The 144179-nt window shown below is 43.8% G+C and overlaps 3 protein-coding genes and 3 long non-coding RNA genes across 15 annotated transcripts; 2 read left to right on the forward strand and 4 right to left on the reverse strand.

Moving 5' to 3' along the window:
- Window positions 1–39850: 39850 nt before the first annotated feature.
- Window positions 39851–48993, reverse strand: LOC118374615 (NTPase KAP family P-loop domain-containing protein 1-like). Of its 9 annotated transcripts, none has more exons than XM_052514271.1 (7): window positions 43648–43838; window positions 42855–42989; window positions 42662–42763; window positions 42371–42565; window positions 40417–42007; window positions 40091–40177; window positions 39851–39947 (listed from the first exon to the last, which is right to left on the reverse strand). In XM_052514271.1, exons 1-5 carry the CDS (start codon window positions 43744–43746, stop codon window positions 41720–41722), a joined length of 819 nt encoding a protein of 272 aa, XP_052370231.1. In that variant the 5' UTR covers window positions 43747–43838; the 3' UTR covers window positions 39851–39947; window positions 40091–40177; window positions 40417–41719. The 9 variants fall into 9 exon arrangements, with proteins under 9 accessions (XP_052370231.1, XP_052370228.1, XP_052370230.1 ...); XM_052514268.1 differs by having other exon boundaries at window positions 40047–40177; XM_052514269.1 differs by having other exon boundaries at window positions 39862–39947; window positions 40047–40177; window positions 40326–42007.
- Window positions 48101–54940, reverse strand: LOC127927661 (NTPase KAP family P-loop domain-containing protein 1-like). The gene is made up of 6 exons (XM_052514266.1): window positions 54801–54940; window positions 52177–52248; window positions 51147–51275; window positions 49364–49629; window positions 48469–48647; window positions 48101–48104 (listed from the first exon to the last, which is right to left on the reverse strand). The coding sequence occupies exons 2-6, from the start codon at window positions 52187–52189 to the stop codon at window positions 48101–48103; spliced, it is 591 nt and encodes a 196-aa protein (XP_052370226.1). The 5' UTR covers window positions 52190–52248; window positions 54801–54940.
- On the reverse strand, window positions 50418–51080 carry LOC127927662 (uncharacterized). The gene is made up of 3 exons (XR_008128332.1): window positions 50964–51080; window positions 50657–50796; window positions 50418–50621 (listed from the first exon to the last, which is right to left on the reverse strand). It is a non-coding gene; the product is annotated as an uncharacterized LOC127927662 (long non-coding RNA).
- A 10142-nt stretch (window positions 54941–65082) lies between the features above and the next one.
- On the forward strand, window positions 65083–99795 carry LOC127927664 (zinc finger protein 260-like). Its single transcript, XM_052514277.1, has 5 exons — window positions 65083–65241; window positions 66913–67155; window positions 79459–79707; window positions 96519–96767; window positions 98981–99795. The coding sequence occupies exons 1-5, from the start codon at window positions 65214–65216 to the stop codon at window positions 99793–99795; spliced, it is 1584 nt and encodes a 527-aa protein (XP_052370237.1). The 5' UTR covers window positions 65083–65213.
- A 20046-nt stretch (window positions 99796–119841) lies between these two features.
- Window positions 119842–121009, forward strand: LOC127927665 (uncharacterized). 2 transcript variants are annotated; one of them, XR_008128335.1, is made up of 4 exons: window positions 119842–119895; window positions 119939–120067; window positions 120396–120481; window positions 120568–121009. It is a non-coding gene; the product is annotated as an uncharacterized LOC127927665 (long non-coding RNA). The 2 variants fall into 2 exon arrangements; XR_008128334.1 differs by lacking the exon at window positions 120396–120481.
- An 11354-nt stretch (window positions 121010–132363) lies between these two features.
- Window positions 132364–135682, reverse strand: LOC127927663 (uncharacterized). The gene is made up of 3 exons (XR_008128333.1): window positions 134541–135682; window positions 133367–133567; window positions 132364–133175 (listed from the first exon to the last, which is right to left on the reverse strand). It is a non-coding gene; the product is annotated as an uncharacterized LOC127927663 (long non-coding RNA).
- Between the last annotated feature and the right edge of the window lie 8497 nt (window positions 135683–144179).

The following is a 144179-nucleotide window of genomic DNA, read 5'->3' on the forward strand; positions in this document are numbered from 1 at the left end:
GAGTGCTGTCTGCTGATAGAATGATGGAGAACAGTAGCTCCACATCAGAGTGTTGTCTGCTGATAGAATGATGGAGAACAGTAGCTCCCCATCAGAGTGCTGTCTGCTGATAGAATGATGGAGAACAGTAGCTCCACATCAGAGTGTTGTCTGCTGATAGAATGATGGAGAACAGTAGCTCCACATCAGAGTGTTGTCTGCTGATAGAATGATGGAGAACAGTAGCTCCCCATCAGAGTGCTGTCTGCTGATAGAATGATGGAGAACACTAGCTCCACATCAGAGTGTTGTCTGCTGATATAATGATGGAGAACAGTAGCTCCACATCAGAGTGTTGTCTGCTGATAGAATGATGGAGAACAGTAGCTCTCCATCAGAGTGCTGTCTGCTGATAGAATGATGGAGAACAGTAGCTCCACATCAGTCAGAGTGCTGTCTCCTGATAGAATGATGGAGAACAGTAGCTCCCCATCAGTGCTGTCTGCTGATAGAATGATGGAGAACAGTAGCTCCACATCAGTGTTGTCTGCTGATAGAATTATGGAGAACAGTAGCTCCCCATCAGAGTGCTGTCTGCTGATAGAATGATGGAGAACAGTAGCTCCCCATCAGAGTGCTGTCTGCTGATAGAATGATGGAGAACAGTAGCTCCCCATCAGAGTGCTGTCTGCTGATAGAATGATGGAGAACAGTAGCTCCCCATCAGAGTGCTGTCTGCTGATAGAATGATGGAGAACAGTAGCTCCACATCAGAGTGCTGTCTGCTGATAGAATGATGGAGAACAGTAGCTCCCCATCAGTGTTGTCTGCTGATAGAATGATGGAGAACAGTAGCTCCCCATCAGAGTGCTGTCTGCTGATAGAATGATGGAGAACAGTAGCTCCACATCAGAGTGTTGTCTGCTGATAGAATGATGGAGAACAGTAGCTCCACATCAGAGTGCTGTCTGCTGATAGAATGATGGAGAACAGTAGCTCCACATCAGAGTGCTGTCTGCTGATAGAATGATGGAGAACAGTAGCTCCCCATCAGAGTGCTGTCTGCTGATAGAATGATGGAGAACAGTAGCTCCACATCAGTCAGAGTGCTGTCTGCTGATAGAATGATGGAGAACAGTAGCTCCCCATCAGAGTGCTGTCTGCTGATAGAATGATGGAGAACAGTAGCTCCCCATCAGAGTGCTGTCTGCTGATAGAATGATGGAGAACAGTAGCTCCCCATCAGAGTGCTGTCTGCTGATAGAATGATGGAGAACAGTAGCTCCCCATCAGAGTGTTGTCTGCTGATAGAATGATGGAGAACAGTAGCTCCACATCAGAGTGCTGTCTGCTGATAGAATGAGTGCTGTCTGCTGATAGAATGAGTGCTGTCTGCTGATAGAATGATGGAGAACAGTAGCTCCCCATCAGAGTGCTGTCTGCTGATAGAATGATGGAGAACAGTAGCTCCACATCAGTCAGAGTGCTGTCTGCTGATAGAATGAGTGCTGTCTGCTGATAGAATGAGTGCTGTCTCTGATAGAATGAGTGCTGTCTGCTGATAGAATGATGGAGAACAGTAGCTCCACATCAGTCAGAGTGCTGTCTGCTGATAGAATGATGGAGAACAGTAGCTCCACATCAGAGTGTTGTCTGCTGATAGAATGATGGAGAACAGTAGCTCCACATCAGAGTGCTGTCTGCTGATAGAATGAGTGTTGTCTGCTGATAGAATGATGGAGAACAGTAGCTCCACATCAGTCAGAGTGTTGTCTGCTGATAGAATGATGGAGAACAGTAGCTCCCCATCAGAGTGCTGTCTGCTGATAGAATGATGGAGAACAGTAGCTCCACATCAGAGTGCTGTCTGCTGATAGAATGATGGAGAACAGTAGCTCCACATCAGAGTGTTGTCTGCTGATAGAATGATGGAGAACAGTAGCTCCACATCAGAGTGTTGTCTGCTGATAGAATGATGGAGAACAGTAGCTCCACATCAGAGTGTTGTCTGCTGATAGAATGATGGAGAACAGTAGCTCCACATCAGAGTGTTGTCTGCTGATAGAATGATGGAGAACAGTAGCTCCACATCAGAGTGTTGTCTGCTGATAGAATGATGGAGAACAGTAGCTCCACATCAGAGTGTTGTCTGCTGATAGAATGATGGAGAACAGTAGCTCCACATCAGTCAGAGTGCTGTCTGCTGATAGAATGATGGAGAACAGTAGCTCCACATCAGAGTGCTGTCTGCTGATAGAATGATGGAGAACAGTAGCTCCACATCAGAGTGCTGTCTGCTGATAGAATGATGGAGAACAGTAGCTCCCCATCAGTGTTGTCTGCTGATAGAATGATGGAGAACAGTAGCTCCCCATCAGAGTGCTGTCTGCTGATAGAATGATGGAGAACAGTAGCTCCCCATCAGAGTGCTGTCTGCTGATAGAATGATGGAGAACAGTAGCTCCCCATCAGAGTGCTGTCTGCTGATAGAATGATGGAGAACAGTAGCTCCCCATCAGAGTGCTGTCTGCTGATAGAATGATGGAGAACAGTAGCTCCACATCAGAGTGCTGTCTGCTGATAGAATGATGGAGAACAGTAGCTCCCCATCAGTGTTGTCTGCTGATAGAATGATGGAGAACAGTAGCTCCCCATCAGAGTGCTGTCTGCTGATAGAATGATGGAGAACAGTAGCTCCACATCAGAGTGTTGTCTGCTGATAGAATGATGGAGAACAGTAGCTCCACATCAGAGTGCTGTCTGCTGATAGAATGATGGAGAACAGTAGCTCCACATCAGAGTGTTGTCTGCTGATAGAATGATGGAGAACAGTAGCTCCCCATCAGAGTGCTGTCTGCTGATAGAATGATGGAGAACAGTAGCTCCACATCAGAGTGCTGTCTGCTGATAGAATGATGGAGAACAGTAGCTCCCCATCAGAGTGCTGTCTGCTGATAGAATGATGGAGAACAGTAGCTCCCCATCAGAGTGCTGTCTGCTGATAGAATGATGGAGAACAGTAGCTCCCCATCAGAGTGCTGTCTGCTGATAGAATGATGGAGAACAGTAGCTCCCCATCAGAGTGTTGTCTGCTGATAGAATGATGGAGAACAGTAGCTCCACATCAGAGTGCTGTCTGCTGATAGAATGAGTGCTGTCTGCTGATAGAATGAGTGCTGTCTGCTGATAGAATGATGGAGAACAGTAGCTCCCCATCAGAGTGTTGTCTGCTGATAGAATGATGGAGAACAGTAGCTCCCCATCAGAGTGCTGTCTGCTGATAGAATGATGGAGAACAGTAGCTCCCCATCAGAGTGTTGTCTGCTGATAGAATGATGGAGAACAGTAGCTCCCCATCAGAGTGCTGTCTGCTGATAGAATGATGGAGAACAGTAGCTCCACATCAGAGTGTTGTCTGCTGATAGAATGATGGAGAACAGTAGCTCCACATCAGAGTGCTGTCTGCTGATAGAATGATGGAGAACAGTAGCTCCCCATCAGAGTGTTGTCTGCTGATAGAATGATGGAGAACAGTAGCTCCACATCAGAGTGTTGTCTGCTGATAGAATGATGGAGAACAGTAGCTCCCCATCAGAGTGCTGTCTGCTGATAGAATGATGGAGAACAGTAGCTCCACATCAGAGTGCTGTCTGCTGATAGAATGATGGAGAACAGTAGCTCCACATCAGAGTGTTGTCTGCTGATAGAATGATGGAGAACAGTAGCTCCACATCAGAGTGTTGTCTGCTGATAGAATGATGGAGAACAGTAGCTCCACATCAGAGTGTTGTCTGCTGATAGAATGATGGAGAACAGTAGCTCCCCATCAGAGTGCTGTCTGCTGATAGAATGATGGAGAACAGTAGCTCCACATCAGAGTGTTGTCTGCTGATAGAATGATGGAGAACAGTAGCTCCACATCAGAGTGTTGTCTGCTGATAGAATGATGGAGAACAGTAGCTCCACATCAGTGTTGTCTGCTGATAGAATGATGGAGAACAGTAGCTCCACATCAGAGTGCTGTCTGCTGATAGAATGAGTGCTGTCTGCTGATAGAATGAGTGCTGTCTGCTGATAGAATGATGGAGAACAGTAGCTCCACATCAGAGTGCTGTCTGCTGATAGAATGATGGAGAACAGTAGCTCCACATCAGAGTGCTGTCTGCTGATAGAATGATGGAGAACAGTAGCTCCACATCAGTGTTGTCTGCTGATAGAATGATGGAGAACAGTAGCTCCACATCAGAGTGTTGTCTGCTGATAGAATGATGGAGAACAGTAGCTCCACATCAGAGTGTTGTCTGCTGATAGAATGATGGAGAACAGTAGCTCCACATCAGAGTGCTGTCTGCTGATAGAATGATGGAGAACAGTAGCTCCCCATCAGAGTGCTGTCTGCTGATAGAATGATGGAGAACAGTAGCTCCACATCAGAGTGCTGTCTGCTGATAGAATGATGGAGAACAGTAGCTCCCCATCAGAGTGCTGTCTGCTGATAGAATGATGGAGAACAGTAGCTCCCCATCAGAGTGCTGTCTGCTGATAGAATGATGGAGAACAGTAGCTCCACATCAGAGTGCTGTCTGCTGATAGAATGAGTGCTGTCTGCTGATAGAATGAGTGCTGTCTGCTGATAGAATGATGGAGAACAGTAGCTCCACATCAGTCAGAGTGCTGTCTGCTGATAGAATGATGAACAGTAGCTCCACATCAGTCAGAGTGCTGTCTGCTGATAGAATGAGTGCTGTCTGCTGATAGAATGATGGAGAACAGTAGCTCCACATCAGTCAGAGTGCTGTCTGCTGATAGAATGATGGAGAACAGTAGCTCCCCATCAGTCAGAGTGCTGTCTGCTGATAGAATGAGTGCTGTCTGCTGATAGAATGATGGAGAACAGTAGCTCCACATCAGTCAGAGTGCTGTCTTCTGATAGAATGATGGAGAACAGTAGCTCCCCATCAGTCAGAGTGCTGTCTGCTGATAGAATGAGTGCTGTCTGCTGATAGAATGATGGAGAACAGTAGCTCCACATCAGTCAGAGTGCTGTCTGCTGATAGAATGAGTCTGTCTGCTGATAGAATGATGGAGAACAGTAGCTCCACATCAGTCAGAGTGCTGTCTGCTGATAGAATGATGGAGAACAGTAGCTCCCCATCAGTCAGTGCTGTCTCGATAGAATGAGTGCTGTCTGCTGATAGAATGATGGAGAACAGTAGCTCCACATCAGTCAGAGTGCTGTCTGCTGATAGAATGAGTGCTGTCTGCTGATAGAATGATGGAGAACAGTAGCTCCACATCAGTCAGAGTGCTGTCTGCCGATAGAATGAGTGCCGTCTGCCGATAGAATGAGTGCCGTCTGCCGATGGAATGATGGAGAACAGTAGCTCCCCATCAGAGTGCTGTCTGCTGATAGAATGATGGAGAACATTAGCTCCACATCAGAGTGCTGTCTGCTGATAGAATGAGTGCTGTCTGCTGATAGAATGATGGAGAATAGTAGCTCCACATCAGAGTGTTGTCTGCTGATAGAATGATGGAGAACAGTAGCTCCACATCAGAGTGTTGTCTGCTGATAGAATGATGGAGAACAGTAGCTCCACATCAGAGTGTTGTCTGCTGATAGAATGATGGAGAACAGTAGCTCCACATCAGAGTGTTGTCTGCTGATAGAATGATGGAGAACAGTAGCTCCCCATCAGAGTGTTGTCTGCTGATAGAATGATGGAGAACAGTAGCTCCCCATCAGAGTGTTGTCTGCTGATAGAATGATGGAGAACAGTAGCTCCCCATCAGAGTGCTGTCTGCTGATAGAATGATGGAGAACAGTAGCTCCCCATCAGAGTGCTGTCTGCTGATAGAATGATGGAGAACAGTAGCTCCACATCAGAGTGCTGTCTGCTGATAGAATGAGTGCTGTCTGCTGATAGAATGATGGAGAACAGTAGCACCCCATCAGAGTGCTGTCTGCTGATAGAATGATGGAGAACAGTAGCTCCACATCAGTCAGAGTGCTGTCTGCTGATAGAATGATGAACAGTAGCTCCACATCAGTCAGAGTGCTGTCTGCTGATAGAATGAGTGCTGTCTGCTGATAGAATGATGGAGAACAGTAGCTCCACATCAGTCAGAGTGCTGTCTGCTGATAGAATGATGGAGAACAGTAGCTCCCCATCAGTCAGAGTGCTGTCTGCTGATAGAATGAGTGCTGTCTGCTGATAGAATGATGGAGAACAGTAGCTCCACATCAGTCAGAGTGCTGTCTTCTGATAGAATGATGGAGAACAGTAGCTCCACATCAGTCAGAGTGCTGTCTGCTGATAGAATGAGTGTCTGCTGATAGAATGATGGAGAACAGTAGCTCCACATCAGTCAGAGTGCTGTCTGCTGATAGAATGATGGAGAACAGTAGCTCCACATCAGTCAGAGTGCTGTCTGCTGATAGAATGAGTGCTGTCTGCTGATAGAATGATGGAGAACAGTAGCTCCACATCAGTCAGAGTGCTGTCTGCTGATAGAATGAGTGCTGTCTGCTGATAGAATGATGGAGAACAGTAGCTCCACATCAGTCAGAGTGCTGTCTGCTGATAGAATGAGTGCTGTCTGCTGATAGAATGATGGAGAACAGTAGCTCCACATCAGTCAGAGTGCTGTCTGCTGATAGAATGAGTGCTGTCTGCTGATAGAATGATGGAGAACAGTAGCTCCACATCAGTCAGAGTGCTGTCTGCCGATAGAATGAGTGCCGTCTGCCGATAGAATGAGTGCTGTCTGCTGATAGAATGATGGAGAACAGTAGCTCCACATCAGTCAGAGTGCTGTCTGCTGATAGAATGAGTGCTGTCTGCTGATAGAATGATGGCGAACAGTAGCTCCACATCAGTCAGAGTGCTGTCTGCTGATAGAATGAGTGCTGTCTGCTGATAGAATGATGGAGAACAGTAGCACCCCATCAGAGTGCTGTCTGCTGATAGAATGATGGAGAACAGTAGCTCCACATCAGTCAGAGTGCTGTCTGCTGATAGAATGATGAACAGTAGCTCCACATCAGTCAGAGTGCTGTCTGCTGATAGAATGAGTGCTGTCTGCTGATAGAATGATGGAGAACAGTAGCTCCACATCAGTCTGTCTGCTGATAGAATGATGGAGAACAGTAGCTCCACATCAGAGAGCTGTCTGCTGATAGAATGAGTGCTGTCTGCTGATAGAATGATGGAGAACAGTAGCTCCCCATCAGAGTGCTGTCTGCTGATAGAATGATGGAGAACAGTAGCTCCCCATCAGAGTGCTGTCTGCTGATAGAATGATGGAGAACAGTAGCTCCACATCAGAGTGTTGTCTGCTGATAGAATGATGGAGAACAGTAGCTCCACATCAGAGTGCTGTCTGCTGATAGAATGATGGAGAACAGTAGCTCCACATCAGAGTGTTGTCTGCTGATAGAATGAGTGCTGTCTGCTGATAGAATGATGGAGAACAGTAGCTCCACATCAGTCAGAGTGCTGTCTGCTGATAGAATGATGGAGAACAGTAGCTCCCCATCAGAGTGCTGTCTGCTGATAGAATGATGGAGAACAGTAGCTCCACATCAGAGTGCTGTCTGCTGATAGAATGATGGAGAACAGTAGCTCCCCATCAGAGTGCTGTCTGCTGATAGAATGATGGAGAACAGTAGCTCCCCATCAGAGTGTTGTCTGCTGATAGAATGATGGAGAACAGTAGCTCCACATCAGAGTGCTGTCTGCTGATAGAATGAGTGCTGTCTGCTGATAGAATGAGTGCTGTCTGCTGATAGAATGATGGAGAACAGTAGCTCCCCATCAGAGTGTTGTCTGCTGATAGAATGATGGAGAACAGTAGCTCCACATCAGAGTGCTGTCTGCTGATAGAATGAGTGCTGTCTGCTGATAGAATGAGTGCTGTCTGCTGATAGAATGATGGAGAACAGTAGCTCCCCATCAGAGTGCTGTCTGCTGATAGAATGATGGAGAACAGTAGCTCCACATCAGTCAGAGTGCTGTCTGCTGATAGAATGATGGAGAACAGTAGCTCCACATCAGAGTGTTGTCTGCTTATAGAATGATGGAGAACAGTAGCTCCCCATCAGAGTGCTGTCTGCTGATAGAATGATGGAGAACAGTAGCTCCCCATCAGAGTGCTGTCTGCTGATAGAATGATGGAGAACAGTAGCTCCACATCAGTCAGAGTGTTGTCTGCTGATAGAATGATGGAGAACAGTAGCTCCCCATCAGAGTGCTGTCTGCTGATAGAATGATGGAGAACAGTAGCTCCACATCAGAGTGCTGTCTGCTGATAGAATGATGGAGAACAGTAGCTCCACATCAGAGTGCTGTCTGCTGATAGAATGATGGAGAACAGTAGCTCCCCATCAGAGTGCTGTCTGCTGATAGAATGATGGAGAACAGTAGCTCCACATCAGAGTGCTGTCTGCTGATAGAATGATGGAGAACAGTAGCTCCCCATCAGAGTGCTGTCTGCTGATAGAATGATGGAGAACAGTAGCTCCCCATCAGAGTGCTGTCTGCTGATAGAATGATGGAGAACAGTAGCTCCACATCAGTCAGAGTGCTGTCTGCTGATAGAATGATGAACAGTAGCTCCACATCAGTCAGAGTGCTGTCTGCTGATAGAATGAGTGCTGTCTGCTGATAGAATGATGGAGAACAGTAGCTCCACATCAGTCAGAGTGCTGTCTGCTGATAGAATGATGGAGAACAGTACTCCCCATCAGTCAGAGTGCTGTCTGCTGATAGAATGAGTGCTGTCTGCTGATAGAATGATGGAGAACAGTAGCTCCACATCAGTCAGAGTGCTGTCTTCTGATAGAATGATGGAGAACAGAGCTCCCCATCAGTCAGAGTGCTGTCTGCTGATAGAATGAGTGCTGTCTGCTGATAGAATGATGGAGAACAGTAGCTCCACATCAGTCAGAGTGCTGTCTGCTGATAGAATGAGTGCTGTCTGCTGATAGAATGATGGAGAACAGTAGCTCCACATCAGTCAGAGTGCTGTCTGCTGATAGAATGATGGAGAACAGTAGCTCCCCATCAGTCAGAGTGCTGTCTGCTGATAGAATGAGTGCTGTCTGCTGATAGAATGATGGAGAACAGTAGCTCCACATCAGTCAGAGTGCTGTCTGCTGATAGAATGAGTGCTGTCTGCTGATAGAATGATGGAGAACAGTAGCTCCCATCAGTCAGAGTGCTGTCTGCCGATAGAATGAGTGCAGTCTGCCATAGAATGAGTGCCGTCTGCTGATAGAATGATGGAGAACAGTAGCTCCACATCAGTCAGAGTGCTGTCTGCTGATAGAATGATGGAGAACAGTAGCTCCACATCAGAGTGTTGTCTGCTGATAGAATGATGGAGAACAGTAGCTCCACATCAGAGTGCTGTCTGCTGATAGAATGATGGAGAACAGTAGCTCCCCATCAGAGTGTTGTCTGCTGATAGAATGATGGAGAACAGTAGCTCCCCATCAGAGTGTTGTCTGCTGATAGAATGATGGAGAACAGTAGCTCCCCATCAGAGTGCTGTCTGCTGATAGAATGATGGAGAACAGTAGCTCCCCATCAGAGTGCTGTCTGCTGATAGAATGATGGAGAACAGTAGCTCCACATCAGAGTGCTGTCTGCTGATAGAATGAGTGCTGTCTGCTGATAGAATGATGGAGAACAGTAGCACCCCATCAGAGTGCTGTCTGCTGATAGAATGATGGAGAACAGTAGCTCCACATCAGTCAGAGTGCTGTCTGCTGATAGAATGATGAACAGTAGCTCCACATCAGTCAGAGTGCTGTCTGCTGATAGAATGAGTGCTGTCTGCTGATAGAATGATGGAGAACAGTAGCTCCACATCAGTCAGAGTGCTGTCTGCTGATAGAATGAGTGCTGTCTGCTGATAGAATGATGGAGAACAGTAGCACCCCATCAGAGTGCTGTCTGCTGATAGAATGATGGAGAACAGTAGCTCCACATCAGTCAGAGTGCTGTCTGCTGATAGAATGATGGAGAACAGTAGCTCCCCATCAGTCAGAGTGCTGTCTGCTGATAGAATGAGTGCTGTCTGCTGATAGAATGATGGAGAACAGTAGCTCCACATCAGTCAGAGTGCTGTCTTCTGATAGAATGATGGAGAACAGTAGCTCCACATCAGTCAGAGTGCTGTCTGCTGATAGAATGAGTGCCGTCTGCTGATAGAATGATGGAGAACAGTAGCTCCACATCAGTCAGAGTGCTGTCTGCTGATAGAATGATGGAGAACAGTAGCTCCACATCAGTCAGAGTGCTGTCTGCTGATAGAATGAGTGCTGTCTGCTGATAGAATGATGGAGAACAGTAGCTCCACATCAGTCAGAGTGCTGTCTGCTGATAGAATGAGTGCTGTCTGCTGATAGAATGATGGAGAACAGTAGCTCCACATCAGTCAGAGTGCTGTCTGCTGATAGAATGAGTGCTGTCTGCTGATAGAATGATGGAGAACAGTAGCTCCACATCAGTCAGAGTGCTGTCTGCTGATAGAATGAGTGCTGTCTGCTGATAGAATGAGTGCTGTCTGCTGATAGAATGATGGAGAACAGTAGCTCCACATCAGTCAGAGTGCTGTCTGCCGATAGAATGAGTGCCGTCTGCCGATAGAATGAGTGCCGTCTGCTGATAGAATGATGGAGAACAGTAGCTCCACATCAGTCAGAGTGCTGTCTGCTGATAGAATGAGTGCTGTCTGCTGATAGAATGATGGCGAACAGTAGCTCCACATCAGTCAGAGTGCTGTCTGCTGATAGAATGAGTGCTGTCTGCTGATAGAATGATGGAGAACAGTAGCACCCCATCAGAGTGCTGTCTGCTGATAGAATGATGGAGAACAGTAGCTCCACATCAGTCAGAGTGCTGTCTGCTGATAGAATGATGAACAGTAGCTCCACATCAGTCAGAGTGCTGTCTGCTGATAGAATGAGTGCTGTCTGCTGATAGAATGATGGAGAACAGTAGCTCCACATCATCAGAGTGCTGTCTGCTGATAGAATGATGGAGAACAGTAGCTCCCCATCAGTCAGAGTGCTGTCTGCTGATAGAATGAGTGCTGTCTGCTGATAGAATGATGGAGAACAGTAGCTCCACATCAGTCAGAGTGCTGTCTTCTGATAGAATGATGGAGAACAGTAGCTCCCCATCAGTCAGAGTGCTGTCTGCTGATAGAATGAGTGCTGTCTGCTGATAGAATGATGGAGAACAGTAGCTCCCCATCAGTCAGAGTGCTGTCTGCCGATAGAATGAGTGCTGTCTGCTGATAGAATGATGGAGAACAGTAGCTCCACATCAGTCAGAGTGCTGTCTCGATAGAATGAGTGCCGTCTGATAGAATGATGGAGAACAGTAGCTCCACATCAGTCAGAGTGCTGTCTGCCGATAGAATGAGTGCCGTCTGCCGATAGAATGAGTGCCGTCTGCTGATAGAATGATGGAGAACAGTAGCTCCACATCAGTCAGAGTGCTGTCTGCTGATAGAATGAGTGCTGTCTGCTGATAGAATGATGGAGAACAGTAGCTCCACATCAGTCAGAGTGCTGTCTGCTGATAGAATGAGTGCTGTCTGCTGATAGAATGATGGAGAACAGTAGCACCCCATCAGAGTGCTGTCTGCTGATAGAATGATGGAGAACAGTAGCTCCACATCAGTCAGAGTGCTGTCTTCTGATAGAATGATGGAGAACAGTAGCTCCCCATCAGTCAGAGTGCTGTCTGCTGATAGAATGAGTGCTGTCTGCTGATAGAATGAGTGCTGTCTGCTGATAGAATGATGGAGAACAGTAGCTCCACATCAGTCAGAGTGCTGTCTGCTGATAGAATGATGGAGAACAGTAGCTCCCCATCAGTCAGAGTGCTGTCTGCTGATAGAATGAGTGCTGTCTGCTGATAGAATGATGGAGAACAGTAGCTCCACATCAGTCAGAGTGCTGTCTTCTGATAGAATGATGGAGAACAGTAGCTCCCCATCAGTCAGAGTGCTGTCTGCTGATAGAATGAGTGCCGTCTGCTGATAGAATGATGGAGAACAGTAGCTCCACATCAGTCAGAGTGCTGTCTGCTGATAGAATGAGTGCTGTCTGCTGATAGAATGATGGAGAACAGTAGCTCCACATCAGTCAGAGTGCTGTCTGCTGATAGAATGAGTGCTGTCTGCTGATAGAATGATGGAGAACAGTAGCTCCACATCAGTCAGAGTGCTGTCTGCTGATAGAATGAGTGCTGTCTGCTGATAGAATGATGGAGAACAGTAGCTCCACATCAGTCAGAGTGCTGTCTGCTGATAGAATGAGTGCTGTCTGCTGATAGAATGATGGAGAACAGTAGCTCCACATCAGTCAGAGTGCTGTCTGCTGATAGAATGAGTGCTGTCTGCTGATAGAATGATGGAGAACAGTAGCTCCACATCAGTCAGAGTGCTGTCTGCCGATAGAATGAGTGCTGTCTGCTGATAGAATGATGGAGAACAGTAGCTCCACATCAGTCAGAGTGCTGTCTGCTGATAGAATGAGTGCTGTCTGCTGATAGAATGATGGAGAACAGTAGCTCCACATCAGTCAGAGTGCTGTCTGCCGATAGAATGAGTGCCGTCTGCCGATAGAATGAGTGCTGTCTGCTGATAGAATGATGGAGAACAGTAGCTCCACATCAGTCAGAGTGCTGTCTGCTGATAGAATGAGTGCTGTCTGCTGATAGAATGATGGAGAACAGTAGCTCCACATCAGTCAGAGTGCTGTCTGCTGATAGAATGAGTGCTGTCTGCTGATAGAATGATGGAGAACAGTAGCACCCCATCAGAGTGCTGTCTGCTGATAGAATGATGGAGAACAGTAGCTCCACATCAGTCAGAGTGCTGTCTGCTGATAGAATGATGAACAGTAGCTCCACATCAGTCAGAGTGCTGTCTGCTGATAGAATGAGTGCTGTCTAATGATAGAATGATGGAGAACAGTAGCTCCACATCAGTCAGAGTGCTGTCTGCTGATAGAATGATGGAGAACAGTAGCTCCCCATCAGTCAGAGTGCTGTGCTTCTGCTGATAGAATGAGTGCTGTCTGCTGATAGAATGATGGAGAACAGTAGCTCCACATCAGTCAGAGTGCTGTCTTCTGATAGAATGATGGAGAACAGTAGCTCCCCATCAGTCAGAGTGCTGTCTGCTGATAGAATGAGTGCCGTCTGCTGATAGAATGATGGAGAACAGTAGCTCCACATCAGTCAGAGTGCTGTCTGCTGATAGAATGAGTGCTGTCTGCTGATAGAATGATGGAGAACAGTAGCTCCACATCAGTCAGAGTGCTGTCTGCTGATAGAATGAGTGCTGTCTGCTGATAGAATGATGGAGAACAGTAGCTCCACATCAGTCAGAGTGCTGTCTGCTGATAGAATGAGTGCTGTCTGCTGATAGAATGATGGAGAACAGTAGCTCCACATCAGTCAGAGTGCTGTCTGCCGATAGAATGAGTGTCTGCTGATAGAATGATGGAGAACAGTAGCTCCACATCAGTCAGAGTGCTGTCTGCCGATAGAATGAGTGCCGTCTGCCGATAGAATGAGTGCCGTCTGCTGATAGAATGATGGAGAACAGTAGCTCCACATCAGTCAGAGTGCTGTCTGCTGATAGAATGAGTGCTGTCTGCTGATAGAATGATGGAGAACAGTAGCTCCACATCAGTCAGAGTGCTGTCTGCTGATAGAATGAGTGCTGTCTGCTGATAGAATGATGGAGAACAGTAGCACCCCATCAGAGTGCTGTCTGCTGATAGAATGATGGAGAACAGTAGCTCCACATCAGTCAGAGTGCTGTCTGCTGATAGAATGATGAACAGTAGCTCCACATCAGTCAGAGTGCTGTCTGCTGATAGAATGAGTGCTGTCTAATGATAGAATGATGGAGAACAGTAGCTCCACATCAGTCAGAGTGCTGTCTGCTGATAGAATGATGGAGAACAGTAGCTCCCCATCAGTCAGAGTGCTGTCTGCTGATAGAATGAGTGCTGTCTGCTGATAGAATGATGGAGAACAGTAGCTCCACATCAGTCAGAGTGCTGTCTTCTGATAGAATGATGGAGAACAGTAGCTCCCCATCAGTCAGAGTGCTGTCTGCTGATAGAATGAGTGCTGTCTGCTGATAGAATGATGGAGAACAGTAGCTCCACATCAGTCAGAGTGCTGTCTGCTGATAGAATGAGTGCTGTCTGCTGATAGAATGATGGAGAACAGTAGCTCCACATCAGTCAGAGTGCTGTCTGCTGATAGAATGAGTGCTGTCTGCTGATAGAATGATGGAGAACAGTAGCTCCACATCAGTCAGAGTGCTGTCTGCTGATAGAATGAGTGCTGTCTGCTGATAGAATGATGGAGAACAGTAGCTCCACATCAGTCAGAGTGCTGTCTGCCGATAGAATGAGTGCCGTCTGCTGATAGAATGATGGAGAACAGTAGCTCCCATCAGTCAGAGTGCTGTCTGCTGATAGAATGAGTGCTGTCTGCTGATAGAATGATGGAGAACAGTAGCTCCACATCAGTCAGAGTGCTGTCTGCTGATAGAATGAGTGCTGTCTGCTGATAGAATGATGGAGAACAGTAGCTCCACATCAGTCAGAGTGCTGTCTGCTGATAGAATGAGTGCTGTCTGCTGATAGAATGATGGAGAACAGTAGCTCCCATCAGTCAGAGTGCTGTCTGCTGATAGAATGATGGAGAACAGTAGCTCCACATCAGTCAGAGTGCTGTCTGCTGATAGAATGATGGAGAACAGTAGCTCCCCATCAGTCAGAGTGCTGTCTGCTGATAGAATGAGTGCCGTCTGCTGATAGAATGAGTGCCGTCTGCTGATAGAATGATGGAGAACAGTAGCTCCACATCAGTCAGAGTGCTGTCTGCTGATAGAATGAGTGCTGTCTGCTGATAGAATGATGGAGAACAGTAGCTCCACATCAGTCAGAGTGCTGTCTGCTGATAGAATGAGTGCTGTCTGCTGATAGAATGATGGAGAACAGTAGCTCCACATCAGTCAGAGTGCTGTCTGCTGATAGAATGAGTGCTGTCTGCTGATAGAATGATGGAGAACAGTAGCTCCACATCAGTCAGAGTGCTGTCTGCTGATAGAATGAGTGCTGTCTGCTGATAGAATGATGGAGAACAGTAGCTCCACATCAGTCAGAGTGCTGTCTGCTGATAGAATGAGTGCTGTCTGCTGATAGAATGATGGAGAACAGTAGCACCCCATCAGAGTGCTGTCTGCTGATAGAATGATGGAGAACAGTAGCTCCCACATCAGAGTGCTGTCTGCTGATAGAATGATGAACAGTAGCTCCACATCAGTCAGAGTGCTGTCTGCTGATAGAATGAGTGCTGTCTGCTGATAGAATGATGGAGAACAGTAGCTCCCATCAGTCAGAGTGCTGTCTGCTGATAGAATGAGTGCTGTCTGCTGATAGAATGATGGAGAACAGTAGCTCCACATCAGTCAGAGTGCTGTCTGCCGATAGAATGAGTGCTGTCTGCTGATAGAATGATGGAGAACAGTAGCTCCACATCAGTCAGAGTGCTGTCTGCTGATAGAATGAGTGCTGTCTGCTGATAGAATGATGGAGAACAGTAGCTCCCATCAGTCAGAGTGCTGTCTGCTGATAGAATGAGTGCTGTCTGCTGATAGAATGATGGAGAACAGTAGCTCCACATCAGTCAGAGTGCTGTCTGCTGATAGAATGAGTGCTGTCTGCTGATAGAATGATGGAGAACAGTAGCTCCACATCAGTCAGAGTGCTGTCTGCTGATAGAATGAGTGCTGTCTGCTGATAGAATGATGGAGAACAGTAGCTCCCCATCAGTCAGAGTGCTGTCTGCTGATAGAATGAGTGCCGTCTGCTGATAGAATGATGGAGAACAGTAGCTCCACATCAGTCAGAGTGCTGTCTGCTGATAGAATGAGTGCTGTCTGCTGATAGAATGATGGAGAACAGTAGCTCCACATCAGTCAGAGTGCTGTCTGCTGATAGAATGAGTGCTGTCTGCTGATAGAATGATGGAGAACAGTAGCTCCACATCAGTCAGAGTGCTGTCTGCTGATAGAATGAGTGCTGTCTGCTGATAGAATGATGGAGAACAGTAGCTCCACATCAGTCAGAGTGCTGTCTGCTGATAGAATGAGTGCTGTCTGCTGATAGAATGATGGAGAACAGTAGCTCCATCAGTCAGAGTGCTGTCTGCTGATAGAATGATGAACAGTAGCTCCACATCAGTCAGAGTGCTGTCTGCTGATAGAATGAGTGCTGTCTGCTGATAGAATGATGGAGAACAGTAGCTCCACATCAGTCAGAGTGCTGTCTGCTGATAGAATGAGTGCTGTCTGCTGATAGAATGATGGAGAACAGTAGCTCCACATCAGTCAGAGTGCTGTCTGCCGATAGATGATGAGTGCTCCACATCTGTCTGCTGATAGAATGATGGAGAACAGTAGCTCCACATCAGTCAGAGTGCTGTCTGCTGATAGAATGAGTGCTGTCTGCTGATAGAATGATGGAGAACAGTAGCTCCACATCAGTCAGAGTGCTGTCTGCTGATAGAATGATGGTGCAGTCTGCCGATAGAATGAGTGTTGTCTGCTGATAGAATGATGGAGAACAGTAGCTCCACATCATCAGAGTGCTGTCTGCTGATAGAATGAGTGCTGTCTGCTGATAGAATGATGGAGAACAGTAGCTCCACATCAGTCAGAGTGCTGTCTGCTGATAGAATGAGTGCTGTCTGCTGATAGAATGATGGAGAACAGTAGCACCCCATCAGAGTGCTGTCTGCTGATAGAATGATGGAGAACAGTAGCTCCACATCAGTCAGAGTGCTGTCTGCTGATAGAATGATGAACAGTAGCTCCACATCAGTCAGAGTGCTGTCTGCTGATAGAATGAGTGCTGTCTGCTGATAGAATGATGGAGAACAGTAGCTCCACATCAGTCAGAGTGCTGTCTGCTGATAGAATGATGGAGAACAGTAGCTCCCCATCAGTCAGAGTGCTGTCTGCTGATAGAATGAGTGCTGTCTGCTGATAGAATGATGGAGAACAGTAGCTCCACATCAGTCAGAGTGCTGTCTTCTGATAGAATGATGGAGAACAGTAGCTCCCCATCAGTCAGAGTGCTGTCTGCTGATAGAATGAGTGCCGTCTGCTGATAGAATGATGGAGAACAGTAGCTCACATCATCAGAGTGCTGTCTGCTGATAGAATGAGTGCTGTCTGCTGATAGAATGATGGAGAACAGTAGCTCCACATCAGTCAGAGTGCTGTCTGCTGATAGAATGAGTGCTGTCTGCTGATAGAATGATGGAGAACAGTAGCTCCACATCAGTCAGAGTGCTGTCTGCTGATAGAATGAGTGCTGTCTGCTGATAGAATGATGGAGAACAGTAGCTCCACATCAGTCAGAGTGCTGTCTGCCGATAGAATGAGTGCCGTCTGCTGATAGAATGATGGAGAACAGTAGCTCCACATCAGTCAGAGTGCTGTCTGCTGATAGAATGAGTGCTGTCTGCTGATAGAATGATGGAGAACAGTAGCTCCACATCAGTCAGAGTGCTGTCTGCTGATAGAATGAGTGCTGTCTGCTGATAGAATGATGGAGAACAGTAGCTCCCATCAGTCAGAGTGCTGTCTGCTGATAGAATGAGTGCTGTCTGCTGATAGAATGATGGAGAACAGTAGCTCCACATCAGTCAGAGTGCTGTCTGCTGATAGAATGAGTGCCGTCTGCCGATAGAATGAGTGCTGTCTGCTGATAGAATGAGTGCTGTCTGCTGATAGAATGATGGAGAACAGTAGCTCCACATCATCAGAGTGCTGTCTGCTGATAGAAATGAGTGCTGTCTGCTGATAGAATGATGGAGAACAGTAGCTCCACATCAGTCAGAGTGCTGTCTGCTGATAGAATGGAGAGTGCTGTCTGCTGATAGAATGATGGAGAACAGTAGCTCCACATCAGTCAGAGTGCTGTCTGCTGATAGAATGGAGAGTGCTGTCTGCTGATAGAATGATGGAGAACAGTAGCTCCACATCAGTCAGAGTGCTGTCTGCCGATAGAATGAGTGCTGTCTGCTGATAGAATGATGGAGAACAGTAGCTCCACATCAGTCAGAGTGCTGTCTGCTGATAGAATGAGTGCTGTCTGCTGATAGAATGATGGAGAACAGTAGCTCCACATCAGTCAGAGTGCTGTCTGCCGATAGAATGAGTGCCGTCTGCCGATAGAATGAGTGCCGTCTGCTGATAGAATGATGGAGAACAGTAGCTCCACATCAGTCAGAGTGCTGTCTGCTGATAGAATGAGTGCTGTCTGCTGATAGAATGATGAACAGTAGCTCCACATCAGTCAGAGTGCTGTCTGCTGATAGAATGAGTGCTGTCTGCTGATAGAATGATGTCTGAGAACAGTAGCACCCCATCAGAGTGCTGTCTGCTGATAGAATGATGGAGAACAGTAGCTCCACATCAGTCAGAGTGCTGTCTGCTGATAGAATGATGAACAGTAGCTCCACATCAGTCAGAGTGCTGTAGAATGCTGATAGAATGAGTGCTGTCTGCTGATAGAATGATGGAGAACAGTAGCTCCACACAGTCAGAGTGCTGTCTGCTGATAGAATGATGGAGAACAGTAGCTCCCCATCAGTCAGAGTGCTGTCTGCTGATAGAATGAGTGCTGTCTGCTGATAGAATGATGGAGAACAGTAGCTCCACATCAGTCAGAGTGCTGTCTGCTGATAGAATGATGAACAGTAGCTCCACATCAGTCAGAGTGCTGTCTGCTGATAGAATGAGTGCTGTCTGCTGATAGAATGATGGAGAACAGTAGCTCCACATCAGTCAGAGTGCTGTCTGCTGATAGAATGATGGAGAACAGTAGCTCCCCATCAGTCAGAGTGCTGTCTGCTGATAGAATGATGGAGAACAGTAGCTCCACATCAGTCAGAGTGCTGTCTGCTGATAGAATGATGGTGAACAGTAGCTCCCCATCAGTCAGAGTGCTGTCTGCTGATAGAATGATGGAGAACAGTAGCTCCCCATCAGTCAGAGTGCTGTCTGCTGATAGAATGATGAGTGCTGTCTGCTGATAGAATGATGGAGAACAGTAGCTCCACATCAGTCAGAGTGCTGTCTTCTGATAGAATGATGGAGAACAGTAGCTCCCCATCAGTCAGAGTGCTGTCTGCTGATAGAATGAGTGCCGTCTGCTGATAGAATGATGGAGAACAGTAGCTCCACATCAGTCAGAGTGCTGTCTGCTGATAGAATGAGTGCTGTCTGCTGATAGAATGATGGAGAACAGTAGCTCCACATCAGTCAGAGTGCTGTCTGCTGATAGAATGAGTGCTGTCTGCTGATAGAATGATGGAGAACAGTAGCTCCACATCAGTCAGAGTGCTGTCTGCTGATAGAATGAGTGCTGTCTGCTGATAGAATGATGGAGAACAGTAGCTCCACATCAGTCAGAGTGCTGTCTGCCGATAGAATGAGTGCCGTCTGCTGATAGAATGATGGAGAACAGTAGCTCCACATCAGTCAGAGTGCTGTCTGCTGATAGAATGAGTGCTGTCTGCTGATAGAATGATGGAGAACAGTAGCTCCCATCAGTCAGAGTGCTGTCTGCTGATAGAATGAGTGCTGTCTGCTGATAGAATGATGGAGAACAGTAGCTCCACATCAGTCAGAGTGCTGTCTGCTGATAGAATGAGTGCTGTCTGCTGATAGAATGATGGAGAACAGTAGAACATCAGTCAGAGTGCTGTCTGCTGATAGAATGATGGGAGAACAGTAGCTCCCCATCAGTCAGAGTGCTGTCTGCTGATAGAATGAGTGCTGTCTGCTGATAGAATGATGGAGAACAGTAGCTCCACATCAGTCAGAGTGCTGTCTTCTGATAGAATGATGGAGAACAGTAGCTCCCCATCATCAGAGTGCTGTCTGCTGATAGAATGAGTGCTGTCTGCTGATAGAATGATGGAGAACAGTAGCTCCACATCAGTCAGAGTTACTGCTGTCTGCTGATAGAATGAGTGCTGTCTGCTGATAGAATGATGGAGAACAGTAGCTCCACATCAGTCAAATGCTGTCTGCTGATAGAATGACTAACTGTCTGCTGATAGAATGATGGAGATGATAGCTCCAATCAGTCAGAGTGCTGTCTTCTGATAGAATGATGGAGAACAGTAGCTCCCCATCAGTCAGAGTGTGCTGTCTGATGATAGAATGAGTCTGTCTGCTGATAGAATGATGGAGAACAGTAGCTCCACATCAGTCAGAGTGCTGTCTGCTGATAGAAATGAGTGCTGTCTGCTGATAGAATGATGGAGAACAGTAGCTCCACATCAGTCAGAGTGCTGTCTGCTGATAGAATGATGGAGTCTGTAGCTCCCCATTCTCAGAGTGCTGTCTGTGATAGAATGAGTGCTGTCTGCTGATAGAATGATGGAGAACAGTAGCTCCACATCAGTCAGAGTGCTGTCTGCTGATAGAATGAGTGCTGTCTGCTGATAGAATGATGGAGAACAGTAGCTCAACATCAGTCAGTGTGCTGTCTACGATAGAATGAGTGATGATATGAAATGTCTGTGATAGAATGATAGTGCCGTCTGCCGATGAGTTATGAGTGATAGTGAGTGGAGGATGATATGAAATGATGGAATGCCTGTTGTTCATTCCAACTTACTAACCCTTGTGATAGTTGAGTGGAGGACTGATGATGAAATTGAGTCTGATGTAGTTCACTAACTTGCCTTTTGATAGTGAGTGGAGGTTTTATATGAAATGGAGTCTGAGAGGAGACTTACTAACCCTTGTGATAGTGAGTGGAGTTTTATGAAATGAGTCTGTAGTTACTAACCCTTGTGATAGTGAGTGGAGGATGATATGAAATGAGTCTGTAGTTATTAACCCTTGTGATAGTGAGTGGAGGATGATATGAAATGAGTCTGTAGTTACTAACCCTTGTGATAGTGAGTGGAGGATGATATGAAATGAGTCTGTAGTTACTAACCCTTGTGATAGTGAGTGGAGGATGATATGAAATGAGTCTGTAGTTACTAACCCTTGTGATAGTGAGTGGAGGATGATATGAAATGAGTCTGTAGTTACTAACCCTTGTGATAGTGAGTGGAGGATGATATGAAATGAGTCTGTAGTTACTAACCCTTGTGATAGTGAGTGGAGGATGATATGAAATGAGTCTGTGTAGTTACTAACCCTTGTGATAGTGAGTGGAGGATGATATGAAATGAGTCTGTAGTTACTAACCCTTGTGATAGTGAGTGGAGGAGGATATGAAATGAGTCTGTAGTTACTAACCCTTGTGATAGTGAGTGGAGGAGGATATGAAATGAGTCTGTAGTTACTAACCCTTGTGATAGTGAGTGGAGGATGATATGAAATGAGTCTGTAGTTACTAACCCTTGTGATAGTGAGTGGAGGATGATATGAAATGAGTCTGTAGTTACTAACCCTTGTGATAGTGAGTGGAGGATGATATGAAATGAGTCTGTAGTTACTAACCCTTGTGATAGTGAGTGGAGGATGATATGAAATGAGTCTGTAGTTACTAACCCTTGTGATAGTGAGTGGAGGATGATATGAAATGAGTCTGTAGTTACTAACCCTTGTGATAGTGAGTGGAGGATGATATGAAATGAGTCTGTAGTTACTAACCCTTGTGATAGTGAGTGGAGGATGATATGAAATGAGTCTGTGTAGTTACTAACCCTTGTGATAGTGAGTGGAGGATGATATCGGTCATAATTGTCATGACTTTTACTCCTTTTTTTATTTAAACTGACCCACTTTTAGAATAGTTGTATTCTCCTTTGTATTGTACTGTATTGTACTGTACTGTACTTTTCTGTACTGTATTGTACTTTATTGTACTGTATTGTACTGTACTGTATTGTACTGTATTGTACTGTATTGTATTGTACTGTACTGTATTGTACTGTATTGTATTGTACTGTATTGTTGTATTGTACTGTATTGTATTGTACTGTATTGTATTGTATTGTACTGTATTGTACTGTACTGTATTGTACTGTATTGTACTGTATTGTATTGTACTGTATTGTATTGTACTGTATTGTACTGTATTGTATTGTACTGTATTGTACTGTACTGTATTGTACTGTATTGTACTGTACTGTATTGTATTGTACTGTACTGTATTGTATTGTACTGTACTGTATTGTACTGTACTGTATTGTAATGTACTGTACTGTATTGTACTGTATTGTACTGTACTGTATTGTATTGTACTGTATTGTACTGTATTGTATTGTACTGTATTGTACTGTATTGTACTGTACTGTATTGTATTGTACTGTATTGTATTGTATTGTACTGTACTGTACTTTACTGTACTGTATTGTACTGTATTGTACTGTATTGTATTGTACTGTATTGTACTGTACTGTATTGTACTGTATTGTATTGTACTGTATTGTACTGTATTGTATTCTGCTGTATTGTACTGTATTGTATTCTACTCTACTGTACTTTATTGTATTGTACTGTATTGTATTGTACTGTATTGTATTGTACTGATTCACTACCGGTCAAAAGTTGTAGAACACCTACAAGAGTGTGTAAAGCTGTCATCAAGGCAAAGGGTGGCTGTTTGAAGAATCCTAAATATAAATTATATTTTGATTTGTTTAACCTTTTTATTTTATTTTGGTTACTACATGATTCCATACGTGTTATTTCATAGTCTTGATGTCTTCACTATTATTCTACGATGTAGAAAATAGTAAAAATAAAGAAAAACCTTTGAATGAGTAGGTGTTCTAAAACTTTTGACTGGTAGTCGCCCGGTACAGGCAGAAGAGGATATGATGTCATGTGTTTATCACACCAACTGACTGGTTCTTCTGTTGTTGTTCACACAGGAGACCATGTTGAGACATTCTCTACATCCAGAGAGCAACAGCAGGAAGATCACAGACCTACGAGATCTCACCACTGCCCACATTGTGAGGAGGTTTTCCCATTTCTATCAGGACTAAAAATACACCTACAAATACACACAGGAGATAATCCGTATTCCCCCACTGACTATGGGAAGAGATTCACAACATCACATTCTCTGACAGTTCACCAGAGTGTGCACTCTGGAGAGAAGCCTTACTCCTGCTCTGACTGTGGGAAGAGTTTCTCTCGACTGAGCCATTTAAAAAGACACCAAAGTATACATAAAGGAGAGAAGCCTTACTCCTGCTCTGACTGTGGGGAGAGTTTCGCTCAACTGGGGACTTTAAAAAAACACCAACGTATTCACACAGGCGAGAAGCCTTACTTCTGTTCTGACTGTGGGAAGAATTTCTCCCGATTGGATACCTTAAAAACACATGAACGTATACATACAGGAGAGAAGCTTTACTCCTGCTCTCATTGTGGCAAATGCTTCACAACATCAACTGAGCTAAAAGTTCATCAGAGAACACACACAGGAGAGAAGCCTTACTCCTGCTCTGACTGTGGGGTGAGTTTTTCTCGACTGGGCCACTTAAAAACTCATGAAAGTATACACACAGGAGAGAAGCCTTACTACTGCTCTGACTGTGTGAAATTCTTCACAACATCAACTGAGCTAAAAGTTCACCAGAGAACACACACAGAGAGAAGCCCTACTCCTGCTCTGACTGCGGGGCGAGTTTCTCGCAACTGGGCAACTTAAAAACACATGAACGTATACATACAGGAGAGAAGCCTTATTACTGCTCTGACTGTGGAAAATGTTTTAAAACATCAACTGGGCTAAAAGTTCACCAGAGAACACACACAGGAGAGAAGCCTTACACCTGCTCTCACTGTGGTGTGAGTTTCTCTCGATTGGGACACTTAAAAACACATGAACGTATACATACAAGAGAGAAGCCTTAAACATGCTCTTGACTGTGGGGCGAGTTTCTCTCGACTGGGCAACTTAAAAACCCATAAAAGTATACACACAGGAGAGAAGCCTCATTACTAGAGCTGTGGCGGCCATGACGTTGTGTCAGCCGGTGATTGTCATATAAATAATTACCGGTCTCATGGTAATTTACCGGTAATTAACCTAAACACGTTTAGCATGTCTTGGCTTCCACCTATAGCCTACGAGCCACTGATGTGGACCTTTTTGAAACATCTACATTGTAAAAAGTATAATAAATCCATATAATATAATACACCTTCACAATAAATCCATGATTTATTTTAGACAGGTCTAAAAGAAACATGATATAAAGAAAATGTAGCCTATTTCAGAAGAACAAAATAGCATATTCTGAGTTGTCCTTACAGTATGTTAGGTCCTGATCTGGCTTGGCCATATGGCTGTGGGCAACACTAGTTCATTTAGCACACAATTGAGCATAGCTGAAATTTAAAAGAATATTCCCCAAACAATTTCAGAGGAAGTGTGCACTCTTCTGTGTTAACAGGTCCTCCTATATGCTTACTTTAGATTTATTTTTGCAACTTTGGGATCTAAACGTATGTTTAGATTTTTAAGACATTCTAAGGCTGCATGGTGCAACTCTAAGGATGATTTGAAAAATAGTTGGATGAAAGGCCTGCTTCTCTGCTCTGTTTCTTTACGCAGGCTGCACACACTTCATCAGTCTCTCATTCACAATTTGACAAGCACTTTATCATGTTCTCAACCATCAGACTGTTCATCATTTAATCTCGTCTTTACATACAGCCTATTAATATATATGTGTAGAATTATTTTTCAATTAAAAAAAACGTCATCCGTAGCATGCAGTCGATTAGTGAATGAAGGTTACGACGCATCCATAAGGTTAGAGGAAGCTAAAAGTTCATTGAAATAAATTGACAAAATTGTATAGCCTAATTAGCCTACTCCTGTCTATGCAGAAAGGAAGGAAATCCTTCCAAATTGGCTACTGAAGTATGATTTGTCCTCGGAGGATCATTAACCTTCTTTAAAATATAAATAAATTGTATATAAATGGCATTGTATTAAAATTGCATTGTCTACAGTCGGAAGGAAAGGCAGGAAAGTGCTCAATTTGGGCAGATTATTGATGAGTTGAGACTGTCTGATAAGTAGAGAGGCCAAGCCAGACATTTCACAATATTTTCAAAATACAATCGTGGGGAAAATGTACACTACATGATCAAAAGTATGTGGACATGTGCTCATTGAGCACAAAAAATCATGGACATTAATATGGAGTTGGTCCCCCCTTTGCTGCTATAACAGCCTCCACTCTTCTGTGAAGGCTTTCCACTAGATGTTGGAACTTGCTTCCATTCAGCCACAAGAGCATTAGTGAGGTCAGGCATTGATGTTAGGTGATTAAGCCTGGTTCGCAGTCTGCTTTCCAATTCATCCCAAAGGTGTTCGGTGGGGTTGAGTTCAGGGCTCTGTGATGGTCAGTCAAGTTCTTCCACACCGATCTCGACAAACCATTTCAGTATGGACCTCGCTTTGTGCACGGGGGACATTGTCATGTTGAAACAGGAAAGGGCCTTTCCCAAGCTGTGGCCCCAAAGTTGGAAGCACAGAATCGTCTAGAATGTCATTGTCTGCTGCACCATTAAGATTTCCCTTCACTGTAACTAAGGGGCCCAAACCATGAAAAACAGCCCCAGAACATTATTCCTCCTCCACCACACTTGTCAGTTGGCCTTATGCATTGGGGCAGGTAGCGTTCTCCTGGCATCTACCAAACCCTGATTTGTCCGTCCGACTGCCAGATGGTTAGGCCTGATTCATCACTTCAGAGAACACGGTGTCCAGTGGCGGCGAGCTTTACACCAGCTGACGCTTAGCACTGCGCATGGTGATCTTAGGCTACTCGGCCATGGAAACCCATTTCATGAAGCTCCCGACGAACAGTTCTTGTGTCGAAGTTGCATCCAGAGACCGTTTGGAAGTCGGCGGTGAGTGTTGCACACTTCAGCACTCGGCGGTCCTGTTCTGTGAGCTTGTGTGGCCTACCACTTCGCTGTACCTTCGCTGTACCTCTTATAGCCCGGGCCGTATCTGAAGTAACCCAGGCCGTACCTGTTATAGCCCAGGCCTACTCTACGCTATACGCGCTCAGCCATGCATTGAATGGTCTTTTTTGCCAGCAGTGATTGAGGGATATTATTCGTCAGAATTATGACTATCCAATCTACTCATAGCATTACGAATAATAAGCTATTTTACATAATAAGCTATTTTACATAATAAGCTATTTTACATAAGTCTACAAATGTAATAATGCATAGAATGCTTTAATACAAAGGTGTATTTTTATGGTGAAAATCGGCTTCCCCAAAGTTGGAGGTCACCTATGTATGTCTGATAGGCTACACCGGTTAGGACATAGGATTCATGTCCTAGAGACAGCTGGGATCCTCTTTAACATATTGGCCAGTCAACTCAATGACTTGGCTTTAAAGAACATCGTTTTCACTAGGCTCTGTAGGCTCAATGACTGGGCTTATAAGAACACGTTTTCACTAGGCTCTGTAGGCTCAATGACTTGGCTTTAAAGAACACGTTTTCACTAGGCTCTGTAGGCTCAATGACTTGGCTTTAAAGAACACGTTTTCACTAGGCTCTGTAGGCTCAATGACTGGGCTTTAAAGAACACGTTTTCACTAGGCTCTGTAGGCTCAATGACTGGGCTTTAAAGAACACGTTTTCACTAGGCTCTGTAGGCTCAATGACTGGGCTTTAAAGAACACGTTTTCACTAGGCTCTGTAGGCTCAATGACTGGGCGTATAAGAACATGTTTTCACTAGGCTCTGTAGGCTCAATGACTTGGCTTATAAGAACACGTTTTCACTAGGCTCTGTAGGCTCAATGACTGGGCTTTAAAGAACACGTTTTCACTAGGCTCTGTAGGCTCAATGACTGGGCTTATAAGAACACGTTTTCACTAGGCTCTGTAGGCTCAATGACTGGGCTTTATAAGAACATGTTTTCACTAGGCTCTGTAGGCTCAATGACTGGGCTTTAAAGAACACGTTTTCACTAGGCTCTGTAGGCTCAATGACTGGGCTTATAAGAACACGTTTTCACTAGGCTCTGTAGGCTCAATGACTGGGCTTATAAGAACACGTTTTCACTAGGCTCTGTAGGCTCAATGACTGGGCTTATAAGAACACGTTTTCACTAGGCTCTGTAGGCTCAATGACTGGGCTTATAAGAACACGTTTTCACTAGGCTCTGTAGGCTCAATGACTGGGCTTTAAAGAACACGTTTTCACTAGGCTCTGTAGGCTCAATGACTGGGCTTATAAGAACACGTTTTCACTAGGCTCTGTAGGCTCAATGACTGGGCTTTTAAGAACATGTTTTCACTAGGCTCTGTAGGCTCAATGACTGGGCTTTAAAGAACACGTTTTCACTAAGCTCTGTGCTCTCTAACCGTGTTCCAGGGGTCCTAGTCTATAGGCTACGTTTGGTGTTATTTGGACATTTGTAGTTATGATATAAACCTTATTAAAACATATAGGGCTATGAGCTATGCTACATGATGCGTGCGACTATGATTTTGGGGAAAAAATGCATGCGCTGATTCTTGCTTTAGACTGTATACTCTGGGCACCATTCACAAGTGATAATACATTGTTCACAAGTGACAATATTGTCAAACCAATAGACATTTTCTGAAGTTAATCTTGTCTTTTACATATAGTAAATAACGTTTGAATTATATGTCGTGTTTTTCCCGCAGGTCATTTTCATGCCGGCCGTGTATGTAGGCTACTCCTGTTGTAAAGCGAAGCAATCGACTTAATATTAGGAACGTTGATAAATAAACTGCATTGGGAAGTATTCAGACCCCTTCCTTCCTCCACTTCCTGTTACATTACAGCCTTGTTCTAAAATGGATTCAATTGGTTGTTTTTTAACTCATCAGTCCACACACGATACCCCATAATGACATTGCAAAAACAGGTTTTAGAACATTTTTCCTATTTATTATTATTCAATTGTGTTTACGTGATAGCTACCTACACAAATAGCTAGCTAGAACAAAGTGTTAAGATAAATTCATTAAAAAGATTAAAAGCAGTACAAATAAGTTCTCTGGAGTTATTTACAGCACTCCACCATTCAGGCCTTTATGGTAGAGTGGCTGAAAGAATCCACTCCTCAGGAAAAGGCACATGACAGCCTGCTTGAAGTTTGCCGAAAGGCACCTAAAGGACTCTCAGACCATTTAGAAACACAATGATCTGGTCTGATGAAACCAAGATTGAGCTCTTTGGCCTGAATGCCAAGTGTCACGTCTGGAGCAAACCTGGAATCATCCCTACGGTGAAGCATGGTGGTGGCAGCATCATGCTGTGGGGATGTTTTTCAGTGGCAGGGATCTCAGGATCTAGGGAAAGATGAATGGGGAGCAAAGTACAGAGAGATCCTTGATGAGAACCTGGTCCAGAGCGCTCAGGACCTCAGACTGGGGCGAAGGTTCAACTTCCAACATGACAACGACCCTAAACACACAGCCAAGACAATGCAGTAGTGGCTTCGGGACATGTCTCTGAATGTCCTTGAGTGGCCCAGCCAGAGCCCAGACTTGAACCCGATTGAGCATCTCTGGAGACACCTTAAAAAAGCTGTGCAGCGATGCTCCCCATCCCAACCTGACAAAACTTGAGCGCATCTGCAGAGAAGAAATGGGAGAAACTCCCCAAATACAGGTGTGCCAAGCTTGTAGTGTCAAACCCAAGAAGACGCGAGGCTGTAATCGCTGCCAAAAGGTGCTTCAACAAAGTACGGAGTAAAGGGTCTGAATACTTATGTAAATGTGATGTTTTTGTCTTGTCATTATGGGGTATTGTGATGTCATTATGGGGTATTGTGTGGAGATTGGTGAGGGGGGAACGTAACAAAACTTGGAAAACGTCAAGGAGTCTGAATACTTTACTAATGCACTATATATGGTATTTTGTATTGTATTGTATAACATGGTTGGGATACGACTGATGTGTTGTCTCGCCTGGCTATCTTAAGATGAATCCACAAGCTGTGGGTAGCTCTCGATGGGAGTGTCGGCTCAATCTGGGGTTTATAAACTTGGTCCTGGGTGGATCATTTGTTTTACTACTAAATGACTTTTGTTTAATGACACACAGGCTATGAAATGACTACATGTGTTTTAAAACTAGATGTATTATGTTAGCCATTGATGATTCATGTATTTGGATAACTTCAATGAACTTAATTGATCTGCTAATAAAAAAATATGCTTTTTTTGGTGGGGGGGGTTTATCTATACAGAAAATACAATGTTTTTGTTTAATTCATGGCATTCAAAATAATGTTTATTTATCTAGTCAAAACATGTCACTAGATCTCTACACATCACCATTGGAAGAGGCCCATTTATCTAGTCAAAACATGTCATTAGATCTCTACGCATCACCATTGGAAGAGGCCCATTTATCTAGTCAAAACATGTCACTAGATCTCTACACATCACCATTGGAAGAGGCTCATTTATCTAGTCAAAACATGTCACTAGATCTCTACACATCACCATTGGAAGAGGCTCATTTATCTAGTCAAAACATGTCATTAGATCTCTACACATCACCATTGGAAGAGGCTCATTTATCTAGTCAAAACATGTCACTAGATCTCTACACATCACCATTGGAAGAGGCTCATTTATCTAGTCAAAACATGTCATTAGATCTCTACACATCACCATTGGAAGAGGCCCATTTATCTAGTCAAAACATGTCACTAGATCTCTACACATCACCATTGGAAGAGGCTCATTTATCTAGTCAAAACATGTCACTAGATCTCTACACATCACCATTGGAAGAGGCTCATTTATCTAGTCAAAACATGTCATTAGATCTCTACACATCACCATTGGAAGAGGCCCATTTATCTAGTCAAAACATGTCACTAGATCTCTACACATCACCATTGGAAGAGGCTCATTTATCTAGTCAAAACATGTCACTAGATCTCTACACATCACCATTGGAAGAGGCCCATTTATCTAGTCAAAACATGTCACTAGATCTCTACACATCACCATTGGAAGAGGCCCATTTATCTAGTCAAAACATGTCACTAGATCTCTACACATCACCATTGGAAGAGGCCCATTTATCTAGTCAAAACATGTCACTAGATCTCTACACATCACCATTGGAAGAGGCTCATTTATCTAGTCAAAACATGTCACTAGATCTCTACACATCACCATTGGAAGAGGCTCATTTATCTAGTCAAAACATGTCACTAGATCTCTACACATCACCATTGGAAGAGGCTCATTTATCTAGTCAAAACATGTCACTAGATCTCTACACATCACCATTGGAAGAGGCCCATTTATCTAGTCAAAACATGTCACTAGATCTCTCACATCACCATTGGAAGAGGCTCATTTATCTAATCAAAACATGTCACTAGATCTCTACACATCACCATTGGAAGAGGCTCATTTATCTAATCAAAACATGTCACTAGATCTCTACACATCACCATTGGAAGAGGCTCATTTATCTAGTCAAAACATGTCACTAGATCTCTACACATCACCATTGGAAGAGGCCCATTTATCTAGTCAAAACATGTCACTAGATCTCTACACATCACCATTGGAAGAGGCCCATTTATCTAGTCAAAACATGTCACTAGATCTCTACACATCACCATTGGAAGAGGCCCATTTATCTAGTCAAAACATGTCACTAGATCTCTACACATCACCATTGGAAGAGGCCCATTTATCTAGTCAAAACATGTCACTAGATCTCTACACATCACCATTGGAAGAGGCTCATTTATCTAGTCAAAACATGTCACTAGATCTCTACACATCACCATTGGAAGAGGCCATTTATCTAGTCAAAACATGTCACTAGATCTCTACACATCACCATTAGAAGAGGCCCATTTATCTAGTCAAAACATGTCACTAGATCTCTACACATCACCATTGGAAGAGGCCCATTTATCTAGTCAAAACATGTCACTAGATCTCTACACATCACCATTGGAAGAGGCCCATTTATCTAGTCAAAACATGTCACTAGATCTCTACACATCACCATTGGAAGAGGCCCATTTATCTAGTCAAAACATGTCACTAGATCTCTACACATCACCATTGGAAGAGGCCCATTTATCTAGTCAAAACATGTCACTAGATCTCTACACATCACCATTGGAAGAGGCTCATTTATCTAGTCAAAACATGTCACTAGATCTCTACACATCACCATTGGAAGAGGCCCATTTATCTAGTCAAAACATGTCACTAGATCTCTACACATCACCATTGGAAGAGGCTCATTTATCTAGTCAAAACATGTCACTAGATCTCTACACATCACCATTAGACGAGGCCCATTTATCTAGTCAAAACATGTCACTAGATCTCTACACATCACCATTGGAAGAGGCCCATTTATCTAGTCAAAACATGTCACTAGATCTCTACACATCACCATTGGAAGAGGCTCATTTATCTAGTCAAAACATGTCACTAGATCTCTACACATCACCATTAGACGAGGCCCATTTATCTAGTCAAAACATGTCACTAGATCTCTACACATCACCATTGGAAGAGGCTCATTTATCTAGTCAAAACATGTCACTAGATCTCTACACATCACCATTGGAAGAGGCCCATTTATCTAGTCAAAACATGTCACTAGATCTCTACACATCACCATTGGAAGAGGCCCATTTATCTAGTCAAAACATGTCACTAGATCTCTACACATCACCATTGGAAGAGGCCCATTTATCTAGTCAAAACATGTCACTAGATCTCTACACATCACCATTGGAAGAGGCCCATTTATCTAGTCAAAACATGTCACTAGATCTACACAGCACCATTGGAAGAGGCCCATTTATCTAGTCAAAACATGTCACTAGATCTCTACACATCACCATTGGAAGAGGCTCATTTATCTAGTCAAAACATGTCACTAGATCTCTACACATCACCATTGGAAGAGGCCCATTTATCTAGTCAAAACATGTCACTAGATCTCTACACATCACCATTGGAAGAGGCCCATTTATCTAGTCAAAACATGTCACTAGATCTCTACACATCACCATTGGAAGAGACTCATTTATCTAGTCAAAACATGTCACTAGATCTACACAACACCATTGGAAGAGGCCCATTTATCTAGTCAAAACATGTCACTAGATCTACACATCACCATTGGAAGAGGCCCATTTATCTAGTCAAAACATGTCACTAGATCTACACAGCACCATTGGAAGAGGCCCATTTATCTAGTCAAAACATGTCACTAGATCTACACATCACCATTGGAAGAGGCCCATTTATCTAGTCAAAACATGTCACTAGATCTCTACACATCACCATTGGAAGAGGCTCATTTATCTAGTCAAAACATGTCACTAGATCTCTACACATCACCATTGGAAGAGGCTCATTTATCTAGTCAAAACATGTCACTAGATCTCTTCACATCACCATTGGAAGAGGCCCATTTATCTAGTCAAAACATGTCACTAGATCTCTACACATCACCATTGGAAGAGGCCCATTTATCTAGTCAAAACATGTCACTAGATCTCTACACATCACCATTGGAAGAGGCTCATTTATCTAGTCAAAACATGTCACTAGATCTCTACACATCACCATTGGAAGAGGCTCATTTATCTAGTCAAAACATGTCACTAGATCTCTACACATCACCATTGGAAGAGGCTCATTTATCTAGTCAAAACATGTCACTAGATCTCTACACATCACCATTGGAAGAGGCCCATTTATCTAGTCAAAACATGTCACTAGATCTCTACACATCACCATTGGAAGAGGCCCATTTATCTAGTCAAAACATGTCACTAGATCTCTACACATCACCATTGGAAGAGGCCCATTTATCTAGTCAAAACATGTCACTAGATCTCTACACATCACCATTGGAAGAGGCTCATTTATCTAGTCAAAACATGTCACTAGATCTCTTCACATCACCATTGGAAGAGGCCCATTTATCTAGTCAAAACATGTCACTAGATCTCTACACATCACCATTGGAAGAGGCTCATTTATCTAGTCAAAACATGTCACTAGATCTCTACACATCACCATTGGAAGAGGCTCATTTATCTAGTCAAAACATGTCACTAGATCTCTACACATCACCATTGGAAGAGGCCCATTTATCTAGTCAAAACATGTCACTAGATCTCTACACATCACCATTGGAAGAGGCCCATTTATCTAGTCAAAACATGTCACTAGATCTCTACACATCACCATTGGAAGAGGCTCATTTATCTAGTCAAAACATGTCACTAGATCTCTACACATCACCATTGGAAGAGGCCCATTTATCTAGTCAAAACATGTCACTAGATCTCTACACATCACCATTGGAAGAGGCTCATTTATCTAGTCAAAACATGTCACTAGATCTCTACACATCACCATTGGAAGAGGCCCTGTTTATCTAGTCAAAACATGTCTAGATCTCTACACATCACCATTGGAAGACTAATCTAGTCAAAACATGTCACTAGATCTCTACACATCACCATTGGAAGAGGCCCATTTATCTAGTCAAAACATGTCACTAGATCTCTACACATCACCATTGGAAGAGGCCCATTTATCTAGTCAAAACATGTCACTAGATCTCTACACATCACCATTGGAAGAGGCTCATTTATCTAGTCAAAACATGTCACTAGATCTCTACACATCACCATTGGAAGAGGCCCATTTATCTAGTCAAAACATGTCACTAGATCTCTACACATCACCATTGGAAGAGGCCCATTTATCTAGTCAAAACATGTCACTAGATCTTTACACATCACCATTGGAAGAGGCTCATTTATCTAGGCACCAGTATTGTCTACAATCCGTACAAATATATGTTTATCAGTATAAAGGATTTACATAGGTTTCTTATTAAATAACAGTTAAATAAATGTATTTGTCATTTGTTTTATATGGTGCTACAGTCCAGGGACAGCATGACATTCACCATCCAATAAGGACCCAGTTACTATTGGGGGAAAGGAACCAGAGAGGAAGCTCGTTGTTACCTTCCTCACACCACTACAGTCTTCATTTCAACAGACCTTTTCCACGACCCCTTTGTTAGAGATCAACAGAACCAGTCAAAGGTTTGGACACACCCACTCATTCAAGGGGTTTTCTTTATTTGTACTATTTTCTACATTGTAGAATAATAGTGAAGACATCAACACTATGAAATAACACATATGGAAGCAAACAAGTGTTAAATCAAAATATATTCTTTAGGGAATTGGGAGCTATTTGGAACTCAGCCCAAGAGAATTAGCATTGGCTGTCTCACTAAAACATGCTGCATTGTGGTATAGTTGGAGTGATTCCACCTTAAACCAGGGTAAAGTTCATAATGCTGTTGGAGTGATTCCACCTTAAACCAGGGTAAAGTTCATAATGCTGTTGGAGTGATTCCACCTTAAACCAGGGTAAAGTTCATAATGCTGTTGGAGTGATTCCACCTTAAACCAGGGTAAAGTTCATAATGCTGTTGGAGTGATTCCACCTTAAACCAGGGTAAAGTTCATAATGCTGTTGGAGTGATTCCACCTTAAACCAGGGTAAAGCTCATAATGCTGTTGGAGTAATTCCACCTTAAACCAGGGTAAAGCTCATACTGGTCTAATGCCATTTCTATGTTTACATACCCTACATTACTCATCTCATATGTATATACTGTACTCAATACCATCTACTCATCTCATATGTATATACTGTCCTCTATACCATCTACTCATCTCATATGTATATACTGTCCTCTATACCATCTACTCATCTCATATGTATATACTGTCCTCTATACCATCTACTGCATCTCATATGTATATACTGTCCTCTATACCATCTACTCATCTCATATGTATATACTGTCCTCTATACCATCTACTCATCTCATATGTATATACTGTCCTCTATACCATCTACTCATCTCATATGTATATACTGTCCTCTATACCATCTACTCATCTCATATGTATATACTGTACTCTATACCATCCACTGCATCTTTGCCTATGCCGTTCTGTACCATCACTCATTCATATTTTTTTTTTAATGTACATATTCTTATTCATTCCTTTACACTTGTGTGTATAAGGTAGTTGTTGTGAATCTGTTAGGTCAGATTACTCGTTGGATATTACTGCATTAGTCAGAACTAGAAGCACAAGCATTTCGCTACGCTCACATTAAAATCTGCTAACCATGTGTCTGTGACAAATAACATTTGATTTGATTTTAATGCCTTGGAGTGATTCCACATGAAACCAGGGTAAAGTTCATAATGCCTTGGAGTGATTCCACATGAAACCAGGGTAAAGTTCATAATGTAAGTGATTCCACATGAAACCAGGGTAAAGTTCATAATGCCTTGGAGTGATTCACATGAAACCAGGGTAAAGTTCATAATGCCTTGGAGTGATTCCACATGAAACCGCTCTCTCTCCCCGCTACTCTCTCCTCTTCCATCCTATCATCTCTTCCCTCTGCTCAAACCTTCTCCAACCTATCTCCTGATTCTGCCTCCTCAACCCTCCTCTCCTCCCTTTCTGCATCCTTTGACTCTCTATGTCCCCTATCCTCCAGGCCGGCTCGGTCCTCCCCTCCCGCTCCGTGGCTCGACGACTCATTGCGAGCTCACAGAACAGGGCTCCGGGCAGCCAAGCGGAAATGGAGGAAAACTCGCCTCCCTGCGGACCTGGCATCCTTTCACTCCCTCCTCTCTACATTTTCCTCCTCTGTCTCTGCTGCTAAAGCCACTTTCTACCACTCTAAATTCCAAGCATCTGCCTCTAACCCTAGGAAGCTCTTTGCCACCTTCTCCTCCCTCCTTAATCCTCCTCCCCCCTCCTCCCTCTCTGCAGATGACTTCGTCAACCATTTTGAAAAGAAGGTCGACGACATCCGATCCTCGTTTGCTAAGTCAAATGACACCGCTGGTTCTGCTCACACTGCCCTACCCTGTGCTCTGACCTCTTTCTCTCCCTCTCTCTCCAGATGGAATCTCGCGTCTTGTGACGGCCGGCCGCCCAACAACCTGCCCGCTTGACCCTATCCCCTCCTCTCTTCTCCAGACCATTTCCGGAGACCTTCTCCCTTACCTCACCTCGCTCATCAACTCATCCCTGACCGCTGGCTACGTCCCTTCCGTCCTCAAGAGAGCGAGAGTTGCACCCCTTCTGAAAAAACCTACACTCGATCCCTCCGATGTCAACAACTACAGACCAGTATCCCTTCTTTCTTTTCTCTCCAAAACTCTTGAACGTGCCGTCCTTGGCCAGCTCTACCGCTATCTCTCTCAGAATGACCTTCTTTGATCCAAATCAGTCAGGTTTCAAGACTAGTCATTCAACTGAGACTGCTCTTCTCTGCATCACGGAGGTGCTCCGCACTGCTAAAGCTAACTCTCTCTCCTCTGCTCTCATCCTTCTAGACCTATCGGCTGCCTTCGATACTGTGAACCATCAGATCCTCCTCTCCACCCTCTCCGAGTTGGGCATCTCCGGCGCGGCCCACGCTTGGATTGCGTCCTACCTGACAGGTCGCTCCTACTAGGTGGCGTGGCGAGAATCTGTCTCCTCACCACGCTCTCACCACTGGTGTCCCCCAGGGCTCTGTTCTAGGCCCTCTCCTATTCTCGCTATACACCAAGTCACTTGGCTCTGTCATAACCTCACATGATCTCTCCTATCATTGCTATGCAGACGACACACAATTCATCTTCTCCTTTCCCCCTTCTGATGACCAGGTGGCGAATCGCATCTCTGCATGTCTGGCAGACATATCAGTGTGGATGACGGATCACCACCTCAAGCTGAACCTCGGCAAGACGGAGCTGCTCTTCCTCCCGGGAAGGACTGCCCGTTCCATGATCTCGCCATCACGGTTGACAACTCCATTGTGTCCTCCTCCCAGAGCGCTAAGAACCTTGGCGTGATCCTGGACAACACCCTGTCGTTCTCAACTAACATCAAGGCGGTGGCCCGTTCCTGTAGGTTCATGCTCTACAACATCCGCAGAGTACGACCCTGCCTCACACAGGAAGCGGTGCAGGTCCTAATCCAGGCACTTGTCATCTCCCGTCTGGATTACTGCAACTCGCTGTTGGCTGGGCTCCCTGCCTGTGCCATTAAACCCCTACAACTCATCCAGAACGCCGCAGCCCGTCTGGTGTTCAACCTTCCCAAGTTCTCTCACGTCACCCCGCTCCTCCGCTCTCTCCACTGGCTTCCAGTTGAAGCTCGCATCCGCTACAAGACCATGGTGCTTGCCTACGGAGCTGTGAGGGGAACGGCACCTCAGTACCTCCAGGCTCTGATCAGGCCCTACACCCAAACAAGGGCACTGCGTTCATCCACCTCTGGCCTGCTCGCCTCCCTACCTCTGAGGAAGTACAGTTCCCGCTCAGCCCAGTCAATACTGTTCACTGCTCTGGCCCCCAATGGTGGAACACTCTCCCTCACGACGCCAGGACAGCGGAGTCAATCACCACCTTCCGGAGACACCTGAAACCCCACCTCTTTAAGGAATACCTAGGATAGGATAAGTAATCCTTCTCCCCCTAAAAGATTTAGATGCACTATTGTAAAGTGGCTGTTCCACTGGATGTCATAAGGTGAATGCACCAATTTGTAAGTCGCTCTGGATAAGAGCGTCTGCTAAATGACTTAAATGTAAATGTAATGTTAAATGTAAAGTTCATAATGCCTTGGAGTGATTCCACATGAAACCAGGGTAAAGTTCATAATGCCTTGGAATGATTCCACATGAAACCAGGGTAAAGTTCATACTGCCTTGGAATGATTCCACATGAAACCAGGGTAAAGTTCATAATGCCTTGGAGTGATTCCACATGAAACCAGGGTAAAGTTCATAATGCCTTGGAGTGATTCCACATGAAACCAGGGTAAAGTTCATAATGCCTTGGAGTGATTCCACATGAAACCAGGGTAAAGTTCATAATGCCTTGGAGTGATTCCACATGAAACCAGGGTAAAGTTCATAATGCCTTGGACAATGATTTAAAGTTCATAATGCCTGGTGATTCCACATGAAACCAGGGTAAAGTTCATAATGCCTTGGAATGATTCCACATGAAACAACATGAAACCAGGGTAAAGTTCATACTGCCTTGGAGTGATTCCACATGAAACCAGGGTAAAGTTCATAATGCCTTGGAGTGATTCCACATGAAACCAGGGTAAAGTTCATAATGCCTTGGAATGATTCCACATGAAACCAGGGTAAAGTTCATAATGCCTTGGAGTGATTCCACATGAAACCAGGGTAAAGTTCATAATTCATACATAATGCCTTGGAGTGATTCCACATGAAACCAGGGTAAAGTTCATACTGCCTTGGAGTGATTCCACATGAAACCAGGGTAAAGTTCATAATAATGGAATGATTCCACATTTATTTATTTGTTCCTTTATTTAGCAAGGCATGTCAGTTAAGAACAAATTGTTATTTACAATGACGGCCTCCCAAAAGGCAAAAGGCCTCCTGCAGGGACGGGGCTGGGATTAAAAATATATTTAATAAAAATATAGAACAAAACACACTCAGGACAAGAGAGACAACACAACACTACATAAAGGCAGACCTAAGACAACAACATGGTAGCATGGCAGCAACACAACATAACAACAACATGGTAGCAGCACAACATGGTAGCAGCACAACATAACACAACATGGTAGCAGCACAACATGGTAGCACAACAGCACAACATGGTAGCAACACAACATGGTAGCAGCACAACATGGTAGCAGCACAACATGGTAGCAGAACAACATGGTAGCAGCACAACATGGTAGCAGCACAACATGGTAGCAGCACAACATGGTAGCAACACAACATGGTAGCAGCACAACATGGTAGCAGCACAACATGGTAGCAGCACAACATGGTAGCAGCACAACATGGTATCACAGCACCATGGTAGCAGCACAACATGGTAGCAGAACAACATGGTATAAATATTATTGAACACAGACAACAGCACAAAGGGCTAGAAGGTAGAGACAACAATACATGATGTGAAGCAGCTATAACCTCACACCTGTCAGTCAGAGTGTCCATGACGGAGTCTTTGAATGAAGAGATGGAGATAAAACTGTCCAGTTTGAGTGTCCATGACGGAGTCTTTGAATGAAGAGATGGAGATAAAACTGTCCAGTTTGAGTGTCCATGACGGAGTCTTTGAATGAAGAGATGGAGATAAAACTGTCCAGTTTGAGTGTTTGTTGCAGCTCGTTCCAGTCGCTAGTTGCAGCGAACTGAAAAGAGGAGCGACTCAGGGATGTGTGTGCTTTGGGGACCTTTAACAGAAGGTGACTGGCAGAACGGGTGTTGTATGTGGAGGATGAGGAACATTGGTGGCAAATCTGATGGCCAATCTATAAAGTACGTCTTCATAATCTAGCATGGGCAGGATGGTCATCTGAATCGGTGTTAGTTTGGCAGCTGGGGTGAAAGAGGAGGGATTACGATAGAGGAAACCAGGTCTAGATTTAACTTTAGCCTGCAGCTTTGATATGTGCTGAGAGAAGGACAGTGTACCGTCTAGCCACACTCCCAAGTACTTGTATAAGGTGACTACCTCAAGCTCTAAACCCTCAGAGGTAGTAATCCCACCTGGGGGGGAGAGGTCATTCTTCTTACCAATGAAACCAGGACAAAAATGAAAGACCATGACTTTAGGTGATTTTCACTCAATTTAATGCTTGGGGATGGATTTCAGGCTTGTGGTATTGAGGCAGGACTTTTGGTGGCACTTTAATTTGGGAGGACATGCTTGTGGTAATGACTGGAGCAGGACTTTAACTGGGGAGGACAGGCTCGTGGTATTGACTGGAGCAGGACTTTAACTGGGGAGGACAGGCTCGTGGTATTGACTGGAGCAGGACTTTAACTGGGGAGGACAGGCTCGTATTGTGGAGCAGGATTGACTGGAGCAGGACTTTAACTGGGGAGGACAGGCTCGTGGTATTGACTGGAGCAGGACTTTAACTGGGGAGGACAGGCTCGTGGTATTGACTGGAGCAGGACTTTAACTGGGGAGGACAGGCTCGTGGTATTGACTGGAGCAGGACTTTAACTGGGGAGGACAGGCTCGTGGTAATGGAGCAGGACTGGAGGCAGGAACAGGACTTTAACTGGGGAGGACAGGCTCGTGGTATTGACTGGAGCAGACTTTAACTGGGGAGGAACAGGCTCGTGGTAATGACTGGAGCAGGAACCTTTAACTGGGGAGGACAGGCTCGTGGTATTGACTGGAGCAGGAACCTTAACTGGGGAGGACAGGCTCGTGGTATTGACTGGAGCAGGAACCTTTAACTGGGGAGGACAGGCTCGTGGTATTGACTGGAGCAGGACTTTAACTGGGGAGGACAGGCTCGTGGTAATGACTGGATCTGAATCAGTGGAATGGTATCAAATACACCAAACACATGGTTTCCATGGTTTCCAGGTGTCCGATGCCGTTCCATTCGCTCCGTTCCAGACATTATTATGAGCCGTCCTCCTCTCAGCAGCAGTGGTAGGATTGTTGACATATTATTGACATCTGTATCTAAAAGCATAATTGATAAATAATTGGAAGAAGTCTGTATATTTGGGACATTTCAGCCTTACCCAGGCTCCTCCTCTGAGACCATATTTCATCTGTAGGTGCTACAAGGTTCATCTTGTGTTAAGGGAATTTTTATCAATGATGACTAATTATGTATACATTTCTATCAGGACTGACTCGTCCAAATGCTATTATGTACTGTACATATATGAATTTTCTCTCTTGCTTCCATTCCCAATTGTATATAATATAGTCAGGAGTTTAGTAACAATGACGGTCTGTTCCTTTGTACAAATGAATGAACTATCTCCAGATGGCAGGGACAGACTATCTCCAGACGGTCTAGAATGCTGATTTACACAGACTGACCTTGGCTTTAGGAGAGGAGGGAAGGCTCGAGAACTATAGGGCCTCTCTACCCATGTCATGAAGAGATAGAACATTTAGAAAACGCTGACGTCATTTTCAGTTTATAACCTGTGGCAAAATGTATATATACCCAGTCCTCTCTTGAATTAAACACTGTTACCTGACTTTTAAGACCGGGGCTCTGTCCATTCTTATAAAAATATAGGGTCTTACAAGCCCTTGGAATGCATTGACAGAGTATTGAATTCTGATTGGGAAATAATACAGAGCCATTTAGAATTGTAATATGAGTAGCATTCAACTAGAAACCCTTTTTGTTATACTTTTTCATTGTTAAATTGTTCTGTGTGTTATTTTATTTTGTTGGTTGACAGTAAGTCCCTTTGGCATGTATCCAATGGCAGCGCCACCTAGTGGTGGAAAAATGTAATCTAAAATGTAATCTAAGTAACTATTAACCCGTTAAATGTAACTAAATGTAATAGAAAATTGTAATCTACGTAACTATTAACCAGTTAAATGAACTGCATTCCTTTGAACTTTACCCTGGTTTGAGCAACTGAAAGCTCGACAGGAGCTGGCAGAGGAATGCAGTTCACTGTTATTACACAATAGATAGGTAGGTTCTCATGGGTACTACACCTCAATACACAGACCATTCCGTTTATCATGCATCTCCATCTCGCCACGGCATCAAGAAAAAGACAGATTTAATGTTGACCCGTGGCTGTGGGGACCGAAATGAGGTTGTTTGGACTGCTGATTGGTCAGTTGTTTGGGGTTTAGGGACGTGGCCTTGGCTCCACTTTGGGCCCTCCCACCGATACCCAGGAAGTGGAGTCTGAAGGTTGTCCACTCCCCGAAGGTCATCTGGAGCAGCTGTTTGAGGTCGTCGGGATCACCGAAGACCAGCGCCTGGCCGGTGAGGTCATTGCTACGGACGATGTCTGCGTACTTCTTAGGGAGGTTCATCCTCGCCAGCTTTTGGGGAATTTGGAAAGATGCAGAACATAGAAAGAACATTTCAGTTTAACATGTTTGGGGAGGCAGGTAGCCTAGCGGTTGGAGCGTTGGACTAGTAACCAAAAGGTTGCTAGATCAAATCCCCAAGCTGACAAGGTAAAAATCTGTCGTTCTGCCCCTGAACAAGGCAGTTAACCCACTGTTCCGAGACAGTCATTGTAAATAAGAATTTATTCATAACTGACTTGCCTGGTTAAATAAAGGTTTAAAAAAAATCATTAATGTATTTATCTGAGATCTAAAGGTGGCTATGGACCCTGGTCTAATGGAGTGCACTATATAGGGAATAGGGTGCCATGTGGGACACAACCAACCCCCTACCGCTTTGCAGACGTCCTCAGAGGTCATGTTGATAACAGTCCTGATGTTGAGAGGAGCCAGGTTCCTCCCCCACCCAGAATTCTTCAGTCCGGTGGTCCCTCTGATGAGGGCCAGCTCCCTCCTGATAGAATGATCCAGGTTAACCGTGGTCAGCTTGAACCTCTCCGCGTCCCTCACCCTGAACTGGAAATGCACCTGGACGATTGGAAGATGAAGTGTTGGAGAGATGCACACACAAACACAGGTCGCTGGTTCAAATCTGTCTCGACGGAGCGCAAACGGAACACACACCTTGAGGAACATCTCAAACATCTCTGGATCTCCGTCCTGCTCCAGCAGGTCTTCGATCTCCTCCCTCATCATGTGAAGCTCCATCCTCGAGTCGCTGAACACCTATTATAATGTATATAATAATGCATTAATAATATATAAAATAATAATGTGGAATTTGATTAATTATAATAATATATGCCATTTAGCAGACCTCCCACAAAGCCTTGGACTCGTCGACGACTGTCGCCGTCCCGACGGCGTCGTCGATCTCTGCTCTCTGCTGCTCGTCCTCCAGACACTGTAGGATCCAGCTGAGACGACAGGGCCAATGGTTGGCAAGAACGACCTGTAATGTGTTGAACATTACTGTTAGTCCAGTCCATGTTTTCATTACACTACAAACTGTCGCTTAGAATTCCATTCCATGTTTTACTCTAATGTAGTGATCATTACTGTTAGTCCAGTCCATTTTTTCATTACACTACAAACTGTCGCTTAAAATTCCATTCCATGTTTTACTCTAATGTCGTGATCATTACAGTTAGTCCAGTCCATGTTTTCATTACACTACAAACTGTCGCTTACAAAGAATTCCATTCCATGTTTTACTCTAATGTCGTGATCATTACTGTTAGTCCAGTCCATGTTTTCTATCTCCTTAGAATTCCAATGCTTTCTGTAAAGGCCAACAAATCATATCAAAGACGAATTCCATTCCATGTTTTACTCTAACGTGATCTTCCAGTCCATGTTTTTTCTAATCTTATCATTTGTTTGACTCCGTGATCCCTCAGTCCTACCTACAAACTCCCATTCCATGTTTTACTCTAATGTCCTACCCAGTCCCTCTATCTCCCTCCCTAAAGGCCCTCCCTCCCTTAAGTTTTCCTCCCTCCCTCCCTCCCCCTCCCTCCCTCCCTCCCTCCCTCCCCTCCCTCCCTCCCTCCTTCCCTCCCTCCCTCCCTCCCTCCCTCTCCACAACATAAAGAGGGGTGTTACAGTACCCAGGCAGCGATGTTCTCTGGCGGAGGCAGCTCAGTCTTCAGAGCCTCCATGAGCACCACGGTGACCCTGATGGAGTTGATGACCCGTCTCATGGACATGGTGTCATCAGAGATGTAGTGGTGGAGGTTCCTCTGTTACTGGACAGGATGCTCTCCAGCGCTGATTCTATCGCCTTGTCCGCCTCGTCCTCACTCAGTGCAAACGCCACGTGTGCCTCCTTGATGTGGTTGTTGTCTATCAAAGGAATACTGGCCTCCGTCAGAATAGTTGACGTCTCCTTTGTTTGGGGGCTGCTCTCGATCCAGGAGAGGGATGACTTCGGGCTGCCCAGGTCCAGCTCTCTCAGCTCGATCCCCTTTGACCCATGACCCTTGGCTTCTTCCGTGATCTCTGATTGGCCGCTAACGATATTGTAGAACACCTTGGGAGAGAGAGAATATATTTTTTTTAATACACATTTTGGAAGCATCACAGAGATTCTGAATGGCAGCAAACGCTGAGTGATTTGATACAATGTGTCCATTTCATATAGAACACCTTGCGCTTGGAGGTGTGGCAGAGCGGCGGTATGGTGAAGGCCAGGGTCACGATGCGGTTCAGGAAGGCATAGGCTCTGTCTTCTTTACTGAAGCACCCGTCTGCATAGTTCACCTGTTGGAGAGAAACAAACTGCATTATTGCCCTATTCACATTTTTCCACTGTAAATAATATTCATTATATTGATTCACCTTCTTCCATTGTAAATCATTTAAATAGTCAACATTTCGGTGCTGAGGCTTCTCTCAAGACCAGACCTCTATTTTTCCCTCTTGTATGCAGCTCTGGAAGATATACACTTATAGCAGTGGTTCCCTCCAGTCCTCCAGTCCTCCAGTACCCCAACAGTGGTTCCCTCCAGTCCTCCAGTCCTCCAGTACCCCAACAGTGGTTCCCCTCCAGTCCTCCAGTACCCCAACAGTGGTTCCCTCCAGTCCTCCAGTACCCCAACAGTGGTTCCCTCCAGTCCTCCAGTCCTCCAGTGGTACCCCAACAGTGGTTCCCTCCCCCCCAGTTCCCTCCAGTACCCCAACAGTGGTTCCCTCCAGTCCTCCAGTACCCCAACAGTGGTTCCCTCCAGTCCTCCAGTACCCCAACAGTGGTTCCCTCCAGTCCTCCAGTACCCTAACAGTGGTTCCCTTCACCCAGTACCCTAACAGTGGTTCCCTCCAGTGGTTCCCTCCAGTCCTCCTCCTCCAGTACCCCAACAGTGGTGGTTCCCTCCAGTCCTCCAGTACCCCAACAGTGGTTCCCTCCAGTCCTCCAGTACCCTAACAGTGGTTCCCTCCAGTCCTCCAGTACCCTAACAGTGGATCCCTCCAGTCCTCCAGTACCCTAACAGTGGTTCCCTCCAGTCCTCCAGTACCCCAACAGTGGTTCCCTCCAGTCCTCCAGTACCCTAACAGTGGTTCCCTCCAGTCCAGTGGTTCCTCCAGTCCTCCAGTACAGTGGTTCCTCCTCCTCCAACAGTCCTCCAGTCCTCCCAACAGTGGAGTCCTTCCCAACAGTGGTTCCAGTAATCTAGTACCCCAAACAGTGGTTCCCAACCACTGTTGGGGTAGTGGAGGAATGGAGGAACCACTGGAGGGAACCACTGGGTACTGGAAGTGGACTGGAACCACTGGAGGACTGGAGTTGGGAACCACTGGAGGACTGGAGTTGGGAACCACTGGAGGACTGGAGTTGGGGTCAGTTGGGAACCACTGCTATACCCCAGAGGATATACTTTACTGTCTGTGACTTATTCTTATCATGAGGGTCCCAACAGTTACCCAGATTGTATTATTATTATTATTATTACTACTATACTGTATATACTTATTTCTGTTTAGTACTGAACTCAACCCTGGAATTTGGAAAAAGGCGTCTTTCACACGGCTATAGAGGATTAATTCTGTGATCCCAACAGCTGTTGTTGATTAAAACTGTAGAAATCCGTCTGCATATTTCAAGACATTTCATATGGGGTGTAGGGGGATACCCAACGGGCTGGACCATTCTCTTCTCATCACTCATCTTGGGGGGAAAAAACGACTCAAAAAGAATGTGGAAATCAAATGATCCGCCATCATTAACACAATGAAAACATCTAATGATTTAATATTGAAATAGAATGGGTGACGAGAAAACAAATTGGCACAATTTAAGGCCAAGTGGAAAACAATGATGCAGGCACTAGGGGTGGGGGTGTGGTCAAGGGTGGGGGTGTGGTCAGGGATGGGGGTGTGGTCAGGGGTGGGGGTGTGGTCAGGGATGGGGGTGTGGTCAGGGGTGGGGGTGTGGTCAGGGGTGGGGGTGTGGTCAGGGATGGGGGTGTGGTTAGGGGTGGGGGTGTGGTCAGGGGTGGGGGTGTGTTCAGGGATGGGGGTGTGTTGAGGGATGGGGGTGTGTTGATGGGGATCAAGTACTGAGGGATGGGGTGTGGTCAGGGATGGGGTGTGGTCAGGGGTGGGGGTGTGGTCAGGGATGGGGGTGTGTTGAGGGATGGGGGTGTGTTGAGGGATGGGGGTGTGGTCAGGGGTGGGGGGGTGTGTTCAGGGATGGGGGTGTGTTGAGGGATGGGGGTGTGGTCAGGGGTGGGAGTGTGTTGAGGGGTGGGGGTGTGGTCCGGGATGGGGGTGTGGTCTGGGATGGGGGGTGTGAGCCTGCGGGTCTGACCATTGTTGGAGGTATGCGTCTGTCTGAGGGAGTTGTTGTTCAGGGTATGTATAGAAATCAATCTGGGGACTCTTAGTCTACCTGTTGAACCAGGACCTCAGGGTTGACTGATAACACAATATGTACCTGTTGAACCAGGACCTGGGGGTTGACTGATAATATAATATGTACCTGTTGAACCAGGACCTCAGGGTTGACTGATATTATAATATGTACCTGTTGAACCAGGACCTCAGGGTTGACTGATAACACAATATGTACCTGTTTAACCAGGATGGGGGTTGACTGATATTATAATATGTACCTGTTGAACCAGGACCTTAGGGTTGACTGATATTATAATTATGTACCTGTTGAACCAGGACCTCAGGGTTGACTGATATTATAATATGTACCTGTTGAACCAGGACCTCAGGGTTGACTGATATTATAATATGTACCTGTTGAATCAGGACCTCAGGGTTGACTGATATTATAATATGTACCTGTTGAACCAGGACCTCAGGGTTGACTGATAACACAATATGTACCTGTTTACATTTACATTTAACCAGGACCTCAGGGTTGACTGATATTATAATATGTACCTGTTGAACCAGGACCTCAGGGTTGACTGATAACACAATATGTACCTGTTGAACCAGGACCTCAGGGTTGACTGATAACACAATATGTACCTGTTGAACCAGGACCTCAGGGTTGACTGATATTATAATATGTACCTGTTGAACCAGGACCTCAGGGTTGACTGATATCACAATATGTACCTGTTGAACCAGGACCTCAGGGTTGACTGATATTACAATATGTACCTGTTGAACCAGGACCTCAGGGTTGACTGATATTACAATATGTACCTGTTGAACCAGGACCTCAGGGTTGACTGATATTATAATATGTACCTGTTGAACCAGGACCTCAGGGTTGACTGATCATACAATATGTACCTGTTGAACCAGGACCTCAGGGTTGACTGCCAGCAGAGAGATAAAGGGGGACTCCTCATCAGAGAGCAGTATACTGATAGCATCCAGGACACCAACGATCTTCTTAGGAGCACATCGGTCCAGGTTAGTGATCTCCAGAACCACGCGGATCCTCCTCTGCTCAAACACCTCCATGAACAGGATGAACCTGGACAACAGCCACATCTCCTTCCTCACCTGGGAGAGGAAGGGAGAGAGAGAGACAAACAGAGGCAGAGAAACAGAGAGAGAGAGTGAGAGAGAGGTGATAGAGAGAGTGAGAGAGAGGTGATAGAGAGAGTGAGAGAGAGGTGATAGAGAGAGTGAGAGAGAGGTGATAGAGAGAGTGAGAGAGAAAGAAAGATAAAAAGTTGGAGAAAGCAGGTTAGGGAGCTGTTTCATTGGTCAAAAGTTGGTGAATTGATCTAAAATAGTGTACTATGTAGGGAATAGGGTGCCATAGGGCCCTGGTCTAAAGTAGTGCACTCTGTAGGGAATAGGGTGCCATTATATCCTCCCTCACCTCGTTCATGAACCCCAGTTGGCCGCTGACCCTCTCGTTGTCCAGCGCCTTACGGACGTTCAGGTCCTGGTTGAAGATGAGGTTCTTTCCCATCTGGAAGATGAATCGTAAAGCTGCTGCTGCAGGAAGCCCGAAGACAGCGAACGCCAGGCCCTCCAACACCCCGGCTCCTCTTTGGGCTTCACTCAGACCTTCTTCTTCTCCTGTTCCGTTTCCGGATCCCAGTCCGTCCAGTTCAGGTGCGTTTGGAAACTCCGGGAAGCCATACTTCACCTATAGGTGCAGGAACACAAGGTCAGGACAACGTCCTACTCCGTGTTCACTGACTTGTCCGCTGAAATTCACAATGAATGTGTTATTTTTTCCATCTTAATGCTGATTGGTGAACTGTTTCATGCTGCCAAAGATTCCCTCACTCGTAGTCATATTGTATCACCTTGCTTCACTGGTCCCTTTGTTTACAATTCTTCCTCGTTTACGCTAAACATATTATGGGATACTAGAACATTAATGGACCTTGTTACTATGGTTCTATCCCTGGTTGGAACCCTGTTCCCTACATAGTGCACTACTTTTACTCCAAGGTAGTGCACATTGAAGGCAAAAGGGTGTCATTTGGGAAGCAGCCTCTAACAACCTTCTGATTCTCACCAGGAAGACGAGGACTGTGAGAGCAGCCAGCAGCACGGCCAGGACCAGGGACCAGAGGGGGAAACAGCAGAACTTCTTAGATCTCCACTCTGACGATGTGTTTTCAATCACCTTCTTCCTCACCTCATCCTCCTCGTCGTGCTGCGCCACGCGGTACAGACCCAGCTGAAGAACAAGAAGAAGACTTTATTGTCCGTTATCTTGATGTTTCCAGTCAGAACTGGGTTTGGAACTGACAAAGCTCTCACCTCTTATTGGATTTAACCATTATTTATACAGGAAGTCCTGTTGAGGTCAAAGGATCTATTTTATGAGGGAGACCGCTAACCTCTAGGTTACCTACCGGAAGTCAACCTCTAGGTCACCTACCTGAAGTATATACCTCTAACCTCTTGGTTACCTACCGGAAGTCAACCTCTAGGTCACCTACCTGAAGTATATACCTCTAACCTCTTGGTTACCTACCGGAAGTCAACCTATAACCTCTAGGTCACCTACCGGAAGTCAACCTCTAGGTCACCTACCTGAAGTAAACCTATAACCTCTAGGTTACCTACCGGAAGTCAACCTCTAGGTCACCTACCTGAAGTAAACCACCTACCTGAAGTAAACCTATAACCTCTAGGTCACCTACCTGAAGTCAACCTCTAACCTCTAGGTTACTTACCTGAAGTTAACCTCTAACCTCTAGACTACCTACCTGAAGTTAACCTCTAACCTCTAGGCTACCTACCTGAAGTTAACCTCTAACCTCTAGGCTACCTACCTGAAGTTAACCTCTAACCTCTAGGCTACCTACCTGAAGTTAACCTCTAACCTCTAGGCTACCTACCTGAAGTTAACCTCTAACCTCTAGGCTACCCACCTGAAGTTTCCCTAACCTCTAGGCTCTCCTGCAGTGCCAGGCACAGTCTCATCACCAGCCCCGCCCAGAGGAGGTCACTCCCGGCGAAGTGCCATGCGGAGAACCGAACATAGATGAACCGGACATTCTGTCGTCGCTGGTTCTCCTCGGTCCAGACGGGTCGGTAGAACAGCAGCCTGCAGATCAGAGCTAGGAGACCAGTGATGGAGGCTTTGACAGAACGAGGCTTGGACCTGCCCTGGTAACTCTGCTCCCTCCTCTCTGCCTCCTGCTCCATGTGGACTAGTTAAGGAGCGAGCGAGCAAGAGAGAGAGAGAGAGAGAGAAAGAGAAAGAGAACAGTGAGATAAGGATATATTCATTCTAGCTCTGGGCGTTAGGGCTACTTTCTAACACTGAGCATCCTGCGTAGATGAATATCGTCGTTGTATCTACCCTCTATAAGACAGGATCATGTTGTATCTATCCTCTATATGACAGGATCATGTTGTATCTACCCTCTATGAGACAGGATCATGTTGTATCTATCCTCTATATGACAGGATCATGTTCTACCTACCCTCTATGAGACAGGATCATGTTGTATCTACCCTCTATGAGACAGGATCATGTTGTATCTACCCTCTATGAGACAGGATCATGTGGTGTCTACCTACACTCTGAGACAGGATCATGTTGTATCTACTCTCTATGAGACAGGATCATGTTGTATCTATCCTCTATATGACAGGATCATGTTGTATCTACTCTCTATGAGACAGGATCATGTTGTATCTACTCTCTATGAGACAGGATCATGTTGTATATATCCTCTATATGACAGGATCATGTTGTATCTACTCTCTATGAGACAGGATCATGTTGTATCTACTGTCTATGAGACAGGATCATGTTGTATCTATCCTCTATATGACAGGATCATATTGTGTGTAACTACCCTCTATAAGACAGGATCATGTTGTATCTATAAGACCTCTATATGACAGGATCATGTTGTATCTACCCTCTATAAGACAGGATCATGTTGTATCTATCCTCTATATGACAGGATCATATTGTGTGTAACTACCCTCTATGAGACAGGATCATGTGGTGTCTACCTACCCTCTATGAGTCAGGATCATGTGGTGTCTACCTACCCTCTATGAGACAGGATCATGTGGTGTCTACCTACCCTCTATAAGACAGGATCATGTGGTGTCTACCTACCCTCTATGAGACAGGATCATGTGGTGTCTACCTACCCTCTATAAGACAGGATCATGTGGTGTCTACCTACCCTCTATGAGACAGGATCATGTGGTGTCTACCTACCCTCTATAAGACAGGATCATGTGGTGTCTACCTACCCTCTATAAGACAGGATCATGTGGTGTCTACCTACCCTCTATGAGACAGGATCATGTGGTGTCTACCTACCCTCTATGAGTCAGGATCATGTGGTGTCTACCTACCCTCTATGAGTCAGGATCATGTGGTGTCTACCTACCCTCTATGAGTCAGGATCATGTGGTGTCTACCCTCTATGAGTCAGGATCATGTGGTGTCTACCTACCCTCTATGAGTCAGGATCATGTGGTGTCTACCCTCTATGAGTCAGGATCATGTGGTGTCTACCTACCCTCTATGAGTCAGGATCATGTGGTGTCTACCTACCCTCTATGAGTCAGGATCATGTGGTGTCTACCTACCCTCTATGAGTCAGGATCATGTGGTGTCTACCTACCCTCTATATATCTGAGGATCATGTATTGTCTACCTACCCTCTATATATCTGAGGATCATGTGGTGTCTACCTACCCTCTATATATCTGAGGATCATGTTGATGCGGTTCTGACATGATGAGTAGAGGCCCACTGTAGCAGGAGAGGACACTTTAATCAGAGTCTTGGACAGAGCGTACGCATAGATGTGATCCGACGGCAAATCTATAGAATCAAAAGAGATAAATGTAACACAGGACGTTCCTTCCAGGCACTTCCAGGCACTTGCAGTTAAAATGTAGTGGGGAAACTACAAACAAAACATCTACAAGATCAAAATAAAGGGACCAAAATACCGGCTGTGTTTCTGTATTTTGAAAGTTATATATCTTGGAAATTTGATTGAAAATTACAGGCCTCTCTCATCTTTTTAAGTGGGAGAACTTGCACAATTGTTGGCTGACTAAATACTTTTTTGCCCCACTGTATATTTTGAAAATGTGATTGCTGACCTGCAAAACATTTTTGGGACTATATCAACAATGGACTAATGAATCATATACCAAAGGATATTTCTTTAATGATTGACAGTGTTTTCTGAATGATGGGAGTGACCTCCACTGTAAATATTTATTACTAAAGCATGTGACCACATGAATTTCCTCCAATGGGATAATAAACGTTATCAAATGTCCTAATTAATACCAGTTGCACACAACTTCCTCTTTTTAAAACCTACAGTATGACTGCATCTGAAATGGCTCCCTATTCCCTATGTAGTGCACTACTTTTGACCAGAACCCTATGGGGGAATAGGGCCCTGGTCCAAAGTAGTGCACTACATAGGGAATAGGGCCCTGGTCCAAAGTAGTGCACTACATAGGGAATAGGGTGCCATTTGGGACACTGTCCTGTGTTTGTGTATTCCAGCTGCTACAGAACAGGCCCAGTACATCATTATGCAAACACTCAGGTGCTGTTCTGTTCTATTCTGTTCACACAGCCATAATTGGTCTATAGGGTAACTCAGAGATGGGCTGAGAGTGAGGGACCCTAGAAACTAACAATTTGGAGGAGGAAATGGAATCTGGAATCTCAATTATCTCTCTCTCAAGAGAGAGCTCACCTTTTATTATCATTGTATTGGTTGTTGCCAACGGCACCCAGAGAATAATGGTAATGTATGGCTGTTTGTGATCTGTGAATGACAAGAATAACACTTACAAATCCTCAGGTGAAAGAGAGGGAGAGAGAGAGAGAGAGAGAGAGGGTGGAGGTGAATGAGATGGGGGAGGGAAAAGGAGAGAGGGAGGGAGGGAGAGAAAGAGGGTTGGGGAATTGAATACTAATACAACAGCAGGGTTATATAGAAAGTGCATCACAACACAACTTAAGCAGTAGATAATATAGAAATAAAATGACTTGGTGACAAAATACACCTCAATGTCCACAGTGTCTGTCATTCTGGTGCTATTTAGACTTACTATACATCCAGTGAGTTACTATACATCCAGTGAGTTACTATACATCCAGTGAGTTACTATACATCCAGTGAGTTACTATACATCCAGTGAGTTACTATACATCCAGTGAGTTACTGAGTTACTATACATCCAGTGAGTTACTATACATCCAGTGAGTTACTATACATCCAGTGAGTTACTATACATCCAGTGAGTTACTATACATCCAGTGAGTTACTATACATCCAGTGAGTTACTATACATCCAGTGAGTTACTATACATCCAGTGAGTTACTGAGTTACTATACATCCAGTGAGTTACTATACATCCAGTGAGTTACTGAGTTACTATACATCCAGTGAGTTACTATACATCCAGTGAGTTACTGAGTTACTATACATCCAGTGAGTTACTATACATCCAGTGAGTTACTATACATCCAGTGAGTTACTATACATCCAGTGAGTTACTGTACATCCAGTGAGTTACTATACATCCAGTGAGTTACTATACATCCAGTGAGTTACTATACATCCAGTGAGTTACTATACATCCAGTGAGTTAGTGAGTTACTATACATCCAGTGAGTTACTGAGTTACTGAGTTACTATACACCCAGTGAGTTACTGAGTTACTATACATCCAGAGGGTTACTGAGTTACTATACATCCAGTGAGTTCCTGAGTTACTATACATCCAGTGAGTTACTATACACCCAGTGAGTTACTGAGTTCCTATACATCCAGTGAGTTACTGTACATCCAGAGGGTTACTGAGTTACTATACATCCAGTGAGTTCCTGAGTTACTATACACCCAGTGAGTTACTATACATCCAGTGAGTTACTGAGTTACTATACATCCAGTGAGTTACTGAGTTACTATACATCCAGTGAGTTACTATACATCCAGTGAGTTACTGAGTTACTATACATCCAGTGAGTTACTATACATCCAGTGAGTTACTATACATCCAGTGAGTTACTATACATCCAGTGAGTTACTATACATCCAGTGAGTTACTGAGTTACTATACATCCAGTGAGTTACTATACATCCAGTGAGTTACTATACATCCAGTGAGTTACTGTACATCCACTGAGTTACTATACATCCAGTGAGTTACTGTACATCCACTGAGTTACTATACATCCAGTGAGTTACTATACATCCAGTGAGTTACTATACATCCAGTGAGTTACTATACATCCAGTGAGTTACTGTACATCCAGTGAGTTACTATACATCCAGTGAGTTACTATACATCCAGTGAGTTACTATACATCCAGTGAGTTACTATACATCCAGTGAGTTACTATACATCCAGTGAGTTACTGTACATCCAGTGAGTTACTATACATCCAGTGAGTTACTATACATCCAGTGAGTTACTGAGTTACTATACATCCAGTGAGTTACTATACATCCAGTGAGTTACTGAGTTACTATACATCCAGAGGGTTACTGAGTTACTATACATCCAGTGAGTTACTGAGTTACTATACATCCAGTGAGTTACTATACATCCAGAGAGTTACTGAGTTACTATACATCCAGTGAGTTACTGAGTTACTATACATCCAGTGAGTTACTGAGTTACTATACATCCAGTGAGTTACTGAGTTCCTATACATCCAGTGAGTTACTATACATCCAGTGAGTTACTGTACATCCAGTGAGTTACTATACATCCAGTGAGTTACTGAGTTACTATACACCCAGTGAGTTACTGAGTTACTATACATCCAGTGAGTTACTGAGTTACTATACATCCAGTGAGTTACTGAGTTACTATACATCCAGTGAGTTACTATACATCCAGTGAGTTACTGAGTTACTATACATCCAGTGAGTTACTATACATCCAGTGAGTTACTGAGTTACTATACATCCAGTGAGTTACTGAGTTACTATACATCCAGTTAGTTACAGTGAGTTACTATACCAGTGAGTTACTGAGTTACTATACATCCAGTGAGTTACTGAGTTACTATACATCCAGTGAGTTACTGAGTTACTATCCATCCAATAGGCTATGTGTAGTGTACATGCAGTTCGTAGGACTTGCCAGGATAAAGTGGGTGTATCCAGGATAAGGTGGGTGTGTCCAGGATAAAGTGGGTGTGTCCAGGATAAGGTGGGTGTGTCCAGGATAAGGTGGGTGTGTTCTTTATAAGATAGCATAGTGCTTACTGACCATAAGCAACCACTTAGAATTCAGCTACCTGAGGTACACTACAATGCCCGGTATCCAATCAAAACCCATCAGATGAAACAGAGGTCTTACCTTTCAGTTGGAAGTCTCAGAACCCACTCCTCCTCCTAACACGGATCAGGAACAGGATCAATAGATGTTGTCTTGTTGTGACTGAGAGAGGGATCCACAGAAAGAATGCTGCTACCCACCTCTACAATGGCTAAGGTGTGGTGAACTTTACACCCCTAGCCCAGGGCCTGCCTGGCTAACTTCCTGCCCGCTGTACAGCTTTACAATGCCGATATCAGCTAAAAGCTAATTATTCACTAGATCATTTCTCCTTCTGTCTATAGGGTTCTCTCTCTCTCTCTATTTGGTCTGTCTGTAGGGCTCTCTATTCTGTCTGTCTATATATTTGGTCTGTCTGTAGGGTTCTATTTGGTCTCTCTCTCTCTATTTGGTCTGTCTGTAGGGCTCTCTCTCTATTCTGTCTGTCTTTAGGGCTCTCTCTCTCTCTATTCTGTCTGTCTATAGGGCTCTCTCTATTCTCTGTCTATTCGGTCTGTCTGTAGGGCTCTCTCTATTCGGTCTGTCTGTAGGGCTCTCTCTCTATTCGGTCTGTCTGTCTATAGGGCTCTCTCTATTCGGTCTGTCTGTAGGGCTCTCTCTGGGTCTCTCTCTCTATTCGGTCTGTCTGTTGGGCTCTCTCTCTATTCGGTCTGTCTGTAGGGCTCTCTCTATTCTCTCTCTCTTTCTATTCTGTCTATCTGCTAGGGGGTTGAGGGCTCTCTCTCTCTCTATTTGGCTCTCTCTAGGGCTTTATTCGGTCAATCTATCTGTAGGGCTCTCTCTATTCGGTCTGTCTGTAGGGCTCTCTCTCTATTCGGTCTGTCTGTAGGGCTCTCTCTCTCTCTATTTGGTCTGTCTGTAGGGCTCTCTCTCTGTCTATTCGGTCTGTCTGTAGGGATTCGGTCTGTCTCTCTATTCTCTCTCTCTATTCAGTCTGTCTGTTGGGCTCTCTCTCTATTCGGTCTGTCTGTAGGGCTCTCTCTCTCAGTCTGTCTCTCTCTCTCTATTTGGTCTGTCTGTAGGGTCTGTCTCTCTCTCTCTATTCGGTCTGTCTGTAGGGCTCTCTCCTCTCTCTATTTGGTCTGTCTGTAGGGCTCTCTCTCTCTCTCTATTCTGTAGGGGTCTGTCTGTAGGGCTCTCTCTCTATTCGGTCTGTCTAGGGCTCTCTCTCTATTCTGTCTGTCCTCTCTCTCTATTTGGTCTGTCTGTAGGGCTCTCTCTCTCTTTCTATTCTGTCTATCTGCTAGGGCTCTCTGAGTCTGTCTCTCTCTATTTGGTCTGTCTGTAGGGCTCTCTCTCTCTATTTGGTCTGTCTGTAGGGCTCTCTCTCTCTCTCTCTCTCTCTATTCAGTCTGTCTGTAGGGCTCTCTCTCTATGGTCTGTCTGTCTCTCTCTCTCTCTATTTGGTCTGTCTGTAGGGCTCTCTCTCTCTATTCGGTCTGTCTGTAGGATTTGGTCTGTCTCTCCCTCTCTCTCTATTCGGTCTGTCTGTAGGGCTCTCTCTCCCTCTCTCTAGTCTTTGGTCTGTCTGTAGGGCTCTCTCTCTATTCGGTCTGTCTGTAGGCTCTCTCTCTCTATTCTGTCTGTCTAGGGCTCTCTCTATTCGGTCTGTCTGTAGGACTCTCTCTATTCGGTCTGTCTAGGGCTCTCTCTATTCGGTCTGTCTGTAGGGACTCTCTCTCCCTCTCTCTATTTGGTCTGTCTGTAGGGACTCTCTCTCCTCTCTCTATTTGGTCTGTCTGTAGGGTCTCTCTCTCTCTATTCGGTCTGTCTGTAGGGCTCTCTCTCTATTCGGTCTGTCTCCCCTCTCTCTCTATTTGGTCTGTCTGTAGGGCTCTCTCTCGGTCTTCTATTCTGTCTATCTGTCTGGCTCTCTCTCTATTGGTCTGTCTGACTCTCTCTCTCTATTCGGTCTGTCTGTAGGGCTCTCTCTCTATTCGGTCTGTCTGTAGGGCTCTCTCTCTCTTTCTATTCTGTCTATCTGCTGGGTTGGTCTCTCTCTCTATTCGTTCTGTCTGTAGGGCTCAATTAGCTAGACTACGAGTCTCTTTAGCAAAAATTCCCTCCTTGCCACTCCTTGTCATTGCCAAAGAGACTGGCCTTTCAATCTTAACGTTTTCTTTTCTTTCTAAACAGCCCCATGTAATTCTTAACTGTATTTCTTCCATTCAGTTGAGTCTATGAAGGAAGCATCATGTTCAGACAATAAAAGGCTACAGTGATCAGCCGCGCCTGGCAGCCAAACGTATAGGTGTCCCCATGGGTCTAATATTTAAATGGAGGAAATGTGATCCTAATCATTGTTTTGAGCCTCCACGGTAGACATCCCTCCTAATGAACAGACTCCACATCCTGCTGCTGTGAGCTGCAGAGGACAGTGTAGTTGCACTTGATACTGTATGTGTTTACGGATGAGAAAGGTGAACTTGCCCATTTTGTGGGGAATGGAGATTCCCTGCTTTGCGATCTGTTTCCTACTTCAACAGCCAGGGTTTCATTGAATAGGCCCAGGCACTATACTTAAAAAAAAATATTTTAAAAAATCTAATTAAACCGACGCACAGTTTCTTGAACTAAAATGTATGGTGTTTGTCAGTTTCATAGTTTTTTATGCTATAAATTGCTTTTTTATGGTTATAAGTGATTAAATTTACTGGAAAATTTGTCTTTTGCAATTCTGAGTAATTAAGGATATCCACTTTATTCAGTACTACTGCAGTTGCTAAATAATTCAGATGGATGGAAGCATAAGGCCACAAATGAAATTTTCTCTCCTGGATACACCGGGTGTATGAAAAATCCTGTCTGTCAGACAAAAATATTATTTTGTCTCTGGCGTACAGGTCACCTGAATTCACTGTAGGCTAGCATACAAATTGTGTATTAAATTCACTGTAGTAGGCTAGCATACGAATCTGTGTATTAAATTCACTGTAGTAGGCTAGCATTGTGTATTAAATTCACTGTAGGCTAGCATTGTGTAGGCTAGGCTCTCTCTATTCGGTCTGTGTATTAAATTCACTGTAGTAGGCTAGCATATTCGATCTGTGTATTAAATTCACTGTAGTAGGCTAGTATGTGTATTAAATTCACTGTAGTAGGCTAGCAGGGCTCTCTCTATTCTCTGTCTGGGCTCTCTCTAATTCACTGTATGCTAGCGTCTGTGTATTAAATTCACTGTAGTAGGCTAGTCATACAAATTGTGTATTAAATTCACTGTATCGGTCTGCTAGCATTGTGTATTAAATTCACTGTAGTAGGCTCTCTCTCTCTCTATTTGGTCTGTCTGTAGGGCTCTCTCTATTGTGCTGTCTGTACAAATTGTGTATTAAATTCACTGTCTGTAGGCTAGCAAATTGTGTATTAAATTCACTGTAGTAGGCTAGCATACAAATTGTGTATTAAATTCACTGTGTAGGCTAGCATACAAATTGTGTATTCAATTCACTGTAGTAGGCTAGCATACATTGTGTATTAAATTCACTGTAGGCTAGCATTACATTGTGTATTAAATTCACTGTAGGCTAGCATACAAATTGTGTATTAAATTCACTGTAGGCTAGCATACAAATTCACTGTATTAAATTCACTGTAGTAATTCACTAGGCTAATCTAATTGTGTATTAAATTCACTGTAGGCTAGCATACAAATTGTGTATTAAATTCACTGTAGTAGGCTAGCATACATTGTGTATTAAATTCACTGTAGCCTAGCATTGTGTATTAAATTTCACTGGAGGCTAGCATCACTGTAGGCTAGCATACAAATTATGTATTAAATTCACTGTAGGCTAGCATACAAATTATGTATTAAATTCACTGTAGGCTAGCATTGTGTATTAAATTCAATGGGAGAGGCTAGCATTGTGTATTAAATTCACTGTAGGCTAGCATTGTGTATTAAATTCACTGTAGGCTAGCATTGTGTATTAAATTCACTGTAGGCTAGCATTGTGTATTAAATTCACTGTGAGAGGCTAGCATTGTGTATTAAATTCACTGTAGGCTAGCATTGTGTATTAAATTCACTGTAGGCTAGCATTGTGTATTAAATTCACTGTAGGCTAGCATTGTGTATTAAATTCACTGTAGGCTAGCATTGTGTATTAAATTCACTGTAGGCTAGCATTGTGTATTAAATTCACTGTGAGAGGCTAGCATTGTGTATTAAATTCACTGTGAGAGGCTAGCATTGTGTATTAATAGCCCAGGCTTTTTCTTTTACAGTCTTGTCTCATCGCTTCAACTCCCGTACGGACTCGGGAAGGTCGAGAGCCGTGCGTCCCCCGAAACACGACCCGACCAAGCTGCACTGCTTGGAAACATCATACACCTGGTGACTGTGTCAGCATGCACTGCACCCGGCCTGCCACAGGAGTCGCTGGTGCGCAATGGGACAAGGACATCCCTCCCCTAACCCGGACGACGCTGGGACAATTGTGCGCCGCCCCATGGGTCTTCCGGTCGTGGCCAGCTGGATTCGAACCCAGAATCTCTAATGGCACAGATAGCACTGTGACCACTGCACCACTCGGGAGGCCAACTTACACAACTCTGTCTTCACTATTCCCTTCTTGAGCAATTCTCTATATTATATTATAGCCTAGCCCAATGTGTCCCAGAAGTAGCGATATAGTTTGGTCTCTTACTTTGAACAATATATATTTGAGGAAAGAAGCACCTTGCTTGCTGGATATATACAATGTTCACAATGAATGGCGAGAGCTTCTCGGATGTGCTCCCATTGGCTGTGCCCAACGTTGATGTTTATAATGAAATGTATTACGTCAGAATGCCCAATGTTAGAATTAAGGAACGTTTTCCTGTCAGTCTAATTTGCATAAACATTGTGATTGGATGATAGTGGTGAGGGTTATTTAATCAGGATCAAATTCTCTGATCTCCTTGAGCTCATTATTGAGAAAATGTTCATATTTGAAGAGTGATGAAAGGCTAGTGTTTTTAGTAAATGACAAGGCGTGGCTAGGAATGTGGAATGTTAGCCTGGGTATAAGTCTCTTTAGCTATGGTTCAATGACTCTCACCAGGAAGTGAGGTAGCAGTAGAACTTTAAGAACCGTTGCCTTGGATACATCTATCATTACCTGATTCTAGATTCCATTTCAGACCTCAGCTCCCTCCCCCTCCCTAGACCCCGCCTCCTCAGGGGGAACTGAAAGGAATACATGAAAGACCTGGGTGAAAGCAACATGGCGGAGGTTCCACACACCACACAGCCTATTGATTGGTGTTTCCACCTATCCTGTCCTTTCAGATCTGTGAACTGATAGAAGAGGGCGGGGCTAAGGGGCATGGAGGGGAGGGGGGCTGCAGTTTAAAGTTCCTGAATACTTGATCTACTGATGGTATGTCTGCTATGACAACAGGCTGTTCAGACTGTACTCGGGCCTGTACTGACATGTGTGGCTGTAGCTGTAGGGTTGCTTGAAGCCACGAGTTCCTCCACAGAGCAAGACTGATGACAGAACACTGTGGATATACAGTACCAGTCAAATGTTTTAGAACACTTACTCCTTCAAGGATTTTTATTTATTTTTTACAATTTTCTACATTGTAGGATAATAGTGAAGACATCAAAACTATGAAATAACACATATGGAATCATGACGTAACCAAAAAACTGTCAAACAAATATATTTTAGATTTGAGATTCTTTGAAGTAGCCACCCTTTGCCTGTTGTGACAGCTTTGCACACTCTTGTCATTCTCTCAACCAGCTTCATGAGGAAGTCACCTGAATGCATTTCATTTAACCAGGTGTGCCTTGTTAAAAGTTAATTTGTGGAATTTCTTTCCTTCTTAATGCGTTTGAGTCAATCAGTTGTGTTGTAACAAGGTAGGGGTGGTATACAGAAGATAGTACTATTTGGTAAAATACCAAGTCCATATTATGACAAGAACAGCTCAAATAAGCAAAGAGAAACGACAGTCCGTCATTACTTTAAGACATGAAGGTCAGTCAATCCGGAACATTTCAAGAAGTTTCTTAAAGTGCAGTCATAAAAACCATCAAGAGCTTTGACGAAACTGGCTCTCATGAGGACAGCCACAGGAAAGGAAGGCCCAGAGTGACCTCTGCTCTAGAGGATAAGTTCCTTAGAGGTAACTGCAGCTCAGATTGCAGGCCAAATAAATGTTTCACAGAGTTCAAGTAACAGACACATCTCCAACATCAACTGTTCAGAGGAGACTGCGTGAATCAGGCCTTCATGGTCAATTGCTGCAAAGAAACCACTACTAAAGGACACCAATAATAAGAAGAGACTTTATTGGGCCAAGAAACATGAGCAATGGACATTAGACCGGTGGAAATCTGTCCTTTGGTCCGATGAGTCCAAATTTCAGATTTTTGCTTCCAGCCGCTGCCTCTTTGTGAGACGCAGAGTAGGTGAACGGATGATCTCCATGGTTCCCACCGTGAAGCATGGAGGAGGTGGTGTGCTGGAGACACTGTCTGGGATTTATTTAGAATTCAAGGCACACTTAACCAGCATGGCTACCACAGCAAGGGATATTTGACCAAGAAGGAGAATGGTGGAGTGCTGCATCAGATGACCTGGCCTCCACAATCACCCGACCTCAACCCAATTGAGATGGTTTGGGATAAATTGGACTACAGAGTGAAGGAAAAGCACCCAACAAGTGCTCAGCATATGTGGGAACTCGTTGAAGTCTGTTGGAAAAGCATTCCTCATGAAGCTGGTTGAGAGAATGCCAAGAGTGAGCAAAGCTGTCCTCAAGGCAGAAGGTGGCTACTTTGAAGAATCTAAAATCTATTTTGATTGGTTTAACACTTGTTTGGTTACCGCATGTGTTATTTCATAGTTATGATGTCTTCACTATTATTCTACAAAGTACTAAATAGTTAAAAAAATACATCTTTTTTTGAATGAGTAGGTGTGTCCAAACGTTTGACTGGTACTGTATATATGTATACATGTAACCGGTGCTGTAGCTCTGCGTTGTGTGTGGTTGATTGACACTATAGACGTGGACTTTGGAGATCAGGTAGTTTTAATTAATCAGAACTCACTCTCTGCATCCTCCATCTGCATCCAAAAGGAAATAAAGCCACATTATGTTCTGCGAATCGTCACCTCTTTCTCTCACAGTGCATCAAAATTATTTTTCGAATACAAAAATGAGTACAGCCTCTCCTTATTATGCATCAACACATGACATATTTTACATAGATAAAACCACATCCCTGCATCCAAAAGGAAATAAAACATTTGTTTTACACATTATGTTCTGAGAATCGTCACCTCTTTCTACAACAGATGCATCCAAAAGGAAATAAAACATTGTAGAGCCACATTATGTTCTGAGAATCGTCACCTCTTTCTACAACAGATGCACAATAGGAGGGTCTGGGATCATTCGAGGAGCTCGCCATCCTTCACACATACAATAAAATAGCCTGCTATTAATTAACCACATGTTGAATTCAGAATGTTGATTTCATCCTAAAAAGTACAATTACAAGTGCATCTTAACAATACCATCCACTTATGAGTAACCTCTAAATATACATCATTATTCATGAACAAAACACTGTGTGTATGACTTTGTGCTTAAAAGAATCAAAGGTTTCTGAAGATGACAGAAAAGGCGTGCCTACCTCTCTCAGTGCATCAAAATGATTTGAGCACGAGCTCGCAGGGCAAAACGTAAGTACACCCCCCCCCCTTCTCCCAGGATGCAGGCAGGGCATAATAACAGATCAACATGACATATTAATATATGAACCTGGTGAAATTCACACAGTACTTTAACAACCGACACATACACTAATATATATATTATACACTACATTAAATTAATAGTTATACTTTGTACATTTTGAATGCATACAGCAGGACAGAAAAAATGGTCCAATTCACGCACTTATCATGAGAAAATCCCTGGTCATCCCTATTGCCTCTGATCTGGTGGGCTCACTAAACAGAGAAAATCCCTGGTCATCCCTATTGCCTGTGATCTGGCGGGCTCACTAAACAGAGAACATCCCTGGTCATCCCTATTGCCTCTGATCTGGTGGGCTCACTAAACAGAGAAAATCCCTGGTCATCCCTATTGCCTGTGATCTGGCGGGCTCACTAAACAGAGAACATCCCTGGTCATCCCTATTGCCTCTGATCTGGTGGGCTCACTAAACAGAGAAAATCCCTGGTCATCCCTATTGCCTGTGATCTGGCGGGCTCACTAAACAGAGAACATCCCTGGTCATCCCTATTGCCTGTGATCTGGTGGGCTCACTAAACAGAGAAAATCCCTGGTCATCCCTATTGCCTCTGATCTGGTGGGCTCACTAAACAGAGAAAATCCCTGGTCATCCCTATTGCCTGTGATCTGGTGGGCTCACTAAACAGAGAAAATCCCTGGTCATCCCTACTGCCTCTGATCTGGAGGACTCACTAAACAGAGAAAATCCCTGGTCATCCTTATTGCCTGTGATCTGGCGGGCTCACTAAACAGAGAAAATCCCTGGTCATCCCTATTGCCTCTGATCTGGCGGGCTCACTAAACAGAGAAAATCCCTGGTCATCCCTATTGCCTGTGATCTGGCGGGCTCACTAAACAGAGAAAATCCCTGGTCATCCCTATTGCCTCTGATCTGGCGGGCTCACTAAACAGAGAAAATCCCTGGTCATCCCTACTGCCTGTGATCTGGGGGACTCACTAAACAGAGAAAATCCCTGGTCATCCCTACTGCCTCTGATCTGGTGGGCTCACTAAACAGAGAAAATCCCTGGTCATCCCTACTGCCTCTGATCGGGCAGACTCACTAAACAGAGAAAATCCCTGGTCATCCCTATTGCCTGTGATCTGGAGGACTCACTAAACAGAGAAAATCCCTGGTCATCCCTATTGCCTCTGATCTGGCGGGCTCACTAAACAGAGAAAATCCCTGGTCATCCCTATTGCCTCTGATCTGGTGGGCTCACTAAACAGAGAAAATCCCTGGTCATCCCTATTGCCTCTGATCTGGTGGGCTCACTAAACAGAGAAAATCCCTGGTCATCCCTATTGCCTCTGATCTGGTGGGCTCACTAAACAGAGAAAATCCCTGGTCATCCCTATTGCCTGTGATCTGGCGGGCTCACTAAACAGAGAAAATCCCTGGTCATCCCTATTGCCTCTGATCTGGCGGGCTCACTAAACAGAGAAAATCCCTGGTCATCTCTACTGCCTCTGATCTGGTGGGCTCACTAAACAGAGAAAATCCCTGGTCATCCCTATTGCCTCTGATCTGGTGGGCTCACTAAACAGAGAAAATCCCTGGTCATCCCTATTGCCTGTGATCTGGTGGGCTCACTAAACAGAGAAAATCCCTGGTCATCCCTATTGCCTCTGGTCTGGTGGGCTCACTAAACAGAGAAAATCCCTGGTCATCCCTATTGCCTCTGATCTGGTGGGCTCACTAAACAGAGAAAATCCCTGGTCATCCCTATTGCCTGTGATCTGGCGGGCTCACTAAACAGAGAAAATCCCTGGTCATCCCTATTGCCTCTGATCTGGTGGGCTCACTAAACAGAGAAAATCCCTGGTCATCCCTATTGCCTCTGATCTGGTGGGCTCACTAAACAGAGAAAATCCCTGGTCATCCCTATTGCCTGTGATCTGGCGGGCTCACTAAACAGAGAAAATCCCTGGTCATCCCTATTGCCTCTGATCTGGCGGGCTCACTAAACAGAGAAAATCCCTGGTCATCCCTATTGCCTCTGATCTGGTGGGCTCACTAAACAGAGAACATCCCTGGTCATCCCTATTGCCTCTGATCTGGCGGGCTCAGTATATTTAAAATCAAACCCTTTTAGACTTTAACTCAAGCAGTATTTTACTGGGTGAAATGTTCTATTAAGGTATCTTTACTTTTACTCAAGATTGACAATTGGGTACCTGTTCCACCACTTGGGCCAGTAACCGAAAGGTTGCTGGATCGAATCCCGAGCTGACAAGGTAAAAATCTCTCTCTCTGCCCCTGAACAAGGCAGTTAACCCACTGTTCCCCCGTAGGCCGTCAGTGTAAATAAGAATTTGTTCTTATTAACTGACTTGCCTAGTTAAATAAAGGTTAAATAAAAATAAATAAATACAAATGATTATATTTGTATTTAAAATCACTTGGAGCTGATTTCATGGTGTGTTTACAGTCTATTGTGTTTATTTGTTTTGCTCATTAAAACTTGGGGGGCCAAATAAAACCACCCGTGAGCCGCCAGTTGGGGAAACGTGGTTTATACTAAAGTCCAGTCGGGGTGGTACTGCAACATATTGACCAACCGCCATTAAACCCCAACAAACAAGGACAAGTCCTGTTGCGCTGCGGGAGTCGGTGAACAGGAAGTTCCGGACAGGCGTCAGCCATAATGAAAGCGCCAGAACTGTTCTCTGAAGACGATAGCTTTTATGTCCGTTTCAAATGTATTACTAACAGGTATGATGTCATTGCACGTTTAAACTTTATAATATCGAAAGAACATGTCATGTCATAAATCCGTCAAGTTATTATCGCGTTAATAAAGGTTTTATGACGTGTTATTGTTGTGCTAAACCGAGTAAATAACGTGCTAAAAATATATATTGTTAGTCATATAACGTTAGTTACCTAGCTGACGTTAGACTTTATGGTTAATTTACATTATTTCGTCAATGTAATTTCATAAAGAATCAATTGATTTGAGATTTCTGAGTTCGTTTGACATGTTTATTATTCTGATTATTTCCATATGTTTATGAGCTGGTAAAATGGCGGCGCCTCTCGGTCTGAGTCAATAGACTTGCAGGCTGTGCGGCTGCACCAGAGAGACACTTTCAGGGTTGTTTTACTGTTTAGAAGCAGAATGTCATGTTCATCTGATTTCTACATGTCACTGTAACAATATTCAGACACATTTAGTTGTTTCTATATTTATCTATAGTTGTTACTATGTTGTGAATGGGAAATACAATCGTTTTTTTTTGTGGGTGAAATAAGTAGAAAATAGTGCATAGTTCTGCTTCAAACAAACTGCAACCTTGTATTAAACATTTATTTATGTGAATTTAGGTCGTCTATTTTATATTAACTGCACTTAGGGAGTGAACATGATTTACAATAAGGACCTCTGAAAGGAAAATGGATGGCCATCCCTTCAACAAAATATATATTGAACTTAACCCCCCTCCCCCTCTGAATGCTTGCTTTTGGACATTGTCTTCAATAAAAGAGGCCTGGTGTGTGGAGGAATAGTATATTTTTGGGGGACTAGGCCTAATCAACAATAAAATCACAGCACAGCCATTGATTATACAGCATTAAACACGTTTGGGATTAACACGTGTGGGTTGGAATAACCTGTCCCAGTATTTACACCCTCCCAGCAACTATCATAGAAATACAGTATAACTTTGCTCTGTGCTTCCTCCCAGCATGCACTTGGTATTCTATAGGCTATGGATCATTTGATTGGCATCACACTAAATAGCCTATAGTCCCACTTGATATTGTCCAGCAGAGAATCAGAGATGAGGGGAGGCATCAGCCACACATTGATTTATTTAAGCGATAAGGTCAGAGGGGGTTTCTTATATGGCCAATATACCATGGATAAGGGCTGTTGTGGAGGGCCTGGATACAGCCCTTAACCCTGATATATTGGACATATTCCACAAACCCTTGAGGTGCCTTATTGCTATTATAAACTGGTTACCAATGTAATTAGAACAGTAAAAAGGAATGTTTTGTCATCCCCCTGGTATATGGTCTAATATGCCATGGCTGTCAGCCAATCAGTGTTAAGGGCACGAACCACCGATCAATTACAAATGGCATGACCCTCTTCTGGACTAGATTAAAACAATACTCAACCCTCCCCTTGACTGAGATTGAAAAAGCACAACCCTCATTTTCCTCCAGGTATCCATTCTGTAAATGTATCTCTTACGTTGGGTCATTTAAAGTGTGAACTTTCTGTCTAATAAGAATTAATGTTTTGCTCTCAATGTTTAACTACCTGATCTGTTGAAATGAGATGATTGAACAAAAAAAATACATATTTAGAGAATATAGAAAGCACCAGAACTGTTAAGACAATAACTTTGTGTCCGTGTCTCTTTATTACTACAGACCGACTCAGATTAAGTCTGAGGCTGGTAACATCAACAGTGAGGACAAACCCAGCCTGTCTCTCTCCTTCCACACTGAATCCAAACCTACAGGGTCCTGATTGTGACAGTGGAGCCCAGTTTGCTCTGCAGGATCCAGAGATGGCATCAGTGAAGCTGGAAGACTGCAGTCAAACACTGGAGCTGAATGTCAACATTAAAGATGAAGAAGAGGAGGAGAAGATTGGGACATCTGTTAGTCATGGTAACAGCAGGTTCTATCTATCTATAAGTTATCTTCATAAATTAGACCTTAACTTATGACCAGTCTATTGATAGGTTGAATTCTGTAATTCTGACATCACATCCCTGAACAACTGGGTTATCTGGAGTGATCAGAGAGTAGACTAAAGAAGTGAAGTAGACAAACTGCCAGTGTTTTAAAGTTCTATGAAATGAGTCTGTAGTTACTAACCCTTGTGATAGTGAGTGGAGGATGATATGAAATGAGTGTGTAGTTACTAACCCTTGTGATAGTGAGTGGAGGATGATATGAAATGAGTCTGTGGTTACTAACCCTTGTGATAGTGAGTGGAGGATGATATGAAATGAGTCTGTAGTTACTAACCCTTGTGATAGTGAGTGGAGGATGATATGAAATGAGTCTGTAGTTACTAACCCTTGTGATGTTGAGTGGAGGATGATATGAAATGAGTCTGTGTAGTTACTAACCCTTGTGATAGTGAGTGGAGGATGATATGAAATGAGTCTGTAGTTACTAACCCTTGTGATAGTGAGTGGAGGATGATATGAAATGAGTGTGTAGTTACTAACCCTTGTGATAGTGAGTGGAGGATGATATGAAATGAGTCTGTGTAGTTACTAACCCTTGTGATAGTGAGTGGAGGATGATATGAAATGAGTGTGTAGTTACTAACCCTTGTGATAGTGAGTGGAGGATGATATGAAATGAGTCTGTGTAGTTACTAACCCTTGTGATAGTGAGTGGAGGATGATATGAAATGAGTCTGTAGTTACTAACCCTTGTGATAGTGAGTGGAGGATGATATGAAATGAGTGTGTAGTTACTAACCCTTGTGATAGTGAGTGGAGGAGGATTCTGTTACTAACCCAATGATGATATGAAATGATAGTTACTGAGATATACAGTGAAATTGGAGGAGGATTTCTCTTCAATGCTTTTCAATTAGCAGCATTGGAATCAGGTTTACTTTCTGAATGGACTGTTATTTAAATGGAATTGACCCCAACCCAGACTGTTACCCACTTTTAGAATAGTTTTACTCCCCTGTATTGTACAGCCTACTGATACGAAGTCATATGTCACCTGGTACAAACAGAAGAGGACTGGCCACCCCTCGGTTCCTTTCTAGGTTTCTGCCTTCTAGGGAGTTATTTTCCTAGCCACTGTGCTTCTACATCTGCATTGCTTTGCTCTTTGGGGTTTTAGACTGTCAAATTTATTTTTTTTTTTTTACATCAGCAGTTGTCACAACGTGCTTTACAGAAACCCAGCCTAAAATCCCAAAGAACAAGCTATGTAGATGTAGCTTCATAAAATACATTTGACATGAAAATCACACCAACTGACTGGGTCTTCTGATGTTGTTCACACAGGAGACCATGTTGAGACATTCTCTACATCCAGAGAGCAACAGCAGGAAGATCACAGAGCTAAGAGGTCTCACCACTGCCCACATTGTGAGGAGATTTTCCCATTTCTATCAAAGCTAAAAATACATCTAAAAATACACACAGGAGAGAATCTGTATTCCTGTACTGACTGTGGGAAGAGATTCACAACATCAAGGGCTCTGACACTTCATCAGAGAATACACACTGGAGAGAAGCCTTACTACTGCTCGTACTGTGGGGAGAGTTACTCTCAACAGAGCAACTTCAAAAAACACCAACGTCTACACACAGGAGAGAAGCCTTACTCCTGCTGTGACTGTGGAAAATGCTTTACAACGTCATCTGAGCTAAAAGTTCATCAGAGAACACACACTGGAGAAAAGCCTTACATCTGTTCTGACTGTGGGAAGAGTTTCTCCCACCTGTGTAACTTTAAAGCACACCAACGTATACATTCAGGAGAGAAGCCATACTCCTGCTCTGACTGTGGGAAGAGTTTCTCCCGATTGTATACCTTAAAATCACATGGACGTACCCATACAGGAAAGAAGCCTTACTCCTGTTCTGACTGTAGGAAGAGTTTTTCTCACCAGGGTAGCTTTAAAGCACACAAACGTATACATACAGGAGAGAAGCCATACTCTTGCTCTGACTGTGGGAAGAGTTTCTCTCAACAGAGCAACTTAAAAACACACCGACGTATACACACAGGAGAGAAGCCGTACTACTGCTCTGACTGTGGGAAGAGTTTCTCTCAAGAGAGCAACTTAAAAACTCACCAACGTAAACACAAAGGAGAGAAGCCTTACTCCTGCTCTGTCTGTGGGAAGGGTTTCTCTCTACAGAACCAATTAAAAACACACCAACATATACATAAAGGATCGAAGCCTCGTCAGCTCTCTCAGACCAGCTGAGATTAACATTTAGTGATGGAGTGATTTATATCTGATTGCTTGGACTGAAATAGGTGCCGACACTTTATATTTAGCTTCAGGACCTCCACAATACTTTTGAGCTCATCTATAACAGGAACAGGAAGCAGTAGAACATTTGAGGGCCTGGTACTCCGCTCCGTTGAGTTCCTGCCCAAGTCAAGCACCGGAACTCACAACATGTATCAGATAGAGATGGTGTGATGATCAGTCACCATTAGTTTTGGGGGGGTTGGTTTTTATGACATAGTTACTTGTTTAATGATACACAGCCTCTGAAACACCTACATGTGTTTTATTAAACTGTCTGTTAAAACTAGGTTAGTTATTATAGTTATTCATCATCAATGGGTTTGGATAAATACATCCAGTGGCATTACTAGTCCTGGGCTTTCGGGGCTTCAGCCCCTGATGTTTTAGGCCCCACACTTTGGATGGTAAAAATATATACTGTGTATCCGTAAAGTATTCAGACCCCTTCCCTTTTTCATTTTTTTTACATCCTTATTCTAAAGTTTGATTCTGAAATTTCTTGCATATGTATTAAAAAACAAAAAAACAAAAACCTTCTTTGCATAAGTATTCAGACCCTTTTGTATGAGACTTGAACTCTAGCTCAGGTGCATCCCTTTTCGGTTGATCAACATTGAAATGTTTCTACAACGTTGGAGTCCACCTGTGGTAAAATCAATTGATTGGACATGATTTGGAAAGGCACACACCTGCCTATATAAGGTCCCACAGTTGACAGTGCATGTCAGAGCAAAAACCAATCCATGAGGTCAAAGGAATTGTCAGTAAATCCTGAAACAGGATTACGTTGAGGCATGTATCTGGGGAAGGGTGCCAAAACCTTTCTGCAGCATAGAAGGTAACCAAGAACATAGTGGCCTCCATCATTCTTCAATGGAAGAAGTTTGGAACCACCAAGACTCTTCCTAGAGTTGGCCGCCCATCCAAATTGAGCAATCGATGGTCACTCTGACAGAGCTCCAGAGTTCCTCTGTGGAGATGGGAGAATCTTCCAGAAGGACAACCATCTCTGCAGCACTCCACCATTCAGGCCTTTATGGTAGAGTGGCCAGATGGAAGCCACTCTTCAGTAAAAGGCACAAGACAGCCCGCTTGGAGTTTACCAAAAGGCACCTAAATGACTCTCAGACCATAAGAAACAATATTCTCTGGTCTGATAAAACAAAGATTGAACTCTTTGGCCTGAATGCCAAGCGTCACGTCTAGGGGCAAACCTGTCACCATCAGTACGGTGAAGCATGATGGTGGTAGCATCATGCTGTGGGGATGTTTTTCAGCAGCAGGGATTTGGGAGACTAGTCAGGATTTAGGGAAAGGTGAACGGAGCAAATTGCAGAGAGATCCTTGATGAAAACCTGCTCCAGAGCACTCAGTACCACAATTACCCTAAGCACACAGCCAAGACAACGCAGGAGTGACTTTGGGACAAGTCTCTGAATGTCCTTGAGTTGCCCAGCCAGAGCCCGGACTTGAACCCGATTGAACATCTCTGGAGAGACCTGAAACTAGCTGTGCAGCGACGCTCCCCATCCAACCTGACAGAGTTTGTGAGGATCTGCAGAGAAGAATGGGAGAAACTCCTCAAATACAGTTTGTCAAGCTTGTAGCGTCGTACCCAAGAAGACTCAAGTCTGTAATCGCTGCCTAACGTGCTTCAACAAAGTACTAAGTAAAGGGTCTGAATATGTAAATGCAATATTTGAGTTTTTAAACTCCCCCCCCAAAAATAAAAATAAACTGTTTTTGCTTTGTCATTATGTCAGGAAATTATGATTCATATGACTGAACAAATAATTTTAAATGGAACTGTAAGTAAACTTATACTCTGTTATATTATATCTGATTAACAATATGAGTTCATAAGAAGAAATTGTGTGACAGGACAAGGAGGAATAGAATGTTAATGAACACCATTTCTACTGGGCAAAACAAATGGGTTGTGGACTGTGTAAACATATAAGGATTCGTTGAGGCTATGGTTTGAAACTTAGCTAGGGGTTTTTAGATTAGGCAGTGAGTGCATTCCTGGGTTTTGTTAATTAAACCTTCAGTTCAGTGGTGATTGATAATGTTGAGTTGTCAAAAGTTATCTGGGATGGTTAGTAAGTTAGAATGAACTCTTCACCTTACTTTGTCCTGTGTGGAGATGGGAGAATCTTTAAGACAGTGAAACCATGATCTGTATTTAAACTGATGCATTTTGTTTTGAGTGGGAGTGGCCGAGAATAAATTCTAGTACCTATTATTTAAAGACTGGTCTGCGTCTATTTTATGCAACAAGAAATCTTACAAATTCTTATAAAATAGATGAAGGGCTTTCAATTGATGAAAGCACATTGGCATAATTAAATTATACTAACACATTATGGGGTATCGTGTGTTGATTGATGAGGGGGAAAAAAACTGTCCAGACACCTGGAAAGCTCCTCATCCATCTACCACCACTACAAAACCTTGAACCAGCTGCTAAAAAAAGGATAATATAATGTATTCAGACCTGGAAATAGGAGTTTCCTTTCACATGATACAAATTACATTTAAGTCCATTTAGAAGACGCTCTTATCCAGAGCGACTTACAAATTGGTGCATTCACCTTATGACATCCAGTAGAACAGTCACTTTACAATAGTGCATCTAAATCTTAAAGGGGGGTGAGAAGGACCTATCCTAGGTATTCCTAAAGAGGTGGGGTTTCAGGTGAAAAGGAAGGTGGTGATTGACTGGAAATAGGCTGTCCTCACATGATACAGAGGGAGAACTAATGTACAGGATTTCCCATTTGCACGGAAGTTGTTGAATAGTTTAAACTGTGGTAGTGAATGTTGATTGTTTTTAGTAACCCATTATTGACTGACAGGTTCAGGTTGTCTCACTACACTGAACAAAAATACAAAACACCACATGTAAAGTGTTGGTCCCATGTTTCATGAGCTGAAATAAAAAATACCAGAAATGTTCCAAATACACAAAAAGCTTATTTCTCTCAAATGTTGTGCGCAAATTTGTTCACGTCCATGTTAATGAGCATTTCTCCTTTGCCATGATAATCCATCCACAGGTGTGGCATATCAGAAGCTGATTAAACAGCATGATCATTACACAGGTGCACCTTGTGCTTTGGACAATAAAACGCTACTTTATTAAAATGTGCCATTTTGTCACAACACAATGCCACAGATGTCTCACAAAACCTTGTGGTTGGCTTGCTGACTGCAAGAATGTCCACCAGAGCTATTTCCAGATAATTTAACGTTAATTTCTCTACCATGAGCCGCCTCCAGCCTCATTTTCAGAGAATTTGTCAGTTTGTCCAACCGGCCTCACAACCGCAGACCACATGTAACCATACCAGCCCACGACCTCCACATCCGGCTTCTTCACCTACGGGATTGGCTGAGGGGGTTGCTGAGGAGTATTTCTGTCTGTAATACAGCAATTTTGTGGGGAAAATGTATTCTGATTGACTGGGCCTGGCTCCCAAGTGGGTGGGCCTTTGCCCTCCAAGGCTGCGTCCCTGCCCAATCATGTGAAATTCATAGATTAGGGCCTAATTAATTACATTGAAATGGACTGATTTCCATATATATTAACCCAGCAAAAAAAATAAACGTCCCCTTTTCAGAACCCTGTCTTTCAAATACAATTTGTAAAAATCCAAATAACTTCACAGATCTTCATTGTAAAGGGTTTAAACACTGTTTCCCATGCTTGTTCAATGAACCATAAACAATGAATGAACATGCACCTGTGGAATGGTCATTAAGACACTAACAGCTTACAGACGGTAGGCAATTAAGGTCACAGTTATGAAAGCTTAGGACACTAAAGAGGCCTTTCTACTGACTCTGAAATACACCAAAAGAAAGATGCCCAGGGTCCCTGCTCATCTGCGTGTATGTGCCTTAGGAATGCTGCAAGGAGGCATGAGGACTGCAGATGTGGCCAGGGCAATAAATTGCAATGTCCGTACTGTGAGATGCCTAAGGCAGCGCTACAGGGAGACAAGACAGGCAGCGGATCGTCCTCGCAGTGGCAGACCACATGTAACAACACCTGCACAGGATCGGTACATCCGAACATCACTCCTGCAGGACAGGTACAGGATGGCAACAACAACTGTCCAAGTTACACCAGGAAGGCACAATCCCTCCATCAGTGCTCAGCCTGTCCACAATAACCTGAGAGAGGCTGGACTGAAGGCTTATAGGCCTGTTGTAAGGCAGGTCCTCACAGACATCACCGGCAACAACGTCGCCTATGGGCACATACTCACCGTTGCTGGACCAGACAGGACTGGCAAAAAAGTGCTCTTCACTGACGAGTCGCAGTTTTGTCTCACCACGGATTCACGTTTATCGTCGAAGGAATGAGCGTTACACCAAGGCCTGTACTCTGTCTGGAGTGGAATCGATTTGGAGGTGGAGGGTCCGTCATGGTCTGGGGCGGTGTGTCAGCATCATCGGAATGATCTTGTTGTCATTGCAGGCACACATTATTCCATTTTTGTTAGTCACATGCCAGTGGAACTTGTTCAGTTTATGTCTCAGTTGAAACTCATGTTCATACAAATATTTATACATGTTAAGTTTGCTGAAAATAAACGCAGTTGACAGTGAGAGGATTTTTCTTTTTTTTCTTTTTTTGCAGAGTTTATGTGTGTATATACATTGGGGCAAAAAAGTATTTAGTCAGCCACCAATTGTGCAAGTTCTCCCACTTAAAAAGACAAGAGAGGCCTGTAATTTTCATCATAGGTACTTCAACTATGTCAGACCAAATGAGAAAAAAAATCCAGAAAATCACATTGTATGATTTTTAATGAATTTATTTGCAAATTATGGTGGAAAATAAGTATTTGGTCACCTACAAACATGCAAGATTTCTGGCTCCTTGGGAGCAATTTCCAAACGCCTGAAGGTACCACGTTCATCTGTACAAGCAATAGTACGCAAGTATAAACACCATGGGACCACGCAGCGTTCTGTCTCCTAGAGATTAATGTACTTTTGTGCGAAAAGTGCAAATCAATCCCAGAACAACAGCAAAGGACCCTGTGAAGATGCTGGAGGAAACGGGTACAAAAGTATCTATTTCCACAGTTAAACAAGTCCTATATCAACATAAACTGAAAGGCCGCTCAGCAAGGAAGAAGCCACTGCTCCAAAACTGACATAAAAAAGCCAGACTACGGTTTGCAACTGCAAATGGGGACAAAGATTGTACTTTTTGGAGAAATGTCCTCTGGTCTGATGAAACAAAATAGAACTGTTTGGCCATAATGACCATCGTTATGTTTGGAGGAAAAGGGGGGTTGCAAGCTGAAGAACACCATCCCTACCGTAAAGCACAGGGGTGGCGGCATCATGTTGTGGAGGTGCTTTGCTGCAGGAGGGACTGGTGCACTTCACAAAATAGATGGCATCATGAGGAAGTAAATGTATGTGGATATATTGAAGCAACATCCCAAGACATCAGTCAGGAAGTTAAAGCTTGGTCGTAAATGGGTCTTCCAAATGGACAATGACCCCAAGCATACTTCCAAAGTTGTGGCAAAATGGCTTAAGGACAACACAGTCAAGGTATTGGAGTGGCCATCACAAAGCCCTGACCTCAATCCTATAGAACATTTGTGGGCAGAACTGAAAAAGCATGTGCGAGCAAGGAGGCCTAAAAACCTTACTCAGTTACACCAGCTCTGTCAGGAGGAATGGGCCAAAATTCACCCAACTTACAGTGGGAAGCTTGTGGAAGGCCACCTGAAACGTTTTACCCAAGTTAAACAATTTAAAGGCAATGCTACCAAATACTAGTTGAGTGCATGTAAACTTCTGACCCACTGGGAATGTGATGAAAGAAATAAAAGCTGAAATAAATCATTCTCTACTATTATTCTGACATTTCACATTCTTAAAAATAAAGTGCTGATCCTAACTGACCTAAAACAGGGATTTTTTTTACCAGGATTAAATGTTAGGAATTGTGAAAAACGGAGTTCAAATGTATTTGGCTAAGGTGTATGTAAACTTCCGACTTCAACTGTATATATATATACCACGTATATTAATAGTCGGGAAACAGGAAGTTCCGGGCAGGCTCCAGACACAATGAAGTCTGCGGAACTGTGCTCTGAAGACAGTAGCGTGTGTGTCCGTTTCAGAAGTATTACTAAAGGTATGCAATAGCACGTTTAAACTTTCTAATATCGAAAGAACATGTCGTAACATGTTAGGTAACAAATCCGCCAATGTATTTTCACGTTTGTTAAAGGTTTTATGACGTTTTAGTTTTGTGCTGAACCGAGTGAGTGAAGAACATAAATTAAAAACGATTTTTATCTATCTAGCTAAGTTTCGACTTAGTGTTTGTCAGCGTGAATGTATGTACATTATTTCGTCAATATAATTTCATAACGATTCAATTGATTTGACATGTATTTTATATTAATGTTTATGAGCTGGTAAAATGGCGGCGCCTCTCGGTCTGAGTCAATAGACTTGCAGGCTGTGCGGCTGCACCAGAGAGACACTTTCAGGGTTGTTTTACTGTTTAGAAGCAGAATGTCATGTTCATCTGATTTCTACATGTCACTGTAACAATATTCAGACACATTTAGTTGTTTCTATATTTATCTATAGTTGTTACTATGGTGTGAATGGTGAAATACAATCGGTTGTGAGTGAAATAGTGGAAAATAGTACATTTACATTTACATTTAAGTCATTTAGCAGACGCTCTTATCCAGAGCGACTTACAAATTGGACATAGTTATGCCTCAAACTGCAACCTTGTATTAATTGTTTATTTTGTCATTTATGCATTAACGTGGATTTGAGGAAGGCTGCTATAGTTTATCTGCACGTAGAGTGAACATAATAAGGGTTACATGGAGAAAATATCTGAAAGGAAAATGGAGGCCGTCCTGTCAGCAAAATATATTAGACATAAACCCTCCATGAACGCTTGAAATAAAATATAAAATAAAAAATACCCCAAAATAATGATTAAAACAAGGTGGATAGTAGAGAACATGTTTACCAACACTTCTTGGACAAACCAGATCCGTTCGATATGAACTTTATTCGTCCTGTAAGCGTTGCTTGGCAACGCAGGAATTCTGACAGCGTTCAGGGCTGCGAGCCAGAAGGTCGTGGGTTCGCAGACCACCGTGAACAAGAGTGAGGGTGGATAGATCTATTTTATGGTGAAATCATTCCATGAATCTATCATCGTATTTGCAGGTCTGAGGGGGAAGAAAAAGCCTTTTTATAGACATTTCATACAAGTCTACGTCATTTTACGTATTAGCCAAATGTTTTTTAATACCACATAGGCTAAGAATGGAGAAAGGCCGATGTGTTCATCTCCATATTTCTCCAATTCCAAATCAGTGTTTCTTGTTTGCAACGAAATTGTCCCGGTTTGCAAATAACTAAATCAGAGACCATCTGACATGATTGGTGGGCGGGAGGTCCAGTATAAACACAAACTCACTTCCTTGACAACAGCTCTGCTCCGTTAAGCGCTAGAAGTATAAAAACCCGGATGTCTGCAGAGGATGCATCTGCAATCAGATATCGGATTGGCCATCCAGTCTTTTAGCAGAGAAATGTAAATCTCTAACTCCTGGCTACTCTCATTCTGTGTCTTTAACCCAACAAGCATTTCCCTCAAAGCTGTCTGATGCTGATTATTGGAGGACCAAAAAAGCCAATACCGATTAATCTGCCGATTTTTAATTAAAAAATATATATTATTTGTAAAAATGACAATTACAACAATACTGAATGAACACTTATCTTTATACATCAATAAAATCAATTTAGCCTTAAATAAATAATGAAACATGTTCAATTTGGTTTAAATAAGGAAAAAAACAAAGTGTTGGAGAAGAAAGTAAAAGTGCAATATGTGCCATGTAAGAAAGCTAACGTTTAAGTTCCTTGCTCAGAACATGAGAACATATGAAAGCTGGTTCCTTTTAACATGAGTCTTCAATATTCCCAGGTAAGAAGTTTTAGGTTGTAGTTATTATAGGAATTATAGGACTATTTATCTCTATACCATTTGTATTTCATTAACCTTTGACTATTGGATGTTCTATTGTGTGTATTTTTTGGGACTTGGCCTAATCAACAAAAAAATCTGAAGAAACCTTTCACTCTCTTCCTCACAGCACAGCCATTGGTTAGGATAAGCCGACACAGCACAGCCATTGGTTAAGATGACACAGCACAGCCATTGGTTAAGCCGACACAGCACAGCCATTGGTTAGGATAGGCCTACACAGCACAGCCATTGGTTAAGCCGACACAGCACAGCCATTGGTTAAGCCGACACAGCACAGCCATTGGTTAGGATAGGCCTACACAGCACAGCCATTGGTTAAGCCGACACAGCACAGCCATTGGTTAGGATAGGCCTACACAGCACAGCCATTGGTTAGGATAGGCCTACACAGCACAGCCATTGGTTAGGATAGGCCTACACAGCACAGCCATTGGTTAAGCCGACACAGCACAGCCATTGGTTAGGATAGGCCTACACAGCACAGCCATTGGTTAGGATAGGCCTACACAGCACAGCCATTGGTTAGGATGACACAGCACAGCCATTGGTTAGGATAGGCCGACACAGCACAGCCATTGGTTAGGATGACACAGCACAGCCATTGGTTAGGATAGGCCTACACAGCACAGCCATTGGTTAGGATGACACAGCACAGCCATTGGTTAGTATAGGCCTACACAGCACAGCCATTGGTTAAGCCGACACAGCACAGCCATTGGTTAGGCAGCATAAAAAAAAGTTTTTGCTCGAACAATCACAGAGCAGGCCGTTTCTCAGGGTTGGAATAACCTCTGCAGTGTGTAATGCTAGTTGTATTTCCACCGTCCCAGCAACTATCCTAGAGCCATATTATAACTTTGCTCTGTGCTTCTCCCAGCATGCACTTCGTGTCCTATAGCCCAGGGCTCTCCAACCCTGTTCCTGGAGAGCTACAGTCCTGTAGGCTTTCGCTCTAACCCTAATCTAGCACACCTAATTCTATAAACTGAACCAATGGGGTTGGAGTTAAAACCTACAGGAGGGTCTTTCTCCAGGAACAGGGTTGGAGTTAAAACCTACAGGAGGGTCTTTCTCCAGGAACAGGGTTGGAGTTAAAACCTACAGGAGGGTAGCTCTCCAGGAACAGGGTTGGAGTTAAAACCTACAGGAGGGTAACTCTCCAGGAACAGGGTTGGAGTTAAAACCTACAGGAGGGTAACTCTCCAGGAACAGGGTTGGAGTTCAAACCTACAGGAGGGTAACTCTCCAGGAACAGGGTTGGAGTTAAAACCTATAGGAGGGTAACTCTCCAGGAACAGGGTTGGAGTTAAAACCTACAGGAGGGTAACTCTCCAGGAACAGGGTTGGACAGCCCTGCTTTAGCCTATAGACTATGGATCATTTGATTGACATCACACTAAATGGCCCATAGTCACACTTGATATTGTGCTCCCAGCAGAGAATCAGAGATGAGGGGCGGCATCAGCCACACATTGATATGTAGCCAATCAGCGTTCAGGGCTCAAACCACCCAGTTTATAAAGCCTAATAAGCAAGTAATTGTCAAACACTGAGAAATATTGACACGTCATCAATTACAAATGACATGACCCTCTTCTGGACGAGATTAAAACAATACTAAACCCTCCTTGACTGAAATGGAAACAGCACAACCCTCATTTTCCTCCAGGTATCCATTCTGTACATTTAGATCCATCTCTTACTTTGTGTAATTTAAAGGGCGAGTTTTGTCTAATGTTTTGAATGAATGTTTTGTTGGCCATGCTTTGCTACCTGATCTATTGAAATGAGAGAATTGAACAACAAAAAATATACTATCTTTTGAGAATTAAGTACCAGAACTGTCCAGATTGTTTTCCGTTTCTCATTATATCTACAGGACGACTTGAATTAAGTCTGAGGCCGGTAACATCAACAGTGAGGACAAACCCAGCCTGCCTCTCTCCTTCCACACTGAGTAGCAACCTACAGTCACTGGGTCCTGATTGTGACAGTGGAGCCCAGTTTGCACTGCAGGATCCAGAGATGGCATCAGTGAAGCTGGAAGACTGCAGTCAAACACTGGAGCTGAATGTCAACATTAAAGATGAAGAAGAAGAGGAGAAGATTGGGACATCTGTTTGTCATGGTAAGAGCAGGTTCCTCATAAGTTAGACTGGGCCATAAGTTAGACTGGGCCATACGTTAGACTAGGCCATAAGTTAGACTGGGCCATAAGTTAGACTGGGCCATGTTTTGACTGGGCCATAAGTTGACTGGGCCATAAGTTAGACTGGGCCATAAGTTAGACTGAGCCATAAGTTAGACTGGACCATAGAGTTAGACTGGGCCATAAGTTAGACTGGGCCATAAGTTAGACTGGGCCATAAGTTAGACTGGGCCATAAGTTAGACTGGACCATAAGTTAGACTGGCCATAAGTTAGACTGGGCCATAAGTTAGACTGGGCCATAAGTTAGACTGGGCCATAAGTTTAGAGGTCTAACGCTAGGAGAGAGGAGATAAAGAAGTGAAGTAGACAAACTGCCAGTGTTTTAAAGGTATATTAAATGAGTGTGTGTAGTTACTAACCCTTGTGATAGTGAGTGGAGGATGATATGAAATGAGTCTGTAGTTACTAACCCTTGTGATAGTGAGTGGAGGATGATATGAAATGAGTGTGTAGTTACTAACCCTTGTGATAGTGAGTGGAGGAGGATTATGGGTAATTATTTTCACCCCTTTAGCCTTAGACTGTTGTCAGGGTTGGTGTCAATTCCAGATCATTCAGGAAATTACACTGAAATTCCAATTCTCTTCAATGCTTTTCAATTAGCAGCATGTGGAATTTGGAATTAGGTTTACTTTCTGAATGGACTGTTATTGAAAAGGAATTGACCCCAACCCAGACTGTTACCCACTTTTAGAATAGTTTTACTCCCCTGTATTGTACAGCCTACTGATATGAAGTCATATGTCACCTGGTACAAACAGAAGAGGACTGGCCACCCCTCAGAGTTCTGGTTCCTCTCTATGTTTCTTCCTATGTTCCTCTGTTAGCAAACCTACTCATTAAGCCTACTCATTAAACCTACTCATTAAACCTACTCATTAAACCTACTCATTAAACCTACTCATTAAACCTACTCATTAAACCTACTCATTAAACCTACTCATTAAACCTACTCATTAAACCTACTCATTAAGCCTACTCATTAAACCTACTCATTAAACCTACTCATTAAACCCTACTCATTAAGCCTACTCATTAAACCTACTCATTAAACCTACTCATTAAATTTCATTAAACCTACTCATTAAACCTACTCATTAAACCTAACTCATTAAGCCTACTCATTAAACCTACTCATTAAACCTACTCATTTACTCATTAAACCTACTCTAAACCTCTCATTAAACCTTCATTAAACCTACTCATTAAGCATTAAACCTACTCATTAAACCTACTCATTAAACCTACTCATTAAACCTACTCATTAAACCTACTCATTAAACCTACTCATTAAATTAATTAAGCCTACTCATTAAACCTACTCATTAAAACTCATTAAGCCTACTCATTAAGCCTACTCATTAAACCTACTCATTAAACCTACTCATTAAGCCTACTCATTAAGCCTACTCATTAAACCTACTCATTAAACCTACTCATTGCCACCTCATTAAACCTACTCATTAAGCCTACTCATTAAGCCTACTCATTAAACCTACTCATTAAGCCTACCATTAAGCCTACCTCATTAAAACTCATTAAGCCTACTCATTAAGCCTACTCATTAAACCCTCATTAAACCTCATTAAACCTACTCATTAAACCTACTCATTAAAGCCTACTCATTAAATTAAACCTACTCATTAAACCTACTCATTAAACTAACCTACTCATTAAGCCTACTCATTAAACCCTATTAAGCCTACTCATTCATTAAAAAGCATACTCATTAAGTCTACTCATTAAACCTACTCATTAAACCATTTACTCATTAACATTAAACCTACTCATTAAACCTACTCAAACCTACTCATTAAGCCTACTCATTAAACCTACTCATTAAACCTACTCATTAAACCTACCTCATTAAACCTACTCATTAAACCTACTCATTAAACCTACTCATTAAACCTACTCATTAAACCTACTCATTAAGCCTACTCATTAAGCCTCATTAAACCTACTCATTAAGCCTACTCATTAAAACCTCATTACTCATTAAACCTACTCATTAAACCTACTCATTAAACCTACTCATTAAACCTACTCATTAAAACTCATTAAACCTACTCATTAAGCCTACTCATTAAGCCTACTCATTAAACCTACTCATTAAACCTACTCATTAAACCTACTCATTAAACCTACTCATTAAAACTCCTACTCATTAAACCATTAAACCTACTCATTAAACCTACTCATTAAACCTACTCATTAAACCTACTCATTAAACCTACTCATTAAACCTACTCATTAAGCCTACTCATTAAACCTACTCATTAAGCCTACTCATTAAACCTACTCATTAAGCCTAAACTCATTAAGCCTACTCATTAAACCTACTCATTAAACCTACTCATTAAACCTACTCATTAAAAACCTACTCATTAAACCTACTCATTAAACCTACTCATTAAACCTACTCATTAAACCTACTCATTAAACCTACTCATTAAGCCTACTCATTAAATTAAACCTACTCATTAAACCTACTCATTAAGCCTACTCATTAAACCTACTCATTAAACCTACTCATTAAACCTACTCATTAAACCTACTCATTAAATTAAACCTACTCATTAAACCTACTCATTAAACCTACTCATTAAACCTACTCATTAAACCTACTCATTAAACCTACTCATTAAACCTACTCATTAAACTCATTAAACCTACTCATTAAACCCATTAAGCCTACTCATTAAACCTACTCATTAAAACATTAAACCTACTCATTAAACCTACTCATTAAACCATTAAGCCTACTCATTAAACCTACTCATTAAACCTACTCATTAAACCTACTCATTAAACCTACTCATTAAACCTACTCATTAAACCTACTCATTAAACCTACTCATTAAGCCTACTCATTAAACCTAAACCTACTCATTAAGCCTACTCATTAAACCATTAAACCTACTCATTAAGCCTACTCATTAAACCTACTCATTAAACCTACTCATTAAACCTACTCACCATTAAAAGCCTACTCTACTCATTAAACCTACTCATTAATTCATTAAACCTACTCATTAAACCTACTCATTAAAACCTACTCATTAAACCTACTCATTAAACCTACTCATTAAACCTACTCATTAAGCCTACTCATTAAACCTACTCTCATCATTAAACCTACTCATTAAACTCATTAAACCTACTCATTAAAACCTACTCATTAAACTCATTAAACCTACTCATTAAACCTACTCATTAAGCCTACTCATTAAACCTACTCATTAAACCTACTCATTAAACCTACTCATTAAGCCTACTCATTAAACCTACTCATTAAACCTACTCATTAAACCTACTCATTAAACCTACTCATTAAACCTACTCATTAAACCTACTCATTAAGCCTACTCATTAAAAGCCTACTCATTAAACCTACTCATTAAACCTACTCATTAACCATTACTCATTAAACCTACTCATTAAACCTACTCATTAAACCTACTCATTAAACCTACTCATTAAACCTACTCATTAAGCCTACTCATTAAACCTACTCATTAAACCTACTCATTAAACCTACTCATTAAACCTACTCATTAAACCTACTCATTAAACCTACTCATTAAACCTACTATTAAACCTACTCATTAAATTCATTAAACCTACTCATTAAACCTACTCATTAAACCTACTTATTAAACCTACTCATTAAGCCTACTCATTAAGCCTACTCATTAAACTCATTAAACCGACTCATTAAACCTACTCATTAAACCTACTCATTAAACCTACTCATTAAACCTACTCATTAAACCTAAACTCATTAAACCTACTCATTCATTAAACCTACTCATTTAAACCTACTCATTAAACCATTAAACCTACTCATTCAAGGCTTTTTCTTATTTTTTTACTACTTTCTACATTGTAGAATAACAATTAAGACAAACTATGAAATAACACATGGAATCATGTAGTAACCAAAAAAAAAAGAGTTAAACAAATCTAAATATATTTTATATTATTGAAATTAGCCACCCCTTGCCTTGATGACAACTTTGCACACTCTTGGCATTCTCTCAACCAGCTTCACCTGGAATGCTTTTCCAGCAGTCTTGAAGGAGTTCCCACTTTTGATGAGCACTTGTTGGCTGCTTTTTTTTTGAGTGGGCAGGTTGATGAGAGCCAGTCAATGTTTCACATGTTATCCAGATAATGACGGTTAGCACTTGGTGGTCTATAGCAGCTTCCCACCAGAATGGGCTTTAGGGGAGGTAGATGAATCTGTAGCCGTATTACTTCAACAGTATTTAACATGAGATCGTCTCTAATCTTTACAGGAATGTGGTTCTGAATATATAAACAGCAACACCTCCCCCATTGGCATTTCTGTCTTTTCTGTAGATGTTATAACCATGTATTGCTACCACTGTATCATCAAAGGTATTATCTAAGTAGAGTTTCAGAGATAGTGAAAATATGAATGTCATTTGTAACTAGCAAGTTATTGATATCATGAACCCTATTTTTAGCACTTTTATGGGTTGCTTGATTGTTTTTAATGCTTTACTGAGAAGCTTATCAGGTAGAATTACTTATATTATGTACATTGGAGATGATAGTGCTGTGAGCTGCACAAAGTGGTCTTCTTACTAGGGCACACTGGTAGCCATGCTGGTTAAGTGTGGCTTTGAATTCTAAATAAATCACAGACAGTGTCACCAGCAAAGCAGTCCCACACCACCTCCATTGCTTCACGGTGGGAACCACACATGCGGAGATCATCTGTTCACCCACACCTACTCCTCAGAAAGACATGGCAATTGGAACCAAAAGGACAGACCAAAGGACAGATTTCCACCGGTCTAATGTCCATTGCTTGTGTTTCTTCGCCCAAGCAAGTCTCTTCTCCTTATTGGTGTCCTTCTTTGTGGTTTCTTTGCAGAAATTCCACCATGATGGTCTGATTCACGCCAGTCTCCTCTGAACAGTTGATGTTGAGATGTGTCTGTTACTTGAACTCTGAAGCATTTCTTTGGGCTGCAATCTGAGGTGCACTTGACTCTAATGAACTTATCTTCTGCAGCAGAGGTAACTCTGGGTCTTCCTTTCCTGTGGCAGGTCCTCATGAGAGCCAGTTTCATCATAGCAATTGATGATTTTTGTGACTGCACTTGAAGAGACTTTCAAAGTCCTTGAAATTATTGAGTATTGAGTGACCTTCATGTTTTAAAGTTATAATGGACTGTCATTTCTCTTTGCTTATTTGAGCTGTTTGTGTCACAATATGGATGGTATTTTACCAAATAGGGCTATCTTCTGTATCCCACCCCTACCTTGTCACAACACAGGTGATTGGCTCAAATGCATTAAGAAGGAAAGAAATTCCACAAATGAACTTTTAACAAGGCACACCTGTTAATTGAAATGCATTCCAGGTGACTTCCTCATTAAGCTGGCTGAGAGAATACAAAGCTTTCATCAAGGCAAAGGGTGGCTACTTTAAAAAATCTAAAATATATTTTTGATGTCTTCACTATTATTCTACAATGTAGAAAATAGTAAAATTAAGAAAAATCCTGGAAGGAGTTGGTGTTCAAACCTTTGACTGGTTCTGTATTATCACACCAACTGACTGGTTCTTCTGATGTTGTTCACACAGGAGACCATGTTGAGACATTCTCTACATCCAGAGAGCAACAGCAGGAAGATCACAGAGCTAAGAGGTCTCACCACTGCCCACATTGTGAGGAGAATTTTCCAATTCTATCAAAACTAAAAGTACACTTAAAAATACACACAGGAGACAATCTGTATTCCTGTACTGACTGTGGGAAGAGATTCACAACATCAAGGGCTCTGACACTTCATCAGAGAGTGCACACTGGAGAGAAGCCTTACTACTGCTCCTACTGTGGGAAATGCTTCACAACATCGTCTGAGTTAACAGTTCACCAGAGAACACACACTGGAGAAAAGCCTTACATCTGCTCTGACTGTGGGAAGAGTTTTTCCCACCTGTGTAACTTTAAAGCACACCAACGTATACATGCAGGAGAGAAGCCGTTCTCCTGCTCTGACTGTGGGAAGAGTTTCTCTCAACAGAACCATTTAAAGTCACACCAACGTATACACACAGGAGAGAAGCCTTACTACTGCTCTGACTGTAGGAAGAGTTTTTCCCACCTGTGTAACTTTAAAGCACACCAACGTATACATGCAGGAGAGAAGCCGTTCTCCTGCTCTGACTGTGGGAAGAGTTTCTCTCAACAGAACCATTTAAAGTCACACCAACGTATACACACAGGAGAGAAGCCTTACTACTGCTCTGACTGTGGGAAGAGTTTCTCTCGATTGGATACTTTAAAATCACATGAACGTATACATACAGGAAAGAAGCGTTACTACTGCTCCGACTGTAGGAAGAGTTTCTCCCACCAGGGTAGCTTAAAAAACACCAATGTATACACACAGGAGAGAAGCCTTACTCCTGCTGTGACTGTGGAAAAAGCTTCACAGCATCATTTGATCTAAAAGTTCATCTGAGAACACACACTGGAGAGAAGCCTTACATCTGCTCTGACTGTGGGAAGAGTTTCTCTCAACAGAACCATTTAAAAACACATCAACGTATACACACAGGAGAGAAGCCTTACTCCTGCTCTGTCTGTGGGAAGAGTTTCTCTCAAGAGAGCAACTTAAAAACGCACGAACGTATGCATAAAGGAGAGAAGCCTTACTCCTGCTCTGTCTGTGGGAAGAGTTTCTCTCAACAGAGCAACTTAAAAACACACCAACGTATACATAAAGAACAGATGCCTCATCAGTTCTCTCAGACCAGCTAAGATTAAAATAACTCCCATCACTCAATTTTCATCTCATTGCTTGAGTTGGACTGAAATAGGTGCCGGTAGTGTTTTGTATTTAGCTTCCACAACATACATCATTCATAAGTAAATGATCTGTTATAGAATATCAATTGGTATGTGTTATTCACTGACATGTGGACTTTAACTTCATTGTGTTCTGTGACATTTTAATCACTGCGTTGTAGAGATGATCTCTTTATCTATGTATGTTGCTATTGTGAGGTTAACACACGTCTAGCAGATTTAATTAGTCTGTCATAGGTTGTTATTCTATTCGTATTATACGGTAATTCATCAGTTCTGCCCCACAAAGGAAAATGTCAATAAACTCAATGATGAACTTTATGGTCTGCAGATTCAGTTTGTTATAGTTTCCATAGTTAGTTTCCATGGTTTCCATAGTTAGTTTCCATGGTTTCCATGTTGTTGGAGACTCGGGTTGTTACACTGTTATTAACATTACAATAATTATCAAATTGCATCCGTCAATAGTTCTTTCTTTTTTTTACTACTACAGAATTTTTCAGTTTCAGAGAAGTATTTTTAACTAATGGACAAGTAAAAAATAATTTGGACAAGTGGCAAGAAAAGCTCATGTCCAGCCCTGACATACTTACGAAGGTGCAAACTTGCACTATATATATATACTAAAGTATGTGGACACCCCTTCAAATTAGTGGATTCGGCTATTTCAGCCACAGCCGTTGCTGACAGGTGTATAGAATCGAGCACACCGCCATGCAATCTCCACAGACAAACATTGGCAGTAGAATGGCCTTACTGAAGAGCTCAGTGACTTTCAAAGTGGCAAAGATGCCACCTTTCCAAAGTCAGTTTGTCCTCTGCTAGAGCTGCCCCAGTCAACTGTAAGTGCTGTTCTTGTGAAGTGGAAACAACTATGAGCAACAATGTCTCAGCCGCTGTGGTAGTGTCGGTTGCAACACTCACTACTGAGTTCCAAACTGCCTCTGGAAGCAATGTCAACACAATAACTGTTTGTCTGGAGCTCCATGAAATGGGTTTCCATGGCCGAACAGCCACACACAAGCCTAAGATCACCATGCACAATGCTAAGCGTCGGCTGGAGTGGTGTAAAGCTCGCCGCCATTGGACTCTGGAGCAGTGAATACGCATTCTCTGGAATGATAAATCACGCCTTACCATCTGGCAGTCCGACGGATGAATCTGGGTTATGGCAGATGCTAGGAGAACGCTACCTGCCCGAATGCATAGTGCCAACTGTAAAGTTTGGTGGAGTGGTCTAGGGCTGTTTTTTTTAAGTATTCACCCCCAAGTCAATACTTAGTAGAAGCACCGTTGGCAGTAGAAGCACCGTTGGCAGTAATTACAGCTGTGAGTCTTTCTGGGTAAGTCTTTAAGAACTTTGCATATCTGAATCCTGCCATTTTTGCCAATTTTTCTTGGGAAAATTACTTAAGCGCTTTCAAGTTGGATGGGGAACATTAGTCAACAGCAATTTCAAAGGCCACAGATTCTCAATTGGATTCAGGTCTTGCATTTCTTCAGCAATGGCTTCCATAAAGCCCAGCTTTGTGGAATGTACAGGTGGTAGTTGTCCCATGGCCGGTTTCTCCCGTCTCAGCTGTGGATCTCTCCTTCACAGTTACCATTGGCCTCTTGGTTGCTTCTCGGTCTAATACCTTCCTTACCAGGTCACTGAGTTTTGGTGGACGGCCTTCTTTAGTCAGAAGTAGCGCTTGTGCCATATTCTTTCCATTTCTTAATATTTTTTTATAATGGATTTAACAGTGAGTTCTTGACCTACTGATGGCATGGCTGCTATGACAACGGGCTGTTCAAACTGTACTCAGGCCTGTACTGACGTGTGTGGCTGTAGCTGTAGGGTTCCCTATATAGTACATAGGGCCCAGGTCAAACGTTGTGCATTGAGTTCAACACAGTGATCATTTTCAGATACTTTCTGTTTTCCTTCTATCCAGATCCAACCTTGAAGCATAATTAATCTACCCAGTATATGATAGACATCCTCAATGAATCCTGAGCATGAATATATTAGTTGTAATTACAGATTTCATATGGGGAGAGGCCACAGAACAGGGGATGAGGAGGAGTAGGAAGGCTCCACAGAACAGGGGACGAGGAGGAGGAGGTGCAGGGCTCCACAGAACAGATTCAATCAAATGTATCCTGCATCTGTCTCTCTCTCTCTCTCTCTCCCTCCCTCCCTCACTCACTCACTCACTCAGTAAAGTAGAGGAGTAATCTGCCGGAGGCTGAGCATTTCAAATGATCTTAACCAGACACTTAATTCAATTCCTACAACTTTATGAACAAAATAAGTGGTGTGTTTAATTCAAATAATCAGGTACGAAGTCTATCAGAGTATGGGCACTGGTCAAAACAAGTAGTGAAGTCAGAGCTTGATTACAACCAAAACGTGTTTGTTTGTCTCCCTCAGTTATATCTTGACCAACAAAAAAAGAAACGTCCGTTTTTCAAGACCCTTGTTTTTCAAAGATAATACCCTTATTGGCCTTCTTGCAACACCTGAGCTAAGAAAATATTTACTAAATAAACTAATGCAACATATTGAATGCCAACCACCATTAAACCCACCGAAGAAGAAGAAGTCCTGTTGCGTTTTGATAGTCGGGGAACAGGAAGTTCCGGGCAGGCTTCAGCCACAATTGTTCCCTGAAGGCGATAGCGGTTGTGTCCGTTTCAGAAGTATTAACTAAAGGTATGCAATAGCACGTTTAAACTTTCTAATATCGAAAGAACATGTCGTAAAATGTGAGGTACCAAATCCGCCAAGGTATTATCACGTTTATTAAAGGTTTTATTACGTTTTAGTTTTGTGCTGAACCGAGTGAGTGAAGAACGTGATTAAATATAATTTTAGAAGTCACATTTAGCTTGCTAAGTTTAGACTTTGTCAGAGTGAATGAATGTACATTATTTCGTCAATGTAATTTCATAAAGAATCAATTGATTTGAGATTTCTGAGTTCGTTTGACATGTTTATTATTCTGATTATTTCCATATGTTTATGAGCTGGTAAAATGGCGGCGCCTCTCGGTCTGAGTCAATAGACTTGCAGGCTGTGCGGCTGCACCAGAGAGACACTTTCAGGGTTGTTTTACTGTTTAGAAGCAGAATGTCATGTTCATCTGATTTCTACATGTCACTGTAACAATATTCAGACACATTCAGTTTCTATATTTATCTATAGTTGTTACGAAGGTGTGAATGGGGAAATACAATCTGTTTTTGTGAGTGAAAGTGGAAAATGGTACATAGTTCTGCCTCAAACTGCAACCTTGCATTACTTGTTTACTTAGTAATTTGTGAATTTAGGAAGACTACTATAGATTAACTGCACTTAGGTAGTGAACATTATTTTTTTAATACGGATATCTGAACGGAAATGGATGTCGGTCTGGTGAGCAAAATATATTTGACATAAACCCTCCCTGAACGCTGAATTAAAATATCGAAAAATATCCCCCATAGACAAAATAATGATTAAAACAAGGTGGATAGTAGAGAACATGTTTACCAACACTTCTTGGACAGACCAGAGCCGTTAGATATGAACTTTATTAACGGTTCTTCGTCCTGTAAGCGTTGCCTGGCAACGCAGGAATTCTGACAGCGTTCAGGGCTGCGGGCCAGAAGGTCGTGGGTTCGCAGACCACCGTGAACAAGAGTGAGGGTTGACATCTATTTTATGGTGAAAGCATTGCATGAATCTATCATCATATTTGCAGGTCTGAGAAAAACATTTCCTTTTAATAAACATTTCATGCAAGTGTACGTCATTTTACTTATTAGCAGAGTCTTTTTTATTACCACACAGGTTAAGAATGGACAGAGAGAGAGAGGCCTGTGTGTTCATCTTATCATATTTCTCCGATGCCAAATCATTGTGTCTCGTTTACAACGAAACTGTCCCTGTTTACAAATAATCAAATGTGAGATCATCTGATCATGGTACTTTAAATAGTTCAACATTTCCACTCCAGACAGAGTAAAAGACAAGCTACCTTTCCACTCCAGACAAAGTAAAAGACAAGCTACCTTTCCACTCCAGACAGAGTAAAAGACAAGCTACCTTTCCACTCCAGACAGAGTAAAAGACAAGCTACCTTTCCACTCCAGACAGAGTAAAAGACAAGCTACCTTTCCACTCCAGACAGAGTAAAAGACAAGCTACCTTTCCACTCCAGACAGAGTAAAAGACAAGCTACCTTTCCACTCCAGACAGAGTAAAAGACAAGCTACCTTTCCACTCCAGACAGAGTAAAAGACAAGCTACCTTTCCACTCCAGACAGAGTAAAAGACAAGCTACCTTTCCACTCCAGACAGAGTAAAAGACAAGCTACCTTTCCACTCCAGACAAAGACAAGTCCAGACAGAGTAAAAGACAAGCTACCTTTCCACTCCAGACAGAGTAAAAGACAAGCTACATTTCCACTCCAGACAGAGTAAAAGAAAAGACAAGCTACCTTTCCACTCCAGACAGAGTAAAAGACAAGCTACCTTTCCACTCCAGACAGAGTAAAAGAAAGACAGAGTAAAAGCTACCTTTCCACTCCAGACAGAGTAAAAGACAAGCTACCTTTCCACTCCAGACGGAGTAAAAGACAAGCTACCTTTCCACTCCAGACGGAGTAAAAGACAAGCTACCGTTCCACTCCAGACGGAGTAAAAGACAAGCTACCTTTCCACTCCAGACGGAGTAAAAGACAAGCTACCTTTCCACTCCAGACGGAGTAAAATACAAGCTACCTTTCCACTCCAGACGGAGTAAAAGACAAGCTACCTTTCCACTCCAGACGGAGTAAAAGACAAGCTACCTTTCCACTCCAGACAGAGTAAAAGACAATTCATGTTTGATCCCAAAATGTGTTCGGAAGCTTCTTAGGGAGGGTGTGACACAATTTCTGAACCCACGGAGGCAGAGGTCAAATCAAGCTCCTAACGCATCGCCGTGTGCCTCTTCAAGTTTTGTAGCAATGTGAAGGGGTCCGTATAGCACCGCATTGACATGATTGGTGGGCAGGAGGTGGGGGCGGGAGGTCCAGTATAAACACAAACTCACTTCCTTGACAACAGCTCTGCTCCGTTAAGCGCTAGAAGTATAAAAACCCGGATGTCTGCAGAGGATGCATCTGCAGTCAGATATCGGATTGACCGTCCAGTCTTTTAGCAGAGAAATGTAAATCTCTAACTGCTGGCTACTCTCATTCTGTGTCTTTAACCCAACAAATATTTCCCTAAAAACTGTCTGGGTTTTAACATCTTCTATTGTACAGACCAGTAAATAGCTTAATAAATTGATAGTGACAGAATTAGATTAGTATATTTCTTTTTGTTTTGTCTCGTAGGATATAGGGGCGGCCGGGTAGCCTGGTGGTTAGAGCGTTGGACTAGTAACCGGAAGGTTGCGAGTTCAAACCCCCGAGCTGACAAGGTACAAATCTGTCGTTCTGCCACTGAACAGGCAGTTAACCCACTGTTCCCAGGCCGTCATTGAAAATAAGAATGTGTTCTTAACTGACTTGCCTGGTTAAATAAAGGTAAAATTAAAAATAGAAGGTTGTATCTCAGCCTCTGAATGTCAAAGAAATGAAACTGTGATCTGCATCTGAGTCACTTCTTTCCTGGTTATTTTACAGCCTGTTTCTAGCGTAAAGCAGCGCTGACCAAAAACACTGTTATAGATCTCTTTATATAAGCAGATCAGTTTTATTTTCTTCATGTTAATCTAACAAGTGGTAGGCCTGTGCTTTTTTGAAATCTTCTTCACTAAAAGAGGCCTATGGCATAACCCCTCAAGTGGAGTCTGGGTTTTAACTCAACAGCCCTTCACTGACATTCACTGAGGCTATTTAAAGAGTGCCGGGTGGGTTGAGGAATAGGCTCGTCCACGTGGAAGATGGTGGTTTATGTTTTTGGGGAACTTGGTCTAATCAACAACAAAATGTGAAGAAACCTTTCACTCTCTTCCTCAACTGCCACCATAGGCCGACACATCACAGCCATTGGTTAGGATAGGCTGACACATCACAGCCATTGGTTAGGATAGGCTGACACATCACAGCCATTGGTTTAGGATAGGCCGACACATCACAGCCATTGGTTAGGATAGGCCGACACATCACAGCCATTGGTTTAGGATAGGACGCATTGGTTTTTACAGCACAGCCATTGGTTTAGGATAGGTGACACATCACAGCCATGGGTGGTTTAGGATAGGCCGACACACCACAGCCATTGGTTAGGATAGGCCGACACATCACAGCCATTGGTTGTAGGCCGACACAGCACAGCCAGAAGGGACACATCACAGCCATTGGTTAGATAGGCTGACACATCACAGCCATTGGTTTAGGATAGGCCTGACACATCACAGCCATTGGTTAGGATAGGCCGACACATCACAGCCATTGGTTAGGATAGGCCGACACATCACAGCCATTGGTTAGGATAGGCTGACACATCACAGCCATTGGTTAGGATAGGCTGACACATCACAGCCATTGGTTAGGATAGGCTGACACATCACAGCCATTGGTTAGGATAGGCCGACACAGCACAGCCATTGGTTTAGGATAGGCAGACACATCACAGCCATTGGTTAGGATAGGCCGACACATCACAGCCATTGGTTAGGATAGGCCGACACATCACAGCCATTGATTAGGATAGGCCGACACATCACAGCCATTGGTTAGGATATGACACATCACAGCCATTGGTTAGGATAGGCTGACACATCACAGCCATTGGTTAGGATAGGCTGGACACATCACAGCCATTGGTTAGGATGACACATCACAGCCATTGGTTAGGATGACACATCACAGCCATTGGTTAGGATGACACATCACAGCCATTGGTTAGGATAGGCCGACACATCACAGCCATTGGTTTAGGATGACACATCACAGCCATTGGTTAGAATAAGCCGACACATCACAGCCATTGGTTAGGATGACACATCACAGCCATTGGTTAGGATAGGCCGACACAGCACAGCCATTGGGATAGGCCGACACAGCACAGCCATTGGTTAGGATGACACAGCACAGCCATTGGTTAGGATGACACATCACAGCCATTGGTTAGGATGACACATCACAGCCATTGGTTAGGATGACACATCACAGCCATTGGTTTAGGATGACACAGCACAGCCATTGGTTAGGATGACACAGCACAGCCATTGGTTAGGATGACACAGCACAGCCATTGGTTAGGATGACACAGCACAGCCATTGGTTAGGATGACACAGCACAGCCATTGGTTAGGATGACACAGCACAGCCATTGGTTAGGTAGCATTAAAAAAAACAGTTTTGAATCAAGCAGAGCAGAGTCGGGGCTCAGGGTTGGAATAACCTTTTGTAGTGTGTAATGCAGCCTAGTTGTATTTACACCATCCCAGCAACTGTTTTAGAAATACAGTATAACTTTGCTATGTGCTTCCTCCCAGCATGCACTTGGTATTCTATAGGCTATAGATAATTTGATTGGCATCACACTAAATAGCCCATAGTCCCACTTGATATTGTGCAGCAGAGAATCAGAGATGAGGGGAGGCATCAGCCACACATTGATTTATTTAAGTGATAAGGTCAGAGGGGGTTTCTTATATGGCCAATATACCATGGATAAGGGCTGTTGTGGAGGGCCTGGATACAGCCCTTATCCCTGATATATTGGACATATTCCACAAACCCTTGAGGTGCCTTATTGCTATTATAACGTACGTATAAGAGTAAAAAGTAATGTTTTGTCATCCCCCTGGTATATGGTGTGATATACCACGGCTGTCAGCCAATCAGCGTTCAGTGTTCCAACCACTCAGTTTATAAAGCCTAATAAGCAACTCATTCTTAAACACTGAGAAATATTGAAATTTCACCAATTATAAATGACAGGACCCTCTTCTGGACGAGATTAAAACAATACTAAACCCTCAACCTTAACTGACATTGATAAAGCACAACCCTCATTTTCCTCCAGGTAACCATTCTGTACATTTAGATCCATGTTTTCGATCTTTTTTTATTTTTTATTTTATTTTTTATTTCACCTTTATTTAACCAGGTAGGCTAGTTGAGAACAAGTTCTCATTTGCAACTGCGACCTGGCCAAGATAAAGCATAGCAGTGTGAACAGACAACACAGAGTTACACATGGAGTAAACAATTAACAAGTCAATAACACAGTTGAAAAAAAAATGGGCAGTCTATATACAATGTGTGCAAAAGGCATGAGGAGGTAGGCGAATAATACAATTTTGCAGATTAACACTGGAGTGATAAATGATCAGATGGTCATGTACAGGTAGAGATATTGGTGTGCAAAAGAGCAGAAAAGTAAATAAATAAAAAACAGTATAAAAACAGTATGGGAATGAGGTAGGTGAAAATGGGTGGGCTATTTACCAATAGACTATGTACAGCTGCAGCGATCGGTTAGCTGCTCGGATAGCTGATGTTTGAAGTTGGTGAGGGAGATAAAAGTCTCCAACTTCAGCGATTTTTGCAGTTCGTTCCAGTCACAGGCAGCAGAGTACTGGAACGAAAGGCGGCCAAATGAGGTGTTGGCTTTAGGAATGATCAGTGAGATACACCTGTTGGAGCGCGTGCTACGGATGGGTGTTGCCATCGTGACCAGTGAACTGAGATAAGGCGGAGCTTTACCTAGCATGGACTTGTAGATGACCTGGAGCCAGTGGGTCTGGCGACGAATATGTAGTGAGGGCCAGCCGACTAGAGCATACAAGTCGCAGTGGTGGGTGGTATAAGGTGCTTTAGTGACAAAATGGATGGCACTGTGATAGACTGCATCCAGTTTGCTGAGTAGAGTGTTGGAAGCCATTTTGTAGATGATATCGCCGAAGTCGAGGATCGGTAAGATAGTCAGTTTTACTAGGGTAAGCTTGGCGGCGTGAGTGAAGGAGGCTTTGTTGCGGAATAGAAAGCCGACTCTTGATTTGATTTTCGATTGGAGATGTTTGATGTGAGTCTGGAAGGAGAGTTTGCAGTCTAGCCTGACGCCTAGGTACTTATAGATGTCCACATATTCAAGGTCGGAACCATCCAGGGTGGTGATGCTAGTCGGGCATGCGGGTGCAGGCAGCGATCGGTTGAAAAGCATGCATTTGGTTTTACTCGCGTTTAAGAGCAGTTGGAGGCCACGGAAGGAGTGCTGTATGGCATTGAAGCTCGTTTGGAGGTTAGATAGCACAGTGTCCAATGACGGGCCGAAAGTATGTAGAATGGTGTCGTCTGCGTAGAGGTGGATCAGGGAATCGCCCGCAGTAAGAGCAACATCATTGATATATACAGAGAAAAGAGTCGGCCCGAGAATTGAACCCTGTGGCACCCCCATAGAGACTGCCAGAGGACCGGACAGCATGCCCTCCGATTTGACACACTGAACTCTGTCTGCAAAGTAATTGGTGAACCAGGCAAGGCAGTCATCCGAAAAACCGAGGCTATTGAGTCTGCCGATAAGAATATGGTGATTGACAGAGTCGAAAGCCTTGGCGAGGTCGATGAAGACGGCTGCACAGTACTGTCTTTTATCGATGGCGGTTATGATATCGTTTAGTACCTTGAGTGTGGCTGGGGTGCACCCGTGACCGGCTCGGAAACCAGATTGCACAGCGGAGAAGGTACGGTGGGATTCTAGATGGTCAGTGACCTGTTTGTTGACTTGGCTTCCGAAGACCTTAGATAGGCAGGGCATCTAATGTTTTGAATTAATGTTTTATTGGCAATGTTTATCTACCTGATCTATTGAAATTAGAGAATTGAACAACAAACAAATATAATATATTTTGAGAATAAAGAAAGAACTGTCAAGATTGTTTTCCGTTTGTCTTTATTACTACAGGCCGACTCAGATTAAGTCTGAGGCCGGTAACATCAACAGTGAGGACAAACCCAGCCTGCCTCTCTCCTTCCACACTGAGTCCAAACCTACAGTCACTGGGTCCTGATTGTGACAGTGGAGCCCAGTTTGCTCTGCAGGATCCAGAGATGGCATCAGTGAAGCTGGAAGACTGCAGTCAAACACTGGAGCTGAATGGCATCATTAAAGATGAAGAAGAGGAGGAGAAGATTAGGACAACTGTTAGTCATGGTAAGAGCTGGTTCTATCTATAAGTTATCTTCATATATTAGACCTCCATAAGTTATGACCAGTCTATTGCTAGGTTGAATTCTGTAATTCTGACATCACATCCCTGAACAACTCAAGATTTCCCACTTCCTGGTCTATCTGGAGTGATCAGAGTGTAGACTAAAGAAGTGAAGTAGACAAACTGACAGTGTTTTAAAGTTCAATTAAATGAGTCTATGTAGTTACTAACCCTTGTGATAGTGAGTGGAGGATGATATGAAATGAGTCTGTAGTTACTAACCCTTGTGATAGTGAGTGGAGGATGATATGAAATGAGTCAGTAGTTACTAACCCTTGTGATAGTGAGTGGAGGATGATATGAAATGAGTCTGTAGTTACTAACCCTTGTGATAGTGAGTGGAGGATGATATGAAATGAGTCTGTAGTTACTAACCCTTGTGATAGTGAGTGGAGGATGATATGAAATGAGTCTGTAGTTACTAACCCTTGTGATAGTGAGTGGAGGATGATATGAAATGAGTCTGTAGTTACTAACCCTTGTGATAGTGAGTGGAGGATGATATGAAATGAGTCTGTGTAGTTACAAACCCTTGTGATAGTGAGTGGAGGAGGATTCTTGGTAATTATTTTCACCCCTTTAGCATTAGACTGTTGTCAGGGTTCGTGTCAATTCCAGATCATTCAGGAAATTACACTGAAATTCCAATTCTCTTCAATGCTTTTCAATTAGCAGCATGTGGAATTTGGAATTAAGGTTTACTTTCTGAATGGACTGTTATTGAAAAGGAATTGACCCCAACCCAGACTGTTACCCACTTTTAGAATAGTTTTACTCCCCTGTGTTGTACAGCCTACTGATATGAAGTCATATGTCACCTGGTACAGACAGAAGAGAACTGGCCACCCCTCAGAGTCTGGTTCCTCTCTATGTTTCTTCCTTGGTTCCTGCTTGCTGGGGAGTTTTTCGTGGCCACTGTGCTTCTACATCTGCATTGCTCTTTGGGGATTGAGGCTGGGTTTCTGTTCAGCACTTATACATGTCACATGTATTTTATGAAACCCTTTGTAGATCAGCAGTTGACACACAGTTCTTTACAGAAACCTAAAAACCCCAAAGAGCAATGCAGATGTAGCTTCATAAAATAAGTACAGTGCCAGTCGAACGTTTGGACACACCGCCAGGGTTCCTTCCTTACTTCCTTCCTTGTCAATCATTGGTTCGTTGGTGAAATTAGCATTATGACAATTATCTTTAATTAAATCATTCAAAAAACTTTATTAATGCAATTTGCAGACAGACGTTGACAAACCAGGAACATAGCACGCGTGTTTCAGAGTAAGTTCTGCGTCTAACAAAAGGCCTCCAGTTGTTTTATTACACCCTGAGTCGCGCCCTGATGATGTCACTGCCGACATCATCATCCTCTACTCCTGGGACCAAAACCAGGCCTACAGAGCTGTATAAACAGGTCCTTTAACTGTTAGCTAAACACTTACCAGTACATGTCCCCTCGCCCCAAAGCGGATTTATTGTGGAATGTTTGCCTCGTCTTATCTCCTTCACTCCCCTGCAGAGTTCTGTCTAAGTCACACATTTCTAAGAGGGGCCTCTTTATAATGAGGCAGAAAGAGAGAGAGAGCGAGAACTAAAATACAACTGTAGAACAATACTAAACCTCTACAATGAATTTATATTGTTAATCCGTAGTATAAAACCCTATAAATGTAAGGAGGGAGTGGTCTTTTAACCCCTCCCCTTCTATTAATATAACATAAGCATAATCAAATATTCTAATACATCAAATATTTGTACAGCCCCAAATCATGACCCCTAGGTGACCCCTAGGTGACCCCTAGGTGACCCCTAGGTGAATCCTGACAACAACACCTAGTCATTCAAGTGTTTTTCTTTATTTCTGCTTTTTTCTACATTGTAGAATAACAGTGAAGACATCAAGACTATGAAATAACACGTATGGAATCATGTAGTAACCAAAATAGTGTTAAACGAATCAAAATATATTTTGTATTCAAAGTAGCCACCCTTTGCCTTGATGACAACTTTGCACACTTTATTATATGTATTATATATTTAATTTACAAAGTAGTAAATAGTTAAAGAAAACCTGTTGAATGAGTAGGCGTGTCCAAACCTTTGACTGGTTCTGTATTATCACACCAACTGACTGGTTCTTCTGATGTTGTTCACACAGGAGACCATGTTGAGACATTCCCTACATCCAGAGAGCAACAGCAGGAAGATCACAGACCTAAGAGGTCTCACCACTGCCCACATTGTGAGGAAATGTTCCCAGGTTTATCAAAGCTAAAAATACACTTAAAAATACACACAGGAGAGAACCTGTATTCCTGTACTGACTCTGGGGAGAGATTCACAACATCAAAGGCTCTGACATTTCATCAGAGAGTGCACACAGAAGAGAAACCGTACTCCTGCTCGTACTGTGGGAAGAGTTACTCTCAACAGACCAATCTAAAAAAACACCAACGTTTACACACAGGAGAGAAGCCTTACTCCTGCCGTGACTGTGGAAAATGCTTCACAACCTCATCTGAGCTAACAGTTCATATGAGAACACACACTGGAGAGAAGCCTTACATCTGCTCTGACTGTGGGAAGAGTTTCTCCCACCAGGGTAGCTTAAAAGCACACCAACGTGTGCATACAGGAGAGAAGCCATACTCCTGCTCTGACTGTGGAAAGAACTTCTCCCGATTGGGTACCCTAAAATTGCATAAACGTATACATACAGGAATTAAGCCTTACTACTGCTCTGACTGTAGGAAGAGTTTCTCCCACCAGGGTAGCTTAAAAGCACACCAACGTATGCATACAGGAGAGAAGCCATACTCCTGTTCTGACTGTGAGAAGAGTTTCTCCCGATTGGGTACCTTAAAATCACATGGACGTATACATACAGGAAAGAAGCCTTACTACTGCTCCAACTGTGGGAAGAGTTTCTCTCAACGGAACCATTTAAAACCATTTAAAATCACATCAACGTAAAATACACACTGGAGAAAAGCCTTATGTCTGCTCTGACTGTGGGAAGAGAAGGTTCTCTCAACAGAACCATTTAAACACACATCAACGTATACACACAGGAGAGAAGCCATACTACTGCTCTGTCTGTGGGACGAGTTTCTCTCAACAGAGCAACTTAAAAACACACCAACGTATACATAAAGGAGAGAAGACTCATCAGTTCTCTCAGACCAGCTAAGATTAAAATTAGGTGATGGAGTGATTTTAATTTCATTGATTTTACTTGGACTGAAATAGGTGATTTCAATCTCATTGCTTGACTTGGACTGAAATAGGTGCCGTGAATTCATTTTAGAAATAGTGAAACCCTTTTGGACAATCAGAACCATTTTAGAGGAAACAAATCAGTGCCGCGGGAAAGGCCGCACACCCTTCCAAAGAAGGTCTGTGCAGATAACCAGCGAACGAAGGCATTCACACGTAAATACATTCATGATTTCTTCTCGTCTGCAAAGTATCTGATTACTGTGAGAATAGTTTCTAAAATGTTTCTACAATGTATCAATGATAAGTGTCGTTTTTCTCTCTCCTTTTGTAAAAAAAAAAAAAACACTATATTGTGTCAGTCCGCTAGGGACCTTTTCTCATGTATTAAGTGTGTATGTTTATCCTGTGTTATCATTTAGTTAGCTAGTAAATAAATATTTAAATCAATTTGTGTACTACTGAATCATAAGTAAGGCTGGGGGTTTTGCAGATGCAGGAGGTTACGACGGTTCAGAATGATGATATGAGACAAGGTTATGATTAATACGTTGACTGTTTTATGGATGTGATAGGTAAATACCTTTTTAGAGTTTAATTCGGGAGATGCTCTCATGGTGCCCCAAAAATTCCTAATGAGTTAATTGTTACATGATTAATTTAATCGGGTAACAAACAGAGTTAGTTGATTTAGATACATAACAGTCATCAGATTAATGAAAGTAAAGTCACGACAATTGTGTGTGGATTTCTCCTCAGTCTGGGTGCAATCCGGCTACCAAAAGCGCACACAGTGAGCGACGTCATCAGCACTCCCACAAGTCTCCAGAAAACTTGTTTTGTGACCGAGAGGCTCCTTTTCAGTATAACGTTGGAGGAAATACATTCCTAGTATGTGAGGAATTTGTTTGCTGGCCTCATGAATACTAGTCAATTAGCTAATATTTAGGGGAATTTTTTTTTTTGTTTGGCTAGTTATGCTAACCCGTTTGCAATCTCTTTTAGCATTGCTTGCTAGCTACAGAGGCTTGTTAGCTACAGTAGTTAGCAACTGCCATCAGTTGTGTTATTGTCATATGTTGCCTTTTCCACCGTTTTTAAAATGCATACTGACAACTGACATTTGTGCAGGAAACCGAACACTTAAATAAAGGTTCAATAAAAATTAAAAAATGCACATGGGAAATCCTGTACATGTCTGAATACATTTAAAAAAGAAATCAATTTCTCAAATCAAATGTATTTATATAGCCCTTCTTACATCAGCTGATGTCACAAAGTGCTGTACAGAAACCCAGCCTAAAACCCCAAACAGCAAGCAATGCAGGTGTAGAAGCACGGTGGCTAGGAAAAACTCCCTAGAAAGGCCAAAACCTAGGAAGAAACCTAGAGAGGAACCAGGCTATGTGGGGTGGCCAGTCCTCTTCTGGCTGTGCCAGGTAGAGATTATAACAGAACATGGCCAAGATGTTCAAATGTTCATAAATGACCAGCATGGTCCAATAATAATAAGGCAGAACAGTTGAAACTGGAGCAGCAGCACGGCCAGGTGGACTGGGGACAGCAAGGAGTCATCATGTCAGGTAGTCCTGGGGCATGGTCCATGGTTCTCTTGCCTTTTAAGCAGCCGGTACAAAGTTGTGGTGAACAGATGGGGCGCTCTCCTGTTGCCTAGCCAGCTTTCAGGTGCCTGTAAAAACATTTTGATAGACAGCTATCTCCCGCTCTCCATTTCCCCAGGACATGTCGAGACTTGACAGTTCATGCAGCTTTTAGTCGTCCCGATGGGACTCCCAATCACAGCCGGATGTGATGCAGCATGGATTCGAACCAGGTACTGCAGTGACACCTCTTGCACTGAGATGCAGTGTCTTAGACCGCTGCACCACTCGGGATTTGATGGAAGTCATTTAAACTGTTGGAGCGGATGTTGATGGAAGTCATTTAATTAAACTGTTGGAGCGGATGTTGATGGAAGTCATTTAATTAAACTGTTGGAGCGGATGTTGATGGAAGTCATTTAAACTGTTGGAGCGGATGTTGATGGAAGTCATTTAAACTGTTGGAGCGGATGTTGATGGAAGTCATTTAAACTATTGGAGCGGATGTTGATGGAAGTCATTTAAACTGTTGGAGCGGATGTTGATGGAAGTCATTTAATTAAACTGTTGGAGCGGATGTTGATGGAAGTCATTTAAACTGTTGGAGCGGATGTTGATGGAAGTCATTTAATTAAACTGTTGGAACGGATGTTGATGGAAGTCATTTAAACTGTTGGAGCGGATGTTGATGGAAGTCATTTAATTAAACTGTTGGAGCGGATGTTGATGGAAGTCATTTAAACTGTTGGAGCGGATGTTGATGGAAGTCATTTAATTAAACTGTTGGAACGGATGTTGATGGAAGTCATTTAAACTGTTGGAGCGGATGTTGATGGAAGTCATTTAAACTATTGGAGCGGATGTTGATGGAAGTCATTTAAACTGTTGGAGCGGATGTTGATGGAAGTCATTTAATTAAACTGTTGGAGCGGATGTTGATGGAAGTCATTTAAACTGTTGGAGCGGATGTTGATGGAAGTCATTTAATTAAACTGTTGGAACGGATGTTGATGGAAGTCATTTAAACTGTTGGAGCGGATGTTGATGGAAGTCATTTAATTAAACTGTTGGAGCGGATGTTGATGGAAGTCATTTAAACTGTTGGAGCGGATGTTGATGGAAGTCATTTAATTAAACTGTTGGAGCGGATGTTGATGGAAGTCATTTAAACTGTTGGAGCGGATGTTGATGGAAGTAATTTAATTAAACTGTTGGAACGGATGTTGATGGAAGTCATTTAAACTGTTGGAGCGGATGTTGATGGAAGTCATTTAATTAAACTGTTGGAGCGGATGTTGATGGAAGTCATTTAATTAAACTGTTGGAACGGATGTTGATGGAAGTCATTTAAACTGTTGGAGCGGATGTTGATGGAAGTCATTTAATTAAACTGTTGGAGCGGATGTTGATGGAAGTAATTTAATTAAACTGTTGGAGCGGATGTTGATGGAAGTAATTTAATTAAACTGTTGGAACGGATGTTGATGGAAGTCATTTAATTAAACTGTTGGAACGGATGTTGATGGAAGTCATTTAATTAAACTGTTGGAGCGGATGTTGATGGAAGTCATTTAAACTGTTGGAGCGGATGTTGATGGAAGTCATTTAATTAAACTGTTGGAACGGATGTTGATGGAAGTCATTTAAACTGTTGGAGCGGATGTTGATGGAAGTCATTTAATTAAACTGTTGGAGCGGATGTTGATGGAAGTCATTTAATTAAACTGTTGGAACGGATGTTGATGGAAGTCATTTAAACTGTTGGAGCGGATGTTGATGGAAGTCATTTAAACTGTTGGAGTGGATGTTGATGGAAGTCATTTAAACTGTTGGAGCGGATGTTGATGGAAGTCATTTAAACTGTTGGAGCGGATGTTGATGGAAGTCATTTAAACTGTTGGAGCGGATGTTGATGGAAGTCATTTAAACTGTTGGAGCGGATGTTGATGGAAGTCATTTAATTAAACTGTTGGAACGGATGTTGATGGAAGTCATTTAAACTGTTGGAGCGGATGTTGATGGAAGTCATTTAATTAAACTGTTGGAGCGGATGTTGATGGAAGTCATTTAAACTGTTGGAGCGGATGTTGATGGAAGTCATTTAATTAAACTGTTGGAACGGATGTTGATGGAAGTCATTTAATTAAACTGTTGGAGCGGATGTTGATGGAAGTCATTTAATTAAACTGTTGGAGCGGATGTTGATGGAAGTCATTTAAACTGTTGGAGCGGATGTTGATGGAAGTCATTTAAACTGTTGGAGCGGATGTTGATGGAAGTCATTTAAACTATTGGAGCGGATGTTGATGGAAGTCATTTAAACTGTTGGAGCGGATGTTGATGGAAGTCATTTAATTAAACTGTTGGAGCGGATGTTGATGGAAGTCATTTAAACTGTTGGAGCGGATGTTGATGGAAGTCATTTAATTAAACTGTTGGAACGGATGTTGATGGAAGTCATTTAAACTGTTGGAGCGGATGTTGATGGAAGTCATTTAATTAAACTGTTGGAGCGGATGTTGATGGAAGTCATTTAAACTGTTGGAGCGGATGTTGATGGAAGTCATTTAATTAAACTGTTGGAACGGATGTTGATGGAAGTCATTTAAACTGTTGGAGCGGATGTTGATGGAAGTCATTTAAACTATTGGAGCGGATGTTGATGGAAGTCATTTAAACTGTTGGAGCGGATGTTGATGGAAGTCATTTAATTAAACTGTTGGAGCGGATGTTGATGGAAGTCATTTAAACTGTTGGAGCGGATGTTGATGGAAGTCATTTAATTAAACTGTTGGAACGGATGTTGATGGAAGTCATTTAAACTGTTGGAGCGGATGTTGATGGAAGTCATTTAATTAAACTGTTGGAGCGGATGTTGATGGAAGTCATTTAAACTGTTGGAGCGGATGTTGATGGAAGTCATTTAATTAAACTGTTGGAGCGGATGTTGATGGAAGTCATTTAAACTGTTGGAGCGGATGTTGATGGAAGTAATTTAATTAAACTGTTGGAACGGATGTTGATGGAAGTCATTTAAACTGTTGGAGCGGATGTTGATGGAAGTCATTTAATTAAACTGTTGGAGCGGATGTTGATGGAAGTCATTTAATTAAACTGTTGGAACGGATGTTGATGGAAGTCATTTAAACTGTTGGAGCGGATGTTGATGGAAGTCATTTAATTAAACTGTTGGAGCGGATGTTGATGGAAGTAATTTAATTAAACTGTTGGAGCGGATGTTGATGGAAGTAATTTAATTAAACTGTTGGAACGGATGTTGATGGAAGTCATTTAATTAAACTGTTGGAACGGATGTTGATGGAAGTCATTTAATTAAACTGTTGGAGCGGATGTTGATGGAAGTCATTTAAACTGTTGGAGCGGATGTTGATGGAAGTCATTTAATTAAACTGTTGGAACGGATGTTGATGGAAGTCATTTAAACTGTTGGAGCGGATGTTGATGGAAGTCATTTAATTAAACTGTTGGAGCGGATGTTGATGGAAGTCATTTAATTAAACTGTTGGAACGGATGTTGATGGAAGTCATTTAAACTGTTGGAGCGGATGTTGATGGAAGTCATTTAAACTGTTGGAGCGGATGTTGATGGAAGTCATTTAAACTGTTGGAGCGGATGTTGATGGAAGTCATTTAAACTGTTGGAGCGGATGTTGATGGAAGTCATTTAAACTGTTGGAGCGGATGTTGATGGAAGTCATTTAAACTGTTGGAGCGGATGTTGATGGAAGTCATTTAATTAAACTGTTGGAGCGGATGTTGATGGAAGTCATTTAAACTGTTGGAGCGGATGTTGATGGAAGTCATTTAAACTGTTGGAGCGGATGTTGATGGAAGTCATTTAAACTGTTGGAGCGGATGTTGATGGAAGTCATTTAATTAAACTGTTGGAACGGATGTTGATGGAAGTCATTTAAACTGTTGGAGCGGATGTTGATGGAAGTCATTTAAACTGTTGGAGCGGATGTTGATGGAAGTCATTTAATTAAACTGTTGGAGCGGATGTTGATGGAAGTAATTTAATTAAACTGTTGGAGCGGATGTTGATGGAAGTAATTTAATTAAACTGTTGGAACGGATGTTGATGGAAGTCATTTAATTAAACTGTTGGAACGGATGTTGATGGAAGTCATTTAAACTGTTGGAGCGGATGTTGATGGAAGTCATTTAATTAAACTGTTGGAACGGATGTTGATGGAAGTCATTTAAACTGTTGGAGCGGATGTTGATGGAAGTAATTTAATTAAACTGTTGGAGCGGATGTTGATGGAAGTAATTTAATTAAACTGTTGGAACGGATGTTGATGGAAGTCATTTAATTAAACTGTTGGAACGGATGTTGATGGAAGTCATTTAAACTGTTGGAGCGGATGTTGATGGAAGTCATTTAATTAAACTGTTGGAACGGATGTTGATGGAAGTCATTTAAACTGTTGGAGCGGATGTTGATGGAAGTCATTTAATTAAACTGTTGGAGCGGATGTTGATGGAAGTAATTTAATTAAACTGTTGGAGCGGATGTTGATGGAAGTAATTTAATTAAACTGTTGGAGCGGATGTTGATGGAAGTAATTTAATTAAACTGTTGGAACGGATGTTGATGGAAGTCATTTAATTAAACTGTTGGAACGGATGTTGATGGAAGTCATTTAAACTGTTGGAGCGGATGTTGATGGAAGTCATTTAAACTGTTGGAGCGGATGTTGATGGAAGTCATTTAATTAAACTGTTGGAGCGGATGTTGATGGAAGTCATTTAATTAAACTGTTGGAACGGATGTTGATGGAAGTCATTTAAACTGTTGGAGCGGATGTTGATGGAAGTCATTTAAACTGTTGGAGCGGATGTTGATGGAAGTCATTTAAACTGTTGGAGCGGATGTTGATGGAAGTCATTTAAACTGTTGGAGCGGATGTTGATGGAAGTCATTTAAACTGTTGGAGCGGATGTTGATGGAAGTCATTTAAACTGTTGGAGCGGATGTTGATGGAAGTAATTTAAACTGTTGGAGCGGATGTTGATGGAAGTCATTTAAACTGTTGGAGCGGATGTTGATGGAAGTCATTTAAACTGTTGGAGCGGATGTTGATGGAAGTCATTTAAACTGTTGGAGCGGATGTTGATGGAAGTCATTTAAACTGTTGGAGCGGATGTTGATGGAAGTCATTTAAACTGTTGGAGCGGATGTTGATGGAAGTCATTTAAACTGTTGGAGCGGATGTTGATGGAAGTCATTTAAACTGTTGGAGCGGATGTTGATGGAAGTCATTTAAACTGTTGGAGCGGATGTTGATGGAAGTCATTTAATCTGTTGGAGCGGATGTTGATGGAAGTAATTTAAACTGTTGGAGCGGATGTTGATGGAAGTCATTTAATCTGTTGGAGCGGATGTTGATGGAAGTCATTTAAACTGTTGGAGCGGATGTTGATGGAAGTCATTTAAACTGTTGGAGCGGATGTTGATGGAAGTCATTTAAACTGTTGGAGCGGATGTTGATGGAAGTCATTTAAACTGTTGGAGCGGATGTTGATGGAAGTCATTTAAACTGTTGGAGCGGATGTTGATGGAAGTCATTTAAACTGTTGGAGCGGATGTTGATGGAAGTCATTTAAAGTGTTGGAGCGGATGTTGATGGAAGTCATTTAAACTGTTGGAGCGGATGTTGATGGAAGTCATTTAAACTGTTTTGAGCGGATGTTGATGGAAGTCATTTAAACTGTTGGAGCGGATGTTGATGGAAGTCATTTAAACTGTTGGAGCGGATGTTGATGGAAGTCATTTAAACTGTTGGAGCGGATGTTGATGGAAGTCATTTAATCTGTTGGAGCGGATGTTGATGGAAGTAATTTAAACTGTTGGAGCGGATGTTGATGGAAGTCATTTAATCTGTTGGAGCGGATGTTGATGGAAGTCATTTAAACTGTTGGAGCGGATGTTGATGGAAGTCATTTAAACTGTTGGAGCGGATGTTGATGGAAGTCATTTAAACTGTTTTGAGCGGATGTTGATGGAAGTCATTTAAACTGTTGGAGCGGATGTTGATGGAAGTCATTTAAACTGTTTTGAGCGGATGTTGATGGAAGTCATTTAAACTGTTGGAGCGGATGTTGATGGAAGTCATTTAAACTGTTGGAGCGGATGTTGATGGAAGTCATTTAATCTGTTGGAGCGGATGTTGATGGAAGTAATTTAAACTGTTGGAGCGGATGTTGATGGAAGTCATTTAATCTGTTGGAGCGGATGTTGATGGAAGTCATTTAAACTGTTGGAGCGGATGTTGATGGAAGTCATTTAAACTGTTGGAGCGGATGTTGATGGAAGTCATTTAAACTGTTTTGAGCGGATGTTGATGGAAGTCATTTAAACTGTTGGAGCGGATGTTGATGGAAGTCATTTAAACTGTTTTGAGCGGATGTTGATGGAAGTCATTTAAACTGTTTTGAGCGGATGTTGATGGAAGTCATTTAAACTGTTGGAGCGGATGTTGATGGAAGTCATTTAAACTGTTGGAGCGGATGTTGATGGAAGTCATTTAAACTGTTTTGAGCGGATGTTGATGGAAGTCATTTAAACTGTTGGAGCGGATGTTGATGGAAGTCATTTAAACTGTTGGAGCGGATGTTGATGGAAGTCATTTAAACTGTTGGAGCGGATGTTGATGGAAGTCATTTAATCTGTTGGAGCGGATGTTGATGGAAGTAATTTAAACTGTTGGAGCGGATGTTGATGGAAGTCATTTAAACTGTTGGAGCGGATGTTGATGGAAGTCATTTAAACTGTTGGAGCGGATGTTGATGGAAGTCATTTAAACTGTTGGAGCGGATGTTGATGGAAGTCATTTAAACTGTTGGAGCGGATGTTGATGGAAGTCATTTAAACTGTTGGAGCGGATGTTGATGGAAGTCATTTAAACTGTTGGAGCGGATGTTGATGGAAGTCATTTAAACTGTTGGAGCGGATGTTGATGGAAGTCATTTAAACTGTTGGAGCGGATGTTGATGGAAGTAATTTAAACTGTTGGAGCGGATGTTGATGGAAGTAATTTAAACTGTTGGAGCGGATGTTGATGGAAGTCATTTAAACTGTTGGAGCGGATGTTGATGGAAGTCATTTAAACTGTTGGAGCGGATGTTGATGGAAGTCATTTAAACTGTTGGAGCGGATGTTGATGGAAGTCATTTAAACTGTTGGAGCGGATGTTGATGGAAGTAATTTAAACTGTTGGAGCGGATGTTGATGGAAGTCATTTAAACTGTTGGAGCGGATGTTGATGGAAGTAATTTAAACTGTTGGAGCGGATGTTGATGGAAGTAATTTAAACTGTTGGAGCGGATGTTGATGGAAGTAATTTAAACTGTTGGAGCGGATGTTGATGGAAGTCATTTAAACTGTTGGAGCGGATGTTGATGGAAGTCATTTAAACTGTTGGAGCGGATGTTGATGGAAGTCATTTAAACTGTTGGAGCGGATGTTGATGGAAGTCATTTAAACTGTTTTGAGCGGATGTTGATTTTTAGTAACCCATTATTGACTGACAGGTTCAGGTTGTCTCACTACACTGAACAAAAATACAAAACACCACATGTAAAGTGCTGGTCCCATGTTTCATGAGCTGAAATAAAAAATCCCAGAAATGTTCCAAATACACAAAAAGCTTATTTCTCTCAAATGTTGTGCGCAAATTTGTTTACGTCCCTGTTAATGAGCGTTTCTCCTTTGCCATGATAATCCATCCACAAGTGTAGCATATCAAGAAGCTGATTAAACAGCATGATCATTACACAGGTGCACCTTGTGCTTTGGACAATAAAAGGCCACTTTATTAAAATGTGCAGTTTTGTCACAACACAATGCCACATATGTCTCAAGGTTTGCGGGAACGTGCAGTTGACATGCTGACTGCAAGAATGTCCACCAGAGCTACCATCAGCTGCCTCCAATGTATTTTTTTTGGGGGGGGGGCAGTTTGTCCAACCAGCCTCACAACTGCAAACCATGTGTAACCACACTAGCCCATGACCTCCAAATCCGGCTTCTTCACTTGCGAGATCGTCGAGGGGCTGACGAGTATTTCTGTCTGTAATAAAGCCTTTTTGTGGGAAAAAACTAATTCTGATTGGCTGGGCCTGGCTCCCAAGTGGATGGGCCTGGCTCCCAAGTGGATGGGCCTGACTCCCAAGTGGGTGGGCCTGGCTCCCAAGTGGGTGGGCCTGGCTCCCAAGTGGGTGGGCCTGGCTCCCAAGTGGGTGGGCCTGGCTCCCAAGTGGGTGGGCCTGGCTCCCAAGTGGGTGGGCCTGGCTCCCAAGTGGGTGGGCCTGGCTCCCAAGTGGGTGGGCCTGGCTCCCAAGTGGGTGGGCCTGGCTCCCAAGTGGGTGGGTCTGGCTCCCAAGTGGGTGGGCCTGGCTCCCAAGTGGGTGGGCCTGGCTCCCAAGTGGGTGGGTCTGGCTCCCAAGTGGGTGGGCCTGGCTCCCAAGTGGGTGGGTCTGGCTCCCAAGTGGGTGGGCCTGGCTCCCAAGTGGGTGGGTCTGGCTCCCAAGTGGGTGGGCCTGGCTCCCAAGTGGGTGGGCCTGGCTCCCAAGTGGGTGGGTCTGGCTCCCAAGTGGGTGGGTCTGGCTCCCAAGTGGGTGGGTCTGGCTCCCAAGTGGGTGGGCCTGGCTCCCAAGTGGGTGGGCCTGGCTCCCAAGTGGGTGGGCCTGGCTCCCAAGTGGGTGGGCCTGGCTCCCAAGTGGGTGGGTCTGGCTCCCAGGTGGGTGGGCCTGGCTCCCAAGTGGGTGGGTCTGGCTCCCTAGTGGGTGGGTCTGGCTCCCAAGTGGGTGGGCCTATGCCCTCCCAAGGCCCACCCATGGCTGCATCCCTGCCCAGTCATCTGAAATCCACAGGTTGGGGTTTAAATTGACTGATTTCCTTGTATGAACTGTAACTCAGTAAAGTCTTAGAAATTGTTGCGTGTTGCATTTTATATTGTACTTCAGATACATACATTTGAAGTCGGAAGTTTACATACACCTTAGCCAAGTAGATTTAAACTCAGTTTTTCACAATTCCTGACATTTAATCCAAGTAAAAATTCCCTGTTTTAGGTCAGTTAGGATAACCACTTTATTTTAAGAATGTGTAATGTCAGAATAATAGTAGAGATTTATTTCAGCTTTTATTTCTTTCGTCACATTCCCAGTGGGTCAGTTTACATACACTCAATTAGTATTTGGTAGCATTGCCTTCAAACTGTTTAACTTGGGTCAAACGTTTTGGTTAGCCTTCCACAAGCTTCCCACAATAAGTTGGGTGAATTTTGGCCCATTCCTCCCAACAGAGCTGGTGTAACTGAGTCAGGTTTGTAGGCCTCCTTGCTCACATGCTTTTTCAGTTCTGCCTACAAAGTTTCTATAGGGTTGAGGCTTTGTGATGGCCACTCCAATACCTTGACTTTGTTGTCCTTAAGCCATTTTGCCACAACTGGAAGTATGCTTGGGGTCATTGTCCATTTGGAAGACCCATTTGCGACCAAGCTTTAACTTCCTGACTGATGTCTTGAGATGTAGCTTCAATATATCCACATACTTTTCCTTCCTCATGATGCCATCTATTTTGTGAAGTGCACCAGTCCCTCCTCCAGCAAAGCACCCCCACAACATGATGCTGCCACCCCCGTGCTTCACGGTTGGGACGTGTTCTTCGGCTTGCAAGCCTCGCCCTTTTTCCTCCAAACGTAATGATTGTCATTATGGCCAAACAGTTCTATTTTTGTTTCATCAGACCAGAGGACATTACTCCAAAAAGTACAATCTTTGTCCCCATGTGCAGTTGCAAACGTAGTCTGGCTTTTTTATGGTGGTTTTAGAGCAGTGGCTTCTTCCTTGCTGAGGGGCCTTTCAGGTTATGTCGATAAAGGACTCATTTTACTGTGGATATAGATACTTTTGTTTCCTCCAGCATCTTCACAAGGTCCTTTGCTGTTGTTCTGGGATTGATTTGCACTTTTCGCACCAAAAAATACGTTCATCTCTAGGAGACAGAACGCGTCTCCTTCCTGAGCGGTATGACGGCTGCGTTGTCCCATGGCGTTTATACTTGCGTACTATTGTTTGTACAGATGAACGTGGTACCTTCAGGCGTTGGGAAATTGCTCCCAGGATGAACCAGACTTGTGGAGGTCTACAATGTTTTTATGAAGTCTTGGCTGATTTATTTGGATTTTCCTGTGATGTCAAGCAAAGAGGCACTGAGTTTGAAGGTAGACCTTGAAATACATCCACAGGTACACCCCCAATTGACTCAAATTATGTCAATTAGCCTATCAGAAGCTTCTAAAGCCATGACATCATTTTCTGGAATTGTCCAAGCTGTTTAAAGGCAATGTCACCTTAGTGTATGTAAACCTCTGATCCACTGGAATTGTGATACAGTGAATTATAAGTGAAATAATATGTCTTTAAATAATTGTTGGAAAAATGACTTGTGCCATGCACAAAGTAGATGTCCTAACCGACTTGCCAAAACTATAGTTAGATTTTGACAGTTTAAGCCCATTATCTACTTGCCCACAGTCAGATAAACTCATGGATTACCATTTTATGTCTGAGTGCAGTTTTATTTTATAAAAAAAAAAAAAAATTTACCCCCCTTTTTCTCCCCAATTTGTCGGATCCAATTGTTAGTAGCTACTATCTTGTCTCATCGTTACAACTCCTGTACGGGCTCTGGAGAGACAAAGGTCGAAAGCCATGCGTCCTCCAAAACACAACGTAGTTTGCATTGGCTCGTGAAACCATGTCTCTAGAAAGTAACTAAATGTGATATAGTGGTAGGCCTTCATGTTGTCTCAGCAGCTCTGTAGAATTGTTTGGGTTTAGCACCATCTACAGGCTAGGAGGAGGAGGGCTCCACAGAACAGGGGGCTAGGATGAGGAGGAGGACTCCACAGAACAAGGGGCAAGGAAGAGGATGGGGAGGGCTCCACAGAACAGGGGGCTAGGAAGAGGAGGAGGAGGAGGACTCCACAGAACAGGAGGCTAGGAAGAGGATGGGGAGGGCTCCACAGAACAGGAGGCGAGGATGAGGAAGGGGAGGGCTCCACAGAACAGGAGGCGAGGAAGGGGAGGGCTCCACAGAACAGGAGGCTAGGAAGAAGAGGAGGAGGAGGACTCCACAGAACAGGAGGCTAGGAAGAGGAGGGCTCCACAGAACAGGGGGCTAGGAGGAGGGGGCTTCACAGAACAGGGGGCTAGGAGGAGGAGGGCTCCACAGAACAGGAGGCTAGGAGGAGGAGGGCTACACAGAACAGGGGGCTAGGAGGAGGAGGGCTCCACAGAACAGGAGGCTAGGAGGAGGAGGGCTACACAGAACAGGGGGCTAGGAAGAGGAGGAGGGCTCCACAGAACAGGAGGCTAGGAGGAGGAGGGCTCCACAGAACAGGGGGCTAGGAGGGGAGGGCTTCACAGAACAGGGGGCTAGGAGGAGGAGGGCTCCACAGAACAGGGGCTAGGAGGAGGAGGAGTCCACAGAACAGGAGGCTAGGAAGAGGGGAGGGGGCTTCACAGAACAGGGGGCTAGGCAGAGGGGGAGGGGGGCTTCACAGAACAGGGGGCTAGGAAGAGGGGGAGGGGGGCTTCACAGAACAGGGGGCTAGGAGGAGGAAGGCTACATAGGACAGGGGGCTAGGAGGAGGGGGAGGAGGAGGGCTCCACAGAACAGGGGCCTAGGAAGAGGAGGGGGAGGGCTCCTGGTCAAGTCGTGAAGTATATCAGACTATGTGCCCTGATCAAGAGTTGTGCACTATATAAGGAATAGGGTGCTATTGGGACACTACCCAGATGATCGCTTGCTTCTCTTTTGAGTCTATAGTGCATGTAATAATGTAATAACAGGTGGTGCAAGAGTCATTCATATAAAACATTACATCACCAGGTGGTGCTCGAGTAATTTATATCAAATATTACATCACCAGGTGGCGCTAGAGTCATTCATATAAAACATTACATCACCAGGTGGTGCTCGAGTAATTTATATCAAATATTACATCACCAGGTGGCGCTAGAGTCATTCATATAAAACATTACATCACCAGGTGGTGCTAGAGTCATTCATATAAAACATTACATCACCAGGTGGTGCTCGAGTAATTTATATCAAATATTACATCACCAGGTGGTGCTCGAGTAATTTATATCAAATATTACATCACCAGGTGGTGCTCGAGTAATTTATATCAAATATTACATCACCAGGTGGCGCTAGAGTCTTTCATATCAAACAATATATATCACCAGGTGGCGCTAGAGTCATTCATATAAAACAATATATATCACCAGGTGGTGCTAGAGTCATTCATATAAAACATTACATCACCAGGTGGCGCTAGAGTCATTCATATAAAACAATATATATCACCAGGTGGTGCTAGAGTCATTCATATAAAACAATATATATCACCAGGTGGTGCTAGAGTCATTCATATAAAACAATATATATCACCAGGTGGTGCTAGAGTCATTCATATATAACAGAGCAGGCAACACACAGTCACCATGGCCACAGCTTGTTTCTCTGATGTTCTGAGGGACAACAGACCACAGGGAGACAGCAGGGAGAAACAGACAGCAGGGAGAAAGCCAAACCTAGTCATGGTAGCATGTAGTATAGACACTGTATGTTTGTGATTGACACATATATGTTGTTGTACAGGGTCAGCCATAGTAGTATGATAGGTGTTGTTTTACAGGGTCAGCCATAGCAGTATGATAGGTGTTGTTTTACAGGGTCAGTCATAGTAGTATGATAGGTGTTGTTTTACAGGGTCAGTCATAGTAGTATGATAGGTGTTGTTTTACAGGGTCAGTCATAGTAGTATGATAGGTGTTGTTTTACAGGGTCAGTCATAGCAGTATGATAGGTGTTGTTTACAGGGTCAGTCATAGCAGTATGATAGGTGTTGTTTTACAGGGTCAGTCATAGCAGTATGATAGGTGTTGTTGTACAGGGTCAGTCATAGTAGTATGATAGGTGTTGTTTTACAGGGTCAGTCATAGTAGTATGATAGGTGATGTTGTACAGGGTCAGTCATAGTAGTATGATAGGTGTTGTTTTACAGGGTCAGTCATAGTAGTATGATAGGTGTTGTTTTACAGGGTCAGTCATAGTAGTATGATAGGTGTTGTTTTACAGGGTCAGTCATAGCAGTATGATAGGTGTTGTTTACAGGGTCAGTCATAGCAGTATGATAGGTGTTGTTTTACAGGGTCAGTCATAGTAGTATGATAGGTGATGTTTTACAGGGTCAGTCATAGCAGTATGATAGGTGTTGTTTTACAGGGTCAGTCATAGTAATATGATAGGTGTTGTTTTACAGGGTCAGTCAGTAGTATGATAGGTGTTGTTTTACAGGGTCAGTCATAGTAGTATGATAGGTGTTGTTTTACAGGGTCAGTCATAGTAGTATGATAGGTGATGTTGTACAGGGTCAGTCATAGTAGTATGATAGGTGATGTTTTACAGGGTCAGTCATAGTAGTATGATAGGTGTTGTTGTACAGGGTCAGTCATAGTAGTATGATAGGTGATGTTGTACAGGGTCAGTCATAGTAGTATGATAGGTGTTGTTTTACAGGGTCAGTCATAGTAGTATGATAGGTGATGTTGTACAGGGTCAGTCATAGTAGTATGATAGGTGTTGTTTTACAGGGTCAGTCATAGTAGTATGATAGGTGTTGTTTTACAGGGTCAGTCATAGTAGTATGATAGGTGTTGTTTTACAGGGTCAGTCATAGTAGTATGATAGGTGTTGTTTTACAGGGTCAGACATAGTAGTATGATAGGTGTTGTTTTACAGGGTCAGTCATAGCAGAATGATAGGTGTTGTTTTACAGGGTCAGTCATAGTAGTATGATAGGTGTTGTTTTACAGGGTCAGTCATAGTAGTATGATAGGTGTTGTTTTACAGGGTCAGTCATAGCAGTATGATAGGTGTTGTTGTACAGGGTCAGTCATAGCAGAATGATAGGTGTTGTTTTACAGGGTCAGTCATAGCAGAATGATAGGTGCAGTGTAATGTGTTGTTTTACACGTTGTTACTCTCCCCAGTGTCTGTGTTGTGGTTTGTTATGTGTGTGTTTCAGGATGGCTTCCTGAAATCCCCCGAGCTGCTGATTGGTCGACTCCATGGCTAATTGGAGCTGACCCCGCCCCCTTGTCAGGTTACAGCTGTGTCCCATTAGACTCCTTCTCCAGCTATGAAAGCCAGTCTTCTGTTGTTCAGAGGAGAGATGATTGCTGAGAGAGAAGGCTGATAGCTGTGTTGGTGGTTCTCAGAGGAGAGATGATTGCTGAGAGAGAAGGCTGATAGCTGTGGGTTACACACTGTGTTGGTTGTTCTCAGAGGAGAGATGATTGCTGAGAGAGAAGGCTGATAGCTGTGGGTTATACACTGTGTTGGTTGTTCTCAGAGGAGAGATGATTGCTGAGAGAGAAGGCTGATAGCTGTGTTGGTTGTTCTCAGAGGAGAGATGATTACTGAGAGAGAAGGCTGATAGCTGTGTTGGTTGTTCTCAGAGGAGAGATGATTACTGAGAGAGAAGGCTGATAGCTGTGTTGGTTGTTCTCAGAGGAGAGATGATTGCTGAGAGAGGAGGCTGATAGCTGTGTTGGTGGTTCTCAGAGGAGAGATGACTGCTGAGAGAGGAGGCTGATAGCTGTGTTGGTTGTTCTCAGAGGAGAGATGATTGCTGAGAGAGGAGGCTGATAGCTGTGTTGGTGGTTCTCAGAGGAGAGATGACTGCTGAGAGAGAAGGCTGATAGCTGTGTTGGTTGTTCTCAGAGGAGAGATGATTGCTGAGAGAGGAGGCTGATAGCTGTGTTGGTGGTTCTCAGAGGAGAGATGATTGCTGAGAGAGGAGGCTGATAGCTGTGTTGGTTGTTCTCAGAGGAGAGATGATTGCTGAGAGAGAAGGCTGATAGCTGTGTTGGTGGTTCTCAGAGGAGAGATGATTGCTTAGAGAGAAGGCTGATAGCTGTGTTGGTTGTTCTCAGAGGAGAGATGATTGCTGAGAGAGGAGGCTGATAGCTGTGTTGGTTGTTCTCAGAGGAGAGATGATTGCTGAGAGAGGAGGCTGATAGCTGTGTTGGTTGTTCTCAGAGGAGAGATGATTGCTGAGAGAGAAGGCTGATAGCTGTGTTGGTTGTTCTCAGAGGAGAGATGATTACTGAGAGAGAAGGCTGATAGCTGTGTTGGTTGTTCTCAGAGGAGAGATGATTGCTGAGAGAGGAGGCTGATAGCTGTGTTGGTTGTTCTCAGAGGAGAGATGATTGCTGAGAGAGAAGGCTGATAGCTGTGTTGGTTGTTCTCAGAGGAGAGATGACTGCTGAGAGAGAAGGCTGATAGCTGTGGGTTATACACTGTGTTGGTTGTTCTCAGAGGAGAGATGACTGCTGAGGAGAAGGCTGATAGCTGTGTTGGTGGTTCTCAGAGGAGAGATGACTGCTGAGAGAGGAGGCTGATAGCTGTGTTGGTGGTTCTCAGAGGAGAGATGATTGCTGAGAGAGGAGGCTGATAGCTGTGTTGGTTGTTCTCAGAGGAGAGATGATTGCTGAGAGAGAAGGCTGATAGCTGTGTTGGTTGTTCTCAGAGGGAGATGACTGCTGAGAGAGGAGGCTGATAGCTGTGTTGGTGGTTCTCAGAGGAGATGACTGCTGAGAGAGGAGGCTGATAGCTGTGGGTTACACACTGTGTTGGTGGTTCTCAGAGGAGAGATGATTGCTGAGAGAGGAGGCTGATAGCTGTGTTGGTTGTTCTCAGAGGAGAGATGATTGCTGAGAGAGAAGGCTGATAGCTGAGTTGGTTGTTCTCAGAGGAGAGATGATTGCTGAGAGAGAAGGCTGATAGCTGTGTTGGTGGTTCTCAGAGGAGAGATGACTGCTGAGAGAGGAGGCTGATAGCTGAGTTGGTTGTTCTCAGAGGAGAGATGATTGCTGAGAGAGAAGGCTGATAGCTGAGTTGGTTGTTCTCAGAGGAGAGATGACTGCTGAGAGAGAAGGCTGATAGCTGTGTTGGTTGTTCTCAGAGGAGAGATGATTGCTGAGAGAGAAGGCTGATAGCTGTGTTGGTTGTTCTCAGAGGAGAGATGACTGCTGAGAGAGGAGGCTGATAGCTGTGTTGGTGGTTCTCAGAGGAGAGATGACTGCTGAGAGAGAAGGCTGATAGCTGTGTTGGTTGTTCTCAGAGGAGAAATGACTGCTGAGAGAGAAGGCTGATAGCTGTGGGTTATACACTGTGTTGGTTGTTCTCAGAGGAGAGATGACTGCTGAGAGAGGAGGCTGATAGCTGTGGGTTATACACTGTGTTGGTGGTTCTCAGAGGAGAGATGATTGCTGAGAGAGAAGGCTGATAGCTGTGTTGGTTGTTCTCAGAGGAGAGATGACTGCTGAGAGAGGAGGCTGATAGCTGTGTTGGTGGTTCTCAGAGGAGAGATGACTGCTGAGAGAGGAGGCTGATAGCTGTGTTGGTGGTTCTCAGAGGAGAGATGATTGCTGAGAGAGGAGGCTGATAGCTGTGTTGGTGGTTCTCAGAGGAGAGATGACTGCTGAGAGAGGAGGCTGATAGCTGTGTTGGTTGTTCTCAGAGGAGAGATGATTGCTGAGAGAGGAGGCTGATAGCTGTGGGTTATACACTGTGTTGGTTGTTCTCAGAGGAGAGATGACTGCTGAGAGAGGAGGCTGATAGCTGTGTTGGTTGTTCTCAGAGGGAGATGATTGCTGAGAGAGAAGGCTGATAGCTGTGTTGGTTGTTCTCAGAGGAGAGATGATTGCTGAGAGAGAAGGCTGATAGCTGTGTTGGTTGTTCTCAGAGGAGAGATGACTGCTGAGAGAGGAGGCTGATAGCTGTGTTGGTGGTTCTCAGAGGAGAGATGATTGCTGAGAGAGGAGGCTGATAGCTGTGTTGGTGGTTCTCAGAGGAGAGATGACTGCTGAGAGAGGAGGCTGATAGCTGTGGGTTATACACTGTGTTGGTGGTCCTCAGAGGAGAGATGACTGCTGAGAGAGGAGGCTGATAGCTGTGTTGGTTGTTCTCAGAGGAGAGATGATTGCTGAGAGAGGAGGCTGATAGCTGTGTTGGTGGTTCTCAGAGGAGAGATGATTACTGAGAGAGGAGGCTGATAGCTGTGTTGGTGGTTCTCAGAGGAGAGATGATTGCTGAGAGAGAAGGCTGATAGCTGAGTTGGTTGTTCTCAGAGGAGAGATGATTACTGAGAGAGAAGGCTGATAGCTGTGGGTTACACACTGTGTTGGTGGTTCTCAGAGGAGAGATGATTGCTGAGAGAGAAGGCTGATAGCTGTGTTGGTTGTTCTCAGAGGAGAGATGATTGCTGAGAGAGGAGGCTGATAGCTGTGTTGGTTGTTCTCAGAGGAGAGATGATTACTGAGAGAGGAGGCTGATAGCTGTGTTGGTTGTTCTCAGAGGAGAGATGATTGCTGAGAGAGGAGGCTGATAGCTGTGTTGGTTGTTCTCAGAGGAGAGATGATTGCTGAGAGAGAAGGCTGATAGCTGTGTTGGTTGTTCTCAGAGGAGAGATGATTACTGAGAGAGGAGGCTGATAGCTGTGGGTTATACACTGTGTTGGTTGTTCTCAGAGGAGAGATGATTGCTGAGAGAGGAGGCTGATAGCTGTGGGTTATACACTGTGTTGGTTGTTCTCAGAGGAGAGATGATTGCTGAGAGAGAAGGCTGATAGCTGTGGGTTACACACTGTGTTGGTTGTCCTCAGAGGAGAGATGATTAGTATGGCCTGTGTTTTCGTTGTTGCGAGGAGGTATAATTTGTTGCCAGTATTTTTGTAGCCGGTCCTACTAAGGTATGTCTATGACAAAAAGGACTGTTTTTGATTGTGAAATTGTTTGTAAAATTCACTTTAGTTTGTTTCTAGGGGAGAAGGGGAGGCACCTAGGGAGTGTTTAGGCAAGAGGCCTGCGGGCATACATATACCCATAGTATATTCACTGTCTAGGCACACTAGGTAAGACCTGGGTGGACCACCCCCTGTATTCTGGTTTGGGCACCAGGTGGTGCTAAGTTAGATAGGTGGTGGGTAGGCAGGTAAGAGAGGAGAGGGTAGGTTAGGTAAGTAGTGGGTAGGCAGGCTAGATAGGAGAGGGTAGGTTAGGTAAGTAGTGGGTAGGAAGGTTAGATAGGATAGGAGAGGGTAGGTTAGGTAAGTAGTGGGTAGGCAGGTAAGATAGGAGAGGGTAGGTTAGGTAAGTAGTGGGTAGGCAGGTAAGGTAGGAGAGTGTAGGTTAGGTAAGTAGTGGGTAGGCAGGTAAGATAGGAGAGGGTAGGTTAGGTAAGTAGTGGGTAGGCAGGTAAGATAGGAGAGGGTAGGTTAGGTAAGTAGTGGGTAGGCAGGTAAGATAGGAGAGGGTAGGTTAGGTAAGTAGTGGGTAGGCAGGTTAGATAGGAGAGGGTAGGTTAGGTAAGTAGTGGGTAGGAAGGTAAGGTAGGAGAGGGTAGGTTAGGTAAGTAGTGGGTAGGCAGGTAAGGTAGGAGAGGGTAGGTAGGTAAGTAGTGGGTAGGCAGGTAAGGTAAGAGAGGTTAGGTAAGTAGTGGGTAGGCAGGTAAGGTAAGAGAGGTTAGGTAAGTAGTGGGTAGGCAGGTAAGATAGGAGAGGGTAGGTTAGGTAAGTAGTGGGTAGGCAGGTAAGATCGGAGAGGGTAGGTTAGGAAAGTAGTGGGTAGGCAGGTAAGGTTAGAGAGGTTAGGTAAGTAGTGGGTAGGCAGGTAAGATAGGAGAGGGTAGGTTAGGTAAGTAGTGGGTAGGCAGGTAAGATAGGAGAGGGTAGGTTAGGTAAGTAGTGGGTAGGCAGGTAAGGTAGGAGAGGGTAGGTTAGGTAAGTAGTGGGTAGGCAGGTAAGGTAGGAGAGGGTAGGTTAGGTAAGTAGTGGGTAGGCAGGTAAGATAGGAGAGGGTAGGTTAGGTAAGTAGTGGGTAGGCAGGTAAGATAGGAGAGGGTAGGTTAGGTAAGTAGTGGGTAGGCAGGTAAGATAGGAGAGGGTAGGTTAGGTAAGTAGTGGGTAGGCAGGTAAGATAGGAGAGGGTAGGTTAGGTAAGTAGTGGGTAGGCAGGTTAGATAGGAGAGGGTAGGTTAGGTAAGTAGTGGGTAGGCAGGTAAGATAGGATAGGAGAGGGTAGGTTAGGTAAGACCTACAGTTAGGTTAGGTAAGACCTACAGTCCAAGACCTCTTTACCTCCACCTACAGTCCCAGACCTCCACCTACAGTCCCAGACCTCTTTACCTCCACCTACAGTCCCAGACCTCTTTACCTCCACCTACAGTCCCAGACCTCTTTACCTCCACCTACAGTCCCAGACCTCTATACCTCCACCTACAGTCACATACCTCTATACCTCCACCTACAGTCCCAGACCTCTATACCTCCACCTACAGTCACATACCTCTATACCTCCACCTACAGTCCCAGACCTCTTTACCTCCACCTACAGTCCCAGACCTCCACCTACAGTCCCAGACCTCTTTACCTCCACCTACAGTCCCAGACCTCTTTACCTCCACCTACAGTCCCAGACCTCTTTACCTCCACCTACAGTCCCAGACCTCTTTACCTCCACCTACAGTCCCAGACCTCTTTACCTCCACCTACAGTCCCAGACCTCCACCTACAGTCCCAGACCTCTTTACCTCCACCTACAGTCCCAGACCTCTTTACCTCCACCTACAGTCCCATACCTCTTTACCTCCACCTACAGTCACATACCTCTTTACCTCCACCTACAGTCCCAGACCTCTTTACCTCCACCTACAGTCCCATACCTCTATACCTCCACCTACAGTCCCAGACCTCCACCTACAGTCACATACCTCTTTACCTCCACCTACAGTCCCAGACCTCTTTACCTCCACCTACAGTCCCATACCTCTTTACCTCCACCTACAGTCCCATACCTCCTTACCTCCACCTACAGTCCCAGACCTCTTTACCTCCACCTACAGTCCCATACCTCTTTACCTCCACCTACAGTCCCAGACCTCTTTACCTCCACCTACAGTCCCAGACCTCCACCTACAGTCCCAGACCTCTTTACCTCCACCTACAGTCCCAGACCTCCACCTACAGTCCCAGACCTCCAACTACAGTCCCAGACCTCTTTACCTCCACCTACAGTCCCAGACCTCCTTACCTCCACCTACAGTCCCAGACCTCTTTACCTCCACCTACAGTCCCATACCTCTTTACCCCCACCTACAGTCCCAGACCTCCACCTACAGTCCCAGACCTCCACCTACAGTCCCAGACCTCTTTACCTCCACCTACAGTCCCAGACCTCCTTACCTCCACCTACAGTCCCATACCTCTTTACCTCCACCTACAGTCCCAGACCTCTTTCCCTCCACCTACAGTCCCAGACCTCTATACCTCCACCTACAGTCCCAGACCTCCACATACAGTCCCAGACCTCCACCTACAGTCCCAGACCTCCACCTACAGTCCCAGACCTCCACCTACAGTCCCAGACCTCCACCTACAGTCCCAGACCTTCACCTACAGTCCCAGACCTCCACCTACAGTCCCAGACCTCCACCTACAGTCCCAGACCTCCACCTACAGTCCCAGACCTCCACCTACAGTCCCAGACCTCCACATACAGTCCCAGACCTCCACCTACAGTCCCAGACCTCTTTACCTCCACTACAGTCCCAGACCTCTTTACCTCCACCTACAGTCCCAGACCTCTTTACCTCCACCTACAGTCCCAGACCTCTTTACCTCCACATACAGTCCCAGACCTCCACCTACAGCCCCAGACCTCCACCTACAGTCCCTGACCTCCACCTACAGTCCCAGACCTCCACCTACAGTCCCATACCTCCACCTACAGTCCCAGACCTCCACATACAGTCCCAGACCTCCACCTACAGTCCCATACCTCCACCTACATTCCCAGACCTCCACCTACAGTCCCATACCTCCACCTACAGTCCCATACCTCCACCTACAGTCCCAGACCTCCACCTACAGTCCCAGACCTCCACATACAGTCCATACCCCTTTTGCTTCACAGGGAGTTGAGTTGTAGCAGGGTGTTACGTTCCATCTTCCTAGGCGTGCGTAACACATGTCATATTGTCATGTGTCTCTTCACCCCCATAGTAGATGTCATATTGTCATGTGTCTCTCTTCACCCCCATAGTATGAGTGATGTCATATTGTCATGTGTCTCTTCACCCCACATAGTATGAGTGATGTCATATTGTCATGTGTCTCTTCACCCCCCATAGTATGAGAGATGTCATATTGTCATGTGTCTCTCTTCACCCCCATAGTATGAGTGATGTCATATTGTCATGTGTCTCTCTTCACCCCCATAGTATGAGTGATGTCATATTGTCATGTGTCTCTTCACCCCCATAGTATGAGTGATGTCATATTGTCATGTGTCTCTTCACCCCCATAGTATGAGTGATGTCATATTGTCATGTGTCTCTCTTCACCCCCATAGTATGAGTGATGTCATATTGTCCTCTTCACCCCCATAGTATGAGTGATGTCATATTGTCATGTGTCTCTCTTCACCCCCCCTATTGTCATGTGTCTCTTCACCCCCAGTGATGTCATATTGTCATGTGTCTCTCTTCACCCCCATAGTATGAGTGATCCCATGAGTCTCTCTTCACCCCCATAGTATGAGTGATGTCATATTGTCATGTGTCTCTCTTCACCCCCATAGTATGAGTGATGTCATATTGTCATGTGTCTCTTCACCCCCATAGTATGAGTGATGTCATATTGTCATGTGTCTCTCTTCACATAGTATGAGTGATGTCATATTGTCAGTCTCTCTTCACCCCCAGTGATGTCATATTGTCATGTGTCTCTTCACCCCCATAGTATGAGTGATGTCATATTGTCATGTGTCTCTCTTCACCCCCATAGTATGAGTGATGTCCACCTCACCCCCAGTGATGTCATGTGTCTCTCTTCACCCCCATAGTATGAGTGATGTCATGTGTCTCTCTCTTCACCCCCAGTGATGTCCTCTTCACCCCCATAGTATGAGTGATGTCATATTGTCATGTGTCTCTCTTCACCCCCCATAGTATGAGTGATGTCATATTGTCAGTCTCTCTTCACCCCCCATAGTATGAGTGATGTCATGTGTCTCTCTTCACCCCCATAGTATGAGTGATGTCATATTGTCATGTGTCTCTCTTCACCCCCATAGTATGAGTGATGTCATGTGTCTCTCTTCACCCCCCATAGTATGAGTGATGTCATATTGTCATGTGTCTCTCTTCACCCCCCATAGTATGAGTGATATCATGTTGTCATGTGTCTCTCTTCACCCCCATAGTATGAGTGATGTCATATTGTCATGTGTCTCTCTTCACCCCCATAGTATGAGTGATGTCATATTGTCATGTGTCTCTCTTCACCCCCATAGTATGAGTGATGTCATGTGTCTCAATTCACCCCCATAGTATGAGTGATGTCATTGTCATGTGTCTTCACCCCCATAGTATGAGTGATGTCATCTGTCTCTCTTCACCTCCCATAGTATGAGTGATGTAATGTGTCTCTCTCTTCACCCCCATAGTATGAGTGATGTCATCTGTCTCTCTTCACCCCCCTTAGTATGAGTGATGTCATATTGTCATGTGTCTCTCTTCACCCCCATAGTATGAGTGATGTCATGTGTCTCTCTCTTCACCCTCCCCCCATAGTATGAGTGATGTCATGTGTCTCTCTCTTCACCCCCATAGTATGAGTGATGTCATGTGTCTCTTTCTTCACCCCCATAGTATGAGTGATGTCATCTGTCTCTCTTCACCCCCATAGTATGAGTGATGTCATATTGTCATGTGTCTCTCTTCACCCCCATAGTGAGTGATGTCATGTGTCTCTCTCTTCACCCTCCCCCTGTCATGTGTCTCTCTCTTCCCCCATAGTATGAGTGATGTCATGTGTCTCTCTTCACCCCCATAGTATGAGTGATGTCATATTGTCATGTGTCTCTCCTCACCCCCATAGTATGAGTGATGTCATATTGTCATGTGTCTCTCTTCACCCCCATAGTATGAGTGATGTCATGTGTCTCTCTTCACCCCCAGTGATGTCATGTGTCTCTCTTCACCCCCATAGTATGAGTGATGTCATATTGTCATGTCTCTCTTCACCCCCATAGTATGAGTGATGTCATATTGTCATGTGTCTCTCTTCACCCCCATAGTATGAGTGATGTCATGTTGTCATGTGTCTCTCTTCACCCCCATAGTATGAGTGATGTCATATTGTCATGTGTCTCTCTTCACCCCCATAGTATGAGTGATGTCATGTCTCTCTCTTCACCCCCATAGTATGAGTGATGTCATATTGTCATGTGTCTCTCTTCACCCCCATAGTATGAGTGATGTCATGTTGTCATGTGTCTCTCTTCACCCCCATAGTATGAGTGATGTCACATTGTCATGTGTCTCTCTTCACCCCCATAGTATGAGTGATGTCATATTGTCATGTGTCTCTCTTCACCCCCATAGTATGAGTGATGTCATGTTGTCATGTGTCTCTCTTCACCCCCATAGTATGAGTGTGATGTCATGTGTCTCTCTTCACCCCCATAGTATGAGTGATGTCATATTGTCATGTGTCTCTTCACCCCCATAGTATGAGTGATGTCATGTTGTCATGTGTCTCTCTTCACCCCCATAGTATGAGTGATGTCACATTGTCATGTGTCTCTCTCTTCACCCCCATAGTATGAGTGATGTCATATTGTCATGTGTCTCTCTTCACCCCCCATAGTATGAGTGATGTCATGTGTCTCTCTTCACCCCCATAGTATGAGTGATGTCATGTCTCTCTCTTCACCCCCATAGTATGAGTGATGTCATGTCTCTCTCTTCACCCCCATAGTATGAGTGATGTCATATTGTCATGTGTCTCTCTTCACCCCCATAGTATAGTGATGTCACATTGTCATGTGTCTCTCTCTTCACCCCCATAGTATGAGTGATGTCATATTGTCATGTGTCTCTCTTCACCCCCATAGTATGAGTGATGTCACATTGTCATGTGTCTCTCTCTTCACCCCCATAGTATGAGTGATGTCATGTGTCTCTCTTCACCCCCATAGTATGAGTGATGTCATATTGTCATGTGTCTCTCTTCACCCCCATAGTATGAGTGATGTCATGTGTCTCTCTTCACCCCCATAGTATGAGTGATGTCATATTGTCATGTGTCTCTCTTCACCCCCATAGTATGAGTGATGTCACATTGTCATGTGTCTCTCTCTTCACCCCCATAGTATGAGTGATGTCATATTGTCATGTGTCTCTCTTCACCCCCATAGTATGAGTGATGTCATATTGTCATGTGTCTCTCTTCACCCCCATAGTATGAGTGATGTCATATTGTCATGTGTCTCTCTCTTCACCCCCATAGTATGAGTGATGTCATATTGTCATGTGTCTCTCTTCACCCCCATAGTATGAGTGATGTCATGTGTCTCTCTTCACCCCCATAGTATGAGTGATGTCATATTGTCATGTGTCTCTCTTCACCCCCCATAGTATGAGTGATGTCATGTGTCTCTCTTCACCCCCATAGTATGAGTGATGTCATATTGTCATGTGTCTCTCTTCACCCCCATAGTATGAGTGATGTCACATTGTCATGTGTCTCTCTTCACCCCCATAGTATGAGTGATGATTGTCATGTGTCTCTCTTCACCCCCATAGTATGAGTGATGTCATATTGTCATGTGTCTCTCTTCACCCCCATAGTATGAGTGATGTCATATTGTCATGTGTCTCTCTTCACCCCCATAGTATGAGTGATGTCATGTGTCTCTCTTCACCCCCATAGTATGAGTGATGTCATATTGTCATGTGTCTCTCTTCACCCCCATAGTATGAGTGATGTCATGTCTCTCTTCACCCCCATAGTATGAGTGATGTCATTTGTCTCTCTTCACCCCCATAGTATGAGTGATGTCATATTGTCATTTGTCTCTCTTCACCCCTATAGTATGAGTGATGTCATATTGTCTCTCTTCATAGTATGAGTGATGTCATGTGTCTCTCTTCACCCCCATAGTATGAGTGATGTCATATTGTCATGTGTCTCTTCACCCCCATAGTATGAGTGATGTCATATTGTCATGTGTCTCTCTTCACCCCCATAGTATGAGTGATGTCACATTGTCATGTGTCTCTCTCTTCACCCCCCATAGTATGAGTGATGTCATATTGTCATGTGTCTCTCTTCACCCCCATAGTATGAGTGATGTCCCCATAGTATGAGTGATGTCATATTGTCATGTGTCTCTCTTCACCCCCATAGTATGAGTGTGATGTCATATTGATGTCATGTGTCTCTCTTCACCCCCATAGTATGAGTGATGTCATATTGTCATGTGTCTCTCTTCACCCCCATAGTATGAGTGATGTCATATTGTCATGTGTCTCTCTTCACCCCCATAGTATGAGTGATGTCACATTGTCATGTGTCTCTCTTCACCCCCATAGTATGAGTGATGTCATATTGTCATGTGTCTCTCTTCACCCCCATAGTATGAGTGATGTCATATTGTCATGTGTCTCTCTTCACCCCCATAGTATGAGTGACGTCATATTGTGTCTCTCTCTTCACCCCCCATAGTATGAGTGATGTCATGTGTCTCTCTTCACCCCCATAGTATGAGTGATGTCATGTGTCTCTCTTCACCCCCATAGTATGAGTGTGATGTATCTGTCTCTCTTCACCCCCCATAGTATGAGTGATGTCATATTGTCATGTGTCTCTCTTCACCCCCATAGTATGAGTGATGTCATTTGTCTCTCTTCACCCCCATAGTATGAGTGATGTCATGTGTCTCTCTTCACCCCCATAGTATGAGTGATGTCATGTCACCCCCATAGTATGAGTGATGTCATGTGTCTCTCTTCACCCCCATAGTATGAGTGATGTCATGTGTCTCTCTTCACCCCCCATAGTATGAGTGATGTCATATTGTCATGTGTCTCTCCTCACCCCCATAGTATGAGTGATGTCATATTGTCATGTGTCTCTCTTCACCCCCATAGTATGAGTGATGTCATGTGTCTCTCTTCACCCCCATAGTATGAGTGATGTCATGTGTCTCTCTTCCCCCCCATAGTATGAGTGATGTCATATGTCTCTCTTCACCCCCATAGTATGAGTGATGTCATATTGTCATGTGTCTCTCTTCACCCCCCCATAGTATGAGTGATGTCATGTGTCTCTCTTCACCCCCATAGTATGAGTGATGTCATGTCATAGTATGATGATGTCATGTGTCTCTCTTCACCCCCCATAGTATGAGTGATGTCATATTGTCATGTGTCTCTCTTCACCCCCCATAGTATGAGTGATGTCATATTGTCATGTGTCTCTCTTCACCCCCCATAGTATGAGTGATGTCATATTGTCATGTGTCTCTCTTCACCCCCCATAGTATGAGTGAGTCTCCTCGCCCTCCTTTCGGAAAAGCTGACCACGACTCCATTTTGTTGCTCCCTGCCTACAGACACAAACTAAAACAAGAGGCTCCCACGCTGAGGTCTGTCCAACGCTGGTCCGACCAAGCTGACTCCACACTCCAAGACTGCTTCCATCACGTGGACTGGGATATGTTTCTTATTGCGTCAGATAACAATATTGACGAATACGCTGAGTCGGTGTGCGAGTTCATTAGAACGTGCGTTGAAGATGTCGTTCCCATAGCAACGATTAAAACATTCCCTAACCAGAAACCGTGGATTGATGGCAGCATTCGCGTGAAACTGAAAGCGCGAACCACTGCTTTTAATCAGGGCAAGGTGTCTGGCAACATGTCCGAATACAAACAGTGTAGCTATTCCCTCCGCAAGGCTATCAAACAAGCTAAGCGTCAGTATAGAGACAAAGTAGAATCTCAATTCAACGGCTCAGACACAAGAGGTATGTGGCAGGGTCTACAGTCAATCACGGATTACAAGAAGAAACCCAGCCCAGTCACGGACCAGGATGTCTTGCTCCCAGGCAGACTAAATAACTTTTTTGCCCGCTTTGAGGACAATACAGTGCCACTGACACGGCCTGCAACGAAAACATGCGGTCTCTCCTTCACTGCAGCCTAGGTGAGTAAGACATTTAAACGTGTTAACCCTCGCAAGGCTGCAGGCCCAGACGGCATCCCCAGCCGCGCCCTCAGAGCATGCGCAGACCAGCTGGCCGGTGTGTTTACGGACATATTCAATCAATCCCTATACCAGTCTGTTGTTCCCACATGCTTCAAGAGGGCCACCATTGTTCCTGTTCCCAAGAAAGCTAAGGTAACTGAGCTAAACGACGAATTCCGTCATCATGAAGTGCTTTGAGAGACTAGTCAAGGACCATATCACCTCCACCCTACCTGACACCCTAGACCCACTCCAATTTGCTTACCACCCAAATAGGTCCACAGACGATGCAATCTCAACCACACTGCACACTGCCCTAACCCATCTGGACAAGAGGAATACCTATGTGAGAATGCTGTTCATCGACAACAGCTCGGCATTCAACACCATAGTACCCTCCAAGCTCGTCATCAAGCTCGAGACCCTGGGTCTCGACCCCGCCCTGTGCAACTGGGTACTGGACTTCCTGACGGGCCGCCCCCAGGTGGTGAGGGTAGGCAACAACATCTCCACCCCGCTGATCCTCAACACTGGGGCCCCACAAAGGTGCGTTCTGAGCCCTCTCCTGTACTCCCTGTTCACCCACGACTGCGTGGCCATGCACACCTCCAACTCAATCATCAAGTTTGCGGACGACACAACAGTGGATTACCAACAACGACGAGACGGCCTACATACATAAGGGAAGAATTTTCTATGATTTTCTGAAATAACACACACTCACTAAACCCTCCGTAAATAACTCAGTTCTTAACGTAAAGACTTAAAACTCAGGATTCTGTAAAGGCATACCCCAATCATGATATGAGTTTATTTATAGCTTCCTGTGCCAACCGGAAGTGCCTTTAATGGTGTCACAGTGGCAGTTTCCATGGGTTAAAATGTCTAATGTCTAATAATGTCTAGGCCGTGCCGAGTTCAACGAGATATCCCGCTTGACCGTAGCTCGCTCGGTCTGAGCGCAGCGACCATTAGAAAAGTAGGCCCAAAATGAAGCCTGCCCCACAACGTCATTTGCTTTTGGGTGACAGTGAGAGAACCGTTAGGGTGAGAAGCACAATTCGACCTCAGGTACGTTCCTAAGGTCCTTCCGATCCGTGCAAGCCTAACGTTGACCGTGTGGCATTAACCCTTAATAGTTAAAAGAAGGTGTTTACTTCAAATAGTTTGCATTGACTTCTCTCCCCATAGGAATACATTGCCTGCACCCCTAAATTCAACCTGAAGTCTATATGGGTTATGAATGCCGTATGAACCTGTCTTTGATAACAGTCCATCAGGCCACAGTATGAGGTCTACCTGTGTTGATTCTAGGCTTCCTGGACCAACCGGAAGTGGTTAAAATCACCCTAAAAGTGTTTTTCCATTACCTGCCTGCAGTTTGATAGACATAGTGCATTCAACCCTGTGTAAATCAGTCAATTCTTAACGTAAGGACTTAAAACACAGGATTCTGTAAAAGCATAGCCCAGTGAGGATATGTGTTGACTTATAGCTTCCTGTGCCAACCGGAAGTGCCTTAATTGGTGTCTCAGGGGCTGTTTCGAGGGGTTAAAAAAGTCAGATCTGTCCAAAACTTCATATGTGTGATTAGGCAACCCCCATGAACTGTAAATCAGTCATTTTTCCCATAAAATTTCAAAGGAAAACTAAATCACACAGACACACAACTTGGAAGGAGGGACGTATTGGGGTTTGTAGAGACAGACAGTGCCTCCAATAGATAGCTTTGTTCGAGCTAAAAAGAACCGTCAGACCTAGAGTTCGAAACTTTAGAATCCTGTTCTAGACCTCAGGTCGATAGTGCGTGGTGAGTTACGTGGCTCTAGACGGTTCTCGGACCGAGAAACAGCTTCGTACATTTGCAATGACTTCAATTCATTTTGACCATTATGAAAATGGCGACATTTAGAAAAGTCTCAGAGACACAAGACTAGGTGCATTGGAACCGGCTCGGCCCATAGAGACGGACCCCAACGTTTCGGTCCGATTGCTCATTCAAGGACCCCATAGCAAGGCATGGAAAAAAGTGGATTTTCAGCACCAATTAGGGTTTTACTCGGGCACCGAAGGACCTATCGAGCCGAAACTCGGGATTCGGGGTCGCCTCACATAGGCCTTCACATAATGTCTGACCTGGACCCGCAGCTAGAACGTAACTATGTGTTTTACGTTTTTATTATGTTTTAAACTAAAGGCGCTGTGAATTATGGGCCTGCTCTGACATATATGATAGTTGGCTTCTAAATGAGTTGGAAAAAGTGGGTTTGGTGTCAATTGGTATCAGTTTGGTGTCAAAATGACATCTAATTGACTGATGGACACTGACTTGCTAGTTGACTTTTGTACATTAGCAATATGTTTAAACGGAGAGGGACCATCACCAAAAGTGACATTCTGAAATCAACCCTAACGAGCCATGGAGATGAACCAGAATCACTGCCCAGCTATCCCGAGTTCATCGGGCCAGTCAATTTCACATTCCTGCAGGATTTTATAGCATGACAAATTCGTGATGGTACCTGCCCATTGAACCACATTGCAAATGCACAGTGACTTTGCAAAAGTGAGAAAACATAAACAAATGGACATGATGAAATCAACACAACGAGTGATGGAAATGTACAACTATCACTGCTCAGCCATCCTGTGTTCATCAGACCAGTCAATTTTGCATTTTTGAGCATGTCAAATTTCATATGGTAAATGCACATTGAAACATATTGCAAATGCGCGCGCACTTGCAATATGATTCTATAGTGTAAAAACATCACCTAATGGACATGATGAAATCAACACAACGAGTGATGGAAATGTACAACTATCACTGCCCGGCCATCCTGTGTTCCCATAGCGAGCATTAATATCAGAATGACCGGTAAATGCATTTACAACCATATTTTTATTTTTGGGTTACCAGTTGCACAACAATGCACGTGCATTTGCAATATGATTCTATAGTGAAAAACATCACCTAATGGACATGATGAAATCAACACAACGAGTGATGGAAATGTACAACTATCACTGCTCGGCCATCCTGTGTCCATCAGACCAGTCAATTTTGCATTTTTGAGCATGTCAAATTTCATATGGTAAATGCACATTGAAACATATTGCAAATGCGCGCACTTGCAATATGATTCTATAGTGTAAAAACATCACCTAATGGACATGATGAAATCAACACAACGAGTGATGGAAATGTACAACTATCACTGCTCGGCCATCCTGTGTCCATCAGACCAGTCAATTTTGCATTTTTGAGCATGTCAAATTTCATATGGTAAATGCACATTGAAACATATTGCAAATGCGCGCACTTGCAATATGATTCTATAGTGTAAAAACATCACCTAATGGACATGATGAAATCAACACAACGAGTGATGGAAATGTACAACTATCACTGCCCGGCCATCCTGTGTTCCCATAGCGAGCATTAATATCAGAATGACCGGTAAATGCATTTACAACCATATTTTTATTTTACCAGTTGCACAACAATGCACGTGCATTTGCAATATGATTCTATAGTGAAAAAACATCACCTAATGGACATGATGAAATCAACACAACGAGTGATGGAAAGGAACAACTATCACTGCCAGGCCATCCTGTGTTCATCAGGCCAGTCAATTTCACATTCCTGCAGGATTTTTATAGCATGACAAATTCGTGATGGTACCTGCCCATTGAACCATATTGCAAATGCACAGTGACTTTGCAAAAGTGAGAAAACATAAACAAATGGACATGATGAAATCAACACAACGAGTGATGGAAATGTACAACTATCACTGCTCAGCCATCCTGTGTTCATCAGACCAGTCAATTTTGCATTTTTGAGCATGTCAAATTTCATATGGTAAATGCACATTGAAACATATTGCAAATGCGCGCGCACTTGCAATATGATTCTATAGTGTAAAAACATCACCTAATGGACATGATGAAATCAACACAACGAGTGATGGAAATGTACAACTATCACTGCTCGGCCATCCTGTGTCCATCAGACCAGTCAATTTTGCATTTTTGAGCATGTCAAATTTCATATGGTAAATGCACATTGAAACATATTGCAAATGCGCGCGCACTTGCAATATGATTCTATAGTGTAAAAACATCACCTAATGGACATGATGAAATCAACACAACGAGTGATGGAAATGTACAACTATCACTGCCCGGCCATCCTGTGTTCCCATAGCGAGCATTAATATCAGAATGACCGGTAAATGCATTTACAACCATATTTTTATTTTTGGGTTACCAGTTGCACAACAATGCACGTGCATTTGCAATATGATTCTATAGTGAAAAAACATCACCTAATGGACATGATGAAATCAACACAACGAGTGATGGAAATGTACAACTATCACTGCTCGGCCATCCTGTGTCCATCAGACCAGTCAATTTTGCATTTTTGAGCATGTCAAATTTCATATGGTAAATGCACATTGAAACATATTGCAAATGCGCGCACTTGCAATATGATTCTATAGTGTAAAAACATCACCTAATGGACATGATGAAATCAACACAACGAGTGATGGAAATGTACAACTATCACTGCCCGGCCATCCTGTGTTCCCATAGCGAGCATTAATATCAGAATGACCGGTAAATGCATTTACAACCATATTTTTATTTTTGGGTTACCAGTTGCACAACAATGCACGTGCATTTGCAATATGATTCTATAGTGAAAAAACATCACCTAATGGACATGATGAAATCAACACAACGAGTGATGGAAAGGAACAACTATCACTGCCAGGCCATCCTGTGTTCATCAGGCCAGTCAATTTCACATTCCTGCAGGATTTTTATAGCATGACAAATTCGTGATGGTACCTGCCCATTGAACCATATTGCAAATGCACAGTGACTTTGCAAAAGTGAGAAAACATAAACAAATGGACATGATGAAATCAACACAACGAGTGATGGAAATGTACAACTATCACTGCTCAGCCATCCTGTGTTCATCAGACCAGTCAATTTTGCATTTTTGAGCATGTCAAATTTCATATGGTAAATGCACATTGAAACATATTGCAAATGCGCGCACTTGCAATATGATTCTATAGTGTAAAAACATCACCTAATGGACATGATGAAATCAACACAACGAGTGATGGAAATGTACAACTATCACTGCTCGGCCATCCTGTGTCCATCAGACCAGTCAATTTTGCATTTTTGAGCATGTCAAATTTCATATGGTAAATGCACATTGAAACATATTGCAAATGCGCGCGCACTTGCAATATGATTCTATAGTGTAAAAACATCACCTAATGGACATGATGAAATCAACACAACGAGTGATGGAAATGTACAACTATCACTGCCCGGCCATCCTGTGTTCCCATAGCGAGCATTAATATCAGAATGACCGGTAAATGCATTTACAACCATATTTTTATTTTTGGGTTACCAGTTGCACAACAATGCACGTGCATTTGCAATATGATTCTATAGTGAAAAACATCACCTAATGGACATGATGAAATCAACACAACGAGTGATGGAAATGTACAACTATCACTGCTCGGCCATCCTGTGTCCATCAGACCAGTCAATTTTGCATTTTTGAGCATGTCAAATTTCATATGGTAAATGCACATTGAAACATATTGCAAATGCGCGCGCACTTGCAATATGATTCTATAGTGTAAAAACATCACCTAATGGACATGATGAAATCAACACAACGAGTGATGGAAATGTACAACTATCACTGCCCGGCCATCCTGTGTTCCCATAGCGAGCATTAATATCAGAATGACCGGTAAATGCATTTACAACCATATTTTTATTTTTGGGTTACCAGTTGCACAACAATGCACGTGCATTTGCAATATGATTCTATAGTGAAAAAACATCACCTAATGGACATGATGAAATCAACACAACGAGTGATGGAAAGGAACAACTATCACTGCCAGGCCATCCTGTGTTCATCAGGCCAGTCAATTTCACATTCCTGCAGGATTTTTATAGCATGACAAATTCGTGATGGTACCTGCCCATTGAACCATATTGCAAATGCACAGTGACTTTGCAAAAGTGAGAAAACATAAACAAATGGACATGATGAAATCAACACAACGAGTGATGGAAATGTACAACTATCACTGCTCAGCCATCCTGTGTTCATCAGACCAGTCAATTTTGCATTTTTGAGCATGTCAAATTTCATATGGTAAATGCACATTGAAACATATTGCAAATGCGCGCGCACTTGCAATATGATTCTATAGTGTAAAAACATCACCTAATGGACATGATGAAATCAACACAACGAGTGATGGAAATGTACAACTATCACTGCTCGGCCATCCTGTGTCCATCAGACCAGTCAATTTTGCATTTTTGAGCATGTCAAATTTCATATGGTAAATGCACATTGAAACATATTGCAAATGCGCGCGCACTTGCAATATGATTCTATAGTGTAAAAACATCACCTAATGGACATGATGAAATCAACACAACGAGTGATGGAAATGTACAACTATCACTGCCCGGCCATCCTGTGTTCCCATAGCGGGCATTAATATCAGAATGACCGGTAAATGCATTTACAACCATATTTTTATTTTTGGGTTACCAGTTGCACAACAATGCACGTGCATTTGCAATATGATTCTATAGTGAAAAAACATCACCTAATGGACATGATGAAATCAACACAACGAGTGATGGAAATGTACAACTATCACTGCCCGGCCATCCTGTGTTCCCATAGCGAGCATTAATATCAGAATGACCGGTAAATGCATTTACAACCACATTTTTATTTTTGGGTTACCAGTTGCACAACAATGCACGTGCATTTGCAATATGATTCTATAGTGAAAAAACATCACCTAATGGACATGATGAAATCAACACAACGAGTGATGGAAAGGAACAACTATCACTGCCAGGCCATCCTGTGTTCATCAGGCCAGTCAATTTCACATTCCTGCAGGATTTTTATAGCATGACAAATTCGTGATGGTACCTGCCCATTGAACCATATTGCAAATGCACAGTGACTTTGCAAAAGTGAGAAAACATAAACAAATGGACATGATGAAATCAACACAACGAGTGATGGAAAGGTACAACTCTCACTGCTCGGCCATCCTGTGTTCATCAGACCAGTCAATTTTGCATTTTTGAGCAAGGTCAAATTTCATATGGTAAATGCACATTGAAACATATTGCAAATGCACGTGCACTTACAATATGATTCTATAGTGAAACAACATCACCTAACGGAGATGATGAAATCAACACAACGAGTGATGGAAATGTACAACTATCACTGCTCGGCCATCCTGTGTTCATCAGACCAGTCAATTTTGCATTTTTGAGCAAGGTCAAATTTCATATGGTAAATGCACATTGAAACATATTGCAAATGCACGTGCACTTGCAATATGATTATATAGTGAAAAACATCACAAAATGGACATGATGAAGTCAACACAACGAGTGATGGAAAGGAACAACTATCACTGCCCGGCCATCCCGAGTTCATCAGGCCAGTCAATTTTGCATTTCTGCAGGATTTTTGAGCATGTCAAATTTCTTACGTCATTTGGCCCACAAAAAAATCCTTATGCACAATTTAAAAAAATATATAAAAAAATATGATAATAAAATTGGACAAAAGTATATTCATACAGTTCTTACACATGTGTAATTGACAAAAACATTGAAAGAATTTCAAAAACGGTCCAGAAAGCACTTTTTTAAGGGTGTGTGAAGTTTTTACAAAATTTTGACATTTTTGACTTTTGACTTTTGACTTCCTATGAAATCATATTGGAATTGGACAAAACATATTCCTTATGCGCATGTAAAAAAAAAAAAAATTATGATAATAAAATTGGACAAAAGTATATTCATACAGTTCTTACACATGTGTAATTGACAAAAAATCGAAAGAATTTCAAAAACGGTCCAGAAAGCACTTTTTATGGGTGTGTGAAGTTTTTACAAAATTTTGACATTTTTGACTTTTGACTTTTGACTTCCTATGAAATCATATTGGAATTGGACAAAACATATTCCTTATGCGCATATAAAAAAAAAAAAAAAAAATTATGATAATAAAATTGGACAAAAGTATATTCATACAGTTCTTACACATGTGTAATTGACAAAAAAATCGAAAGAATTTCGAAAAACGGTCCAGAAAGCACTTTTTAAGGGGTGATAAGTTTTTGAAAAAAAATTTCATTTTTTCAAAATTTTACTTTTGGACATTAATTTGGGTTACATCTCCAATATGAAAAACCCCGGTGGAGCGCATTTGCCCCCTGTTGAATTTTTAAAGTGTTACAACTGGCAATTACCATATGGCATTTGCAATACACTTTGCATGAATCAACGCCGAATTGGGTGGTATTGGCCAATGTGTATATGGTTTGTCCGATGCCAATGACATGCCATTCATTTTGTCCAATACAGGGGGTATTCCCTTACAGGAGGTGAGGGCCCTCGGAGTGTGGTGTCAGGAAAATAACCTCACACTCAACGTCAACAAAACTAAGGAGATGATTGTGGACTTCAGGAAACAGCAGAGGGAACACCCCCCTATCCACATCGATGGAACAGTAGTGGAGAGGGTAGCAAGTTTTAAGTTCCTCGGCATACACATCACAGACAAACTGAATTGGTCCACTCACACAGATAGCATCGTGAAAAAGGCGCAGCAGAGCCTCTTCAACCTCAGGAGGCTGAAGAAATTTGGTTTGTCATCAAAAGCACTCACAAACTTCTACAGATGCACAATCGAGAGCATCCTGGCGGGCTGTATCACCGCCTGGTACGGCACCTGCTCCGCCCACAACCGTAAGGTTCTCCAGAGGGTAGTGAGGTCTGCACAACGCATCACCGGGGGCAAACTACCTGCCCTCCAGGACACCTACACCACCCGATGTTACAGGAAGGCCATAAAGATCATCAAGGACATCAACCACCCGAGCCACTGCCTGTTCACCCCGCTATCATCCAGAAGGCGAGGTCAGTACAGGTGCATCAAAGCTGGGACCGAGAGACTGAAAAACAGCTTCTATCTCAAGGCCATCAGACTGTTAAACAGCCACCACTAACATTGAGTGGCTGCTGCCAACACACTGACACTGACACTGACTCAACTCCAGCCACTTTAATAATGGGAATTGATGGGAAATGATGTAAATATATCACTAGCCACTTTAAACAATGGTACCTTATATAATGTTACTTACCCTACATTATTCATCTCATATGCATACGTATATACTGTACTCTATATCATCGACGGCATCCTTATGTAATACATGTATCACTAGCCACTTTAACTATGCCACTTTGTTTACATACTCATCTCATATGTATATACTGTACTCGATACCATCTACTGTATCTTGCCTATGCTGCTCTGTACCATCACTCATTCATATATCCTTATGTACATATTCTTTATCCCCTTACACTGTGTATAAGACAGTAGTTTTGGAATTGTTAGTTAGATTACTTGTTGGTTATTACTGCATTGTCGGAACTAGAAGCAAAAGCATTTCGCTACACTCGCATTAACATCTGCTAACCATGTGTATGTGACAAATAACATTTGATTTGATTTGTGATGTCATATTGTCATGTGTCTCTCTTCACCCCATAGTGAAGCTGAGTAAACACCTCTAAAGCTCTGCAGTTAAAGGGACACTCTGTGATTCGTCCACATTAAAGAGCCTAGTCTGTGATATGGTCCTGTTAGAGCCTGAAGGTTTTCAGGCTCTGGTGGGGTGAAGGTCTTAATGAAAACCTGAGTTGGAGCGCGATCACTAAATCTCACCCTTCCCCCACCTGTCCTGTTTTATTGTCAATATCAGATACCTCGGGGGTGGGTGGGTGACAGGGTGGGGGTAAATATGATGAAAGCTTTCCTCTTACAGCGATAAAATAACTACATTTCAAGAGCCTCAAGGTTGTTATTAGGCAGGGCTGCAATTTGAGCATTATCACCCCAGGAGAGGAGAGGAGAGAGGAGGGAGAGGAGGGGAGAAGAGGGGAGAGGAGAGGAGAGGAGAGGAGGGGAGGGGAGAGGAGAGAGGAGGAGGAGAAGAGGAGAGGAGGGGAGGGAGAAGAGGGGAGAGTAGATGAGGGGAGAAGAGGGGAGAGGAGGAGAGGAGAAGAGAGGGAGAGGAGAAGAGGGGAGAAGAGGGGAGAGGAGGAGAGGAGAAGAGGGGAGAGGAGAAGAGAGGAGAAGAGGGGGAGAGGAGAAGAGGGGAGAAGAGAAGAGGGGAGAGTAGATGAGGGGAGAGTAGGAGAGGAGAAGAGGGGAGAGTAGAAGAGGGGAGAGGAGGAGAGGAGAAGAGGGGAGAGGAGGAGAGGAGAAGAGGGGAGAGTAGAAGAGGGGAGAGGAGGAGAGGAGAAGAGGGGAGAGTAGAAGAGGGGAGAGTAGATGAGGGGAGAAGAGGGGAGAGGAGGAGGGGAGAAGAGGGGAGAGGAGAAGAGAGGAGAGGAGAAGAGGGGAGAGGAGAAGAGAGGAGAGGAGAAGAGAAGAGAGGAGAGGAGAAGAGGGGAGAGTAGATGAGGGGAGAGTAGGAGAGGAGAAGAGGGGAGAGTAGAAGAGGGGAGAGTAGATGAGGGGAGAAGAGGGGAGAGGAGGAGAGGAGAAGAGGGGAGAGTAGATGAGGGGAGAGGAGGAGAGGAGAAGAGGGGAGAGTAGAAGAGGGGAGAGTAGATGAGGGGAGAGTAGGAGAGGAGAAGAGGGGAGAGTAGATGAGGGGAGAAGAGGGAGAGGAGGAGAGGAGAAGAGGGGAGAGTAGAAGAGGGGAGAGGAGAAGAGGGGAGAGTAGATGAGGGGAGAAGAGGGGAGAGAGAGAGAGGGGAGAGAGAGAAGAGGGGAGAGGAGGAGAGGAGAAGAGGGGAGAGTAGAAGAGGGGGGAGAGTAGAAGAGAAGAGGGGAGAGTAGAAGAGGGAGAGGAGGAGAGGAGAAGAGGGGAGAGTAGAAGAGGGGAGAGGAGAAGAGGAGGAGAAGAGGGGAGAGGAGAAGAGGAGGAGAAGAGGGGGAGAGAAGAGGAGGAGAGGAGAAGAGGGGAGAGGAGAAGAGAGGAGAGGAGAAGAGGGGAGAGGAGGAGAGGAGAAGAGAGGAGAGGAGAGGAGGAGAGGGGAGAGTAGATGAGAGGAGAAGAGGGGAGAGGAGAAGAGGGGAGAGTAGATGAGGGGAGAAGAGGGGAGAGGAGAAGAGGGGAGAGGAGAAGAGGGGAGAGGAGAGGAGGGGAGAGGAGACGAGGAGAGAGGAGACGAGGGGAGAGGAGAAGAGGGGAGGGGAGAAGAGGGGAGAGGATGAGAGGAGAAGAGGGGAGAGGAGAGGAGGGGAGAGTAGATGAGGGGAGAAGAGAGGAGAAGAGGGGAGAGGAGAGGAGGGGAGAAGAGGGGAGAGGAGAGGACGGGAGAAGAGGGGAGAGGAGAGGACGGGAGAAGAGGGGAGAGGAGAGGAGGGGAGAAGAGGGGAGAGGAGAGGAGGGGAGAAGAGGGGAGAGGAGGAGAGGAGAAGAGGGGAGAGGAGAAGAGAGGAGAGGAGAAGAGGGGAGAGGAGAAGAGGGGAGAGTAGATGAGGGGAGAGTAGAAGAGGGGAGAGGAGGAGAGGAGAAGAGGGGAGAGGAGGAGAGGAGAAGAGGGGAAAGGAGGAGAGGAGAAGAGGGGAGAGTAGAAGAGGGGAGAGTAGATGAGGGGAGAAGAGGGGAGAGGAGGAGAGGAGAAGAGGGGAGAGGAGAAGAGAGGAGAGGAGAAGAGGGGAGAGGAGAAGAGAGGAGAGGGGAAGAGGGGAGAGTAGATGAGGGGAGAGTAGGAGAGGAGAAGAGGGGAGAGTAGAAGAGGGGAGAGTAGATGAGGGGAGAAGAGAGGAGAGGAGAGGAGAAGAGGGGAGAGGAGAAGAGAGGAGAGGAGAAGAGGGGAGAGGAGAAGAGAGGAGAGGGGAAGAGGGGAGAGTAGATGAGGGGAGAGGAGGAGAGGAGAAGAGGGGAGAGTAGATGAGGGGAGAGGAGGAGAGGAGAAGAGAGGGGGAGAGTAGGAGAGAGAGAAGAGGGAGAGTAGATGAGGGGAGAAGAGGGGAGAGGAGGAGAGGAGAAGAGGGGAGAGTAGAAGAGGAGAGGAGAAGAGAGGGAGAGTAGATGAGGGGAGAAGAGGGGAGAGGAGGAGAGGGGAGAGTAGAAGAGGGGGAGAGGAGAAGAGGGGAGAGTAGAAGAGGGGAGAGGAGGAGAGGAGAAGAGGGGAGAGTAGATGAGGGAGAGAGGGAGAGGAGAGGAGAGGAGAAGAGGAGGAGAGGAGAAGAGGGGAGAGTAGATGAGGGGAGAAGAGGGAGAGGAGAGAGGGAGAGTAGGAGAGTAGAAGAGGGGAGAGTAGATGAGGGGAGAAGAGGGGAGAGGAGGAGAGGAGAAGAGGGGAGAGTAGAAGAGGGGAGAGGAGAAGAGGGAGAGTAGATGAGGGGAGAAGAGGGGAGAGGAGGAGAGGGGAGAGTAGAAGAGAGGGGGAGAGGAGAAGAGGGAGAGTAGAAGAGGAGAGAGGAGGAGAGGAGAAGAGGGGAGAGAGAAGAGGGGAGAGGAGGAGAGTAGGGGAGAGTAGAGGAGGAGAGGAGAAGAGGGGAGAGGAGAAGAGGAGGAGAGGAGAAGAGGGGAGAGGAGAGGAGAAGAGAGGAGAGGAGAAGAGGGGAGAGGAGAAGAGGGGAGAGTAGATGAGGGGAGAAGAGGGGAGAGGAGAGAGAGGAGAGGAGAGGAGAGGAGGAGAGGGGAGAGTAGATGAGGGGAGAAGAGGGGAGAGGAGGAGAGGAGAGAGGAGAGGAGAGAAGAGAGGGGAGAGTAGATGAGGGGAGAAGAGGGGAGAGGAGAAGAGAGGAGAAGAGGGGAGGAGAAGAGGGGAGAGGAGAAGAGGGGAGAGGAGGAGAGGAGAAGAGGGGAGAGGAGAGGAGAGGAGAGGAGGGGAAAGGAGAAGAGGGGAGAGGAGAAGAGGGGGAGAGGAGAAGAGGGGGAGAGGATGAGAGGAGAAGAGGGGGAGAGGAGAGGAGAAGGGGAGAGTAGATGAGGGGAGAAGAGGGGAGAGGATGAGAGGAGAAGAGGGGAGAGGAGAGGGGGGGGAGAAGAGGGGGGATAGGAGAGGAGGGGAGAAGAGGGAGAGGAGAGAAGAGGGGAGAAGAGGGGGAGAGGAGGAGGAGGGGAGAAGAGGGGAGAGGATGAGAGGAGAAGAGAGAGGGAGAGGAGGAGGGAGGAGAGGAGAAGAGGGGAGAGGAGAGGAGAGGAGAGGAGAGGAGAGGAGGAGAAGAGGGGAGAGAGGAGGGGAGGGAGGGAGAAGAGGGGGAGAGGAGAGGAGGGAGAAGAGGGGGGAGAGGAGAGGGGAGAAGAGGGGAGAGGAGGAGAGAGAAGAGGGGAGAGGAGAGGAGAGGGAGAAGAGGGGAGAGGATGAGAGGAGAAGAGGGAGGAGGAGGAGAGGAGAGGAGGAGAGAGGAGAGGAGAAGAGGGGAGAGGAGAGGAGAAGAGGGGAGAGGAGAAGAGAGGAGAAGAGGGGAGAGGAGGGGAGAGAGAGGAGAGGAGAGGAGAGGGGAGGGGAGAAGAGGGGAGAGGAGGAGAGGAGAAGAGGGGAGAGGAGAGGAGAGGAGAAGAGGGGAGAGGAGAGGAGATGAGGGGGGAGAGGGGAGAGGAGAAGAGGGGGAGAGAGAGGAGGGGAGAAGAGGGGAGAGGATGAGAGGAGAAGAGGGGAGAGGAGAGGAGGGGAGAAGAGGGGAGAGGAGAGGAGGGGAGAAGGGGGAGAGGAGGAGAGGAGAAGAGGGGAGAGGAGAGGAGGGGAGAAGAGGGGAGAGGATGAGAGGAGAAGAGGGGAGAGGAGAGGAGGGGGAAGAGGGGAGAGGAGAGGAGGGGAGAAGGGGAGGGGAGAGGAGGAGAGGAGAAGAGGGGAGAGGAGAGGAGAGGAGGGGAGAAGAGGGGAGGGAGGAGGAGAAGAGGGGGGAGAGGAGAAGCAGGGTGGCCAGGTGTACATACAAAGCATCCCCCAACTCTCTCTCTCTCTCTCTCCTCCAGATTCTCCAAAGGAGACTCTTTCTTCCTCTTTCTCTCTCCATATTCTCCATCTCTCTCCTCTCTTTCTCTCTCTTTCTCTCTCTTTCTCTCTCTACTCTCTCTCTCTGTCTACTCTTTCTCTCTTTCTCTCTCTCTCTGTCTACTCCCTTCTCTCTCTTTCTCTCTCTCTCTGTCTACTCCTTCTCTCTCTTTCTCTCTCTCTCTGTCTACTCCTTCTCTCTCTTTCTCTCTCTCTCTGTCTACTCCTTCTCTCTCTACCTCTCTCTCTGTCTACTCCTTCTCTCTCTACCTCTCTCTCTGTCTACTCCTTCTCTCTCTACCTCTCTCTCTCTGTCTACTCCTTCTCTCTCTACCTCTCTCTCTCCTGTCTACTCCTTCTCTCTCTACCTCTCTCTCTCTGTCTACTCCTTCTCTCTCTACCTCTCTCTCTCTCTGTCTACTCCTTCTCTCTCTACCTCTCTCTCTCTGTCTACTCCTTCTCTCTCTACCTCTCTCTCTCTGTCTACTCCTTCTCTCTCTACCTCTCTCTCTCTGTCTACTCCTTCTCTCTCTACCTCTCTCTCTCTGTCTACTCCTTCTCTCTCTACCTCTCTCTCTCTGTCTACTCCTTCTCTCTCTACCTCTCTCTCTCTGTCTACTCCTTCTCTCTCTACCTCTCTCTCTCTGGGGACTCCTTCTCTCTCTACCTCTCTCTCTCTGTCTACCTCCTTCTCTCTCTACCTCTCTCTCTCTGTCTACTCCTTCTCTCTCTACCTCTCTCTCTCTGTCTACTCCTTCTCTCTCTACCTCTCTCTCTCTGTCTACTCCTTCTCTCTCTACCTCTCTCTCTCTCTGTCTACTCCTTCTCTCTCTACTCTCTCTCTCTCTGTCTACTCCTTCTCTCTCTACTCTCTCTCTCTGTCTACTCCTTCTCTCTCTACCTCTCTCTCTCTCTGTCTACTCCTTCTCTCTCTACCTCTCTCTCTCTGTCTACTCCTTCTCTCTCTACCTCTCTCTCTCTGTCTACTCCTTCTCTCTCTACCTCTCTCTCTCTGTCTACTCCTTCTCTCTCTACCTCTCTCTCTCTGTCTACTCCTTCTCTCTCTACCTCTCTCTCTCTGTCTCTCCTTCTCTCTCTGTCTACTCCTTCTCTCTCTACCTCTCTCTCTCTGTCTACTCCTTCTCTCTCTACCTCTCTCTCTCTGTCTACTCCTTCTCTCTCTACCTCTCTCTCTCTGTCTACTCCTTCTCTCTCTACCTCTCTCTCTCTGTCTACTCCTTCTCTCTCTA

Source organism: Oncorhynchus keta, unplaced genomic scaffold (assembly GCF_023373465.1).
Source record: "Oncorhynchus keta strain PuntledgeMale-10-30-2019 unplaced genomic scaffold, Oket_V2 Un_scaffold_1704_pilon_pilon, whole genome shotgun sequence".
NCBI lineage: Eukaryota > Metazoa > Chordata > Actinopteri > Salmoniformes > Salmonidae > Oncorhynchus > Oncorhynchus keta.

What these genes read in the sequence shown, in the direction of transcription:
- LOC118374615 (XM_052514271.1), bottom strand. Translation starts at nt 43,746, where the DNA reads ATGTCCATGAGACGGGTCATCAACTCCATCAGGGTCACCGTGGTGCTC. An exon ending in AGTCCAAGGCTTTGTGGGAG is followed by an intron (nt 42,764 to 42,854) that starts GTCTGCTAAATG and finishes ACATTATAATAG; the next exon opens with GTGTTCAGCGACTCGAGGAT. An exon ending in TGTTTGAGATGTTCCTCAAG is followed by an intron (nt 42,566 to 42,661) that starts GTGTGTGTTCCG and finishes CCAATCGTCCAG; the next exon opens with GTGCATTTCCAGTTCAGGGT.
- LOC127927664 (XM_052514277.1), top strand. Translation starts at nt 65,214, where the DNA reads ATGTCCGTTTCAAATGTATTACTAACAG. An exon ending in TTCAAATGTATTACTAACAG is followed by an intron (nt 65,242 to 66,912) that starts GTATGATGTCAT and finishes TTATTACTACAG; the next exon opens with ACCGACTCAGATTAAGTCTG. An exon ending in TGGGACATCTGTTAGTCATG is followed by an intron (nt 67,156 to 79,458) that starts GTAACAGCAGGT and finishes TTATATCTACAG; the next exon opens with GACGACTTGAATTAAGTCTG.
- LOC127927661 (XM_052514266.1), bottom strand. An exon ending in GATCCTCAGATATATAGAGG is followed by an intron (nt 49,630 to 51,146) that starts GTAGGTAGACAC and finishes CTCCTTAACTAG; the next exon opens with TCCACATGGAGCAGGAGGCA. An exon ending in CACTGCAGGAGAGCCTAGAG is followed by an intron (nt 48,648 to 49,363) that starts GTTAGGGAAACT and finishes CTTGTTCTTCAG; the next exon opens with CTGGGTCTGTACCGCGTGGC.